The sequence below is a fragment of the Scleropages formosus genome, chromosome 23 (genome assembly GCF_900964775.1).
Source record: "Scleropages formosus chromosome 23, fSclFor1.1, whole genome shotgun sequence".
NCBI classification, from domain to species: Eukaryota; Metazoa; Chordata; class Actinopteri; order Osteoglossiformes; family Osteoglossidae; genus Scleropages; species Scleropages formosus.
The window spans coordinates 18830144-18952039 of record NC_041828.1 but is presented as its reverse complement, the minus strand read 5'-3'; the positions used below and the strand labels follow the sequence as shown (position 1 = coordinate 18952039).

Sequence of the window (121896 nt, the reverse complement as noted above, 5' to 3'; positions counted from 1 at the left end):
AAAATCACCAGTTCACCTTATTTACATGTCTTCGGCCTGTGGGTGGAAACAAGAGTACCTGGAAGAAACCCACAAGGATATGTGGAGAGCATGCAGAGTCCACACAGACTGAATGGGTACCACCCTGCGTCCTCAGCTTATCAACACAACTGGGACTAGAAGTCTGGTTGAGGACACCTGGCAGTGTAGTGGTTAGAGCTGCTGCCTTTTGACCCCAAGGCTGCAGGTTTGAATCTCATTTCCAGTTCTAGCAGCTTTGATCAAAGGACTTAATCTAAATTGCTCCAGTAAAATTACCCTGCTGCCTAAATGGGTAAAGCATTGTAGGTAGCACAGCGCCGTAAGTCACTTTGCAAAAAAGCATCAGTTGCACTAACAAATTTCAGTCTGTTTATATATCCAACCACTACATCATAATCCGTACAATTTTTCTAGTAGAGATATGCCTCGATTTATTCACATACTACATTCTGTGAAAAATAAAAGAAATAATTGAATGACTGGAGGTTTTTCACATTTAACCTCTACAAGATGGGGTCAGACCCTGACGATGTTTCCAACAAGCGAAGCGAAACGTTGGAACCAATGTCCCATACGTGGTTTAATCCAGAAGAACAAAACCTCCAGTCAGTTGACTCTAACCGCGGAAGCCTACGGATTTAGATAATTGAATAACACGAGGAGCGCAGGGGCGTGGTGGTGCAGTGGGTTTGGCTGGGTCCTGCTCTTGGGTGGGTCTGGGGTTTGAGTCCCACATGGGGTGCCATGTGATGGACTGCCATTCCATCCTGGGTGTGTCCCCTCCAGCCTTGTGCCCTGTGTTGCTGGGTTAGGCTCCGATTTGCCAGAACCCCACTGGGGACAAGTGGTTTCAGTCAACATGTGTGGCTAAAGCTATGCTGTGTGAACTTAAAAGTTGCTTTAAGACTTTTATTTGCAATATTACGCTACTGACACACACACAGTTACCCATTTATAGAGCCTTGTAATTTTATTTATAGAGCTGGGCATTCATTATTTAGGGTGAATACCTTGATCAAGAGCACTACAGCAGGAAGTGGGGCTCCACCCTGCAACCTCCATTGTAAAAGAAAGTGACTTTAACCACGACACCACCTATTAGATTTTCCTGAACTGCCTTTCCTATGCAGAGGCGCTGTGTTTCGGAGCCTATCCTGGAAACACAGAGCGTGAGGCAGGGAATACCATGAATGGGAGGCTGCTTAGTCGCAGGACTCTTACTTTATCTTATATTAACTTGAATCACCATGTGTAACATTCGTCAGCCACTTTGTTTGCTTTATTATCTGTATAGTCGATAAAAGCACAGAAATAGCACCACAGCTCATTTTATCGACAGCATGCATTCTGTTGGGCTGTCATGGGCGTAAGTCTGGGGTATGCATATTATAAATAATATAATGATTAAAAATATGCTCCAAGACTTTTAACATTTTTATAATCTTTGCAAATAAAATAATAAAGCAAAACTTTATTATGCTTGAAATTGATGCTATGTACATGTACAAAGTCTTGTCATTGATCATCAACCCTTGAACACTAGTTGGAAGCTGCGAAAACTGCGGAATTCATTTGAATTAACTTGGTCACAGTGGTTGAATTAATCTGGTCTTATTACCCCTACTCTGTTTGTGTCCATTTTACTCTCAATTAGTGGCTAGACGGGGAAACACTGGTGATATTTCGTCAGCAACAATTCTTTGAAAATACACAAGAAAATAACACAATTAACAAAAAATTAATTTAAAAGGAAAAAATGCTTGCATCTTCTAACCCAAAAATTCGTAACATAGCACTAGTAATCTCTATTAATCCACAGTACTCCATTGCTAAATATCTAATTTTTACATTAATATACTCTGTAAATTAATATTAATGTTCAATTTGGAATTATACTTAAAATACAGAGAAGTAAGAGCTTGGATTAAGCTTGGATTAAGCAAACAGTAAAGCTACAGTTTGATACATAAAAATACAACTCATACTAAACAAGAGCAAAAACTATCTCCTTAAAGCTTTTTTAAAAATAAAATGCAATAAATTCTGATTCACACTTACTCCAAAAAGAGCAATTTTTGGTGACTGTGTAGCATATCGTATGACTTAGAACCCACTTCATTTTTGCTAAAAACCCACCCTAGCATCTAGTAAAATTTAAATGTATGACCTTACCTCTGACAAAAAAATTGTTTTCCTGAGTTGCTCCTATTAGAGACAACGTGTGGTAAGATACTACACAGTTAATGCCAACAAAGTACATAGCTTTCACTGCAAGTATAAATATATGCTGTTTCAACTGTTGATTGCGCAACAGTTACCCATGAATAAATGAAAAATAAAACAGCTGCAATTTTTGAATTTTCACTTCAGTGCCCACAAAAGGAACTTACTTGTACGAACTTGAACTAGAAGTACAGGCTCCCAGTGATCAGCTGAAATATTTTTACAGCACTGCATTCATTATTCCAGGAGAAGCTGTGTTTCCTTACCGCTTCACAAGCCATGAAGTCACAATCTTGTTAGTGCGTCTCAAACACTGATCAGATTGAGAGAGATTTGCGGCAGGAGATAAATTTAACTCGCCAACTTCTTCTTTCTCCTGTGCCCGCTCTCTCTCTCGCTCTTTGTTGTTCACACATACATCTGAACTTACATTACATGTGGAGGAACTTTGCACTGATTCTCACCATAATAAATTATTCCCAACTCAACCATAACAAATGAAGGGTGGTTACAAAAAGGGTTTGTATTTTTGCTTTTATTTTTTTCATTTCACTTTTAAAAAGGAAGATTTTTTTCGTAGGGACATATCAGCAGGGGGGTATCTAGGAATTACTGGCTTCATGAAAGAATATTACTGTACCCCCTTAAAAATATATATAGAAAATATGATTTCAGGGAGGAGAAAGTTTGTTTGGGGACTTTGAGACCAGGGGGTCCACCTTCCAAAAACTCACACTTAAATAATTCCATTATTGTTTTTTGGACAAGGGTTCATCTACAGGCCCTTTCTATGTGTGGGCCCCTAGTATCATACCCCCACCCCACCCCACCCCACCCCATCCCCACACCCCCATCCACCCACAACTAACAAATCCCTGCGTAGGGGTAACATTTGTTTTTTGTGTGTTTGCTGGCTTTGTGAGGAAATTTTATTTTTAAAAAATCCAAGAATTCAAAAATATCTGTGCCTGTGGACAGATACACACAGTGTCTCTTTTTGCTAACTATCAAAGGCCGAACTGGAGCCCAGTCTTGGAAAGACAATGAAAGGGACACAGTAAATTGGGAGCAAATTGTTATCCATCTTTTGAGCACTGGGAGGTAAACTAACATGTCCCTTTGGAGACGGTTCGTCTTACCACTGCAGACGTGGACAAGTGGGAAACCACATAAGACAAATAGGAGACTGATATGAACATGGATTAATAATGACCATCATCACTAGATGTGTAGCTGGGGATTATTATTACTCATTCATCTGACATCTCAGAATGAAGTTCACATGCCGCTCATATATATGCTTCAGTGTATAAAATGTTTGCCTTTGACAAAGTAGTGAGATGACAAGGCCATCTTTCTGGTACCACTCGCAGTATAAGAAAGGGTTTAAGGGGAGCTCCTTATTGCCTTGGATAATGTTTTCTTTACATGGTAAGCATATGTTTTGAACACCCTGGTTTTCTTGCCCTGTTAAATGAGAAGTGGAACTGACATGGAGAAATTGGTCTGGCACCTCTTTCCATGGCGTGTGCGTGGTGGGGTGAGGGAAGGGCTGCAGCTGGTATGCTGTGATTGTTTGCTAATTGATTTTCTCTTTATCAAATTCTACTTTGATAGAGAAGCAGTGGAGGTTTGTTGTCCAGTGGGATTTCAGTGCATGATTCACCTAAAAAGGTGTTTTATTATTATTCTGTGGCGTTTCACCATGTGTCATCCATCATTGGGTTCTTTCTGAAATGTTCTTGGGGTCATTATCTTGCTGGAAGACCCAGCTTTCTGTCACGGGGTATGACATAAAAACTGGCATTCTCCTGATTTCATGATGCCATGCACATGGTCAGTCACCCAGTGCCAGAGGCAGCAAAGCAATTCCAAAACATGACAGAACTTCCTCCATGTTTCACTGTCAGCAAGGTGTTCTTTTCTTTGAAAGCTTTATTTTTATTTTTGTATGCAAAGAGATGTGCTTGACCAAAAAGCTATAATTTGGTCTCATCTTTCAACACTGGACATCATCCCGGAAGGATTTTGGTACGTTCGGGTGTGATTTGCCAAACTGCAGTTGTGCTTCCTTATGTCCCTCTCTCAGCAGCAGGGTCTCCTAGTATGCAAAGCTTTTCATGAAGACATAAAACCTTTTGATTCTGTTTCATATAGCTGCATCATTTGAAAGTATAATCCAAGTTTGTGTGATCGAGGAGAGATCAGATCTGTTGTTTACTATGGTGAGGCAGGAGGTAAGACAGCAAGCAAATCCAGATGTAAATATGTTTATAAGATGTTGATACTGCAAGCAACAAACTCTCCTGTGAACTAGGAGAGGGAGCCCCTTGGTGGCCAGTCACAGGAACAGGGTCAGAAGGTGTCACAACTGCCACATCATTAATAAGAACTGCATTATGTGTTAAAGTACAAATGATATTTAGTAGGGAAAATTTATTTTTTAAATTACTCTTAACATTTATAATTGCTGAGTCATTAGTAATATGCACCTTATTGGGAAGAACAGGGAAACTGTGTGGAAAGCATCCATTCATAGTTTGATAGGGTCATAACTAAAGTCTTGAACTTGATGCGAGCAGCTACAGGAAGCCAATGGAGACAGATGAACAAAGGAGATACATGGGAACACTTTGACAGGTCAAACACGTCTTGTACAGCAGCAATCTGGAATATCTTGGAGGAATGATAGTGAGGACCAGAAAAAAAGTTGCTGTAGTCCAGGCAGGGTATCACCAGGGTCACGACTGGAACCTGCTTGCAATTTTTTGTGAGACAAGAGCAGATCCTCAGGATGTTACGTAGGATATATCTGCCTGACCAGATTATGGCTTTACTGTATCAGGAGAGGCTCAAAGGCAGAGACTTGAGTTGACTGTTACTCCCAGGCTCTTAAATCTACTGATGGAGTGGATGAAATTAATAAATTGTCCAGTTTAATAGAGTTCCCAACATGTGCACAGACCTGCTGAGTGCTGAAGGATCTCAGTCTTGGAAAGGTTGAGTTGTAAATGCCACGCCCACACCTCCGAGCCGACATGGAACACCAGGGACGCAACACAGACTGGGGCATAAAAGGCTGCGTCAGACCAGCAGCTGATGCGGAACCTTGTTCAGCATTCTCATTTGCGACCTCCTAGCTAATTCCTGTTCCCGAACGCCTTCCCTGATCCCGTCCCTTGTTCCCACGATCCTGTACCTCTTTATGATCATTGACCTCTTGCCTGTGTACCGACCTCACCTTTTGGATTCTCCCTGTTACGACGTTCGCACCTCGAAGACCCATCGCCTTTTCTCTGATCTCCTCTCTTGGATTTCCCCGAATACTCCACGTATACCGCTCTGCACTTGGGTCCGCCGCTTCCTTCCAGACCCAGCCATGACAGTAAATGGTGATCAGCCATCCAAGCCAAGATATCCAGGACTCAGGTTGCAATAAGTGAGGATACATCTGTAGCAGGGGAAAACAGGAGAACAACTCGCTTTTATTAGCATAGCAGTGACAGGAGGACACATGAGAGGCAATGACAGAGCCAAAGGAAGCAGTATAGATAGAGAAGAGTAAGGGACCCAGCACTAAGCCCTGGGGAACACCAATTGAGAGAGACTGAGGGGGAGACAAGGAGCCACGCCAAGTCACCTGGTAAGATGTACCCATTCAGTAAAACCCAAACCTTTTTTAGTGCTGATTGTTTTATTCCAAGATGTTATTGAAACAGAAGTAGGTTTTAGTTGCTGAGAGCATGAAATAATGCTGAGAGGTTGAGGAGAATGATGACCAAGAAAAGGGAAGCAAGTTCTAGCTCAAGTCTCAGTGGAAGAGCAGTAACATGTGGACAGTTTTAAAAGGAATATTAATAGAAAGAAGAAAAGAAACAGCAACAGTGATAATAATAATACCTGTTTATATTGGGGGGGGGGGGGCAGCATGCTTGGCCGGGTCCCTTTGTGTGGCAGGTCTGGGGTTCCGGTTCGCTGCGACCCCGCTTGGGACAAGCGGTTTCAGACAATGTGTGTGCATGTGTGTGTGTCTGTGTGTGTGTGTGTTTATATGGAGAAACAGTAGACTGGAAGTGGCCTTCAGTCTGGCAGTCTGGCACACTAGTGCTGCCTTGTTGCTGTGGATGCCTTGTGTGGCAGACTGTAAGCCCTTGTGTTGAGCAGGAGGGGAAGCAGCAGGCTGTGACGCACAGGCTCCACAGCAGACCACCACCAATGTTCCATATTCACATTTGCAGAGAGACAAGCATCATTTCACACTGTGGGTCATGCCAAATGGACAGTAGGGGACTTTGGCTGTAAACCCAACTCTGTGCACCTCAGATGGGTCTGCCCTTTTCTGTCTGATATATCTGTGGGTTTCTGCCATCTTCATCACATTGGATTAGCAGACTGTAACTCAAAGGGTTTGCTCCAATGTCAAACAAAAATGTTGAGTTTTTGATTATGAAATGTTGTGTGATTTGAATAGTCTCGCTCAATAGTCTTGAAGCGCCCAGAACAGCTTTACATTTAAATGACAGCTGAGACGTCCCCAGGAAAACCCTGTAGAGACTCACTGGAGTAAGGTACATTCTGCAAATTAACTTTGTTTTGTTCCTGAGTATATAGGGAGGTGCACACAGGAAAGAATAACACGTAAAAAAAAAAAAAAAAAAAACATTTATTGCAATAGCTTTGCAGGATGATCTAGTAATCTTTTTGGAAACTCTTAAAGAACATGAAGTATGATTAATGAGAGTTTTCTGTCATATGTCAGATTATGGCCTTAAATGCTCGTCTTCAAAATGCTAATTCTTCCAGAAATCTGCCTCCACCTTTAAGACATCAGATATCAAAGGATGGCATTTGCCCAAACCGAGAAAAAATTTCTGCTATCACAGCATATCACAGGCAGCAATGAGGAAAGTGACATCTTTTCTTGCCATCGCTGATTACCAATGATGATCTCTGGAGAGATATTCAAGAATTACCATGCCACTTAATAACCTTCTGAAATGAGTTTGCCACCTGCACAAAGATAAAAATCCATTGCAAGAAAAGAGTCAAAATTTTTCATGTATCACCCACTGTACTGTTAGGCTACAGTAGCAGAAAACCATGCTGGGCTAATCACCTGTGGGATCAGAACAAGACAAGTTCCAGTAGACATAGTCGCCAAAACTGCTTGACTGAAGAACGGAAAAATGTTGCCTGATCTGTTAAATCTGTTTCTGTTGCAACATGCTGATGTCATGGTGTAGAAACTGGCATGGGAGAATCCATGGAGTCATTATGCCTGGTGTCAACAGCACAGACTGGTGGTGGCAGCGTAATGTCACAAAATTAGTTTTTATACTAACTGAACATCTTTTGAATGATGTAATGATCTGCAAAGTGCCCACCCTAAGATAATGGATTAGCTTTGCAATCAGGAAGAATGGAATATTAAGGGAGCATGTGAATCTGGTTCCAGAAAATCTGCAGAAACTGTACAAAGCTATCAAACTAGCGTGGACCAAGAACTCTGTGGAATGTGTTCCATAAATTGCTGCTGAATGCTTACTGCTCTAGAGGAAAAAGTCTGACCCAGTACTAGCTGGTGTACCTAGTAAAAAATGCCCGGTAAGTGTCATGGACACATTATGCTAGGGGGCTTTAGAAAGCTACTAATCTTTACGTAGGTGAAGGAAATCAATTCTGTCAAGGAAAATTGAGAAATCAAATTAAAGTTTTTCCTTTGTCTGAGGCAACTGTGAGAGAGAGTAATGTCAGGATCCTCATGGGAAGCATCATTATCAAATTTAATGGTAATCATATGTTTCTGCTGAGGATAGTGCAAAAGGGAAATACTGTATTCCCTAGTGAAAGAATTTTTAATTACTGCAGTTATATAATTAAGCAGAAGTTCAGACTCTCCATTAAAAAAACTCAAACATGTACAATGGGCTAACACTGTTAATGCGTTAACACTGCGTCACACATTAAATTTGATCATGTTTTTAACCTCATCCATACCCACCCACATCCCCAGGACTGTCTTTTCTACTTCTCTCAAAACACTTCTTGCAGAGAGCTAGCAAGTTTCTCAAGTAAAACTGAACAAAACAGGAAACAGAAAGCAGTTTTTAGCTTTGCTTTTAGTACAAACATCATGCAATATTTTCACAGTTACTTAGATATATGGTATATTTACATATATTTGCATGTCCTAAAGCAGCAGAACTGCAACATAAATTTAAAATGAACTATTTCTGAGATGCATTATTCTGTTAAGAACACTAATTTAAATGTATATTTGGGGGGGCAGAATAGGATAGCTTGTATTTATAGTATTCACATTTATTAAAATATAACATTGATCATGTAAAACAAAAAAGGAAAACCACGGTGATTATAAACCTTTATTGCTAAAGGTTTTGCAGCTTGTTTTGACATTTATTTACCATTTTTATTTTAGCTAGCTAACTACCACATTAGCTAGCAAACAGGTAACGCAGAATGAGTTGTCAGCTGTTAAAACTGAAAAATTCAGACAACATGTATAATGGAAACTCACATTTAGCCACCTATAGAACATAGCAAAATTAATCGAGGAACCAATCTCTGTAAGTTCAAGAAGCCATAAATTTAACTCGGAATCATGTAACTGTGATATTACAATACACTTTTTAACGTTTTTATATGAAAAACTAGGCAGATACTTCAATCAGTCAAAAATAATGGAGCAATGCAGATGTTTCCAGATTGTAACATTGCCAGCAGTATGAATCTGCTGACTGAACAGACAGATTTGTCTTTCTGAGTTTGATTCTCACACACTGTACTGTATACCCATCCTACGGACTGCAGGTGGCTGATGTATATTGAAATTTGCTTTTTTTTTTCCCAGTCTTCTCCTTATAGCGGACAAAACCTTGGGGACATTTATAGCTTCTGCATTTACATTAAACTAATGGTATCCTCCAAACCAACTTATAAAGTAAGTTATAGCATAACGTACAATGATTTACCCATCTATTCAGTTGAGTAATTTTTTTTCTGAAGCAATTTTAGAGTAAGCACCTCGCTCAGGGGTATTACAGGAGGTTCAATGCAAGTGTGAATACTTTGAGTGCAAGGCAGCACTTCTGCCCACTTCTACCCTGTGGCAAGGCAGCAGGAATTAGCATCAGAAAACTGCAGATGTAGATGTATCGTATCACCATTTCAGCTTCCTACAATCATTTCTGAATTGCTTCAAAAATGTTAAGAATTACATACAACTAATTTCAAAACTTATAAAAGTTATCACAGTATAAAGTTTGGCATCCTCCAGTATTCGGAAAATGTAGAGAGCGGAAATCAAATGCTTGACTGCGTTACCGAAACACATTTTAAACCAGTGTAACTCCACGGCTACCTGTAAATGCGTTCTGAAAATTTGAAGTCCAGCAACAATTTAGTAATTAGAGCTTTTGTGGTTTGACATATAACAGCAAGAAATCATGACAATAAAATATGCATTAAATGGCATACTGGTTTTAAAATTGGCAAGAGCTGCTTCGCATGATATTGTATTATAATAATCACAACTATTTCATCAGTTAAAATAGAGCGAATTCTAGCAATTCATTATGATGGACAGACATTGATATAAGCGGAAACCCTGTAGTATAAATAGTATTTCTACTTCTATCTTGATGTTTTTGACAACATAATCCTTATAGCACTCCCATCTATGACTTCTTCAACAGGGACAATTTTTTGGCACCATTGACTGTTTCACCCGTAGGTAAAAGATTGGTTAAAAAAACCATTATATCATAGCAAGTAAAAAAAAATCCTTACAATCCATCTTCAGTGTCCATGCACATGTAAACCCAAAAACCAAAAAATGGAAGATGTGCTACAAGGCAGGGTTAAATTGTGGTAAGACCGTGGACTCTTGTGTGTTTAAGCTACTAAATTTGAAACTAAACATAAAATGTAATGAAATCTTAGGAACATAGAACAATGTTCTGAATTACTACATATCAGTGTACACCACTAATATACACTGAATATGACTACGAAGAGAAGGGGCTCATGAATGTTCTGTATTGATACCATCATTACGACAACAGTGTAATCAACACCAAGACATATTTTCGTCTAACATATTTCTCTATTATTCTTTTGATTTCCAGTACATCATATACATGTAAATTCAATTTAATGATCTTATTTATATAAATGTCAAAACTTCCTAGATTTTTACTTCTTTGTACATATTATTCTAATATAGTTTTCTTACATCTCTGACACCTTTCACCTTTTATAAACATAGGAGTTTATATAATTTTTCCTCTTAAGCATTGCTGTTTTTCACTGTCCTTGGGTACATTATTGGAATAAATACATTGAGTCTAATATTCTTCCAGTAACACTTTTCTTCACCCCACAAAACATATCAACTTTTGAAAATGAAAATAACAAACTGAAATTATTTACTTTAATTGAGGCTGGGATGTTGATAGTTTCAGGACACCAAATAAATATTTCTTGCAGACTTCCTATTTCTTCTGCTGACTGGTGAAGAGACAACCCAACCGCTAAAGCAGGCTTTACAGCAGTTCGTTGTTGGCAGTTTGCCCAGAAATCTGTTTTTTCTTTCCAGTACAATATTAATTATATATACCTGGAGAGACAGTACACCATAAGGCTGTGTTCGTTGTTAGGAATTACTTGTACTACTTGCAATGAGTATCAGCTGCACACGCTTGATAAAAGACCACCAATTTCATTGCAGTGGTTTTAATGTCTCATTTCAGAGACTTTATTTTGAAAGCTATTTCTTGCATCGATCTTATACTTCCTAAAACTATCTCTTTTTGTTCATCTTACTGTTGCAGCTAAATACATACATTTGGACTTTCAAAGAGTAAAGAGAGTAAATCAGGATTTTTTTTATGATTAATCACTAGTAATCGTATTGAATTTGACTCAGTAAAAATTAGTATTTTAAAGAATTGGGAAAAAGAGACAAAAATAATTCACTCTCAATAGGATGGTTTAATAGCGTATTTGAATGCAAGATGTAAATGGGACTGGCACCTGCTGTGTGTCATATACCTGTGAGTGTCATTTTACAGCATATTTCACTGGAATATTTCTCGACCACTGGCTTTCCAACCTGGAGCTGGTGGACCTCTCTATCCGCTAGCTTTCGTTGTGTCTCAGTTTTTAACGACCTTAATAAAACACAACTCACGTAATAGAGTCCACATTAGCGGAAGACTAATTTTGCAGCTGTGTTTATCACGTTATTCAAAGAATAGGTGGTATTTTTAAAAGATTAGCAAATGCATTTCTTAATTTTAATAAATATTTTCTTATTTTTTTCCTTTGACATCAATATTCATTATCTGAAGGAATAACTACCTATGAATTATTCTGACACTTGCAACAACAATGTTAACAGGGAATTAACTAATGTGATTAAAATCCTTTTCTATACACAATGTAAAAGGTTACAGAAATGTGACTAAGGATAATAACTGATCCGAAATTATCCTTTATGTATGGATAATTTCGGATCAGTTATTATCCTTAGTCACATTTCTATGGACCACAGAAGAAAACCGGGAGAACCACAGTGGAACACAGGATTAGCAAAGTACCACCACTCTTCTAACCTGCCTTTCCAAACACACATTTACATTTATCCATTTAGCAGATGCTTTTCTCCAAAGCGACATACATCTCAGCGAACACAATTTGTGCATTACAGACACTTTCATTTAAAGGCTGACTTCTTCATTAATGTCTCCAGTTTAGTATAGTGGACGCTGACTGGTTCGGCTAACAGCTAAGTTGTAGCAAATCGATTAAAACCAAATGGCACAAAAAGTGCAAACATGAGGGTGGAAAGAAATGTTCTAGATCAGTCAAAATCTTTATCCACAAAAATCCTCTTCACCATCATCTCAACAGACGATTCAAGCACACTTTTTTGCTAATAATATGGAAATTATCAGAAGATGTTCATCTTATGTCAATGAAATGAATGAGGAGATTTGAAGACCAGCGGTTTGGCTGGTCACAGTTCAAGTCACATTATCTAAAATGTTGAGGGTTCGATCTGAAGTTAAGTTCTAGGGTCACAGTAAGGGTTTAAGCTTAGGGGTTAGGACTATGGTTTAGAGTTAGGGGTTAGGGCAAGAGTTTAGGTTTAAAGGTTAGGACCGGGGTTCAGTGTTCAGGGCTAGGAGTTACGATTAGGGGTTAGGACTAGGGTTTAGGGTTAGGGTTTAGGGGCTAGGCTTAGGTTTTGTTTAGAATAACAGCAAATATAAACTGTGCCAATAACAAGCTAAGGATTTTTGTAACAATGAAGGGAGTGATGTTGATCCCAGCCGTAATTAAAGAGAATAAATTCATTTCAATTAGATATACTCACCACTGTCAGTAACAGCAAAACATTTAAATCAAAAGATTTTTGATTTTTTTTGCGTAAAACAAATACTTAAAAATAATAATTACATTGATAATTATTATGAATAACATAAATGATCTAACATTTAGATACATGCACGAGTGTTAACACTAAATAACATTAAATTGTGTGTCACTGTGCAAGAAATCACAGTCATAATATATTCTCAGTTTTAAATAAAAATCATTTAAAAACATATTAAAAATGAACCTTGTAATTACAGAACATCCCACTAATAACAACTGCAATAACAACAACAATGTGGAGATACTCAAGAGGTACAATCGTGTAATGAATAACTGTAAAGCACTCGGATTTAAACAATACAAAAAAACAAGGGTTACTTTTACTGCTGATGTGTTTAACATAAATGTTCAGATGAATTGTTGTTGTTATTCTGGTTGTTATTAATCTTTTGCCCTTTTTAATACAGCTACACTATTCTTCTTCGGTTTCCTTTGACTTCGGTCCAGCTTCCTGCTTCTCCTCCGCACCTCTACACTGGCGTTGTCTTCCTGTTCAGGGTGTTGGTGTTGGAGCTCTCCCTGTCTCCTTTGCCCAGCCGATCCAGGGTGCTCATCCCCCTGTCTCGTTCCATGGTGGAGGACAACAGGGGAGGGGGCTGAGATGAAGGGGGAGTGGAAGTTGAGGTATTGAGAGGGGCGTTGCCGCTGGAAGAATTCTGGACTGATAAGGGGTTGTTGGATTTGGAAAGGGAAGGCAAAGTGCCCCCTAGAAGCACCCCTCCCCCACTGCTACCGCCCTCTTTTGGGAAACAATTATGTAACTGATATAAAGTGGCCCGATCTACTGTCCCATACATTGGCGGTGCCCCCAGGGTCCCTAAACCAGCCAGTTTGGGATCCCTGGACAGGGTATACATGGAGATGTCACCCCCCAGCGGAGAGTGGGAGTGGGAGTGAGGGTTCGGCAGGGTCGAGACTGACATGGCCCCCGGCGGTCCTTGAGAGAGCAGTGCCGACGGAGTCAGGCCAAAATTCTTGCTCCCTCCTCCGACAGGGGAGGGGTCACGGGAGCGGGAAGGGTCGGTGGAGCGGGAGCTGGATCGGGAGCGGTGGCGGAAGCGGTAGCTGGGCAGCCGCAGCATGGCGTGGGTGGTGCTCTTGAAGAGGTCAGTGCGCGAGCGGCAACGCAGCTCCTTGTTCTTCTCGATGTAGATGTTAACCGCCAGCACGCCAACCATCTCCGCCAAGATGAAGGACAGGCCCCCAAAGTAGAAGGACCAGCCGTAGGAGTAGTGCCACTTCTTGTCCTCATCCTTCTTCGGCGAGATGTCACTCAGAGCCGCGGAGATGTAAACTATCACCCCGATAATGTTGCTGAGGCCTTGTTGGGTGTAGGCATTGAGTGAAAGAGCATGTGGGGAGAGGAAAAAGGGTCAAACAAGGGAAGAGTTTAGGAGAAAAATTTAGTCAGCTTAACCCTCACGTTGTGATTTGGTCATATTTGATCATTTACAAGTTTTATGCATCATAAAAATGGTTCCTTTCATCTGATTGCCATAAAGCTCCATGAGTTCCTCCACACCACGTATCTGAACACATAACATTAATGATCAGCACTTTCACTGAATTTTTAGCTCTTTTATTCACGTTATACATCTGTGGCGTGTGTGTATGCTCACATCTGAGTGTAGGAAATGAATGGGTGAGACTATAATAAAGAGGAAAGAGTGTCCACACACACACACACACACACACACACACACACACACAAACAAACACAGCATGTCACAAGCGTCCTCTGCACTACATACCTGCAGCTACGAAGAGAATGCCGGCCCCCAAAATGATGTTCCTCTTGCTCTTGTAGAAGCGGCTGGCAGCAACACAAACGCCACCCAACAGAAGAAGTATGGCACTGAGGATGGGGAAGATGCTGGACGCTCGCACCACCCCTGCAGGAACACAGTGATAGATTGTCTTCCCAGTCCATTTACTTCTTTTAAACATTGAAATGCTCCACTTTTCTATCTGTCAGCAGAGCGCCTTTCCAAACTTCTGCTGTATTATAGCAATAAATGTCTAACCGTCATCTGAAAGACATAGGTATGCCAATAATGATGGTATTCTTTTTCTTTTTATTAATTTATTAATAACATTATACAAGCAGAGACATCATCCTGAGAAATTGCAAATATGTTCATATACATACAGCAAGGGCTAAAGGTCAAAGGGACACACTATGTCACAGGTACAATCCCAGGGGTGTCCAGAAATCCCAGAATGCCTCTGAACTGCCATGTACATCAAATGTTAACTTTTCAGTTGGAAGAAACTTAAATGCTTTAGTCGTCCACATATTTACAGAGATCAGATCAAGTGTCAATCATAACAATGAAATACAGTGTCCTTGCCAGGTATGTAAGAGTAATTACAAGTAAATTATGGCAAGTCAGATGTATAAATTGGGTGGCAGAGTGGCACAGTGAGTAGCACTGCTGTCTCACAGCACCTGGGTGGTGCGAGAGGACGTGGGTTTGCTCCCCTCAGTCTGTGTGGAGTCTGCATGTTCTCCCCATGTCTGTGTGGGTTTCCTTTGGGTGCTCTGGTTTCCTCCCACAGTCCAAAGACATGCTGTTCAGGTTCCCCCATAGTGTGTGAGTGACAGAGAGTGTGTGTGTGTTCCACTGATGTATGGATGACTGACCCATTGTAAGTAGTGTATCTAGCAGTGTAAGTCACCTTGGTGAATAAGGTGTGTGAGTTGATAACACTATATAGAGTTCGTTGGAAGTCGCTTTGGAGAAAAGCGTCTGCTAAATAAATGTAAATTCTTTGATTTGCCTAAACATGTTTGACTGCCTTGTACGTGTTAAGAATTCCACATGCCATTTGGACAAACCCTGCCTCCCCTTCTCTTACGGAGAAGGTATTCGGCCCCATCATGGTCGTAATCGGCGTCTTCTGGGAAATGGTTGATTTGAGAGCACACTCCTCTTTTCAGACCTGAAAGAAAGCAAAAAAAAAGGGCATTAAAATCAATTCAGGCGACACCGGTCTCTTGATACTGAAGAGTGACACAGCTCAAAAAACTTCAACTATGACTACATTTTTCCAGCTGTGAAGATTTTTTAGATAAAAATTAAAATATTGATACACCAAATTTAAATACATACAGGCGGTCCCCGATTTACGATGGGGTTACGTTCCATGAAACTCATCATAAGTGGAAAATATCGTTAGTCGAAAATGCATTAATATACCTAATACACACCTCTCGTGACAGTCGGGGGACCAGCTGTACTTTCTCTTTTTTGAAACAAAATAATTGCATTTTAATATGCTGCATACAAACTGAGTGAAAATGAGCTTTAAGGCAGCCTGTGTAAACTGCTTCTGCATCCTTCAGCTTGGTGCTAGAATCACATGTGATATCTGTTTACTTGATATTACTTAATAAAAAAATGCTTTTACTAACAAACTCGCCATTTTTATAAACTGATATGGATGATTGACAGGGTACATGCTTTTTTCTTTAATTTTCACCAGAACTGACTGTTAAACTTGTGCAATAATCCCGTGGTGTCACATGAACAAAACAAAAGCAAATAAAAAGTGTAAAAATCAAACATTTAATAACACACGGAACCTGTGGCAATGTGCAAAATTAACCACTAACATCTCAAAGGCAAAACACATTAGGCAAGTAGATGAGTACAAACAGAAAAGAGTCTTAGATGTTATTCTACAGTGGTAATATATCTATTCAGAAATCAAGTTCTCCAAACTAACAGGTGGGCCAATTTCATAAAAATGTGTAGTCAACAAGGTTGAGGCTAGCCACATGATTATGTTTTACATATTTTTGAATTACCCTACCAGCATGTCATTTAAAGACTATTTTTTCATTTTTTATTGGTTTGTCATTTATGCCGTAGAATTACAAGATGGATAAAATATCAATCGGTAATGCAAAGTACATATGCAAAATAAAATATAAGCAAAATTTGATTTTTTTATATGAGGTGAAATACCATTGTGAATTCAGTATTACTAATACATATGCTAAATAAATAAATAAATAAATAAATAAAGACATTGTGTATATATTTCATGTCAATCAAGGTCCAAAAAAAGTGTATTTAGCTACTTTTTGGAAGTGGAAAAAAAAAATTGTTGCCCACCCCTAGTACCTGAATACTTAATTTAATAAATCTGTAATATTTGCTTGTTATTTAAAGCTGTTATCTGCAATTGTTGCCTAGGGCAACAGGTACATTTGGGCAAGACAGCTGATATATATCTGTCTGAATATGTGTTAAAAAGGCTTATAATGGTAGTATAGAACTGTTAACTGAATTATTTAAATTGGATTAAATCTCATTTTAATAATTGAATGATTAGTAATGGGAACAGTAATGACACACCAGTCAAGGGGAATGAGGTTTAAAACACAACAAACCCAAATGTTAACATAATTGAGACACACAGACAAAGAGAGACAAAACTACTCAGCCCTGTCCTGAGGGGAGAGCAGTATGGACGCTGGTGGATGGATGGGTAAACGGTGCAGGATGAGCAGATGGAATGGTTTCCAGGGATGTCCATAGAAATGCTAGTTAAAAAAACAGGTGAGCATTAAAAAAGACATGTGCAAATCAGTGTGCTATTGCCTTTCTTCCAACAGGGCTCATTCATTAAATTTCTAGTTTTTTATTGTTTAACATGCATAACATGTAGAAAGTATCAAACAGCACAAATAGTTTGCAAGTGATATTATACATTTGAAAAGTAACATAAAGTATGACTTCACATAAGTTATTACTGGACTCTTTATACCATTTGGTTTTTATCACTTCCTGACACACGTCTTTTAATATCATCCCCTTTAAATTGTCATCATTGCTTGGATTACAAATTATATTTACAAATATTTTCCTATCATTTACATGTTTATCTGACACTTTTCTCCAACACAACTTACAGTGTTAAGGTTACAATTATTTACCCATTTATACAGTTGGGTTATTTTGCTGGATTAATTTAGGATAAGTACCTTGTTCAAGGGTACTACAGCCAGAGGTGAGGTTCAAACCAGCCACCTTTGGGTATAAAGGGAGGAGTTTGAACCACTACGCTACTGGCTGTTCTATCAGTAGTTCCATGGGGAACTCATGTTCTAACACTTAATTTTCAGAGCCAAAATAAGCTGCTTCCCTTGCAGATATTTTAAAGAAAATTCAAAACTGAAATAGCTTTGTTTGTTCTGTTCCCAACTGAGGAAGATATGGAAGATAAGGGCTTTGTCTTTGAAACTCTGCCTCTAGGCCATCATCCTCGAGTGTAACATTTATATTTTTAAAATCAGTTTAATGGTACCTTGATTAAAAAACTATCAATTCTTTCAGAAACATGGAAATTTCAGGGTGATTCCAAACTTTTGAACCCTGCTGTATATTCCTGAGGCTTTAATCCAAAGCGACTTCTGATGTCAAGATACTTACCCCTTTATACATGTGGTTAATTTTACCTGGAGCAATTCAGGTAAGTACCTTCCTCAAAGGTATCACTGCAGCAGTGGGATTCGAACCTAGGTCCAACGCATCCTTATAATAATTAACTATAAATATGTCACTATTAACTCAGTTATTTAAATCATACTGCAGCATTCACCACTGGGATGTCCCGAGCACACAACTCATGGAAACAGTCTACGGAACATCTCCTCAGTAGGACGCGCTGGACAACTAGACCCACAGCTCAGTCCAAACCCCAAAGAGAGGGTGCTGAGATTCCCCAGCCTGTCCTTATGTGCACGCACCGCAGATCCCTGAAGCCAAAGATGATCCTGTACAGCAGCAAAGCACCTATAAACTTGTGTAACCGCACCCTCTGTGGGGTCCAGGCCTATTCCTGCCCCATAGGGTGAGGTTCATTGTCACACAGATGACAATATGACAGTCTTACAACATGAATGTCTTTACACTTTTTTACATAAAGCCTTAATCTTGCAATCTAATCAAGATCATCAAGTGAAAGACAGAGGAAGTGATCTTGCGAACATTATTTCTTTACATTATTAGCATTCGTGGGTCATCAAAACTTCTCTCTCATGGTAAATGTTGCCTCTCACCCTATATGTCTGGAAGAGGCTCTGCGTATCCCTATACTGGCCTAGCAGGCATTCATAATAAATGAAAGACTGAAAACACAACATGTGAAGACAAGCCTGAAATGACACTTTCCTTCCCAGCTATTATAAAATAAATTGGTCTTATATAAATATTACAAAATACATAGGTGGTACTGTCATGAAAAAAATGTCCTGCATTTTGGTGTTTTCATTAATTTTATGTGACATATTTTTCATCCAGGAACCAATTATTATTTTTCCTAAATAATTCCAAGGCAATTCAGCTGTCAAAATGGCAATTTACCTAACAGGACGAACGAAATAACCCCATTACGTGAGGAACGGGAGCAAAATTTAAAACACAGCCTATCAGCAAGGAAAAAATAACTAAAGCATGAGCAACTACTGAGTACTCTGTGTAACAAGTCCAGGCCTTTTTGCTAAAAATATTTAATAGCCAATATTATTTAATGGCAGATTTACTCAGATAAGAGAGGAAATGATGATGGATTCAAAGTGACTCCTGACCTTCCAGGCAGCATATCCTCCAGAGGCCAGAGTGTGTGAGGGCCCCGGGATCCTTCTTGTCCTTGTTCTGGGGGTCATCCTGGGAGGAGTTGGCAGTGCTGTTACAGATGAAGGCCCGAGCGTAGAGCCAGTAGTCTGTGCCAATCGCCACCGTCATCAATCCAAAGGCTGCGAACGCCCCCACGGTGGTGAGAAGGATCTGGATCCCCTTCTCACACCACACCATGGCTTCTCGAAAGGGGGCAAAACAAAGAAGAGCAGAATCGGAAGGGGCTCGGAGAACAGGACGAAGACACCAATTTGTGTGCTGCTGTGTGGGGGAGCGCAACATGATGGCTGGGAGGGTGAACGGAGATGTAAAATTTGCATAAATGGAGGGAAAGTGACAGCAAAGGTGGCAATCAAGAACCATTCACTGCTACATGAATTAAAGGCATTTAATGAACAGAGTGAGTCATACATACATATATTTACCACAAGAAATACACACCTACAGGGGATTTATGCAGTATTTGCATATGGAGCACAGAGGGCTAGAATTCACACCATGGCCTTCGCCCACAGCTCAAATCCGCGCGTCATGTTTGTTTCCCACACTGAGGCATGACGCCAACGCCCTCGACCCGAACGATCGCACCTGCCCTGAATTAGAGCACCAGGGTATAAAAGAAGCTGAGCCTGCACACCTGGTTGTGGAACCTCTTTGGAACGACCGCTGCTCCTGCGAAGAGACAGAACGCTCACCTACCTCGTCGTACTTCCTCGCCCCTCGTCGTCTCTTGTGCCTGGCTTTCCACGTCTCTGTCCCCTGACCTCGGCTTTGCTCCGTCGACCGTGACTCCAGTCTTGTCCCCAGAACAATGTTCGCTCCTCGATTGACCTTCGCCCATCCACCACTACTGTTCTGATTTGCTCCCTTTGGTGTTCTAAATAAAAGTTCCCGCAGTTGGATCCACCTATTCCCCGTCTCCTGGTCTCGCCCATGACAAGAACACTAGGGAAGGGCATAACATCTCTTTCTAACGGAGTGTGTGAAAGTGAAGCACATGGACCAACGGTGCACAATTCAGGGCCTTGGAAATCACTCACATTTTTTCACTTACTTGATGCTTTTCTCCAAAGCGACTTCAAATGTTAAGTTACTTACAGTTATTTACCCTTTTACGCAGATGTCATTTTACTGGAGAAATGTAGGGTGAGTATCTTGCTGAAGGGTACTGCAATTGGAGGTGGGATTTGAACCAAAAGCAGGAGCTCTAACCAGCACGCCACCAAATGCCTCAAAGACAATATCATAATATCATGAAAGGCAATAACTTTAATTTTTGCATTAATTTTTTGGTCTGGGGACCAATTATTTTCCCGTAAGAAATAACAGGAATCCTAACACAACAGAAATTCACCTAATGGGGTGACTTCACTACTGCAGTGAAATTTGTGCGAGCTGTGAATGTGAGTAATCGATGTAATTTGCTCAAGGGTATAACAGCAGGCTCTCTGTGTTATTAAGTTTGTATCAATTGTAAATATAAAAAAATTACAGTAGCCAGAGGATGATGAATATTGGACATGTTCATGGGATAAATCAGCCGGCAAATGAAATTCAAATACATGATTACAAAGATAAATTTTTCCATCACCAATTTAAAACAGGTTTTAATATTTTTTTTAAGATTAATGAGTAATGAAATAAAAACACACACACACACACACACACACACACATCTTCAGAACCGCTTGTCCCATACGGGGTCACGGGGAACCGGAGCCTACCCGGAAACACAGGGCGTAAGGCCGGAGGGGGAGGGGACACACCCAGGACAGGACGCCAGTCCATCGCAAGGCACCCCAAGCGGGACTCGAACCCCAGACCCACCGGAGAGCAGGACTGTGGTCCAACCCACTGCGCCACCGCACCCCCGAAATAAAAACAAGTAATAATAATAAATAAATAACAACGATGAAAACTATACAAAAGTATTTTTGTTTATTATAGCTTTATCTGAGGTTTTCACAGAACCTAACAGTCAAATAAGTTCAGGGACAGCTGTTTTACTGAGCTTTTAGTGACTGTGCTATAGTGACAAAACTGATTTATTATATAAATGATTTAGGAACAGACTTGCTAGCATGTGGTGGTGTTATCTCTTTGTGGCAAAGTAACAAAGAACCTTACAATGGTTTGCACGTTTCTATAAACATAAAGACAGAGCCAAAACAGTGCTGCTATCATGCTGATAATGTAATTTTTAAATTGCAATTACTGCAAATCTAATTAATGCAAATTAAAAGCAAATGTACTTTTTGCTCATGGAAGTGGATCTGACCTTTAAAAAACTGCATTGTCTACAAAGAATTCTTGAAGCATTGCACTCCAAGAGTATAGGGAGTAGCACTTAATCAATTACACCTACCTGTCTGCGGAAAGAAGCGGACACATAATAGAAAGGAGGAAGCTTTATAAGTCACATCGCGCACAAAGCAAATATTTTTTACACTGTATTAATCTAGAAGATGCTTTTCTCCAAAGCAACTTCCAATGAACTCTATGTAGTGTTATCAGCCCACACACCTTATTCATCAAGGTGACTTATACTGCTAGATACACTACTTACACTGGGTCACTCATGCACTCTTTGTGAACCTGAACAGAATGTGTTTGGACTGTGGGAGGAAACCAGAGCACCCAGACAGAACATGCAAACTGCACAGAGAGCAAGCAGGGGTTGAACCCATGTCCTCTCATTCCACCCAGGCACTCGGAGACAGCAGCACTACTCACTGTGCCACATCGCATAACTGTTGCACTTCAACTTGCAAGCACAGTTCAGACCACAAACACAATTCGGACAATTCGGAAGCCCGTATGTAATTCCATTCATTACTGAAAGTTGCTTACCATGCCAAAATCAATAAAAGCTGAATAGCTGATATGTCCATTCACTTTCTAATGGGTTATGTTATCTAACAAACTAAGACAAAGCTATAATAAATAAAAAAAAACTGAATCTAAGACAGAATAGACATGCCAGCGTGACACCCTGCTCACACATTCACACATTTTTCTTATTGCATATGCTTAACTTCAAAACTACATTAAAAATATTTTAAATGACAAAATAATGTTTAATCTCTATCACTTCAAATTCAATGCAGCTGATTGATTCATCACATAAACATGCCCGATATTTAACTTGATCATCTACAGAATCAATAATAGCTTAATAAAGTAGAGATACCGCGATTTATTTATGGTTAAACTTCTGTAAATATTTTGGACACAGCTATAGAAAACTAAAATTCTTTATAAGTCTTTATAGCAACTATGGTACAGTATAGTTTTTTATTAAATTTGAGCTCAATTAAAATGATGAAAAATGTTAAAATGACTAAAAGTAAAATGACATTCTCTCCACCAACCCCTGCTCAATGAATATTGAAAATGAAAATTAATGACTCATCCCATAAACATGTAAGGCATTTCTGCGCTTGTTTTTGATCACCAAATTTTAGAACAGCAGACAAGAGCTGTAAAAACTGTAAACTCCGTTGGAGGCACATGGAATTAATGCAGTCCTGTTGAGCTCCATGAAGCAGCCCCCGCAACCATCACCACCACAAAGAGCACAGTTTCTATTCTGAGTACGTTTTGCTGCCAACTAAGGGTGACAAGCAGAAATGCAAGTCATTTTTACTAGAAAACCATGTAGAAATAAAAATGCAATAAAAAAGGTAGTGGAAAATTTATATAATCATTGAAAATTCTTAACTGGAAAATTCCTTAGACGAGGTACCAGCGTGTAGACTTCCCTACACACACACACACACACACACACACACTCACACACACACACATTTTCAGAACCGCTTGTCCCATACGGGGTGGCGGGGAACTGGAGCCTACCCGGTAACACAGGGCGTAAGACCGGAGGGGGAGGGGACACACCCAGGACAGGACACCAGTCCGTCGCAAGGCACCCCAAGCGGGACTTGAATCCCAGACCCACCGGAGAGCAGGACTGTGGTCCAACCCACTGCGCCACCGCACCCCCAACTTCCCTCCATTTATTCACAAATTATATAAAAAGGCTAAGATATAGTTGTAATAAATAAAACAAAAAACTCTCGAACACCTCCATCTATCAATAAATTGTCAATAACAGCTGGCTGAATAATGAGCTGTAACGGTCCAGAACTTATCTGGAAAGCACTGCGCATGAAGTAGGGTACACCTGGGTCAGCATGGGAGCATATCACAGTGTAACACTTTATCATTTTATTGACTTACTCCATTAACTTCTTAACTTATCAGCTACATTAAAATTCAAAACCCACTCAAACTGCTAAAAAAAAAAATATGCCATATACTTCACAGTCCTGACTGCTGACGAATTCATCGCATGAGCATGTGCAAAGTTCATCTGCTTCTGGCCATTGTCAGCAATATTTATTATCTACCCATTAAATGAAGCATTATAAATAGATTTCCCTTGATTCATTTTCAGGTAAGGTTCTATAAAAATCTTGACTACAGCTGTAATAAAATACTTCACAACACATTTTAACATTTTTATTAAGTTCAGACTTCAATAAAACTGATTTCTAAAAATATATTTTTCCAGAAGCTTTTCAGTGCCGACTGTTGACCGACTCATTCCATAAACATGTGCAACGTTCACCTTCTCGCCATTGATCCCCAACACTGACAAACACACACACAGACACACACACACACACCCACACACACTGTGGGCATCTCTCCCTTTTATTCTGTTTGAATGCGCTTTACTGTCAACTGACAGCTTGGAGTAGAAACAAGCACGAGAGATGGGCAGATGGACAATCTTTGTTAAATAAGCACTTAAAAAACCATAGAGATGTTCAAACATTTCACACACACACATTTTCTGAACTGCTTGTCCCATGCAAGGTCGCAGGGAGCCGTAGCCTAACCCGGCAACACAGGGCGTAAGGCCGGAGGGGGAGGGGACACACCCAGGACGGGACGCCAGTCTGCTGCAAAGCACCCCAAGCGGGACTCGAACCCCAGACCCAATAGAGAGCAGGACCCGGTCCAACCCACTGCACCACCGTGCCCCCCTCAAACATTTCATTATATTGTATTATGAGCATCACAGTAGTGCCATGGGTAGTGCTGATGGCTCACAGCCCCTCTGCTGTGGGTTCAAACATAAGCCTGAACCCAGGTCAGTTTGCACAGTATTTGCATGTTTTTCCGATGTTCATATGGGTCCCTCCCCCGAGTCCAAAGAAGTGTTTCAGGTGAACTGGTGACTCTAAACGGCCCTTAGCGTGTGTGTGTGTGCGTGTGTGTGTGTGTGCGCGAGTAAATAACAATGCCAGCCTGAGGCCAGTTGAACATATTTGACACAATGGGGCCCCAAGCGTAGGTCACCACCTCCAGCTTTGGGACAAGGAAATTCTGTTGTTTTTTGCTTTTTTTTAATATAAATATAGATATCGTTCTGTTTTTATACAACGTCCTAGCACATATTCCCGATAGCTAATTTGGAATAATCATGTCCAGGAGGCCCCACCAAAACGGTCCAAATTGGACCCTGTGATTTAAGGCCGGCTCCGAGGCATAAATACATTTGTCTGGCAACATTAAATATTATTACTTAAAAAAAAAAATACATCTCTTAAGCACTTCCACACAGTTCTGCACCTCAGTGGGGTTCACTGACCTGGAAACAAACCAATTTTTCACATCAAATATGTGTCTCACCCTATTCACTGAAGAAGATGTGGTTTCACTATCTGCATTTTCAATGCGACAAAAACGGCTTTTTATTAGCAGCAGCCTGACATTTTTATCTTTAAATTGGATTTACATGTCAACATTATAATCTTGTGTGCTCTGTTTCTATGTTTAAGCTGAATTCATTGGTATTCTCTGGTCCTACTGTATATTAAGGCTGATAAGAGACTGTTTCAATTATTTAGCATACTGTCACATCATTTTATATCTGAGTGAAGTGACAGTTAAAATACACATTAAATAATGAAGGAGGTGAAAGCATAAAGAAAGGATTTGTTTTTTAATAATAACGCAGCAAACATTTGTTTTAAAAGCTGTTACTGTGTAATTTCTGAATCATTAATTGAATATTATTAACTTGAATTTAGCCGAGCCTTTGTGCAAAGCAGTTTACAAGGGTAGATACAGTACATTAAAATACCAACAATGATCTATCCATTTATGCAGTACAGCAATGTCTCACACACACACACACACACACACACACACACACACATATACACACACACTGTTGGCAATTTTTACATTCACCAGTTCTAAAATCTATGTGTTTAAACAATGAGAAGAAACCTGAGCACCCGAAGGAGACCCGCGCAAGCATGGGAGAACAATGCAAATGATGCACAGAGAAAACCGCATTTGAACCCATGTCCGAACACACAACCCACTGCCGCCACCCACCCAAATGCTCATTAAAGAGATCTTCGGGAAGTACTCAGAGACAGTTAAAGCTCAGGCTTTGTTGGCAAAATGGAAAGACTGTGAGCCTGGTGGAAAGGCGAGACATCCTGAAGGAGATGAAGCCATTGTGACATGACTTGTGCAGCATGAAATTGAATTTTTAAATCCCAGCACTCGGATTCAAAGTAATAAAAACTGTTAGACCTGCACTGTTACCCGGCGTGCGTATTCCCCATTCTGGTCTTGCAGATACATAACGAAAGGCTCAGTGATGGTTCCCACATAACATTAGTGGTTTGTTTATTAACTATGCTAAGAAGAAAAAAATATATATAGTAAATGTGCTGCAGTAGTGCTGAGTGCTCCTTCATCAATCCACAGCTAAAGCGAAGGTACATTAATGTATTGTCATAGTATTGTCTATCTGTTATGTGAACTGTTGTGTATTATATCAATTGGAATTCAAAAAATGAACTAAAATACTGTCAGAATTTTTTTATATTACAGATATTAGCTCTTCTTTCCAACTTATGCCTTAATGTTTTAGCAAATTATTTATAGTAAAAGTGTGCTGTTTTGCTCAGTCCCATTTCTTTTACAAATGAAAAAATACTTGGGGTGTCATTTTAAAGTATATTAAGATTATAAATTCTCATCCTCAACTTTTATGTCATTCAGCAATTTAAATTCCTTCACAAATACAGGTTCCACAAGTGGAAATGGATCATATTTTGCTGGAAGTGTAGCTGTGCACAATATGTGTTTCAAAATTTAAAAAGTCTGCATGAACAATAAGTCGTACTACTACTGCATAGTAATATTACTTTAACACCAAAGAGGTGACTATTTACTCCCAAATGCACAAGTCCAGATTGTTTTAATAACAGTGCAAAAAAAATAATCCAATATCAGGGAGAACATGTAAACTACAAATATTACACAAATGGCCAGCAATAAGCAACATCGGTGTTCCTACCCATGGAAAATGGACGTCGTGAGTGAACTTGGAAAATGATCATACCTGTGGGCTTTTTTGTCTTAGACGCCTGAGAGCAAAAAAGTGACTGTCAAGCCTTTTCATGTCAGCCGCTTTTAAGATTACGGCACGTATACCTTGACACCGCAGAAACTGCTGTATTTTTAGGTCAGTTGTCATAGTGCGAAAAAGGCTCATGCTGTGATATCTCTACGCTGATTATTTTGTTTGTCGAAAAGAGGACAAACTTACCTCCTTTTTCCATTTAAAGAAATTACCAATCGATGTAAAATTTTACACTGTTCACCTAATGTGAACTAAGCATTTTAACAATAAGGGTTTTTCACTTTATTCCTTACCATCAAATTACTGCACAGCATTTCTAGCTTGCTTTAATTGTTAGTAAGAGGTAAACACTACAACTATGTTATTCATATTAAATTTCCAGACAGTGATATGATCCAAACAGCATAAAATTATATGTCCATCACAGTTTTTACCTGGCGGCGCGTTTTTCCCCTTTCCCTCAATTTTTGCTGCTTTCTTTTCCTGGTCAGTGAAAAATGCGCCGTCTCCTCTGTCCAAACTGCATCCATCGACTGTCTTCCCTCTTTCTCTCCTTGTCTGTTTCTCCCAGGTTTAGGCTGGATGGCTATGAATTAGTTTGCTTCCCTTTATTTCTTGTTTTAGTATCTATTTTTTTCCACTTTCTTCAGTTAACTTGACATTTCAAGACAAGACTCATAGTTGTGTTCCTGGAAGAGAATTTAAAACGTTATTTAGGTTTAAAACAGAAGAGTGTTGTACTTTACACAGCATGAATTAGTACCTAAAGCAGTCCATAAATAATAGTTAATTACTAAGGTCAGAAAACATATATAGAGACACAGGCGCTGCAAAATGAAAGAACAAAGTGTGTGATATTGCGTTGCTATGGCAATAGCAAATTCAAAAGTCCATCAGAATGGAAGTGGTGCAGAAAGGAGAAAATGTGGCATAAATTAATGACAGTGAGAAAAAATTGTGCATTTAAAATCTGGTATTTCAGGACAGCAGGTAGTGTAGTGGTTAGAAGACCTGGGTTTGAATCCCACCTCTCTTGACCAAGGTACATACCCTGAATTACTTACACACACACACACCCACACACACACACACACACACACACACACACAGAAACTGCTTGTCCCAAGGGGGGTTGTGGCGAGCCAGAGCCTAACCCAGCAACACAAGGCACAAGCCTGGAGGGGGGAGGGGACACACCCAGGACAGGGGTCCAGTCCATCGCAAGGCACCCCAAGCAGGACTCAAATCCCAGACCCACCAGAGAGCAAGCACAGCTCAATCCTGCTGCACCACCGTGCCACCACGCCCCCCTTACCTTGAATTAAAATAGTAAAAATTACCCAGGTGTATAAAAAGCCAAATAACTGTAATTCAGAATGGCCAAAAGTGTCAGCTAAATGTTCAAAAATGTCTTGAACAAAAATTCTGCAAAAGACACAAGCTCTCTGACCATCTCAGCAGCAATATTTAGAAGCGGTGGCATTTTGTGCCTTTATTTAAATCTTTAAAGGTTATTTGTGTTCTTGGCAGTGGCAAATGGTCAGCGTGTAAACGCATATGTTTAGAATACACAGAATGAATGGATTGAAGGGACACTGACATCAAGTCCGACTCAAAGCACCGCTTGCATGATTTCCAAGGCAAGGGAGGAACGTAAGTTGTCTGCCAGTGCCTTGCTCCGTGCATGTCTCAGAGTGCAAAAACATGGGAAAAAACACGCAAACTCCACACACCTTCTGCTGGACTTAGCTTGGCTTTGGAGCTGTGAGGCACCGGCTTAACCCACCGTGTTTCCTATCATATATTGTATAGACGACAATTATTTTTAATTTTTAACAGAAAACATGCATGTAGGAAATGAAGATTTCAGCTTCCAGTCTCCTTTGGGAAATTCTGCAGCTTTTTGCACTGGATTTCTTGTACAAACTGCACAAAAATGCTACACTTTCGAGCAATCTCGCAGGAGATTAAAAGCAAACCCATTTCCAAGTTATGCACACGTTACAAACACGTCCCAACATGCTCTTACAAAATAAAGGGAAAAATGAAATCTCCCAAATGTGACATCACAAATATTTTGTCACGAGACCTCCCGATGCCCTAATGTAGTCCCACAGCTCATGTCTGAGGGTCACTACACAGCTACTAACAAGGCTATAATTGGAGGGCTTAAATGAAGTAGTAAATATTAATTTCAGTTTATTTTTTTAAAGTGCTCTTGTCGGCAGAGAGAAACCAAGAATTTAAGCAGCAGATGAAGCAGGATATTCAGAGAAACTGTGATTATATTTATAAAAGCCGTAATTATGTATGGCTGAGTTGGTCAAGGAGACTGACAGCTGAGGAAAGGAAAACAAAAACACCCAGGCACAATGAAAGGGAGAAAAATAAACCTCTAGGGGTCTAAGAGCCAGTGGCTGCCCACCCCTCCTGGGCATCCTCTTGTCATTACGGTGGACCTGTGTGGAAATTTCTGTAGCTAAAAGTCCAGTCCACCAAGCAGCACAGAACTAGAGTCAATGGAGACAGAAGTTGTGGTCCAGGCCCAGGTGGCAGTTCATGGGGGGCAGAGAGTGGTGGTCCCCTCACCGCTTCAGGTGGCATCCACAGAGCTTTCCTACACTTATATTAGTGAAAAGATTATAATAAACATGACTGTACAATTATGCCGTTTGAGAGAGGCCCGGGTGTTAATAAACCTGGCAGAGAACGGCAGTGATTCATATTTTGACAGATGAAAGCAGCGTTTCTGGGGGGTTACTCTTCTTTGGCACCTGAGCCGCTCACTTTACAGTTACACTCAGTTTACGCAACGCCTTGTGCCCGGACACCTTACTCGTTCATAAACACAGATGTGGCATGGTGAACATGCATGGTAAACAGTGACACACACAGCTTCACGCGTACAAACACACGCGCGCGGACAAACACACGGACAGCGTGCCGGCGCCGCCGCATGCGGAACGGTACACTGCCGAACATGGACGCCTTCAGGGTACAATACCATATTTCCACACCATGCTTAGAGCAGCATTTTACTTTAAAACACATCCCACTTTTGGGGCGGCATAAAGCCCGCATTGTGTGAACCACCGCTAAAAGGAATAATATAATTTCTAATAATAAAAAACGATACACATTCATTTCACGCATTCGGATTTGCATATGCTGCCTCTCATCATCATCATGTTTACTGCTGGACACACACGTGCAAATATATCTATCATAGATTCTATGGCTTCTGTGTCACTGCGAAAAAATGAGCACTGAAATTTGTTTATACATGAAAACCATGCCATTATGTGTGTTTTCTTTCATGTAAAAAAGCGCCCATAGCGGAATCACATCGGGGGTACAAATATCCGGAGAGCCACAGAGAATATATAATATGCGGTGAAAAATAAAATAGCCATAATACTGTATCATCATGATCATGTGCTAAATAATGGTAATAAAGCAGAGACTGGCAAGCAAACGGGTGTTTGTTATATGTTTCTTACCTCGGAAGGATAGTCTTTGCCGTTAGTGCACTTGGTCGACGGACGGAGGGAAAAAAGAGAGAAAACGACGCGGGGCGGCGGAGGGGGGGGGGGGGGTGGGAACGGGGACCGCGAAACCCGGAGCGGAGATCGGAGGGGTGCGGAACACCGGGAATCTAACGGGCAGCGCGACATAAATAATTCACGAGCAGCGATCGTTGCATTAAGTCGGATATTTTATGAAGCGAAACCATTCGTCTCGCTAATTGCCCATTTGTGTGCGCGCGCTGCGGAAAAATGTGGCTTCCCTCGCGCTCGGTGCGCGAGTCCCCAGCGCGCGCCAACCCCGTGTCGGCACATCGTCGCATCCCGCATATGATCAGGACATGCGAGACCCCCTCCTTCGGCCCCTGCCACAAATATTAACCTTATCTTATAGCTGTCGTCGTAGGTGGGCGCGAGCCGCCTTCGCTTAACATAAATCGTCCGCATTTTTCACGTGTGTTGCGCTCAGTCACAGTGTTCACATTTTTCTGTATTGCTGATTGTTTATTGTTGTGCGTCCCCGGGTGAGCTAGTTGTCTGATGCTGATACTGTATGGAAGAATGAGGATGTAATTCAATATGTAAAAAATATTTTGTCTCGGCACTGTCTCCCGCTTTTTTCTTCAATCAATGGATTTTTGGATTTTCTACATATGAAATTTAACACTATGCTGCCCAAGCTCTGCAGAGGTACTGGAAACCAAATAGCTGATTTTTTTATGCCCTTAGAATCGTGTACATCTAAAAAAGATTTTAACAACAAAGATTGCACATTCACGCATATATTGCATGAACACAAATATTCATATCTGAACTGATGCGGATACAGTTACGTAGATCAGTTTTGAAGGAGAATAGTCCGCGTAGTTGCAGTGATTGCTGGCGCTACTGTGCGCAATCATCTTCGTAATCATATGACCTTTTTTTTTTTTTTTTTTTTTTTTTTTTTAGTTTGCAGAATACCAACGATAATAAGTCACGGAAATTGAACAAAGCTGACAAGCAAACAGTTGGGGGGGAATTGGTTTATTTTAAACCAAAGCGAAAAAAAGATCTTCCTTTGAACATGACTGAAAAACTGCGTGATGAATATGCATGAAGACATAAGGCCGCTGAAAAGAATGTTGCGGCACGTGAGAGCTGTGCAATAGGCGCTGTGCGCAAATGAGAAGGTAAGCTGTCACGTGGAGAGCCACAGCAAGTTCCTGCTCAAAATTCAAGGTGGGTATCAGAGCCCCCCCGCCGCCTCCATTCAAGAAGAAAGCAGAGGATCCGCAGTGGGGAGGGAGGGGGGTGATGCACAGTGACAGCTCTCTCATGCAGTAACACGCTATTAGTGTTTATGGCTCTGTGCGTCTCTCGCTCTCTCTCTCTCTAACACACACACACACACACACACACACACGCAAAACGTTATTTTTCATTTGCAATATACCCAAGTTGACAGACAAAATACACTGGATATGACGTGTGAACGGAATGTTTCCTTCACACCGCGAGTTACTGCCATACGGGTGGTTGAAACGATGCGCACTATTTCAAATTACCAGCTCTAAACCATAGCCGGCGCGATCGTCGAAAATGAGCCCGCGACACGCACCACGTGGAGGTACACGCTCAGACTTTCATTAAAAAGGACGAAGCGCTTCTGACGCGCGCGCGCGCACCGCCGTTCCAGTCTCTGAGCCTCGCGCTCCGCCCGCGGCGACGCGCTGCTGGAAACGCGCTCATGTGTCACTCACTGTCCTTATTCACGGCGCAGCGTCTGCAACGCGGTGCTCCGTGGTGGCTCTCGACGTCAGCAACATATCTCTGCTGTAGATGCACCGCTTTGCTTTAATTGTCCTCTTTTGTATGACATTTCTTTCCTAAACCCTTCAGACTTGCGCTGATGTTAATCTCCACTTTATTTTGCTGCTTCAGTTTAAATCTTAATTCTGTATTTCATTCTACCGTTATGCAGCATTTTGCAGTAGTATATAATGTTGCATAAGTCTGATAGTTGCAGAAACTGAATGTCCTTACAATGGTAAAATGACAGTAAAGGTGAATTCAGATGAATTTTGTGGCCACGAGCTGGTACCACATCTCAGGGTGATACTACATTACATTTACATTTATTCACTTAGCAGATTCTTTTCTCCAAAGCAACTTCTTACGAACTCTATGTAGTGTTATCAGCCCACACACCTTATTCACTGTGGTGACTTACAGTGCTAGATACACTACTTACAATGGGTCACTGAGCCATACATCAGCGGAACACACACACACTCTCTCTGTCACTCACACACTATGGGGGAATCTGAACAGCATGTCTTTGGAGTGTGGGAGGAAACCAGAGCACCCAAACACTTACACTGCTAGATACACTAGGTCACTCATCCATACATCAGTGAAACACACTCTTTCTGTGTCACTCACACGCTGCGGCTGAACCTGAACAGCATGTCTTATGATTTTTAATGTTCTTCAGCACCTAATGTTGCGATGGCTGGTTAAAGAGACCCTTCAGTGAGGTTCAAGGTACAATGTGCCAGTGACCCTAGAGAGGACATGTTCATCATTGCCGCTGTGTGACAGTCTCCATCATTTGGGACACAGAAATGTAAGGTCATAGAGACACGACATTTTCAAATTTTACTGAATAATTGAAGACAGTGACACTATAGTCAACAACCCCCCCCCCAAACAGAGCCTACAACAAGAAGTGTCGATATTATGAACATAGTTAAGTACATATTCCCAAGTGCTGTATTTTCAGTCTCCATTTATTGTCATCATTTCATTGTTGGAAATAAAAAAAAAACGAATACAGGCACAGTTCCTTCATATTGTCTGAAGAGATGCACGGAGAGGGGATCAGTAAGACACAAAGGCGACAGGATATGAAATGTAACAATGAGAATGAAGGGAGCATTGAAAGGAGATGTGAAATCAGGGTGAAAATATGCTCTAAACATATGAATAGAAAGGAGAAACCAAATGTAAAGCATAAGAAGCCTAAGAAACATTCAAAATCATAAACGTGAATAGAACGCAAAGTGAAATGGAATAAGGCCAGGCTACAGAAAGTTGTTTCATTTTAAATGGAAAAAAAATTAAATTATACAAGTCTGAGATGTTAAGTCCCTTAGAAATACAACAGGTTATTTAAAAATTATCCTGAAAACTAGATAACCCTTTTCTTCGTAGCATTAATTAAATGGATTAATAAACACTGGCCTCTTTCTCCCTTCTGCTCTCTGAAGTTATTGTTTGTTAAATAACAAAACAATATTTTTACAGATTTTCTTATATTTTTAATTATGGGGCATTTAAAAATATAATACTGCGTTTCCTTTTCTGCAGGAACCAGTCCTGGAATTTGACTACATATCCTGTAATTATGTTTCCACTTTGTTATATACAGCTTTTTGTTGGGGTAATGAGTTTATGTCAGGTTTGTGAAGATATTTCAAATACAAAACAGTTAATGGCAATGGCAGTGTAGCTGTGTGAAAAGAGCACTGTATAAAAATTAATTTAATTGAATTGACTGGAAAAGATGGTAAGAGAACATGGTTTAAATGCAGTTATACTAAGAGTCGTATTTAGTTCTAATTAAAATATGAAGTAAAACTTTTTTGTTTTCCCAAGCCAGGGTGTAATCTGCCTTACGCTTCATGCTTCTGGGATAGGCTCCAGACCACAGCAACCCTGCCCTGGACAAGCCGTTATTGATAATGGAATGGGCTTTTTAGAGGAAAATAAATAACTGGTGTAGATATCACAATTGTTAAGCTGCCTCCGTGAAACTTAATTTTTCTCATTAACTTGCATAATATTGTGACATTTATGTTCCTTTAAAAATCTTTAAAAATGGGGCACTGAATAAATGTAAGGACATTCCTTTCAGTCACTAAGTCAATAAAGGTATTTTAAAATTTCCAAAGTATTACGTAAAAGAAAAAATCTTTCATTACAAAAAAAATGGACTTAGTGTAAAATTATAACTTCCCAGACAGTATGGTTTCTGTAAACTGCGTATGGAAGAACTGCATACCATGGCTGCAAATATGTACAATAGTATGCAGTTTGTGTTTTTACCATGGTAAAGCTTAACCTGTGTGAGTCGGCATTTCAGAGTTACCCTGCAAGTGTAGTAAGTATAACGCAGCACTGTATAGTGCAGAGACATGCAAACATGCATTGCATTTTGGGCAGTTATTCTGCACTGCAATTAACACAAAAAGTACTGCATTTTTACTGAAATTATTATGTTTTTTTACTGTTGGTTTTTTTTTTCTGTCTTCAATGACTGCAGTGTTTGGTGGTCAATTTTTCAGTTGGCAAATATGTTGTAAGCATATTTCCACTGGGGAAAAAAATGAACAAGGGGTGGCAAATCAGATTGTACAAGGAATTACAGTCAACCAGGGAAATAAACACTAAACGTACTGTTTGCCTCAGTATCATCAGTACTACAACTAGCAGTTCTTCTAAAATAAAAAGTAAAACACAGGAAGGCATGTTCTGAACAGCTGTAAGAGGAAAGTGAATGATGACACTTTCGGCCAGGTAACTGCTACCATGTACGCATTATTCTATTTGTAAATACTGTACACTTTTTCTGTCTTTTGTGTGATTCTCCATGTTTTGGCATCTTTGCTTCCTGTAAAACTGCACGACGCCTTTCTCCTCTCTCACACCTCCATGTAATTGCCAAAGAAGCACAGCGATGGCCGTTCCTTCCTCGTGACCCCCCCCCACCCGGCCCCAGCCAATCCCTCTGAGCTCCCCTGACGTTATGAGCTGCATTGGTTTCATGTACTTCATGTCAGTCTTTCGGGTTTTTCTAAGTAATGCATATTCATGTAAATGTACATGTCTCTATTGTGTGTTGGCACAACGACACTAACTCATTTTGTATCACTCTAGCAGGGCGAGGCGCTCATCTGCAGGTGGGTGTGGTAGCGGGGCGGGGGCACGCAAGAGGGGGGTGTGGCCAGTGGCAGAGATTGAGGGGCACTGGAGGGGCCGCGGGAGAGGGTATGAGCGGGACGAAGGGTGCGGGAGTGGTAGGAAGACGGAGCTATCATCTGGTAGCTCGCCCCGGATGAGGAGCCTGAGGAAGCACCTATTACCCCTGTCGGGGGGCTGTGTTGGGGGTTGTTTTTGGGTGGGGGTGGAGGTGGAAGAGTCTGGTTTAGCTGGATGGAGATGTCGCTGGAGACCTCAGATGCGCTGCGTCCCCTCTGCGGAGGGGGCCAGGACTCGGGGTGCAGAAACTGCCCGCTGTAGTCGCTGCACTCGGACAGCCGGGGGCGGTAGAGGGCCGGGTGCGGTCGGTACATCTCCTCTTCGGTGTAGCGCTTCATGAAAAGGTACACGGACATCACCCCCGCCCCCTGCCGCGACAAAGTGTTGAGGCATAGTTAGGCGGCACAAATCAGCGTAACAGATTCACCCGGGCCTATTCCGTTCATAACACGAAATGCTATCTCTGCCCACATTCAGTAATAATAATTAGTCTATAAAAGCTTTTAATTGTAAAAACAGTCACTTCATAAATAGCACTACTGATTCAATGCAGCAAAATTTTCATTTTGCTGTATAAGCACGAATGTAGGATGGCGTCGTAGAGAGACTACAAATAAGCAGCACTGTGGACGTCACTGAAGTAGCATTAAATGGCCATATGTACAAATGATTTTATATATATATATATGTATGTATTTATATATCTATAAAAGGTTGATGTGTTGTGTTTTTCCACAGAATATATTTTCCCAACTGAAGTATTAACCTACAATTAAGGACTATGATCTTTGTTAACCCCATAACACTGAATGCGTATAATTTAAATTGATGATAAAATGGACCGCTGTTTACTTTTTTGTATATGGTTTTGCTTATATGGTTTTTATGGTGTGGAGGGTGCAGATACATTGCAAGCAATTTACCGTAATGTTTTTATATTGCTTTTCTCAATAATAGAAGCATGTGCACACTTAAATTTTAGGCTAAAAAGGAATTACAAAAATGCATGGAAATAAATAAATCTTCAGTTTTTTTGTTTCTCCTGCGCTTTTTGCAAGCGGTGCAAAGTGTCAGACCTGCAGACAGATCTGCGGCTGGAGGGAATGACTGAAAGGGGTCGTAATCGCCACACAGCAGCATTACTTTTGCAGACACTTCAGAAAAAAGGTCATTTTCAAGAGTGAATTAATGTAAACTTTATGAAGTTCATTGATGCAATTTGTGAGCATTTAATGCAAATATGTCCTCTTCTCTACTTTACTGTCTTTCCTTCACTGTCTTGCATACTGTTATTGTCTTGTGTTTCATGAACCACAGCCAGTTTGTCAGCAGCTTGTTTTTGCTAATTCAATTAGGATGATCTCCATTTATTATTATTATTATTATTATTATTATTGTTGTTATTAACCCTTGTTTAGCATCCTTTATGCAAGGAAACTTACAATGTCAATTTTACAACCTAAGTCAGAATTAGACTTGTCTTAGAATGATGCATTTACTCCTTATTTTAGCAATATTTACTCCTGTGTACCATTTTTTTACCTATTAATACAGGAGGGCATTTTGCTGCAGCAATTCAGGCTAGGTGCTGTGCTCATGGATACTATAGTATAAGCAGGGATTCAAACCTGGGACCTTCTGACTGGGAGGCTGTAATCACCATGCCTCCCACTGCCCCTTTATCCTGCTCAATTTTTTTATTTGCTATTTAAACGGATAAACCAGTCTTTCTACAATTACCCAATCAGAACGCAGCGTCTGGCTGCGAAATATGTTTGACTCCACCTCTTTTCTGCCTCCCTGCCACAGCAAGGGTGTGTTTCAGCCTTTTGTTATGAGTGTGATCTTTGAATGCGGTCATACAACAGCCCCTTAATGACATGTTCCTCATACGGCTGACAGCTGCTGACAGCGTGACTAAGCAGCGAGGCGTTGACACTAACAGCCCAAGACTTTGCTCCGGCCTGGCTCTGACCTCTTTAAGCAGGAAGGAGCTGGCAGCAAAGGCGAAGGACCAGCCGTAATGGTAGTGGAAGAACTGCTCTGGCTCGCGCGGCCTGTTCATCACCTCATCGTTGATGCTGGAGATGTAGAGCACGAGGCCCACCACGAGGCTGAGCCCTGGGAGGAGAGCAGAGAGCACAAATGCCTCCACTCTTGGTGGACGAGGTAGGCGTTCCAGGGAACGGTTCATCTTCGGTAACACTCATGGAGACAGATGGTGAATAAAGTACATGTGACAAATGATGAAAACAGTACATCTGCACTGAAACCTAGAGAAACGGGGTTATCTGTAAGGACACATCCATAAGAACACTCCAAGGGACAGGTGGTTAATACATTAGAGGTGGTCCTTGACCGACGACGTTGGTGACTTACAACGGCCATCCCGTAAACCTCGTTGTATTATTCTCAAGTCCTGATATTTGGTTGCAACATCTAAGGACGATCGCTCCGTCTGCTGTACCATACACGGACTGGCCGCACCGCCGCAAGGCACCATATTTTTCATTGACTCTCAGTATCTCTATCACCAACTATACAGGTGGTCACCAATTTACGATGGGGTTAAATTTTGTGAAACTCATCGTAAGTCGAAAATGGATTTAATACATTTAATACACACTAATGTGTGACGGACTGGGAGATGCGGATCGCTGCCGCTGCCCAGCACTGCGAGAGAGTAGCGCACCGCATATGGCTTGTCTGGAAAAAAAAAAGATCTAAATTCAAAATTCGAAATACGGTTTCTACCGAATGTCTATCGCCAGCTCACCATCGTAAAGTCGAAAAAAATCGTAAGTCCAACCATGGTAAGTCGGGGAAACCACCTGTATTTTATTTATGTTGTCTTAATTACGGAACGTTTCGTCTGTGATTACCTTCGAGTTACTTATTTAAAAAATTGGCTAGCAAGTAAGTATTTTATTGGTGCTGAAAAGGAAAAGCTAAAAAAGACAGGTTTAGAAATTAAAGTTTAAATTACAGTGCAGCATGAACACTTTATATTACTTTATATTATTATATATTACTATTATTATATGATTCTATATTAATGTTATTTTAACATGGATAACGTGAAATTGATGAAAAATATAACAAAGCCCTATTACACATCATGCATTATTTATTATACAGAAGTATTCATGCTTTTTAATCGCTTAATTCATCCTTTTGAATTGTTTATATATCCTTGTGATTTATATAATACAGTTTATGGTGACTTGTGACTAACAATGAGGCCATCAGAAAATACATCCCTACATCCAGATTGATACTACAGAGGCAGACGGTTAATACAGTACATCCACACTCACGTTCGGAGAGACAGATGAAAATACGATTCATATATACCAACAGATGATCAAGGTACTTACCCTAAAATTACTCCAGTGAAGTTACTCAGCTGTATAAACTGGTAATTGCAGATGGCTTAACACTATAAACTGCTTTAGAAAACAGCATCAGCGAAATGAATAAATGTAAATTTGAGATGCGGAACATTATTATTAATTCAATAGTGAACTGACGCTTTTATCCATTGCAATTTAGGTTATTAGACCTAATAATGCACAGCTGGGTATATTACTAGAGCACTTCAGAGCAAGTGCACAAGGGTTCTACGGCAGTTGCAGGGTGTGAAGTAGCAACCATCAGGTTCCAAGTCTATATCCCAAGCTGCTACGTTACCTGCTACCCTGATAACACAGCTTGACATGAACATGTCAAGCCTTATTTTTAGTGAGACACCGCAGTAACTGTTACGGCAAATATAGTAAATTCACATCACCAATATGCAAGACAGAGGATGACTGCAGAACATCCCTCCTCACACAAATTTGGTCTGCATAGTACATTCACACTGATACAAAATGAAATTGATGGTAAATATAGCAAGTATACTGGAGTAGTCAATATATCACATTTACTGACTCCAATTTTACCATGCTAAAATATTAAATGAACCAAGCCAAGCAACTAAGAGCTCCGCAAAGGACCATTCTCTCTTTCCTGGTGCAGCTGAAAGGACTGCATTACTAACAGCTGTCAGAATTATCTCAGAATCCACGCAGTGAAAGAGTGCAACCGAGGCAAAATGAAGCCAAGTCCCCGTGGCATTCCCTGACAGCTACGAGGGCCATCGCAGCATTGCAGCGTGCGGTTTTACTGCTCCAGCAGTCTAAAAAGCAGACTTAGCAGCCTACGCTCTAGTTTTAACCATTTCATTTCCACTGTTCAATATGTACTTAGGATGGGTGCTGAACTAACACACGCTCTGACTGTGCAAAGAAACACGAACGGTAAAAGCTTTTACAGGTGCTACTCATCTCATGACAAATCTGACTTATGACAGCTGTCCCATCAATCTTATTATATCTCTATTAATACTAAGAGCTGGGCAAAAAGAGAGGGATGCTTTCTGTAGTCAGCACTGACATTTGTGAGGATAGCAGCGCGACCATCTACAGAGATGCAGTGTGTCCTGCTGTCCTCTACACAGGTGGTCCTTGACTTACAACATATGTGACTTACAACATCCTGGACTTACAAAAAAAAATCACTTATAAACTTCAATGACTGACTCCAGAGATTATTATTATAGGCTGCAGCAGACCTGTGTACTACATTCAGGGGGTCCTTTAATTATGACATATAAGTCACCTTTTATTGACATATATTACGGCTGTTCGATGGTTGTCCCATTAACCTTATTACATTACAATGATATAATACTCAAGTCCAGATATTTGGTGGAAACATCTTACTCTGATCACTCCATCTGCTGCACGATACCACTGGCTGGCTGCGATGCAACAAGGCACTATATCTGTTACTGTTTAGGTCTCGGTCAGTTTTTGGGTATCCAGCAGTGATTGTGTTTTGGTTACAGTTTTTTGTGAACACAACAACACTAAATAGATAAACATTAATATTAATTCAGTAGTGAACTGACACTTTTATCCAAAGCGATGTTGTACTTTACTTAAAATGGCTATTAAGTGTAAAAGTGGGCATCTATTATTCACTAATGAATACTGTATACTATTAACCACAGAATTCATAAATGATTATCGGAACTGCATTTTATTTTATAATTACTGTATATCATTATTACCCTTTTATTTTAGCATGAATAATGTGCACAATTAGTGAAAAAAATACAAAAGCCAGAGAACAATGTAGCATTTATGTATTTATGTGTGTGTGTATTTAAAATGTTTATATGTCCTATGTATCAATATGGCTCTTATAATGAGATTTTCACCATGACAAAGTCAATTTACAGCAGTGTCAGTGGAGTGGAACCCTGTTGTAAGCTGAGGGCTGCCTGTATTATGGCTTCAGCACAATCATGAACATGTGGGATACAACACCCCCACACAGACCACTGACACGACAAGGGGACAACAGCAACCGCTGGTACTGATGTGCAAAAATGGGAAAGTCACTTCTGTGCGCTTTTCTGGTGACTGCAGTGGCTGTGACCGCCGGGTGGATGATCTTGACCACACGTTACCTGACAGGATGAAGAAGATGCCCGAAACAAAGGCCAAGATGGTCCTCTGTGGGCGAATGTGTCCAATGTTGCTGATGACGAAGGCAGTGAAGACAAAGAGAAGGGACACCATGGGGAAGGGCGTTGCCGTCCTCACCATCTCTGATTTGGGTCATGAAAAAGAGGAGTGATGTAACAGTAATGTGGGAAGGATAAAAAGGTCCATCAGTTTCCTAAGTTCTGTGTCACTGCTGCCTGGGAGCATGAGCACCAGCCAGACGTGTCTTTTGAAGATCAAATACAACAGTGTATAATAGAGAAATAACTCCAAATGCAGTTTTCATTTATGAATACACGCCCCCCCCCAACTCTCCACTTTGCATTACCTACTTACTGATTATTAGCTATTTAATTTGGCTGCAGTCAACCTCAATATTTAGCAGCATATATTTTTCATTTGGTTTAATTTCAGAGTTCCAAAGGACATCTCTTCAATGTGCATATTATGAAAGGCTGCTACCCAATCAGAATTTCCACAGCTGATCAATATCAGCTAATTAATCATTCCCACAGCTGACAGATAACACCCAACAGCTGAAAAATAACTTTAAAAGCATGTTAATAAATGTCTCCATATTCTTGTTCATTGTGCGGAAACATGAGAGCGATAAACAATGCCTAATGATAACAGCACTAACAAATAAAACTGCAGCAGTTCTCACATTGACTGTACAGAAATATGAACATACTCAATATATTTGCAGTATTTTCGGTCGTAATTTCTATTTCTGGCTCCGTAAAATATTCCGACGCCACACACCTCCCTTTCTCTGCTCCTGCAAGAAAAGAATGGAAAGTTATAGATGGACATAAATTGAACTTTTACTGCAACCCCATCAGGATATCCTAGTCCTTGATACCCTGTACCAGGGCAATTTAGGTAGGCTTGAGGTAACGAGCCCCCCATTTGAATTTATGCCCTGGTGTACAATGTTTAATTCTGAGCTTTTAGAGATGATAGAAAAGATGGAAAACCTTAGGACTTGAGAAAAGATGGAAAACCTTAGGACTTGACTGTACACCACTAAACCTGGATAAATCGGCAAAGTACTTTCCCCGTTCCCAGTTTTACACTTACGCCCTTCCCTATGAATTGCCCTATGCCCCACCATACACTTTGTCCTGTGCCTTTTACTGCGCTCCGCCCTACACCCTGTCCTGTGCCTGTCCCTATCCACTGTGCCAATGTCCCACTATAGACCCTGTCCTCTGCCCTTCCCTCCACCTTACACTTACACCTTCCCCTACGCCCTGCACTACACTTTACCCTATGCCTTACCCTATAATCCATCTCTACCCTGCACTATGGTTCACCCGGGCATGTTTTTTCCATCAAATATACCTGCCACGAAGCAGACTCTCCAAAGGCCAGAGTGCAGAGCCATCTTGACCTCGATGCTCTGGTTCTGCTGAAGCACAATGCCCTCCTCCATCAATAGCCAGTAGTCGGTGGACACGGCAACCCCTACCAGCAGGAGACCGCATGCCCCAAACACCGAGGACAGAAGTGTCAGGGCCCGGCTGCTGCAGGAACTCATCTGGGGGTTTGGGGTTTGAGGGAAGGGTAGAACAGTCCCACAAAAGGCCCTTGATGAGAGCAAACGGCAGCCCCCTACCCCATCCCACCCCTACAGCGTAACAATAAGAACACTGTATAATCAATGAAAGAACGAATGAATGAAGGAAACCTTCCCAATCCTCAGAAACTTTTCAGGTAAGAAAAAACTAACCCTAGCAGTCACAAAAATAAACACAGGAGAAATTTTACTATGTTCACCAGAAACTGTAATCACTGCTAAAACCCTAATCCTAAAAGATTTCTGCATGATCTTTTTAAGATGGACAACCTACATCTGCAGTTCTTTATGTCAAATCTCAGCAGTTTCTACTTTTTCTATTACAATGTTTATGGGACACGCAGATATTTGGAGATAAGGAGTAAGTGAATTTTTGTAAAGTACATATGCTGGGTGGATCTAAACTACACACACACTTGTCCTAAGCGCGGGTCATGGTGAACTGGAGCCTAACCCAGCAACACAGGCCGCAAGGCTGGAGGGGGATGGGACATACCCAGGATGGGACGCCAGTCCATCACAAGGCACCCCAAGCAGGACTCGAACTCCAGACCCACCAGAGAGCAGGCACAGGCCAAGCCCACTGCACCACCATGCCCCCCAGCTCTAAACTAATACAATGTAAATGTTTATACTGTATATATATTTTAATTATTATCAGGAAGGTGATTAGGAATCATCGATATTTGGATGATGTTTTACGCAGCTACTTGTATGATGAACATTGGTTTATATGGTAGAAAGAAAAACTAACTGCACTTCACAATCACGCATCTGCATCTAAGTGTCTCTTTCTCCTAATGTGTATTTTCTATGAGATGTTCGTCGCTTTGGAGAAAAGCATCTGCTAAATGAATAAATGTAAATGTAAAGTGAGTCAGACTTCGGCAAACTTCAGCTCCGGTGCTTGGAGGTCAGTCATCTGAATTTAATTAGAAATTATTATTTCTAACACATAAAGCCGGAAAAATGGAAGTTCTGTAAAGATAAAAACATAGTCAGAAATTCCATTCTCTTAGTCCTCTTATCTGAAATATTCAGAAGAAGAGTCCTTGCACAGCTGAACGTTATTTTATTTACCTTATGAAAGGAACACGGGACTGCTGAGAAAACAAATCCTTCCAATATTGGACAAATAGAGATCCAAAAACAAAGCTTCCACGCAATGTATAGTAAAAAAAGTCACCTGCAAATTTGAATTGAATCTATGTAAAATAATGATGCATAGAGCATTGCCTTTAGGTAGTAATCAATAAGGAGGCTCATGGGAAATGTAGTACATTTCAATACAGAGGGAACAGAGTTGTGACTGGTGCTTTTGCCTCTGAATTTTGTGATGGAAGTGGGACAAAATGGCAGAAACAGCAGTTCAGAAAATGTACAGAAACTAAGGAAATTAAAGATACACAACAGACTGAGAGCTGAGTATTTGGAGCCCCTCACCATGGTAAAGGTGAGAGGCCATGAATCCGAGAGGATGCTGATAAGGATTAAAGCAACCTGCAAAACTGTGGTAAACCTCAGACACTTATGTGCAGATGTACAGTTTACATGTTGTGTTACAGACAATATGACTAATGGGTACTGACATTCACTAAACATGACCCCACAGGGCCCAGGAATCCATAACCTCAATGAGCTCCTTTATAATAATAACAACAACAATAATAATAATAATAATAATAATAATAAGAAGAAGAAGAAGAAGAAGAATGTTGAGGCCTTACTATGTATTGAAATATAAATATTATAATAGACCAGACATGGAGAGAAGCTGCACCATAAATTTGGGGTGGGAGGTGCTGAAAAAAGTAATATCGTAAAATCATGGAAATGACATGCAGACGTACTGCGTATCAGTACACATCTCTTGGTGATGGTCAGTCGCACCTACAGAACTCGTGTACGCACGCACACACACATACACACACACACACTCATCATCACCACCATCATCATTATCATCATCAGCATCATCATCACCAGCCACGTTCAAATGATTCCCTTCGCCACCGCACAAAAATGTTAATTTCACCTAATAATACGTGCAGAACGGGGAAATCATGTCGAATTAGAAAATGTGCAGGGAGAAACAATCGAGTCGAGGACACGGCTCTAACACATGTGCGCAGCAGAAGACGCAGCGAATATAAAATACATGCAGCAGCCCCGAAAAACCGCTGAGTGTATGAGGAGCAGCACATTCGTTTGGCTATAGCGCGTCTGTGTGTGTGCGTGTGCGTGTCGTGTGTGCGCGCGCGCGCGTGTCCGTGTGCTCACAGACACATGCATCGAGCCACGCATGCAGTGTCACACAGCTGTAATGTGCAACGGCGACACGCGTCGCTCAGTGAGTGAACGGCGCAAAAAATATACATCTATACACATGGAGTAAGAGGCAGGCAATGAATGCGCGCACACGCGTCTCGGAGACGGGATCCACCACGTTAGCGCTCCAGGATCTCTCCGCACACTAACACAGATCTAAGAGAAAACTTGACACGTTCGTCTGTGTGCACCACACATGCAGGCATCTTCAGACCCCTCCGGGTTTTTAGGGACATCGGGAAAGGCTCGCGCGATGCGGACGGACAAGGGACAAACCTGCGACGTGATCGATTCGATGCCGTATCAATAAGCACTGATGATAAATTATACAGTGAGGCTGAGCGCGCTGTCGGTGTGTGGCGGTGACTGCGCTCGGTCGGGAGATGCTCACCCTCCGGGACGGATGGACGGAGCGATGCGGTGGTCCAGCGGACGCTGGCGCTTCGCGGCCAATTTCGCAGTTTCTCCTCTCTCTTCCTCCGCCCCCCACACCCCACACCCTCTCTCTCTCTCTCTCTCTCTCGCTCTCTCTCTCTCCTCTCCCTCTGTCAATCGATTCCCCTCTCCCGAAGGTATGTCCCCCCGTTGCCCCTTTCAGTCCTCCTCCAGCGCTGCGGAGAACGGCACAGCTGGAGCCCAGCGCGGACGGAACGGCGAGACCAGGAAATATCGGAGGGGGGATCCGGGAAAAGCCACCCGTGGCACGAGACAGCGCGCGAAGGAAGAGTTTATTACGCGGAGCTGCGGCGCGCGAGGCTGCGGAGCGGAGCGACACTCAACTATGCGATTTTGCAGTACCTACATAGTCATAGAAGAGAAATACCGGGATGTGCAGGAATCCCATTTTACAGCACAAAATAATGACCAAAATCACACAAAATCACCAAAATCACGAAATGTGTGGGGAGGTCCCACTAAAACATAATTAATTATGTCGCGACCGCTAATACAGAAATGTTACATTTCAAACGAAATGCCAAAACACTTGAGGAAAACAGAGGCAAATTTTAAAAAAGCTCTCAAAATAACACGCGGAATATGAAAGCAAACGGTATAACCTTTGCTTTTAAATGATACAGCAGCGCTGTAAGGAGATCTTAGCAAATCATTCAATTTGAGCACAGTTTAAGGGCCCTTATCATGACTAAGGTGCCTTATGACAGTACTATATACTGTTTTATCGCTTTCACATGGATGTGATTGCAGCTCGACATACTGCAAAAGGCTAAAGCCCTAGAATAAAACTGACTGCATTGAAATGGATCTTCATTCAGTGGTCCTCTTTTCACTTCCTTCTGGTCAATCTGATCAAAATTCAGACCAGGATGCATCAGAGACACTGAATAGTACAGCTGAGCTATTGAGTGGGGATATCACTGATTATACATCACTGTCTGATGATAAATGTGGAGAAAACTGCACTGCATGGCAGCATGTAGCTGCGTGGTTGCTTGGGATACTCAAAAGCTGTAGAAAAATAGGAATAAACGGAGTCTGGGGGGGGGGGGGGGGGGGCAGCTGGTAGCATTGTGGTTATATCTACTGCTTTGGATCCAGGGGTTGCGGATTCAATCCCCACCTCCGGCTGTAGTACCCTTGAGCAAGACACTTATCCGAAATTGCTCCAGTAAAATTACCCAGCTGGGTAAATAATTGTCAGCTTGTAATAAATGTAACCTTAACATTGAAAGTCCCTTTGGAGAAAAGTGTCAGCTGAATGAATAAATGCAAATGTATGCGGGTCGAGAGAATGAGACAGGCAGGAATTGCATCAGGAATATGCTATTATTAATTTAATTTCTTATTTAGCTTATGCCTTTGTCCAAGGCAGGTTACAATGCTAACTCAGTGATCTGGTAAACAAGTGCAGCTTACATTACCCAGTTAACCTGAAATATGTTTTCGGACAGCGGGATCATGCTGAGGAAACCCACGCAAATGCGGAAAACAGGCAAATGCCGTCGCCCAGACAAAGCTGGATTTGAACCTCTTCTTGAACCTACTGACAAGGGGCTATGAGGTTCCAGTGCTACCTGTGGCCACTGTGATGCCTGTGTCAAGGGTAATCCTGCAGACCAAATAATAATACGAGATCAAGTCGGTAAAGATTAGAAGGAGTAATACATGAACAGACCAAGAGCAGAGATGGAGATTTCAAAATGGTATGTATTTCTTTCAAATTGCATACATTCTGTCAAAGTTAAACAAACATCTAGCAGTGGTTTTTGTCTGTCCTTTGCTTTATTCCCTAAAAACAGCTCAGGGCTATGCAGTTGGAGGTCTTCTTGGTGGATGTGAGGGTTGCCTCAAAGAAACAGCAAATTGTTGAGGAGAAATTTTGTTGTTATATGTATACACAAAACAACTCCTGATTATTCTGCCTTATTAGAGAATGGGCGGTGTATTTAAAGCATCTCTGTTGTCATGTTTTGGGGGACTTCATCACTTATGTTGGGAACACTGGAGTTACCTGGAAGGGCTTGACTGGGTGGATCGGCATGTAGCACCTGAACTCAGGAACTGAGTTCTTAACTGGAATTCTGTGCCAGTCATAGACTGCCTATAACAAGCACCAGGCATGAAAGAAGGCTCATGACTGTACCTGCCATCAGAACACCTTGGGCCAGAAGTAATTGATTGAATCTGTGGTGGTTTCATCTGACTTGAGGTTGTATGTGCTCAGCATTCGAGTCAAGAAAAAGGCAGTGCTGATCATTTGTATGGAGTTGGATTCAATGTATAGGGTATCGACATGGCAGTCCTGGGAAACCAAGCATTCTGTTTAAGTATTCTAGAATCGATTAGCAGATGGTTCAGTGTGGATTCAAGTCCGACTCCTACCTCTACAAAAGCAATTATCTTGTTCCACTTGAGGCTGTTGACATTGAGTTAGTATCGACCGTGTTCAAAACCTCAGCTGAAAATGTAGTGGTTAAAAGTTGTGGTATAAGGGCAGTTCATGCCTCTCATATTGGCAATACTTGGGTCCACTGGTGGACACTCACGTTAAGGGAAGGTATTAGGGTAAAGAAGGAGGCATTCCAGGCAATGCTTTTGAGGGGCATCTCCAAATTTTACTGAGTTTCTGGCAGGCCTATAGGGCCACAGAGAAGTCAGTTGCTGAAGCAAAGACTTGGGTATGAGCGGTTTGACAGGGTAAATATTGAGACTCCATAGTCATGATTAGACCATTACTGAAAGCCTGGGCAGCAATGTCATGGCCACCCAGCTTCAGTAAATTTCCAGTTCCACATTATGGACCAGCTGACCTAGTTTCCCAGAGGGCCAGTTCTTCTTGGCACTGTTGTCTGATGCGGAATGGGACCCCTCAGCACCAAGTTTGAGTTCATGGTCCTCTAATAGAAAATAATAGTTGCTCTTTCCAGGTGAGCGGTGCAATGCTCCTATTGGAGCAATTCAAATACCTCTTGGTCTTCTTCACTAGTGAAAGAAAGGGAAACAGGACATTGACAGGCAGAGCAGGGTAGCGGCTGCAGTTCTTCTCCTTAGCTAAGGTCAAGAGCTTTGGGTAATGACTGGAACAAGGAGATCAGCTTAATGAAGAGTCAGTTGAAGTTGTTTAGGCATGTCATAAAAATACCAATACTTTGGCCCGTATTGGAATTGTACCAGAGAGGTCCCATTGGGAGGAGATCCTGAGGCTGAACCCAGACATGTTGGAGAGATTATATTTCTTGGCTGTCTTGGGAATGCCGTGGATTCCCCAGGAGGAGCTAGGCACTGCTGCTGCAGAAAGGAGAATCTGGGCCTGCCTATTTGGCTTCCTAGCAGCATGATCTCCCCCCTCCCAAGAACAGTAGCAATAAACTAACAGAATTGGGTTTCATGACAATTCGGTGTAATATATACAATTGTAGTTTAAGACCACAATCCTTTCACACAGATTTATGCTTCCACTGACGCTTGTACCTGATCTGGCAAGCCTTTACATTAGCAATAATTTTTATTGCATCCTATACTCAAATTACACATAAACAGGAGTTTACATGGAACAGCCTTTAAAATCCTTGGAAAAAAGTTACAAGAATATGGAGAGGTGCTTACCCTGCATTTATGCATTCCTTTTCAATAACAATTTATCCAGTTACTGTCATGTACTCATATATAAGGAATCAAAAACACAAAGAAATGCAGTTTAGTGTCACCAATTCATGTCAAGGATCTGTGGAATGTGGAAGGGAATCCAAGTGGACACAAAGGAGATCAACACAAAAAGGCCGAGACTGGATTCAAATTCACAACATTAAAGCTGTCGAGCACCAGTTCCAGTGCTTGAACCATCATGCCAATCTCTCGAGCTACTACATCATAATAACTGTAAAAATGTTTAAAGAAAGGAGTTTTTTTCATATGCCAAAATGGATTAGGCATGATAGAAGAGAGACATGGGATGGAAGGAAACTGATCTGTTTTGCTTTTAGTTGGAACTCATATAATGTGATGGATTTGGCTTTCTCTACAGGGTGTGACCCTCATGCCTCCCACTCAGTGATTCCAGATTAATGGTTTGGTAATAGTACCATATATATATATATATTTAACTTATATATTATAATTACACACACACACACACACACACACACACACACACACGCACGCACATTTTCAGAACTGCTTGTCCCATACAGGTTCGCGGGGAACCGGAGCCTACCCGGTAACACAGGGCGTAGGGCCGGAAGGGGAGTGGACACACCCAGGACGGGACGCCAGTCCATCACAAGGCACCCCAAGCAGGACTCGAACCCCAGACCCACCGGAGAGCAGGACTGCGGTCCAACCCACTGCACCACCGCGTTCCCGCATGTTATAATTATATATACATAATTTATTTCAACAGAAGGGATAGGAAACAGACTTGAAAGGAAATTTCTAAAAAGAGGGCAAAAGGACAAGAAACAACACAGATATAAGGAGCACAAAAATCTTTCTTTTTTTGGCCTAAGATGAGCGCAGTAATGACACTGCACTCCTCAGATTGTCATCACAGATGAGCTGAAGCCTGGATCCCGAGGGCATCTGTTCCCAAAGCAACTCCTTGTCGGCTTCTCAGCTGGGCTTCCTCACTCTCCTCAGTGTCAGCTTGTAGTATCGCAAGAGGCTGAAGCTCTGAATTACCAGTGAGGAGGAAACTGTCCACTGCCCTCTGTTGGGCTTTTAAAGCAGAGACCATAATATAGAAATCGAGCTCCTCTCGGCAGCATTTCTGAACGAAACGCGCTTAGTTTAAACTGCAATCAGTTCCAAAGAGTCTCTAAATCGGCTGTGTCAACTGGCCTTGCTGTCACATAATGAAGTATGACAGGTGTTTGACAGTACACTGCATTGTGGGAAGTGTGCCCCAATTTGAAGCACTGTTCAGCGATTACATGCTCTCATGTGTATCAGTTCCCTTTGTTCTAGTAAAATATTAAAGCGCACCTCCCTCTGCCGTTGGACTGTATGACACCAAACAATCCCTCCTAGAGGCAACACAGCTGGCCCTCCTCTCAATATAGTTCTCCAGCTGTGCTACACTCACTGATCAGAACAGGAGGGAGTCATTGGGTTTCAATATTTGTTGTGGAAACATGTATTGTCTGAATTATTCTCTCCTTCTTCGTCTAAACATGGTTAAACGAATATGGTTTTCTTATTCTAAAATTTGTATTTGTGTGTGTGTGTGTGTGTGTGTGATTCCCTTACAATGGGCTCCCATCAAGGGTTTACTCTGTCTTGTGCCCTGTGTTTCCAGAATAGACTCCAAAATAACCCCACACAGGACAAGTGGTTATTGAATATGAATTGACATTCCTGATGTCATACATAGATACTATGTATTTCGCACTAAATCATTCTGAGTTGGACCTGTCTGCTCTGTGGTAGCTGTTCTCCCCTAAAAGAGCCATACAAATTCTCTCAAAACTATTGATTCATTACCTACTAAATAAATTGACACCTACCACAGTTTTATAAGTGTGATATTTACAATATAACTGTGTGTAACTGTTAAAGAACTGAGGGACGTATTACTCACACAGCAAAATCCACACAGCATATTTACAAAAGCAACGGTATAAAACTGTAAATATGACTTATTTGGAAAAACAAAGTGGAAAAGACAACAAAAATCAAAATGAAAAAATATCCATAGAATGTGTAACGTACGAATAAACAAATAGTGAAGTATTAGGTAATACTTACAAATGAGACTTTGGTATTAAAAAATGTATTGCAGAAAACCTCACCACATTGGAAAACTGAGGCTTTTATAGATCACAATTGCCACTTGTAAAATGCAGACAGTTTCCAAAATAATGTTAAACTTGGTAAAATATCAGTTATAGCATAAGCAGTTACAGAAGTTCAGGGCTGCGGTGCCGGTTGTGGAACCTCGATCTTTCCCAGTTCACACTCCAGTACTGTAGGCAGCAGCAGTGCAGAGGGAGATGGTACTGTGTATAACTTTCACAGGTTTTGCCGTCTATACCTGTTGATTCCAATAATCATTATCCAAAGTTTTAAGTGAATAATGTGAAATAAATTTAAAAATGATGTTTGACCACTGCTAAAACACACACACACTAAAGCCACTTGTTTCAAGTGGGGTTGTGGTGAACCAGAGCATAACCCAGAACACCAATCTGTCACAAGGCACCCCAAGCAGGACTCGAACCCCAGACCCACCAAAGAGCAGGGCCCAGTCAAACCCACCGCACCACCGCACCACCGCACCCCCCTCCTCTAACACACACAGATGAGATGTTCAGTTCTCAGTTGCAAATTGAAACAGCAAGGTGCTGAATGAGATTCTGGACAATTTAACAAATTATGCTTAACTAAATCAATTTGTCTCTTAAAATATTTTTTTTTAATCATTTTTTAAGCAAAGGAGTAATTTTGTATTCATTCAACATCTAAAAAAAGTTGTAAAAAATTCAAATTGCCATTTTCTTGGATTATGGATTTACTGGATTAGTCCAGTAAAGTGTCACTATTTTTCTGTAGCACTATTGTGTGAAAATTATGGTGCCACCCAACTTATTTTAAGAGCATAGAAAGCATGGACATTCACTCAAGGCAGTTCTGTTGTTCTGAATAATAAGTGAACTGCACAATAACACCAGCAGTGTTCAGGTCTGACATATAGTAGCTTCCAGCAGAGACCCCTGTAACTGTGAAATGTGTGACTCCCCTGGCAGGAGCTTGAGAAGAGCATCAGTGACAAGGGCCACGAAAATTGTTATATTTGACACGTAAGTCCGTCAAGGTTAACGTCATTCCAGGGAGAAACATGGGTGACATTTTAACAGTGGGCAGGAAAATATATTGTAATTTAAGCAGATGGTCCATGGATAGTGCACATAGAAATAAGGTGACCGGCAAGACTGGGGATCCTCTTTTCTTATTATGACCTCCCTGCTCTTGGCATTACTACATCATAGTAATGGCAACAACCATAATTTTCTGGTATAATTGGATGCCCATTAAATTTTTACTGAACACTTGTACCTCACCTTGTGAATACAACTGAGACTGGAAGTATGTTTGTAACCTGAATTGGTTGTAAGTCCAACGACAACATCATAGTCTATAATAGCTTAATAAAGCACCATGATAACTCAATTTATTAACGGGTTATGTTCAGATGAAAAACATGCGATAAAGCTATAATGGGTTAAAAATATTCTGTAAGACTTTTATTTATGTATTCTATTTTCATCAATTTTTCGTCAGAACAAGGGCCTCAGTGCTCCTCAGTTGAAAACATAACGTGAGACAGGGAACATCATAAATGCATTACTTTGTTATTTTTAATAAGGTTATCACAGTGTACCTTAAAATAACTGAAAATAAAAAATTTCATCTTTTCCTCTCCTGATTGAGCTCTGCTTTGTACACGCAAGCCCAAGCCCATCTTGTGCTGCATTAGATTGGAATGGATGATTGCACGGAGAGAAACATTAAAAAGTGTTTGTTCTTAAATGCTGACTGCAGGTTTCCTTTATGACTGAGAACACAACAAGACTGGTTACAAGTGTGGAACCTATTCATCATATAAATATGTTTGTCAGTATCTGGTCACTTTCTGTTTGCAATCAGTCCAATAATAGGCAGGTTCCTGAGTTTATTTGTTGGGTACAAACTGGTCCTGTAATTGGAATTGCAATTGCAATTGAAATTGGTCCCGCACAATTTCAGTTTCAGAAATTATGAAAAATAGAATGGTGAAGAAAATCTGATTTAAAACGAAAAGATAAACAGGGCAATGTTTGTATCTTGTTTGTATCTAGAGAATTCGTAACTCAGATGTTCATAACATCACGTTATGTTAATTGCAACGGGTACTTTTAATGGAAAGTGCATACTGATGTCATAAAATTCAGTCATTTCAGTCATGTCAGTATGTGTTTGTGCGCGGGTGTGTTTCGTAATTGCAGATGTTATGAGAAGTCAAATAAAATGTTTCTGCAAAGATTCTTATTAAAATCTTTATTCTTTTCCTTTTTCAGTACAGTTTTGCATCCTGTGGTGCAGCAGTTAACCACAATACTGTCTTCAGTGGCACAGAGCACAGTACAAGATCCCAACAGTACAGCACAATTTGCTGCAGTGCAGTTGAACACCATGTCGTTTGGTAGAAGATATAGCTGATACTGCTGCGCACTATGGCAGAGTGGAGCACAGCTGTAGGCATTACAGAACGTAATTTCTTCTTCTGTACAATATAGCTTTGCAGAGAACACCACTGACTACTCCAGCCCAGTTAAGGACAACGAGCTACATAACGCTTTTTCGTTTAAATAAAGCCTCACACTGCAATACTGTGTTTCACTATCCGTACAGCAGTGCAAGATGCAAGGATGTAACCCTGTCCAGTTCAGTCCAGCAGGACAGAAGTATAGAATTATGTCAGTAAAGTGCAGTGATGGAGAATACATCATGGTGTAGCTCTGCCCAGAGCAAAAGACACATAGCACAGGCAAACCTGTCACAAAAGTGGCATAGTCATAAGACTTGCACAGTTAAATCACATAAATAATGCTAATAATAAACTTTCATCAATAATTGTCAAGGAGCAAGAGCACAGTATCTACTGGTCTCTGATTTTTGCAAGATGAGACACTGAAAGACGGTCACAGAAATATCAAGGTATAGAGCATCAAACACAGTAGATCGATGTACGTGGAAAAATGTTTCATACCTTACGCACCCCGAAAGACGTAAGACATAATTATGCCAAGTAAAAGGAAACAGTTGAAAAATACCGCAGAGAGAATGAGAGAGGGTGAGAGACTGAGACGGGCAGCACACTAACGTGTCAGTAACTAGTACAACAGTAGTACAGTGAAAGTGGTCAATGGCGTGACAAATACAGTAGTTTACAGTGAGACTGGTCGGTGTTTTCAGAGATACACAGTGCGCTTCTTTAGTACGAAATCAGTTGCTGCAAACAAATTGATTTTCTTTTCAGCCAAGCACTTAATTTGTGCTTTTATTCATCTTGTGACAAATGAAATTATTTCTTCATTTTATTTGTGACTAAGAGCAAAATGTGACGTTTTCAGTAGACAGATGACCAAGAAACTAGAACATTTTTATGCACAAGCACCAATGTCTTCACAGTCAAATCGGTGAGGATGGGATTTTTAAAGTAATCAGAGAATGGCTACACATGATATTTTAAACCTGTCCCTAATAAATAATTATAGATAGTGGTATGACGTGTATTACACATAGTATTTACTCTGTGTGTACATATAGTATTCACTACAGTGACTTTAGTAGATCAATGAAACTATTTTTCGAGATAGAGATGCGTTGCTGTCCGAAGAAAAAAGTACCCTTGCTCTGCAACAACAATTGAAAACACCAATATTCACTTTCCATCAAAATTATGATTCCTCGGCAACATGGTACTTATCAGTGTCCAAACTGCAATGACATAAAATGTGTACATTGACGCAATTTGTAGACCAGTGTCAGAGCTACAGAGCTACGTGGTTCTTCATCATTGTGTAGCTGAGAAGATTAAACCAGTGTACTGTTACTACATACTAGAGCACAAGTATATCACAGCACTAATAATCTGTCAACACAACTAAGCGTACATATTTATATAACTAATAACAACTAAATATTTATATAAAACCCTTTTTATGTGGTAAATGCTGAAATTATATGTAGTTAAATAATAAAATAAGATACCTTGAAATTAAATGTTTGAAACTACATGTTTAACAAATGCAAGTAAATCAGACTAAATCATAACATGTAACATCAGTCACATTTGATTTAAACCTTGATGTTAAAACATAAACTGATCAGGAGATATGGACACAAAATTGAAAAGAGATGTTTTACAAAGCTTTACAAGTAAGAAATGATTTGTAGTTTTTTGAGCCTCTTCAAAATAGCAGGCAGTGAGAAAAATAACATATACAATAACCACAACTGTGAATTTAACATAAAACGTATTTCTGCTAAGATTAAGTATTTTGTTTTTAATAAGCTTGCACTTTTTCAAGGTATGGGAAAAGGAGCTGAAATCATCAGGATATTGGCCTAAAGTTCCAACAGTACATTCACATTTAAGGTTTGTAAGGTCTGAAAGGACATTTTTAATCTGAGAAACTGTGGACTGCAGGACAGTGTCCATTGCTCTGAGAGGAAGTCAAAGTATTTTTACAGCAAAGGAAAAAGCAGATAGGGTAGCGTTTGTAGTATTTTTACGAAATGGCAGCATTTCTTTAAAAGTTGCATCACAGGCAGCCCTCGATTTACAAATGGGTTCTGTTCCAAAGTCGTAAGTCAACTTTGTTATAAGCCACAAATCTCTTGTACTGTATCGTATGAACAATAAGGATATAAAAACATTCGACACACATGAATGATATGTTTTATGCCACGGCGTTCTGATGTTTTTTTACCAGTTTCATATATTATCATGTGAAAATAATATTAATCACATATACACACAATGTCTACAACCACTTGTCCCGAGCGGGGTCGCGGCAAACCGGAGCCTAACCCGGCAACACAGGGAGCAAGACTCAAGGCTGGAGGGGTAGGGAACAGACTCCGGACGGGATGCCAGCTGACCGCAAGGCACCCCAAGCAGGTCTCGACCCCCAGAGCTGCCACACAGCGGGCCCTGGCCAAACCCGCTGCACCACCGCGCCCCCTCAAAATAATATTAATGTACAATAATAATATAAATACAGTATTACATTTTCACGCTGCAATATTATTTTCACTTTCATTTTATTGTCTTTTGCTTTTTCTATGCAGCATCTCCAGAACACTCACTTTTTCACTTGCTAGCTATTCTAAACAAAAAGCAACTTCCAGGGAGTTTTCTAGAGGTATCGCAAACAAAAAGTTTTTTTTACACAAAATGCAATCATTGCTGGACACCCAAACATTGACAGACCAAAACAAAAAGAGATATGGTGCTTTGCCGCAGCGTGACCAGCCAATGGCATCGTACAGCAGATTGAGCGGTCGATGTTAAACGTTTCAACCAAACATCAGGACTCGAATATTATACTATTGTAATATAACAAGGTTAATGGATGGACTTGGTAAGTCCGAGTTGTAACTGGAGAATGACCTGTGCTGACAAATTACGTTCATAAAGAGAAAATAATAGAAATTGGCGGTCCTGACTGGAGAACAGGACGAATCACAATCCACGAGGACCTATGGTCTTCTGAGATTACAAGTGCCACAGCAAAAAGTGCTTGCTTCTATTAAATTTCTTGATCGCTGCCCCTCCCGCCCTCATATTCCCTTATACCTCGCTCTCCAAGCTGGAGAAATGGTCCGAGCCACGGCGCGAACACAAGCTCGCCTTCATGGGAGGGTGCGGAGAATACGGCTTCCCCGGCTGAGCAACGCAGCGAAGTTTCTGGTACTGGAGCTTGGCACTGGTGCCACCCGCAGCAGAAGACTGGGACACTTCCATTGCGGAGGGCGCAACTGGAGGAATGGAAACACTCGGGGAGGAGGTGGGTGGAGCACTATGAGAAGGTAGGGATGAAGGGCAAGACGTGGGGAGTGCGAGAGGAACGAGAGAAGGGATGAGAGCTTGTGCCAAACAAGAATGGGACGTCTGATCGGTCAGCTGCACCTTCTGAGTGCTGAGGTCAGATTGGCTGTCAGATTTGGAATGGCTCTGGCCAGGGTTCAGGGGGCTGTAATTAAAGCTGTGGCAGAGTGGTAGAAGATCCTCCTGGCTGCGGGACAGAGGCCCGTCTCGTTTGTCCTCTGCGTGCACCGCACAGTGAGGGTACTGGCAGGAACAAACTAGGTGACCTTTCTCCCTGTTCTGCATCCTTTTCTTCTCCTTCCCACAACCTCTGCACTTCACATTCCCCTTCACACACAGCTTTTCCTCAGACCAATATTTTACCGAAAGCTGGGGAAATGTGGGCAGATGGTGCCATTGTTCTTTCCCTAAACCAGCCGAGTCCAGCGCCAATCTCTTGTTGGGACTGCTGATGTCTTCTCCTCGACCCCATCGCTGACCTTTCCCTGCAATGAAACTGTCCTTACTGTTTACACTGCCGCCTTTATCCCTGGCAGGATAGGTGCCGAAGAAACAGCCCCCTTCCCAAGCCTCCCCAAATTCCCTTCCGCGTTTCCCTTCCCAGTACCGCTCAAATTTCCCGAATTCCCCCGAGGATCCCTCATCGGAGTAAAACTCTATTTCGCTCCCTCTGTCCTTGTCCGTTTCGGAGAGAGTTCCTCTGGCTCCGCCCCTTCGACCTTGGCCCTCTCTTTGCTCTCGTATCCCTTCTATCTCATCATCATCATTTTCCTCGTTATCATCCGAGTCCCACTCGTTGAAGCACAGGCCTTCCTTTGTCTGCAACGCTCTTCTTTCGTTGGGTGACAGTAGGGGCCTTCTATCTCTTCCTCTCCTCCTTGCTTCCCTCTCCCCCCACCCCCATCTGCGGTGCTTGGAAGATGATGGCAGGAGAGGTTCAAAAAGGGATGAAGGAATGACTTCAGAGGCACCTCTGCCTCCACGCACCAGTAATTTTACAGGAGCAGGAAGCTTATTAAAGTCGGGGCACCGTGTGCAAAGCCCTGAATGCCCTGAATGGGAATATGAGTGAAAGCTTTTAGGACGCCGGTCCCTAATTCTCTTCACTGGTTCTCTTCCACCTCTTTCACCCCTTGGCTGCATGTCTCTATCCCTTCTCTCTTCATTCCTCTCCCCTTTCCACATAGAGTACCTGTCCATAACCATTTTGCCCTCTGGCTTCCTGTGACTATCCATGTCCTCTTCATCAGGCTCAGATCTCTTATCTCCAGAAATGCTCTTTCTCCGATGTGATTTTATTGCTTTCTTCTTCTTTTTTGCCTTACGTCGCTTTCGCTCCCGCTCCCGCTCCCTCTCGCGCTCCTCTCGCTTTTTTCTCTTCCTGCTCTTCTTTTTCTTCTCGGCTTCTTTTTGCTTTCTGTGCTTCTTCTCATCTTTTCTCTCTGGTCCACTGCCTCCTGCTCCATGCCTCTCCCTCTCTCGCTCACCCCATCCAGCCCACCACTCTTGCAGCTGGGCCAGCTGGCCCCTGCTCCTCGGCCGCTCGCATGATCTGGCCCTCTCCTGACAGGGGTGTCGGGGAGGTATTGGAGGTGGAGGACTGTGAACCATGGAGTGAGGAGAAACGAAGGACCGATCTGACTTATTCTGTCCCAACAGCAAGCTGGATTCCTCAGTCAGGTCCTCTGTCTCCTCGTCCTCTTCTGCACCACGTCCCACCATCCCATAGCCTTTATCTCGTGGGCTTTGCAAAGACGTGGAGGAAGAAGAAGGAGATGTGGAGCGGGAGGAGGACGCAGATGCGGAAGTGGATGAGCTGGAAGTCGATGAGGAGCTGCTTGAGGAGGAGTAGAGAAGAGAGGGTGACGAAGGGGTGTTAGTGGGGGAAGGAGATGCTGGGTGATGGGTCCTGCTGCCATCGACACTCCTCATGCCACCCCTCCGCCCCCCTCGCTTCCCCAAGGGGAGGATGTTCTCATATAAGGGTGCAGCTGCATCTTTTGCTTTTTTGGGGCACCGTTTTTTCCAGAAAGATGAAGGGAAAGGAGGAGAGGCCTCTGACAGAGGTTCAGGGGGCAGAGGAGCTGAGGCTTTGTTCTTTGGAGGGAGCTGGGGGACACCCAAAGATTTACCCTTCTTCCTCGAACCTCCTCCACCACGAACCACTCCCATCACTTTTGCCAGATCAGGATTTTTCTCCTGGTAGAATACCACACTGGCTGGTGGGGGCTGAGACTGACCTCTTTGAAGAGCTTTGGGTGTTTGAGGGTCACTCATTTGAGGGTCCGCACACGTGCTTAGACCCTCGGGATCAATAGGACCATAGTACCTTTTGTATTCATCCAGGCTATGAACTCCTCCAGACTCCCCTGCCTCCCATGATGGTGCCACCCTTTGTGAGATCTGTCTCATGTCGGAAATGCCACAAACAGCTTTGGCACCAGCAGACTTAGGACCTCTCCAGCGATCTACCACGGCAAATCTACGATCCGGGCGGGGCAGGAATGTTGAGCAGGGGAGAGGACTGCCCAGAACCGGACTGTTCTGAGACTTCAAGGCTGCCCCAGAATGTGCGACTGCTGGTGGGGATCCTGCTAGAGGAATTTCATATGTTGGCTGCTGGTGCTGCTGTAGTTGCTGCTGTTGTGTCATGGCACCTGCTGGTTTTGCACCATGGGGCATGGGCGGTACCAATGAGGCAAGCTGATAGCTGGGGAGGGTGCTTCCCACAGTTCCTCTTCCTGCAGCTGTTTCATCTTCTATACTACAGCAGCTGTACATACCCTGCGTGAAACAAAAGAGAGAATTACCTTTGCTCATCCTCTGTGAACCATGACAAACTGCAAACAAGTGCAAAGGCCACCCTTATCTGCAGCAGGCAGCCTAGCGGTTTGGGATATTGCCTTGCAACCCAAAGGTCACACATTTAAATCCAGTTCCTACTATCGGGCCATAGAGCAACACAGTTTTGCTGAATTTCTCATGTAAAAATTACAAATAGGGTTAATGGTTAGGGATAGGGATAGGGTTATGTTTAAGGGTTAGTCAAAATCCCTTGTGTATAAATGGGTACACAATAAGTCATAAAAAAGATTAAATAAAAAACTAACTACAGAATAATAGTAACTGATCATTCCAGTTTGGTAATTTAAATTATGTTGGCTTGGTCAGTGCTAAGTAACATTAGAAGTTAGAAAGAAAAGCAGAGTTCAGCTTCTCTGCATAGAAATACACTCAATGAGAGGAAACAGTAACTCACTGCTGAGCTGTAGCAAACCTAATTTGGTACATGTTTGTGAAATGTTAATCATATTAACATATTAACACTATCTTACCTATTACAGATAAAAACTGGTTGATCTTGCCCATGCATAAGTTTTATAAAAAATGTTCAACGTTTCTTTAAAAAACTTTGTAAAAGTCAGCCACTTCTCAGACAATAGAATGCTCAGAAAAGTTGTTGTCTTCAGCATTTAATTTGATTGGTTAACTGTCAGTAACTTTTAAATGAAATAATTATACTTAATAAGCTTAATTCTAATTCCAAGTCCTTATAGAAATCCAATTTAATGTCAAAACACATTACATAAACATATAATCCTCCTTCGCATTACATTTTGAATTCATATCTGAATTCAGTGATGCACAGTAATTTTCTTTAGGAGCTGGTGCAAAAACCTGTTGTAAGAGGGCATTACTGTTAGAGGACATGTCGTTCCTGCTGGAAAATTGACTGAAGTTAGATTGACCTCTGATACTACAGAAAATTAAGAATTTCTAATAAAGGTAATACATCTTGCTACAGCACAATAATCTTGTCTTTTTCTGTGGCCAGATACACTCTCACAGCCTTTTTTTAATGCATCCTGTTTTAAGAGCAACAGAAGAAGATGCTGCTTTGCCCCACCTCCTGTGAGCGTTACGTAAGAACCATGCAGACTGCATTAAAAAAAGTGCAAGCATTAACTTTTTTAAAAACTGAAATCTGATGCTGAAAAATATTGCAGTGCGTTTTGCGGAAAAATACAACATGAAAATGAAACTGATTATAAAGTAGATTGATGTTTTGACATCAAGCATATCCATGGTAAATTTAATAAGTGTAATCAAGAACAACAACAGCAATACTAATACTTCTACTACTACTACTACTAATAATAATAATAATAATAATAATAATAATAATAATGCACACTGTCTGAAACCGCTTGTCCTATAATAATAATAATAATAATAATAATAATAATAATAATGACAAAGGTCAAAAAGTACTGTGACTAACAATTCTGAATGGAGACTTCTGTATGTTCAAAAATAAAACTCAGTGTTTAATTTACAGAGCACGTTCTCTGCACACCCACACTTACCCTGCTGAAAGCCAGGAGGAAGTCTACATTGCGTGACGGGCCAACACAGTGCCTCAACCTCCAGTAAACCAGGTGCTCCCAGGCAAAGACAAGAAGACTCAGGCCCATCGCCACAAGCAGCATGTAGAAGACTCCTGCCATGTTATCAATATCTAATTTGGAACTCATCACCTCAATCTTGTCATTGTGGCAGATTCCTGACAACCAGAGGCGTTCCAGCATATCGATCTCATCTGAACATAAAAGGGTTAAGGTTGTAAAAGAGCAAAGATTATTAAAAAAGAGAAAATATAATCCGCACATTTGCAAGGTTTTTTCTCCATCACACGGCTGCCGTATAAGACTCAATAGACTGGTTGTAGATAAATAAAGAAAAAGTAGGAAAAAGCAAATGAAGCAACATACAATTGGATGCTACTGGAATTTACTGTAAGTCTGAACCCTGACGAGCTGAATAGAGCAAAAAATAAGAGCAAGCGTGACTGAAGGAAAGTGAAACCATATCAATTTCATAATTTCCACAACCTTCAACTACAGAAAAAAAAAATACTGGTATCATTTGTTCTTGTTGCAAAGGTGTCAGGCAAAACTGAACCTTATAAATACGAGTAATTTATTACTCATGATACATGTTCCTTTAACTTTGTAACTAATTTACTGAACTCTGTTTTTGTATCCTCTTATATGATTTAATTGCATTTTTAATACTCGCACTCAAAAGAAGAGCTTTTTTCATCTTTATGTCACTTTTACACAGCAAAATCTCGCAGGACACAACTTGAAATTGTAAAATCCTAGTCTTCCTTCCAAAAAGGACCACTTCTGAACATCTGCTAAGCAACACTCAACAATACTGCCTGCAGACCTGTGCTTAACAGAAGTAACGTTACATAAAACGATTAAATTATCGCTGCAGTTATTTTCAAAAGTGGGGTATTAGAAACTGACACATTAAGGTGAGGTTGTACTCAACTTCGGTACATTATTGTATTCTTTCCCACAAGCTTTTGCCCGGCCAATTGATATTAGAATAAAATGTCTCACTTTCTGAGCCTCGTCCCTGCTATTCTCATTCTCACCGTCTCCTATAAGCTGTAGCAGGGCGAGGTCAAGGGGTCGTTTCCAGGGTGAGTTTTTGTGCAAGGCAATCCCATAACCCGTGGTGGCAAAGACCTTTCCTGAGCCAATGGTCATCACCTTGCAGCCTTCATCCTTCCTGGCCATATAATTCAGCACTGCTGCATCGTAGATGAAGACATCCAGTTTGCTGGAAAGAGAGAAACTGGGATTATAAGAGCAAATACACTGGGGACAAGTACAATAAATCAACATAAATTAGCCTTCGTGAATATTTAGATGGTCTTAAAAATGGGATTTTGAGCTGTAAGAGCACACACAAGTTTATGATGAGGCAAAACGCACATACACATTCATGGTGGAGCACAGCCCAGTTCTACACTGACCCTGTCTTGAGGTTGGCAATGGCCTCCTCCACCCCTCTCTGGTTGTATTTGATCATATACTGGTGCATGATTGGGTAGTTGCTGCAGATGTTCTCCTCCGTGCTGCCATTTGGGACTGTGCCGAACTTGAGCGGCGGGTACTGTTCTGTAGGTTGCTGGAACTGAGAGAAGGAAACATGAGTGCAAATTGGGGTTATACATTGATAATACCGATAAAGAATGAGGACTGGACTGAGTCATACCGAGTTCATAATGCACCGACCACAAGATACAAGGCACGGCAAACGAAGAAGTTCTTTTAACCCATTAGCAACATTGCCTTTAAATGAATGCATGTGACTACGGAGGGGTGGTAATAAAAGAAAAAGTTTTTTTCTGTTCTGAGCGTTAAGAAGACCTGTTTGCCCATGCTTGTGGTTCAATTCTTGTTTTCAGAGAGACAATTTTAGCTTAGCTTGCAGTATTTAAAGTTTTTTCTCTCAGTTGCTTTCTCACTTTTTAGAGGATTTTAAAAATCACATTTTTTTTTCATTAATGTTTATTTCTTAGAACTGTACCTATTGGAATGAATTCATTCGAAGGAGTATGATTGTTTCATGGCTTTTATGTGATAATCACTGGTGTCCTACTTTGCAGCTTCTGTGAAGATGACAATGATTGTTTTTTTTTGTCAGACTCAAATAAAAAAATGAGCAAACTAATTTTCTAAAGTGCTGAAGAAATTGCGGAGTATTTGCATTGAGAACATGCAAAGTGGGACATAGCTGCAATAAGGCTTTAGTAAAGTACCAGTAATGTAAGAGTAAAATATCTTTTACCCCACTGTTCTCATTTTTATAATTTCATCAAACATTATTACGTTCTTTAAAAATATTCTCCAGATTCCCAGTGTTGGACAAACAGTTACTAATAATTAATTAATTAAGTGTCTCTATCATATAACGTATAACAGAAGTATTGAACAAAATACACAAGAGGACTGGGTAGTGCGTCTTCATCCTCTAGAGGTTTATTTTTTTCTCATGTCCCATCATTAGGAGTTTCATTTCCTCTCTTCTGTTGTCTTTGGGCTTTTTATCATTTTTCTAACCTATAAATGTTAATTATTGATGCAGTTTGAAATGTTTGTATGTTTTGCGTTGTTACATTAAGAATATTAAGGAAAGTAATTGGAATTGCATTATGAAAACATGATATTGAACTGAGGGGGCGTGGGGGCGTGGTGGTGCAGTGGGTTGGACCGGGTCCTGCTCTCTAGTGGGACTGGGGTTCGAGTCTTGCTTGGGGTGCCTTGCGACGGACTGGCATCCCGTCCTGGGTGTGTCCCCTCCCCCTCCAGCCTTTTGCCCTGGGGTGCCGGATTAGGCTCCGGCTCTCCGCAACCCTGTATGAGACAAGCAGTTCAGATAGTGTGTGTGTCTGTGTGTGTGAGTGTGTGTGAGATATTGAACTGAATTTAATTAATCTATAAAACACATTTCTCTCTCACACACACACACACACACACAGCACTTGAGGCAAACCGGAGCTTAATGCAGCAACACAGGGCACAAAGCTGGAGGAGGAGGGAACACACCCAGCAGGGGATGCCAATTCATCGCAAGGCACCCCAAGCAGGACTCGAACTCTAGACCTGCCCAAGAGTGGGAGCCAGCCAAGCCTACTGCACCACCACGACACCCTTGTAAAGCACATACTTTTATTAAATATACTTACACTTTGACCTCAACTTATGAACACAACAGGGACTGGATGTGTGTTCATAACATGATTTGTTCATAACTCAAAAGTCGCTTTTTCTGTGTCATCAATAAAAGCTGAACAATATGTACTTCCACTTTTTAATGGACTTTTAACTTTTCAACTTTTTCTGTTAGACTCAAATCTTATTCAGTGCTATAATATATGGAGAAAAATAATTGGGAACATCTCCATCCATCCATTATCCAAACAGGTTCTGCGGAAAATCACTGAAACAGGGCACAAGCAGGAGAAGAAACCCCAACTCCACATGTTACTGCATCTGTCGGTACTGCACCAACCTTTTTGTCGCTAAGTCCAGAAACAGTGTCAATGTACTCTTCTTGGATCATGAAGGCTGCTAGGTTTGCAGTGTAGCTGGCCAGGAATATGACAGCGAAGAAAGCCCAAACCAACACCATGATCTTGCTGGTAGTTCCTCTCGGGTTCTCCACAGGGACGGAATTGTTGAAGACCAGAGCCCACAGAAGCCAGATGGACTTGCCGATTGTAAACTTGGATCCCCCTGCCTCTGAAACAGCCCAGGTGAGAAGCGATTGTACTGACGTGCAGCGCTCAGGCAACACTCCGCAGTACAGGCGTTCATGCCAAAAAGTAAACTGTGTGATTGTACTGCAGCATTTCTGAAATGAATTTTGTGATCTGACCTAAATCATAAAAATTATAAGTATAACAGACACAGCTCTTACTCTTGCCACTCTGCAAGCTGCGGTTGTATCCCACAGGACTGAGGAACTCAAAGATGAAGACAGTGACTGCGACAACAGTCAGGCACATCACAAACATCATGACCCACACAGCAGGGCTGTACGGCTCTGGAACGGAAAGCCGTCAGAAGAGACAAAGTGTGAGTGAACTTGTCTTTCGATAAATATATTACAAATAAAAAAGAAATCTGGCATAAAATGTTACAATGTGACGTTTAATATAATGTATTTTTACAGAAAACCTGTAACTGTAACAATCTTTGCAGCTTAATTATTTCAGTAGTACCATCATATGTACAATTAATCGAGTGGTGGAATTCCGTTTACACTGCGTGATGAAACCAAGAGACACGAATGAATTCCCACAAGATGCGAGATATAATTAAAAATAAATTGGGATGGGAAAGTGAAGGACTGGAGTTTTCCGTGGAAATCGGGTAGTGAAAAGATTAATTTAAATATAAACAAGCAGAAATGTGGTCTGGGATAAAAGTAAATGAAAGACTGTATAGAATATACAAGATGATGAAACATACATGCAAGGTTCCTGTATAAGAATTCAATATGTAACTTGTGAAAGTTGTCACAAAATATTCACCAAGGAAAGACTTTGCAACTCCCTGTCCCAACAAAAACAGCTGAGCTGTTAATGTAAGAATATCTGAGGACTCAACAACTGTGCACAAAAACAGACATTAATGTTAAGGCCAGTTCATATATATATATAATGTATATACACACAGTGTATATATATATGTATGTGTGTGTGTGTATATATATGGGGTTACGTTCCATGAAACCCATCATGAGTCAAAAATATTGTAAGTCAAAAATACTTTTAATACACCTAATACGCACCTCTGCGTGACAGACTGGGAGATTCGGATCGCTGCCGGTGCCCAACATAGCGAGAGAGTATCGCACCGCATATCGCTTTCCCAAGAAAAAATCAAAATTCAAAATTCGAAGTACAGTTTTTACTGAATGTCAATCGCCAGCTCACCACCGTAAAGCCGAAAAAATCGTCAGTCCAACCATCGTAAGTCGAGGAGCATCTGTATATATATATATATATATTATATGCGCATATATACTGTACATAGATGTAGATTACAAGTCTATATACAATAAAAATGCAATCTGGTAAACTGTATTTCATTCATCAGTTTTTTATAGCTGTATGCAAAATTGCCCAGCAATAAACAGAAGTATGTCTGTTATGTTTTCTGATCACAAACTGAAAGTGACAAACATATTTATGTGATAATTGGGTTTCATCATCGTGGTTATTTCTATTGTCTTTGATTGCAAATGAGACACATACTAAGTACCACGGTCAAACACTTTTTCCAGCTCAACTCATAAGCGTGTGTAATCCTTTTTATCATTTTGGTCCCTTTCAGTTTGGTTTATATTCTCCCCAGTCTAAAAAGTACAACGACACATTGATTTATTTATTGGGTAGGTTCTGTAGAAGTCTCAGAGAAGGAGAGACGAGGCTGCTGCTTGGTTTTGCCTCTGGCACACACTCAAGGCATAAAACAGTCTAATAAACTAGAGTTTAATACAAATTTTACAGTATGAAAGAAAAATTTTTCCTTGCTCCGCTGTATCTCAACACATGACTTGACTACTAAAGCTCGAATCAGAATTATGTAGTCATTACAATATATTTCCGATTCTTTTCTCAAAATGCAAGTGGAGGAAAGGGAAAATACACTGGACTAATACTAACTAAAAAAACACAATTCAATTTCAGATACTGAAATTAATTTAAAAAATAAAATAAAAAGAAAATCTTCAAACGAAACATCCACTAAACCAGAAGGCCAGCGGTGCACTGCTCTTTCTCTGTAGCAAAAGAGCAAGAAAACAGCTGATGATGTGTTTTTAGAAAACTGATTCATTTACACTTTATTGTGTTCTCCTCAAAAATATGCTGCCAGCCCAGCCACTTTGGAGGTTTTTTTTTCATATTTATTTCTTTATTTTTATTATGTGGAACATCAGAGAGAAAACGCTGCAAGAAGCTCGAGACACAGTACCCTGGTAGAACACCAGAGGTCCTCATCTCCAAAATTCTCGCAGTCCTCCTCCACACCTTAGCCCATCAGGACTGTCTGCATGAGGAAGCTGGTGGAAGTCATCTGTGTGAAGTCTTAACGTGTTTACTGCCTCAACGGCGATTCATGTGACCTCCCTCGGTGCAGCTTACGTGTCTTGTTCCCCAACTGCCTCATCTGTGGAGCATCCAGCGATCCCCCAGAGGACCTGCACCTCATCTCTGTAAATAAATGCTGGATCTAGGATTCGCCTTCACTTTCTGAGTTTGAGTTCTTATAACCCCATATTGTGCTGTAATGACCTTCTTGGATATGGTAGTTTGTTCTGCATGCCTGGGATTTCATGCACAGAAGAGCCAAATAAAAGCAAGTTACAAGTGCACTACATAGTTTGATATTTTTAATTTTCAGAGATGTGCGTCACTTCGGAGAAACGCATCTGCTAAATGAAGAAACGTAAGCGTAAATGGTTATTGGGGCAGAAGAATTGCAAAGACGTAAGGCGATTTCCTGCTGGAACAGGTTAACTGAATACCTTATGCGGGAAAAATTACAGCAAGTGTACTCAAACTTTTGACTGATGCTAAAAAATGAAAAACATAAGCGTAATATCAAGGTCACACAGACTGAAACGATAAAATAAAGGATGAAAAAGAATACAGCAACCCTATATTAATGGAGAACATTTTTACCTTTGTCATTTTAACTTATTTGACCTCTGACAGCCTGCAGTAAAATTAATGACCATTTCACAGACCTAACAGACAGAGTTAAGTACTGTTTAGTGGGAAGGGGGGGTGAATGACAGAGTGCTCTGTCTGACCGTTATTTTATGTGGACCTTTAAATATGAACTGGGGCAGCATGGTGGCACAGCACCTGGGTGGTGCAAGAGAACATGGGTTCGATCCCTGCTCAGTGGGTGTGGAGTTTGCATGTTCTTCCTATGTCTGCATGGGTTTCCTCTGGGTGCTCTGGTTTCTTCCCACAGTCCAAAGACATGCTGTTCAGGTTCACCCATAGTGTGTGTGTGTGTGAGAGAGAGAAAGAGAGAGAGATTGCCTTGCAATGAGTTGGCATCCTGTGCAGGATGTTCCCTCCCTTAAATTTTATGCAGCCTGGATGGGCTCCACTCTACGGTGAGCCTCCACTGGACATGTAATTATTAATAATGGATAGATGTTTTAATATCTATGAAAACCTATAATGCCATATTGTTGCAGCTTTAACGACTGTATATTACAGGCAGATGTTTAAAAAAGAGTTTTTACCTATTTTTACATCCTTTTTTCTTATTTTATTGTAAAGGAAAAGTAACGCTGTCACATGTGAGGTGACCGCAAGACGGTAGATGAACACTGGATACTGACTGAGAGAAAATTATAACAGGGCTGTTATGGTGATACTCCAGCAGCGGGGGTTTTACTCTAGTAAAGCAAGGCAAAAATTTAAAAATGAGGGGAAAAAATTGAACAAACATGCTGCAAATATGCAAAAAAAATTTCAAGTAATTGGACGTTCATCTACAAAGTTCAGTCCGGTCTCACATCCCCTGGCTTTCACTCTAAGGATGTTAAAGGGACATTCGATAATAATTTTATTTATAATTATCACCCTATATCAAAACAGAGAGGCCCAACACAGCAAAGACTAGACTATAGACTCACTGTTGCTGTATCGGGACTATAATGTCAAGTCCAGTATGTGAATAAGAACATCTTGATGGCCCCTGTTGTTCAAAATCTCATCCCATTGCATTACTCACCGAGAAAAGCAGATGGTGACACGGTGCCATTGCTGCGGGAAACCATAACGCTAATGCCTGTCTCCACAAAGGGTACGGAGAAATCTACCACCTCTGACCTCTCCTCGTTGATAGTCAGGGAGCCGATGGCCATGTCGGCACGTTTATACACCACCTGGCACGTGGGAGAGCAGCTGTACTTAGAACAAAATATTCTTGCTCACTATATATATATATATATACAGTATATTATTATATATGTTATTCAAACGTAATGTGTTTGGAAGCATTATGTAATTCTGACCTCTCCCACCATGCCATTCCACTCTCCATCAATCTTCTTCCCGTGCTTCCCATTGGTGACCAGGTAGAGGTCATAGGTGAAACCAATTATTTTGGCCAATCGCTTGAGAACGTCGATACAGAATCCTTTACAGCACTGTTTTACTGGAACTGCACCCTCCATAGCCACGCTGGTTTGCAGGAGCCCAGGTACCGAAGGAGACACAGAAGATCAGACTGACGGTGAAATACACAGCAAGGCTGAGCTGTCAGCTCATGTTTCGTAGTTTCAGTTAGGAACACCACACCTGGTGTTGACAGGTATTCGACACGGCACTGAGTCGCGGATGCAGGTGCCCGTGTCCGAGTCAGCTGGCTCCACGATGACAAAGGGCCGCTCCTCAAGGGTGACCACCTGCAGGTGTTGCGCGTCATCCGGAGGCTGCAGGAAGGCACCGTAGCGGGACCAGGCTGGGTAGCGCAACCTCAGCACCCCGTTCTCCCACCAGCCCACCTGAAGGATGGTGTCAGAAATGTCATAAAAGTCATTGTATTAATTAATCAGTGTATTAATCATCATCAGCAGCAGCATCATTGCATTAATTAATCTCCTAATGTAATGTACATATTGTATTTCCTATGAGATGTACGTCACTTTGGAGAAAAGCATCTGTAAAATGTAACGTAATCATTCGACAGCTACCTGCATTTATTCTAACTTTTTTTGTGATTTTTCACTTTTCATGGGTAACTTGAATGAAATCATAACTTACGACCCAAGTCAGTGTTAAATGGTACAGAAGTACATGCAAACTAGTGAGAACAGTGTTGAGTATTGGTATATTATTTTCTCCTTATCAAATTATTTGACTCATAACAGTCCAAAACACACACACACTTTCTGAACCGCGTGTCCCATACAGTGTCACAGGGAACCAGAGCCTACCCAGCAACACAGGGCATAAGGCCAGAGGGGGAGGGGACACACCTAGGACAGGATGCCAGTCCATCACAAGGCACCCCAAGCAGGACTTGAACCCCAGACCCACTGAAGAGCAGAACCCAGTCCAACCCACTGCACCACCACACCCAGTACAAAACAACTTTAACCATTTATCAACAGTATTTTTTTAACATTAAACATAGGAGATTTAAAGCTATAAATCAATTATTTACATTCTAAATTTGTGTTTTGTGTGTTTTTTACATTTTATAATAGAAATGTCTTCATCACGGCATAGCAGTTTATGAGGTTTGTAGCTAAATTTTTGCTGTAGTATTTTTGCTACAGTTTCGTGTGGTCTGTATTATTGTAATTTCAGTTGATCACATGAAAATCCAACCATCATTCAACAGCTACAAAAATGTACATTAAACAAGTTCAGCTATAAATCAAAAACACCAATCACTTTTCCAGTACTAAAATGAGTCTAACGCTTATTGAAAAAGTTATAAGGAAATTCAAAAAAGGATCACAAAATTTTCAGTTATTTTAATTGCTACACAAGACAAACAAGATCGCTGACAGCAATCAATTGTAAAATCCTAAAATTTCTTGAAATTTTTAATTACATAATTATAGTTAAATTGTTAAAGCCACACTATTCGATACAACTTTAGAACCTATGGGCTGGGTATTTACTTTGAATTGAATTGAATTATTATACCGTTATACACAGCTATGAAAATGGACCAAATATTGTTCTTTACTACTGGAGAAAAGAATCTAGTTAAAAGTCCTTTGGATCAATGAACCTTTAGCAAAAGAAATTAATCAAGTAGCTAATGAGTTTCATCTGCTTATCATTGCTACAGACATGGGGAAACAATATCAATAAAATTAAACCTGGTGACAAGACATACATTTTTTTTCTAATGATTAAAAAAATGTGTATGTGTATGTGTGTGATTAAAAAAATTCCGTTAATAAAGGGACACCACAGTGGCAAAAGGAATAGTTGACTAAAGCAGACAGCAGTGGCTGACAGTCAACATGAGCCTAGTCCAACAGGCTCTCATCCACCATCTCTCACACACATACACATGCACACACACAAACACATAGACAACTGTGTTTAACCACTGCTAATCAAACAGATGCCAGGCTCTGGCTGCCTGCCACACCCCACAAAGGCAGCTGAACTATTGGAAGGATACAATAATCGTCACCTGTTATTATGGGCGATCAAGCTCAACTATTACCGAAAGGTGATATTCAGAGGTGATCAGAGTATTTCAAAACAATACTCACACAAAAGTACTGTTGCTTTTAAAAAATAATTTCTCAAGTAAAAGTATTTTTCCAAAAAATGTACTTCAGTATAAGCAAAAAGTACTAGGTTAAAAAAACTATTGAATTACTGATATTTCTATGTTTTAACTTAAGCTTTTTAATCTTCTGAACCATTATGTTAACAGCTTTAATATAGAACCATTATGATACAGTAGATAAGTACCAGCAGGCAAAAAAGGTGGCGGTGACTGCAGTTGCAGAAGCAAAATCCAGAGCATGGGAGGAGTTTGGAGAGGCCGTGGAAAATGACTTTCAGTCGGCCTCAAAGAGGTTCTGGAGAACCATTCTGCGGCTCAGCAGGGCTTGAAGGAGCTTCGCTCAAACTGTGCTCAGCAAAGGTAGAGAAATTCTGATCTCAAATGAATACATTGTCGGGAGGTGGAAGGAGCACTTTGAGGAATTCCTAAACCTGAGAAATATGCTTCTCTTACAAGAGTCAGGGCCAGAGGCCTCCGGGGTATCAGAGTCCATTTCCTTGGTGGAAATCACCGAGGTAGTCAGAAAGCTCCACAGTGGCAAAGCACCGGGGGCGGATGAGATTCGCCCAGAACTGCTTAAGGCTCAGATGTTGTGGGGCTGTCACGGCTGATACGCCTCTGCAATGTTGAGTGGACCTCTGGAACAGTGCCTTTGGATTGGCAAACTGGGGTAGTGGTCCCTATCTTTAAGAAAGGGGACAGGAGAGTGTGTGCCAACTTTCAGGGTATCGCACTTCTCAGCCACCCTGGTAAAGTTTATGCCAGGGTGCTGGAAAGGAGGCTCCGGCCGATAATTGAACCTCAGATTGAAGAGGAACAATGCGGATTCTGTCCTGGCCATGGAACAGTGGACCAGCTTTTCACCCTCTCACAAATAATTGAGGGGGCATAGGAGTTTGCTAATCTAGTCTACATGTGTTTTGAGGACTTGGAGAAGACCTACGACCGTGTTCCCCAAGAAATTCTGTGGGAGGTGCTTCGGGAATATGGGGTGCCGGGGCCACTACTGTGGGCCATTCAGTCTCTGTAAACACAAGGGCTGTGTCGGCATACCCGGCATTAAGTCAAGCCCATTCAATGTGGGTGTTGGACTCTGCCAAGGTTGTGCCTTGTCCCCATTCCTGTTTGTGGTTTTCATGGACAGGATATCAAGGTGCAGCCGAGGTTAGGAGGCCATTCTACGTGGGGGCCGGAAGGTGATGTCTCTGCTTTTTGCAGACGATGTTGTCCTTTTGGCATCGTCATGCGAAAGCCTCCAACACGCACTGGAACGGTTTGCAGCCAAGTGTGAAGCAGTTGGTATGAGGATCAGCCCCTCTAAGTCTGAGTCCATGGTTCTCTCACGGAAAAGGATGGCATGCCTCCTCCAGGTAAGGGGAGAGAATTTGCCCCAGGTGGAGTAGTTTAAGTATCTTGGGGTGTTGTTCACGAGTGAGGGTAGAAGGGAGCGTGAGATCGGCTGCATACTGGGAACAGTGGCAACAGTAATGCAGCAGCTGTACTGGACTGTAGTGGTGAAGGGGGAGTTGAGCCTTAAGGCAAAGTTCTCCATTTACCAATCGATTTACGTCTCTACTCTCAAATATGGTCATGAACTCTGGGTAATGACAAAAAGAATAAGTTCACGAATACATGCGGCTGAAATGAGTCTTCTCCGCAGGGTGGTGGGACTCACTCTCCGTGACAGGGGGAGGAGTTTGGCCATCCAGGAGGAACTCAAAGTAGAGCCACTACTCCTCCGCATTGAGAGGAGCCAGTTGAGGTGGTTCAGGCATCTGGTAAGGATGCCCCTGGGTGCCTCCATTTGGAGGTATACCAGGCACGGCCGACTGGGACGAGACCCCGAGGTCGGCCCAGGACCAGCTGGAGAAATTATATCTCCCATTTGGCCTGGGAGCAGCTGGGGAACCCCAGATTCAGTTGGAGGAAGTTGGAAGGGACAGGGACATCTGGGCTTCTCTGCTCTCCCTATTGCCACCACGACCCTAGAAGGACTAAGCGGCCAAGAAAATGGATGGATGGATGGACGGATGATACAGTTTTAACAATTATTTCTGCAACACAGTTTTTTACAGTTTTGGAAAATGTATACATCTTTTCAGTAAATTAAATCTGCAGTGCAAACTAAATGAGATATTGTGAGTCTAATAAAATAAATATAAAACAAATGACTGCAGTACAATAGGTATTACTATTAACACTCAGTCTAGGGCCACATACAATGTTAGTTTGCATAATAAGTGACTTATAATTACATTCTTTGTCCAGAATGATCTACTTGATGGAGGTCAGTTTGCATCCAAGATTGGCCACTCCACCAAAGCTGCCATCCAAATAACTTCTAGTCCTACCATACTATGACAGGCACAATAGAAAGCATTCAGAGTTTGTAATGTTGGAATGAGTGCAAGTTGTTTTGAATAATTAGGTTTATCTAATTAAAACATCTGGCCTGGCTGTTACGCTTCCAAGCTTCTGTTATAGCACAGGTTGCCAAAACTATTGTATACGGTCCTGCATGACTACTGTTGCCATTCAGAACCTTGAACCTCATTCATTGTTAATGTTTGTGACTGACAATCTCTCATCCAGGAGGCCAGTCAAGTTTCAGCATGTTACAATGGATGTTGAGCTTTTTATGTTTTTAATTACTCATTGCTCATTAAACAACAAAATGTCTGGACAGCTGGTAGCATAGTGGTTAGAGCTCTTGCCTTTTGACCCAAAAGTCACAGGATTGATTCCCACCTTCAGCTCTACCTGTTCCAGTGGAATTAGCCCAAAGTCTTCTCAAGCTACATGAAGACCTTATGTATTTCTATTGGTAAAACACCCACCCAATATGTTTAACTTCAAGTCTGTCTACATGTAGAGGAGTGAGAGGAATAGCATAAAGTAAATTCTGTGCAACTGTCCAGCTATATGAATTCACATATGCTGTATCATAAATGCAATTTTATCTAAATATAAAGAGTGTGACACAGGCATCTGTCAGAACATTACATACAAGATTTGCTTGCTAATACTATGTGCAGCTTACACATTTCATGTCACAATTTAGCTCCTGGAAAGCAATGCCCAGGGACTTTCAGACACAATCCTCACAAGGAGCAAGGCTTTCAGCAGTGTCTACATGGTTTCATTTTTGACTTTAATGATCTATGAACTTTTCACCACTCTAAATCTGTAACAGTCACATATAAGAAGGGCAGCAAAAGAACAAGAACAGCATGCTGATTAAGCACTGGAATCCAGTATAACACAGTAATTTTGTGTTGTGCCCATTCACCTCCTTAAATGATCAATTTACAGTATGCAAATGTTTAAAGGCTTGCCAAGGACTAAATAATTCACCACACTGAGAAAGAAGATTTTTCTGTGTGAGTTTTTCCTGGATACAAAAGGCTTCGTCCTCCAAACGACACAGTTACCATGAGCCATGGTATCATTATTAGATGTATGATTCAGACATCAGCTGGCCTAACATACTTCAGAAAGTATTCAAACTCCTTCACTTTTGTCACATTTTTTTATGTTGCAGCCTTATGCCAAAATAATTTTGATTATTAATTTTTAACAAATTTGCAAAAATTTCTGAAATCCTGTTTACACCTTGTCATTATAGGGTATTGAGTTTAGACTGATGAGGGAAAAAATTAATTTAAACGATTTTAACATAAGGCTGCAACATAAAAAAATGTGAAAAAAGTGAAGAGGTCTGAATACTTTCTGAATGCACTGCAGATAACCAAACTAAATGTAATTTGTCATATTATTTTTATGCAGTAAACTCTCACATCTCCAAATTGAACTATATCTATGAACTTGTAACCTCTTATGAAATGTTGAGCCAACCTCATAATCAGTATTGTAGTCATTTAATATTCCCAGTTTAATGTAAATAATATATATCAAGTACATCACCTATATGGGGCAGCAGGTAGTGTACTGGTTAGACCTGCCACTGTGTACTACAAGGGCCTAGATTTTCATCCCATTCCCTGTTGTAGTACATTTGAACAAAGTACTTACCCTAAAATTACTTCAGTAAAAATGATTTGGCTGTGTAAATGGGTAAGTAGTTTAACATTGCAACTTGCTCATCAGCTAAAAAAAATAAATTTAAGGAAGCAATTAAACATGATTAAAGTGTTTTATTAATTTATTCTATGATGTTTTTTACAAAATTTAACCCAATAAATAATTGACAGTCATATATATTATTCACCTTATATTGACTGCAACATAGTAAAAGCAACTTTGGAGTTATTAATACATGGAATTACAAATGGATTTCTGGTCCCAGTATACTGGTTTCAGTGTACTTTGCATTGTGATGCTATGGTTCCACCATTATTTTTCACTGGCTTTTTTACTTCACCTATACACACACACACACATTTTCAGAACCGCTTGTCCCATACGGGGTCACTGGGAACCGGAGCCTAACCCAGCAACACAGGGCGCAAGGCTGGAGGGGGAGGGGACACACCCAGGACAGGACGCCAGTCCGTCGCAAGGCACCCCAAGCGGGACTCGAACCCCAGACCCACCGGAGAGCAGGACTGCGCCACCGCACCCCCATACTTCACCTATAGTGCGGTGTTAATATTACTTCCAAAGAATTCCTTTTTTTTCTCTTGAGAGATGTGAAAGAAAACCCAGGAGATGGTTTGCTTTTGCATTGAGCACCTATAACAATATAAAGTATGCTTTTATAACATTTGTATAAATGCCATTCGTTTAGTTGGTATTTAATTTAATGAGAGCTTTATCTTGATATCTCAGGTGCCGATTCCAGCCCTTTGAATAGGTTGGTATGCCACTGTTCACCATACCTCTTCTCTCCTCTTGAACCAGTTGTTCACTGCAAGTGTATCACAAAGCTTGGCAGTCCACGGGAATAGTGGAGGCTGGTAGCAGAGTAAAAACTCTGTGGTAATTTTGTAGAGAAACGAATAATTAAGTTCTCTGCATACTCAGCACATGGTAGACAGTGGCTCCAATTGTCCTGGTTCCTACTGCAATAGCTCCTCAGAAATTCATTTTATCAATTGGTTATGCCACTCTGCTTGTCTGTTGGAGTGAAGGAGAGAAAAGTGAGACCAATGCAGGGAATAAGGAGAGGTTCTAAACGTCCTTCTGGCCTTTCCCTGGGTGACTCTGGATGGTGCAGACCAAAACAAATTGCCAGACATCCTGCCTAATGGTGGCCACCAGAACTTTTCAGAGAAGAGTTCTATTCACCCCTTGGTGTTTCATACTAAGAACCATGAAGCCAGTTCAGTCACTGGGGCCACATACAAGGAGGCAAGGTCAGTCTCTTGGATCTTGGTCAGTAGACTGTGCTGTTTTGATGCCTTCCATGAACTGTCACCAGACTGGGTCCATAAAACAGGAGGGAGGCTGGATGGTGCCCAGCAGAGAGCTGTGCATTGAGGTAAATGTCTCTAGAGAGGGCATCAATTTTACCCTTTTAAGAATATGGTTTGTAGAAGGTAGTGAATCTAGTGAACCAAGTGAAAAGTTGTGCTCATAATACTTGCCTAGGACTGAGTTGTTTGGCTGTCTGAATGTACTCTACATTTGTTGGTCCGTAAGGTAAACAAAAGGGTGAGCAGCTCCTTCTACCCAGTGTTGCCATTCTTCAAGGCTCAATTTGACTGTCAGCAATTCCTAATTATTTAAGTCATAATTTACAGAAAAAAGTTGCAGTGGTATAACTGGGGCAGTTTATTACAATACTAGGGTAGGTCTGTACCTACCCACTCTGATGTATCGTGAATCAAGCCAGACAAAAGGAAGTTTAGTTGGTAAGATCAAAAAGCATTACAAGATAGTCATAACAACCCAGGAATGTACTAATAGTATTGTTCCATTCATCATCTTCTGGAAATCCTGATCAACTTTAAGTGACCTTTAGGTATATTTAAGTAAAAACAGATGCCCTGTTATCTGCTCAAGGGCATGAAACCAAAGGAATGGGTTAAGGACCTGTTATGCTCTTAAGACTTTGATAAACAAAGTCCTGTGGGTTGCCAGTGACACAGATGACCAGATAGGCCCAAAGCCAGTGCTTCTGTGATATATTTTTCTATAACTTTATTTTTAGATATAGAAAGTGGATACATTCTTCCCTTAAGTAAGCTAATCCCAGGCAAAAGATCAATTGCTCCATCTTATAAAGAGCACAGTGGAAGAACCAATACTTTAGCTTTATGAAAACCCTGCCAGGTGGTGGTATTTGGCAGAAATATTCACAGGAGGGTTAGCATTAGGCTTTCCTATGGATGTGGCCCATTATGGTACAATAAAGCAGGAATGGTGACAGTTCTTCTCCCAGGAGAGCAAATCTCCTTTACTCTCTGAAAACACTGGGTTATGTGCAGTTATATTGGATAACCTAAAATTACCAGGCTGTGTAGAGGCTGAATTAGGGAAAACTGATGACATCTGAATGCATAAGACCAACCTTTAAACTTAATGGTTATGTAACAAACTCAACGCAGACTCCATCAGCAGTCCATCCAGAGCCCAAACTTTTAAATGGAGAGTATATCTTTATATTGAAACTTCCCAGTTATGACTGAAATGTCAATCTAAAAAATTACCTGAAACCCCTAAATCTTCAAATCCCTTAACATTATAGCTATAATCTTCCCAAGTGAAACGAGCTGGCAGCAACAATAATTCGTTAGGAAAGAAAAAGAAAATTTAGTAGCTTCATTCACCATGGTAGAAACCATTACAACCCCACAGACGGAAAAAGATGGGCAGGTAGAAGGTGCCCGATTGATCACAGTAAAAAGAGTCCTACTCTGATAAAGTACAGCTGCTCTTCTTGATCCAAGCACCCTCTCCCAATCTGCTAATGTCCGAAATATCCGTGTGAGAAAAACAAAAAACAGATCACACCTTCTCTGTGCTCCCGTAGAAGATGATCCAGTGGGGTGGCTCTTCCAATAAGTTTGTTGAATGTAGTCCCCTCATTTCTGCAAGCCAACTCAATGAGAAGCCGGTTGTTCGCAGCAAAAGCCGAACAGTAGATCAACCCTGTTTGCTGTAGCAAGCGTGCAAAATATGATAATAGTCAATTCAACGACAAATCCGTGCGATGTAGTCACCTGTTCTTTCCCTCCAGGACTAGTCAAACACCTCTTGAAACTGAGCAGTGAATTAGTCATAGGAGGCAACGGTTGAGCCTTGCTGATTCTGTTCTATAGCTGCCCATTTAAGAGCCTGGCCCATGAACACCGAGATCAGATAAACCATCTTGGCAGAGTCTGAACATGATGCAACTGACAGATATACAAAATGATGGATCACTGTAGCAGAAGTCACTGGTACTGGTCTGGTAATCCCTCATACTTTTCAGGGGTTGCCAGCTGGATTGCCTATGGAGACTGGCACCACAGGAGATGGCACTGCTTGCAGCGCTGTAGGGGATAAGGCCAGCACGATCTCAAGAAGAATGTGCAGTGCTTCATCCAAGAGTGGTTGTGCACTCAGAAGAGCTCCTTCAGCAGTGATAGCCATCTTCACAGATTCTACTTTTCCTATGGAGCTATGGAGTTGCAGAATCTTCCTTAATGATGCAGACAAATGAGCTAAAGGTGAATCTAGAAGTTTTTGTTTACAGTGAACATGGTGCAGTTTTCCAAAAGAGTAGTTCAGACAAAAGACTACACCAAAGAACCAAGTTGTGAGAACAAGAGTGCTGGACAAAACTAAGACAGTCTCAAACTCTGTGAGCAGGAGAAAACAAAGAGTTTTTATTGCAGGTTAGATGTCAGGTGCACGGGAGAGGCTTCTAGAATGCAGAAGAAGTGGATCTCTGGTGTTCTACCAAAATAAGTTCACCAGGGTTCATGAAAGTGTAGATGCACAAAGTCACAAGAAGTTATTTAAAATGCAGTATGTTGTAAACGCTAAAATCGCAGATAGACACAGGCCAATGTGAAAGATTTCTTCAGGGGTTGCAGATGTGCAAGCAAAGGGAAGACCTTTAAAAACTTCTGTACAGTCTGCTCTCCTGAGGAACTAGAATCAGCCTTAGACTGTATGAATAATCATAAAGCTGTATGAGATACTATCTGAGGTTATTTGTGCACTGTGGGATACAGTAGGCACACTAATACACTAACACAATCTGGTAATTTGCACAGAGATCAAAATATTTTAAATCTCTCAAATCTTTAATATCTTTAACATCTAAAAAAGAAAAGGAGCATTACAAAAGGTCAAAATGAAGGCAAATGATTTTTCTCAGCTGATGTTAAACTGTTTGCGAAGGCACTGACACTTGCTTGACTCAAGCAGTACATGAGGAATTTGACTGGGTTTGATCGGACTGGTTTTATGAAGAAGAAACCAGTGTCAGATGACACAAGGAGGTGTCTGCACATTGATAAATCAAACTCTTGCATGAATTCTTCTGCAATCCCGTTTTTGAATGCTGAGACATTTAATAGAATTGAGTCCAATTACCTGTGAGTTGTTCTAGAGAATTTGCATTTGGTCTTGTATTCATACAGATGTTGCAAGTATTACATAATTATGCATCTGAGAATACAATGATATGCCCCTTGCAGCTCCCTCTGTTTAAATTCAAACGTGATAATTGACAAGGATGTCCCCTACATTCGGGGATGTTCCACATTGATTGAAAATGGAAATTCTGAATCAATTTCTCAAGAAACCCAGCTTGAATCTGTCCTCAACAATTTCCAACCTCCTTTTTATTTCTAAAATAGAATTGTCTCACAGCGGCCGCTCTCATTAACCTGCAATTGACTTAAATGAAAATTTTCAATTTAATTTTTGTCCTCATCACAGTACTGAAACTGACCTGGTCAGAGTCACCAGTGACATCCTCCTGTCTGCTGATGCAGGCTTTCCAACAGTGTTCATCCTCCTGGATCTCACTGCAGCCTTTGACACCATCGATCATAGCATCCTTCTACAGAGGTTGGAGAAGTGTCTGGGCCTTTCTGGTACTGTCCTCAAGTGGTTTGGATCCTACATCACAAACAGATTTCAGTACTGATATGTTGATAACATTTCCTCTCTTCCCTCGCTACCTCCTGTACGATATGGAGTTCCTCAGGGTTCAGTGCCAGGGCCGTTACTCTTCTTTTTATATATACTACCATTCGGGTATTTTCTGTGCACAAAATATTAATTTCCAGTCCTGTGCTGATGATACACAGCTTCACCTGTCCATCAGGCTATCAGACATGCTGACTACAAAGCATCCGTCTTGCAGTCTTGATAAAGTCAAGGCCTGGATGGGTGCTAATTATCTCACCGTTAAATGCTGATAAAACAGAGATCTTGCTGACAGAGCCTAAAATGCCCAACAGCAAACTCTCTCAACAAAACTCTCTTGACCACTGCAATTTGCTGCTGTCTGGCAGCCCCGCTTGTGTCACCTCCTCCCTTTAGAAAGCCCATTAATTTTCACGTTTCAGAAGTTGACCAACACTGCTGTGCTCACCAGTTGTTTTCTCTCCTTCTGTCTCTCCTGGAGCATTATGGCATCATTGGAAACACCTGAGCCACCTGGGAAGCATGCAGTCATACTAGTGTACTAATGCCCCCAGTTAGGCTATCTGGTGACCACGAACCACTCACAAACCCCACTGGATCAGTCACATGTACCTGGACCATGATTTCAGTCTTCATAAAGTTTACCCTGTATTACCTGTTGTACTGGTCTTTTAGTTACAGATTTTCTACGCAGTTATAGACATGTCTCCACAGATCCTCTGAAACCACATTAAAATGCCCAGAAGCTGTGGACAGTCATAAACCCCCAGAGGCTTATATTTCTCTTTGTGTCTGAGAGTTTTTTGTTTTCCATTGCCTTATGTCCACGGGTAATTGTCCATGGAGAATTAACAGTCAAAATGGTGGTACTTCCAATATTTTCTAGCTATTTCAGTCCACTCTACTCCTTTATTCCACAGAAACTTTTCAAAAAATTATAATCAATGATAATTTCATTTGTACGGGATGACAATGCAGTTAGAATATGAAAAACACACCTTTGCAAACAAAAGTAGGGTCTGGCCTGCATAATTTTAATTTACACAGGTGGGCAGCTAACCTAAACATCTGTTTTTTTTGTGGAAGACAGATTTCTCAGATAAATATGGTGATTACACCAAGTGGAATTTTACTGGGAAAACCAAGAGCATTGAAAAAATTCAATTAAGAAAATGATTAAACAGTCCAATGAAGGTTGATGCAATGTTATAGAACAGTATTGCAGTCTGACAAAATTTTTGTAAAATATGGAAGCTGGTCAAGGCCTGTGTAAAGGTCTCAGATATGTATACTGAGAGCCCGATTTACAATAACCATGAGTTTCCATCTGCCTTTGAAAGACAGGTTTTCTCCGAGTTGAAAAAAGGGAAAATAAGAATAAGAAACTTCTGCAACTAGCGGAAAGATCATTTCAACAACTTAAATATGCAAAGCCAACCTTCCAATTTGTATAGATGCTTACAAATCAAGGATTTCTCAACAAAGCAAATGCCAAAGTTGGAGAGTTTATAGATGCACCTCATACTCAACAGGATCAATTAACAGATTGCACAGTGGTTTTCGGCTTTTTTCTATAACAGTGTATTGGACACCAACAGAGACAGATTCAAGCAAGAAATGGAGAAAGAACTCAGCACAGAAATATCAAGAAAAGCTTGGCAAGGAGACCTGGAGAATATACAGAAGTGTTTTATCAATGCAGATTACAAGGTCACTCCGTTTCACTTTTGCACAGGCTCCGCTCATGAAAATCCAACTTATACAAACACTATCCAGACGTATTACCATTATTTGATAAATTCAAAACAACAAAATGCACACTTTTCATTTCTTCTGGTCACACCACAAAGATAAACCCATTCTGGTTGCACATATTTGACTTTCTCTCAAATGTGTATTCAGTTAAATGGGAGCCAAATCCTCTCCTAGGCATTTTGGTGGCAACTGAAAACTGCGGATAAATATGAAACCCAAGTCTTCTCACTTTGCATGGTAATAGCTGAGAGGGTTCTGTGGCAGATGTGGAAGTTAGAGACAGTGCCTACTTGCGAAATTGGGGTCAGGGAACTCACCATTCTGCTACATTTAGAAGAGTTAAGATATGCTGTAGGTAGACAGACTCACTACTTTTGTTAAAATATGGAAACATGCAAAGGATTATTTAAAGAGCAATAAGGATATGTATTTCTACCGATGTGACATGTAAGATGTCAACCCTGATTTTACTGAGGTAATTCCGATTTAGATTTGTTCCTCAAAGTCTGATTGTGTTCCAAGCAGTTTTGGAATGTTTTATTTGCACTGACAGACATCCTCAGATTGCTGTTTTTCTATAGCCTTTCCACTTGTTCACAAATGTGTAATATGTAATATTGGTTTCTTCTAAAATGTTTTATTTGTATTTTTAATGTAATTTTTAACATTTTATTGTTTTATTGTTCACTTATATAAATTTAAGTACATATTCACTTTTTTCACAAGTGTTCAAGCGTAGTGTTTAAGTTCCGGGTATCTTTTTTTTTTTCCAATAATTTTTCTTGCTTTCTGTAGTATAAGATTTATATGTGTCCCATATAAGAAAACTTCAAAGTTTTTAAAAAGAGCTGAATGGGAGCAAACAACCATACAGTATTATAGTAATTGAAGAAGGGAAATGTTGTTAGGTTGTGTTTTAACTATTGTTAACTATTGTGTCCATTTTAATGAGATTTGGTGATATTTCAGCCTAAATTGGTGTCAGCTGTGGGAAGGAGGAACAAACAAAAATTTGAAATAACAAATTAAACTAATGGTAATCACACACACACACACACACACATTTTCAGAACCGCTTGTCCCATACAGGGTCACGGGGAACCGGAGCCTACCCGGCAACACAGGGCGTAAGGCCGGAGAGGGAGGGGACACACCCAGGACGGAACGCCAGTCCGTCGCAAAGTACCCCAAGCGGGACTCGAACCCCCGACCCACCAGACAGCAGGACTGTGGTCCAACCCACTGCGCCACCGCACCCCCATCTAATGGTAATCAGTCACTAGAAATCTTTGACTTATCAGGATTCCCCTTATGAAGGTGAGTACCTGATACAGGTGGCGAAAGACAAATATAGTTTCAAGGTCTGGGCTCAGGGTGGTGCAGTGGTGCAGTGGGTTGCACCACCGTCCTGCTCTCCAGTGGGTCTGGGGTTCAAGTCCTGCTTGGGGTGCCTTGCGATGGACTGGCGTCCTGTCCTGGGTGTGTCCCCTCCCCCTCTGGCCTTACGCCCTGTGTTACCGGGTAGGCTCCGGTTCCCCGAGACCCCCTATGGGACAAGCGGTTCTGAAAGTGTGTGTGTGTCTGGGCTCATAACAGACAGTGGAATTTTTCACAATATATTTACAAGAACAAAAGTTTACGCACAATATGAAACTATGAAGGTCAGATATACCCAGCAAAGCACAGCGCATCGTCAAGATTGTTAATGCCGTGTTTTTAGCACTGGAAGTCAGGTTCACTGACTAGGTACAAAGTGTTAAAATAGGTATTTCTCAGTCTCACTAACACATGGTGAGTGTCATTGAACCTGACTTCCAGTGTACAGTAGTGTTATCCACACCAGCTAAAAACACTACGTATACAGTACATACAGCAGTATACAATATTAAATTGCCAGAACATGCCTGAACTTGAAAGTGGTCCAAGCCCTTTAGATTTTTCATGACTATTTGTCACAATCCAATTTGCCTTAAAGGAAAACAAGCTGTCTGAACTGGATTATGAAATATTGTGGTGGCTGCGGACATTCATGATGCTCGCTGACAAAAACATCTTCGTTATCCCAGGTACAAGGAAAACCGTTCCAACTCTTGATGTAATGGATTTCACACGATGTTACCAGGTCTACATTTCTAATGAACAGTCAAAAGCTGTTATTAAAAAAAATGCATGACCCCTCTGATATGTTGGCAGCTCCAAGCACTACTTTATTTTTTGGCACTAGTATTCATTCCCCAGCCCTGTGTCCTCATTCACCAATTTAATGACCATGTCCTGGGGAGCTCGCCTCCAGCTGCCTCCAGCCCATAGAAGTATCCAGGCAAATGTACAATAGGCTGTTACTGGGGAAATGCCTCAGAAGGTAGGGTAAATGTCCCTGGACTGTAGACATTAAATATGACTGCCCAAATTACTGTATATTTAGCATATATTAAAACAGAATAACATGTAAAATTTCGATATTGACACAGCTAAAATATTCCACCCATTCCTTAAAATAGTTTGTATGTGGGTCACTGCATGCATGCTAAGTAACATTAACCTGCACTCCATTTCCCATCCAACAGAGCTAATAATCTTGCATTACACATCTTGGCTATAGTACATAACATGTATTCATTAAAGCAAATGAATTTGCAAGCATTGTATTGCATCACCATAGATAGTTGCCCAGAGTGTGCTGTATTCCAGCCTGTGTAGTGTGTGTGTGTGTGTGTGTGTGTGTGTGTGTGTGTGTGTGCAATAGAGCAGCTATCTCACCTCCTCCCATCCTTTTCCTGGTGAATGCGAGATGACATCCATGTATGGGTTGGCCAGGTATCCGTCGCTGTTGAAGGAGTAATCGCGCCCACCCAGGGTGATGTTGCTAAAATACCTAAGGCAGGCAAACAGAGCCAGTAGAGCAGCACAGCATCTAAGCACATCGTCTATCACACAGTTGGCAGTACGCAGCTCCAACAGAGCTTTCATCTACCGACATTTAGACACACTTTCATTTGGCACATGAGTCTGCAATTCTTTGCATCATTTTTTATGTACAGTAATAAATGTAATAGAGTCTATACTTCAAAGGGTACTGTAAACAGCTCTGCCACTTCAGTATAAGTGTGATTAATTTATGTACTTTGAATGTTTATATGCCATATGCTTCCTTGTAATGTGGATTTCTAAATTATGTCATATTCTCTATTGTTTCTTCTGCAAAATTTATGGGTTGCAAATTCTGGATCCCATACATATCCTGATGGGGATATAAATTGGATTTTTTCTCATAATTGGAACTATTATAACACAGAGTTTGCACTCACCTTATTCGTCAAACAAGTCAGGGTAAAGTTTTAAATGCAAACAAATAAGAATAATTAGGAAAATGCATCAACTTCCCCGGTTTTTTTGTGTCCCTTTATTTCCTCGTTATTCATGTTTAAAGTTTTAGTCAAAATGCATCCCCTGCTGCACTCCTTAGAAAGGCCAAATATCGTCCCCCACTATTCTCATTAGTTCAGACTTTATACATGGGGCAAATGACGTGTGTAGTAAAATCACAGTTAAATTTCGACAGAAGTAAGGAGGGACTGTTGAAGCTGACATACCTCTGACAAGGAGACATTGCGACACATTATGATATTTTTACTGAATCTGATAAGCTGATAAACCAGGAGGAATAACATGTGATCAAAAATGACCTTTTTCATATGGCCTACATAGTATTATTTTAAGGTTTTTACAACTGGGAAAAATTCAATTACCCCCGTAATATTTTAAAAGTCCCCCACAACAGTGCTCAAGGTATAATTTATTGCTCACTCCCATTATTTACAATAGTTGGATGCTGGATGCTTTGGGTGCTGGGCTCCCTCACCTGATCCGGCCAGGTAGCCTCTGTGTCTGATTGCTGTCAGTCCGGCAGTTACCAGTAAAGCCAGATTCAAGCGAACCGTAGTCTTTGCGCAGTGCCACAGCTCCATGGGCCAGGACTGATACCCCCTTAGCTATCCTCCTGCGGGGCTCATCTCTCCAGCCCTGAGGCCTTACAGTAAGTATAGCCTTGGGGAGTCCCTCCAACCCCAGGCCTGCAAGGGCTGGCCCCACAGTGAACCACATGTGCGAAGGGCCTGCCTGACCCGCCGCCCATGCTGCCTTGAACACGAGCTCAGCCTCCTCCTGAGAGCAGTACAGCAGGCGCACCTGGAAAAGCGAAGGACTGGGGGTTAGTTAAAAACCTCCACAAAAGGTGTAAGACTCTGAGGCAAAAGGGATTAGTGGCACACATACACAACACCTATAGCATGTATGAGGGGGTAGCGTCACGTACATTGATGTTTCGCAAACCCTGCAGGTGTGCGTGTGCTGGCAGGGAGCGGTGATAATACACACAAGACCTTTTGATTTTGGCATTTCCAACCCAGTGTGAGATTCTCAACCCAGTCTGATTTGAAGCACTTTCAACGCAAGTTGAGATTGTTGCCCCAAAGTGAAAATTGAAGTGATAAATGAACAGAAAGATTTGATTTTATGATGTCCAAAAACATATTTGCAGCTAATGTAGCAGGCAGCAAAGGGACAACCTTCACTTCCCAATTTATCTAATGCAGTTATGCACCATACTGCTGTTCTGTTCGCTCATTCACCATCGTATCTATGACGAAAATTGTACTGTGGAAGTTCTAAGCAGGAGCAACTGTGAGAGCGTTTTGAAATAGTGCTTTGTGTAAAGATCTTGTATGAGCCCAGATCGAACTCAGCTGCAGACTATAGAAATCCTTGAAGGACAAGCCAGGCCGCCCTTAGGCCAACTGAACTTGTTTGGCCCAACTGGACCTGGCACCCACAGAAGCCCTCACACTAGGATTGCCAGCTCCAGCTTTGAAAAACAAGTAATGCCCTACAGAGGAGTTTGGGAAAAGGGGGAAAGGGGCAGACAGCATTAGCGCAAAGGAGCTTTTCCAAATTAAAATCGATCAAATCTTATCTAAGGTCAAACGTGCTAAAAGACAGAGTCAACAGTCTCACAATATTATCCCCCGAACATTATGAAGGAAGTGTGTGAATTAGAGATGAGATGAAGCACTCTGCCACGGCATCATCGACTGGGTCGGTCCAACACTAGTTTCATCCCTTCGCCCAGTATTTCTTCGGAAAAGAGGGACAGCAAAAAAAAATTTGGAAAAGTTTTGCAGAACACAAAGCAAAAGACATGTCTTCATAGGTATAGTTTTGCTTCAACATATTTTACACCAAAATAAAAAGCCAATAAATACAAATACTGTTTTAATGCAACGTAATGGCATATGCTGTATTCTCGAAACTCAATTGAAATTAACCTTAAATCCAAGAGCCCCGATCAAAATGGTTCCAACCGCACTCCACTGTTGCTAAGGTCAGCCCTTGGAACAATGTCACAGTGAAAATGAGTTTGTTTCAACACAGAGCACATTTACCGTGGTTGAAAGGATCCCATATGAGGACATCAGCATGGAACATGTGTGAGTGGGTTGGGATGATGATGGTTAGAATCAGCAATGGGCAACCATGAAGCAGACTGGCACGTAATATACAGCACAAACTTGCCTTTCTTGGTGAAAAGCAAATGGAAAATGTCATAAATAACTATAAATTGAAAAATTTGTATATTAAATTAGCCCACCCATCCCATTGCCATATCAGGTACTCTACTTTCCAAAGATGTATGGAGGGATTGCATCTTGGAGTATTTGTGTTACACAGCAAAGTAAAAATTCATCTGCCCTCATACCTCTTCTACATCCTTGAATATGAAGCACTAACTTCTCACAGAAGCCAGATTTCATATATTGACATCCTACATGACAGAAGCCCTAGGTAAGTTGTGAATTATAAATTCCCAGGGTGTAATTTTATGCCAGTAAGTAAAATGCTTTATTAGCACACTTTAAACGTGTAGAGTGGACAGGGATGTGTTGCAGAGTGACAGTAAACTGAGAGTTTGAAGTAAATTTTTTCTATGTGATGTCAAATTGCATTGAATTGTGTTCTAAAAATAAAACTCTTCATTCTGTCTTTCAGGCAGAATGTATTATATTGTTCCTTCAGCTTTATAATAAGCTTTGTTCTTGTGAACAGATGCAACCTAGAACAGGGGGCTGTTTTAACCACAGGCATTTAACCAAGAAATGCAAGACAGAAGAATGTCAGAAAAAAGTTTTTCAAGCTCAAGGGTTTCCTATTAACAACCAACATGAGCCAAAGGCATGGAAAAAAAAATGGGGTAAATCGTAACGGTGCTAAACTACAGTAAGCTATTCAGCCTTTTCCAGAAATTTAAAGTGCAGCCAGTTCAATAAGACACAGACTTAGTGAAATTATTTTATAATGAAAACGTGACAGATACAATTTTTACGTCATGAGGAGGTGCAAACTTGTGGAGAGGCAATAATCATTGAGCCCAGCAAGTTCAGAAATAAACTGAATGCCGGACTTCGATTTTCAAATAGGTTTTCTGCTGCTGTATAAAACTGGGGCTCTTTGTTATCGGCTGTTATCTCGTCTCCAGACATGTACTGAGTACACCCTTCTCCGCTAAACCTTTCCTACACACAGCTCTAATGGAAATTTACTAAGAAAAGACATAATGCTGCCCCAAGAGAACTTTCAGCCTTAAACCAACACCTATATTGACATTTTCTTCATTTGCTGCAACTCACCTAGTTACCACAGATAATAAACAGGTTATGCAATGACAAATCAGCCGAAAGCACATGATGAAACATAAAAGTGATATATATTCAAGTACAGTGTATATGATTATTAGTACATGGCATGATTTCAAGACATTTTAACACTCAAACTTTAAAAAAAGGTATGATTTATTCTATGAATAATAATCGAGAACATTTTACCTCCTCTATTTCCCATACTCAAGTAAATGGGAGCTGCACCATCTCTGACAAGAAAATCTTTACATGATTTAAGACCTTTAAACTCCAACATCTCAGTATCAATACATCATACCGCGTTCACATGAACAACGTGACGTCAAACAACATCTAACCATGCAGATGATAATACTTTATGACAATTATAAATTATATTATAATAAATGGAAAACTGCTTCCTGCAATATAGTATAAAATATGTATATATTTCTTCTAAAACTGATCAAGAAAGGCACCACATTTGTCACAAAATCCAAGCTAAGCCAAGAGCAGTATTTTTAAGGTACAACAAGAATGATCCTTATTGATTGTATACTTCTTGATAGATAGATAGATAGATAGATAGATCATTTAAAAAGTTCATAACTATGCCATGCAATATTATGACAATGAAGCAAGTTACTATCTTTTATTTAGCTGAGACCTTAAAAATTTACACAGCATATAGTTTATGCATTACATTTTTTAATGAAGCAATTCATAGTAAAGTACCTTTCTTAAGAGTGCTACAGCAGGAATGGAGATCTGAACCCAACCAATATCTGCTGTTTTCTTTAGGCATCCTGTTTTCTTTACTGACACCATTTGATGTTTATGTGTCCCGTACACCTCAGGTAGGTGTACCCTAAGGTTGCAAATGACATTCACATTGTCCCAGAGCTTGGTGAGCCCAGCAGCAAATGACAATCCATTTTTTGCCCTCTATAATTGGAATGTAACTAGAAGCACCGGTCTGTAATATTGATAATACACACTTTCGTCTGCTGATGGATAGCACTAAAACACTTAAAGGTCAACCAATCAATCTTTGCACAACCACGAAGAGAAGAGATAAACATGTGTCCTTTTCATACATTACCTGGGCCTCGTTCTCCTTCAGCTGCCTCCTTGCACGAGCTCCACCAGGATCATCGGTTAAGTTGAGCATCACCACACTTCTCCTCTCCCAGCCAATAAAGGAGCCATCTGTAATCCCCTCAATTATCGCCAAGAAATCTTGGTAGCCATGGTGACGAGTAGAAACAACTGAGAAGGACGTCCAGTCATACTCCTCCATGAGTTCAAAAATCACCTGCAACTGGAGTTCCGCGGAGCAGCTGAATTGCAGGAAGATTGAACCGCTCTCCTGTCGCAAGTCCGGGAGAGAACAGAGGCTTTTAGTGGTCTGCACATCCAATCTCCCACGACAGTCTCCGACATTATTGGCGCAGCCATTCATTTTGTGAAAGTGTATCACGAGAAGACTCGAGTCACATCACGCAGCATCTCCACTACACAGACAGAGTACTTCACAGGCACACGTACTGCAGCATACGTACGGTATGTTGATTAAAATCCAAATGCAAGATGCAGGTGTGCAGAGCAAGTGAGAACCCTACTGCCATACTTCAAAATTACCTGCGGCTCTCTTCCCAGGCCCGCTCCACCTCCAACAGCCACAATAGGAAGTCCAGTCTGGGCAGAAACAAACTCCAGCATGGGTGCCAGAGGGCCTCCTGGGGTAGGTGGGGGCCTCTCCTCGTCGTACACCAAACCCTGCAGGGGCATTGTGGCCAGGAGGTCGCAGAGCTGTAGCAGGAGACTCTGAGGGCTGCTCTCATTGACAGCCAACCAAATGACGTTGGCAGAGCCCCACTGGGTCACCACGCTCTCCCCTAGGCCTCCAGACAAGCGGCCAAACCCCACCCTGGGAGGCAGTGAGCGTCCTACCCCCGTGGAGCCCACCCCGGTACCCTCCGCACCCAGCTCAGATTGCAGGGACAATCCCGAGTGGATCACGGCGATGTTGACGCTGCCGGGGGAGCTGGGGTCGCGATCTCGCTCTCTGGGGCGCAGCAACAGGGTCGGAGTGGGACAGGCAGGTCCAGTCCAGGCCATGATGCCCAGTAAGAGGGAAAGCGTGATTTTCGCAGCCATATAGACCGACGCAATGGAGGGCCGCAGCGTTTACACAGAAAGAGTCCCTTAAATGAAGGAAAAAAATTATTGGGTGAGAACAACGTAACTGGTTCTTTGTGAGCGGCAGAGGCAGAAAAATAATTGCGTACAGAACACAGGCAAGTACTGGGAAACAGAAAGAGACACGTGTAAGCTCTAATGAGGTGCGGCCTTTCGAAACGGAGTACCAAAGAAACCGGGAGAGCAAAGAGAAGAGCGAAGGAAACAAAGACGAGAAAGTCAGCTTTCAAACTGATACAAATGCTGCGAGCAACAATTACGACACTAATAAACTGGCACAAGCCAGGAGTAATGAATGGGAGGTATAATAATCGATGTGGTACACTAGTATGGAAGGAGAATACACACACACAGACACACACACACACACACATCTTTGCAAATTATGCTTTACCTTCTGCAGCTCTTCTCACTCTCTCTCTATCGCTCTCTTTCCCCTCCACCTCTCCCTCTGACTCCCTTCTCCGAAATCTCTCGCTGACTCTTTCTCGTGACCTGAGGCGCTAATATTACTCCTCTCAGTGAGATGCCCTTGCTGACAGAACACACTCCCTCTTCCACCCTGGCGCTCTGTTCGCCCATCGCACAGGTCTTTTGACCCTGGGGAGCTGACTGGGTGCTGAGACAGGTGGGTCTCCAATCGGGGCAGGATGTCGGGAGAGGGGCCGACGAGACAAAATGGTAAACAAAGCAGGGCTTTACAGGCAGAGGGTGACGCTAGCAATGGGAGTGGTGAGCGAGAGAGGAAAATGGGGGAAATGGTGACGACAGAGGGGCAGAGCAAAGGAAAGGTGCAAAAAAAGGGGCACATGAAAGAGGAGTGGGGGCAGTGGGGGGGGGTGCCGGGGGTCTCCTTTTGGGCAGAAGCAGGTAAGTGCAGCTGCATCGTTCCCATTCGATCAAATATCGCTCCGACAGCACTCTCCAAGCTGGCGAGAACGCCCCACCCAGAGACGTGCTTGACAACACGGCACAGAAATGAAATTTCTTTATACGAGGCTGAGCGGGGGAGCTGGCTATATATTGTACTGCATGTTTACACTGTCAGCTGTGGTACACTGCAGGGCAGGATTAAATATTGCATACCGGTACAGAGTCACATGCATCAAACAGAGGCTGGAAAAACCATAAATATAACAATTTAAATGAAAAATAATTAAAAAGACCTTTTGCTTTTATAGTACAGCATTGCCTATTCGTCAAAGAATAAAAAATTGAGGTGTTAACTATTGGTTGTTGGTCTGTTATTGGTTCCACCCTCTTGACTTGAAGTTAAAATGAGTATTTTGCTCAGAGAGCGTTGCAGCCAGACAAAACTTCTATTTAGAATAACTACGGCACTACCATGAATTTACATGTTGCCAAAACCACATATTATGTCAGTTGACTCAACTTAGAGAATATGCAGCTCCTCTGCAGGAAACATAGCTCTTTGTACAAGCACAGCATTACGGTTTTTTCAGGAAATGTTCAAAGTTAAAGTCTCAAGTTCAAATCCAGCTGGATCGAGTCACTCCTGGCAGTGACACGCACTCCCTCAACAACTCTCGTACACGTCACTAAAGTGGACAGATGTCCCTACTTGTGTAATATCTGGGGGAAATATGACCTAAAAGCAAGAAGACCTCCAGTTAAAGGAAAGGACCTCCTGTTCAATTTGCAAGTAATAATCTGCAAAATAACTTAGGTAAAAACTAGTCCTTTTTTACCAAGCAGTTTCTGGCATTACACTTTCATGGTACTTTGAAATCAATGCACAATAGAAAACACCCCATAAAATATATGGTATACTGTAAGCAAGTCGCACAAATATGGTTTCACAATACGAAACTTGAAGAACATGATCATAATTTTTCCAAGCGTTCGTTGAAGATGTGCTCTATAGATGGCTAATGTCATTGAGATGGTGAGTCATAATACAATATAATTAGCTTAAACGAGTTTGAGAAATTTCTTAGTTATGCCATACAGTGCTATGCCATAGAACAACTGAAACAGTCCAGGAGTCTAACGTCTTAAATACAAAACAGATGGTTTAAAACATTACCTTCTCCCTCTGTCTTCCATACGTCAACTTCAGGTTGTTCCTTGTTTTGAAAAAACCCTGCGGAAAAATAGAATTGTATCCCATAAGAAATCTGCCAATAATAAATCGTTAAAACAAGCCCTGGGAAAGAAGTTCTTGTAATGTGCAGCCTCAATGGTCTCTTCACCAAATATGAATTAAAAGTTCCTTGCATGTTGCTGACACAATGCGCACCAAACTTTTGTGTTTCTACCTTTACTGTTTCCGTTATCTTAATTCTTCTCATCTCTCACCGCAGCTTTTCTCTACCGATGTGCTATGGACACACCATCGTTGTCTCTGTTAACTAAGAAGAGCGCCACCTTTCCCTAATGAGAGGTATAGCCACAGCAAGAAGGTCTCCAACAGGCATTTGTGTAGAAGTCACAAATAACCACGACAGACGAAAATTAAATGCACTTTTTTACACACACACACACACACACACACACACACTGTCTGAAACCACATGTCCCAAGCGGGGTCGCGGTGAACCGAAGCCTAACCCGGCAACACAGAGTGCAAGGCTAGAGGGGGAGGGGACACACCTAGGACGGGACGCCAGTCCATCGCAAGGCACCCCAAGCAGGACTCAAACCCCATAATATTAATTATTAGATACAATTTAATAGTAGGTTTGTACTGAATTGTTTACCAGCTGTAATGCAGCAGCTGAAATGTGAACAGAAAGTAGAGACATATACTGTATACTTTTCTTCATATTTCCTTTATATTTTCCCTTTCTTGTCACAGGGCAGATTCACGTTAAGCTGTGAGTCAAACTTCTTACAGGATAATATCATACAAAAATGACTTTGCCCATGAAAATAAATCTGGAACGTCTCCAAAGAATATTATTCAGATCTGCACTGTTGGCAAACGCAATGTGTGTTCTTACACGTAAATTTACATTTGTGTACCACTCCTGGTACACAAAAACGCATTTCATAACAAAGACAAAGAAGAGACACAGTCTGCTTGCCACCATTTTTGCCATCACATATTGCAGGAGTTGTTGCCTGTAGAAGTCATAGGAAACACAGAGGTGATTGTAAAAGATAATGTCATTCAAGTTCACTGAGCATTCGGGAGATCCAGAGTGAAGTGGGTCCAGGAGAGATACATTTTAGGACCCTTCTTGAGTGCTCAAAGAGAGTTAGTCCTAAGGGGGAGAGGAAAATCATTCCACCACACTGGAGTCAAACTGAGAAACAATTACCAATTGAACTATTCACCTTCTCAAGTGTGGGACCACCAATAGGCCAGAGGTTGCTGATCGTGGCAATCTTGCTGGGATGTAGAGAGTGATCAGGCCCTGAAGGTACCAGATATGGATCCTTTGACTGTCTTTTAGGTTGTAACTTGAGTCTTGCACTTGATACGGGCAGCTACAGGAACCCAATGAAGAGCAACAAGGAGCAAAGACGCATGGGAACACTTTGGCAGGTCAACATAACTTATGGAATTCTGCATCAAATGCAGAAGCTTGATAGATGAGGGAGGGAGTTGCAGTAGTCCAGGTTGGAAATCACCACAGCCTGGATCAGGAGCTGTGTAGAATGTGTTGGGAGATAAGGGTGAATCCTGTGGATGTTATAGAGGAGGTATCTTCAGGATGTGTTATGGCTTCAAAGTGTTGGGCGAAGCAGAGGGTTGAATTGTTAGTCCTAGGCTCTTCACCAATAAAGTGGAGGAAATGAGGACATTGTCCCCTTCTGAGAGCGTTACCAAAAGATTCCACCCACTGCAAGGTGAGGGATTTCGTTCTTGGAGAGATTAAGCTGTAGATGGTCATCAATCATCTAACTAGAGATGCCCGCCCTACTACATCGTGTTTTGCCTTGTACAAGATTATTTGCCCACAACTTTTTGCAGGTCTAACAAGGATCCTCATGCCTTAAGAGCCTAGTGATACCAATGCTAGAAACACAATCTAAAGACCATGTTCATCTCATTAATCAGCAAATGTCAGTCTGGCCTCTGGTAGGTCCTTTTCCATGCTTTGCAATGGTGAGTCAGTTCAACTTTCAGGCAATTCTGCCCCCTTTCAAATCTTGAAAATTTAATTATACTGGATCTGACACAGATTTCTTCATAGAAAACCTCACTTGATGCAATGAATATTGAACAAGCAATGAAGGTTAAATATTCGCAAAATCCCACGCTCACAGGCCCTTAGGATAACATGTTGAGCACATCATGCATTGTTAAAACTTCCCCAGGTGGCTGGTCAGCCTCAGACAAGTGAATTTTTATTATTTTCCCCAAGTGCTTGTTGAGTTCACCTTGGTACTTCCAAGTCTTTGACCCCAAAAAGCAGAGTCTGGCAAAAGATGCCACTAACTGCCAGATGTGTGAGCTCTGATTTGGTGTGATGGTTTGCAGTGTAGCATCAGTACCACACAATGTTATACATCTCTGTGCCCACTTTCAGTAAATTACACTGCAAAACATGCTTCAGAGGAAGGTCAGGAAATTACAGCGGAAGAGGGAGGAACTCTAACTTAAATTGGCAGGTGAAAATGGAAAATGCTTCATTTCAGAAGTGTGGTTTTGGCAAGGTTATCTCTCAGCTACCAAAAAAAATCACGGAAATAACACTCAGCTGTTTCAAAACAGGATTAATGAAAATCCTTGTCCTTCCACTCATACGTCATATAAAACCATTAAAAAAAAGACTAAATGACAGTGGGGGCAGTAGGCAGAGAGTAGCACAGCGACCAGAGGCATCACCTTGCAAAGGACCCAGGTTGAATTCCACATCCTGCTGTAATACCACTGGTCAAGGTACTAACTCTGAACTGCTGCTGTAAAAATTACACAGCTACATAAATAGGTAGATAACTGTAAGAAGCTCTGTAAACAAATCTGACAACAGCTGCTAAGTAGGAGTTAATAACAGTGAAAAATGAATAGTTGATTGTTACATATGTTCTGAATGTTGAGTATCATTATAGTAAGATATTTGTTCAAAAATTTTCTAAGTGCATTTAGATTTAAATGGTCGAAGAGAAAGACATGTTTTTGAGCACGGTATCGACCACAAGGAGCAAATGTTAACTAATAAGTTCGCATACAGTATATTCATTTAGCTTATGACTGTCCAAAACAACTTATGATGTCAGGTATGAAATATTAGGCTCGTTAGAATTATTCAGCACATGTATCTTCTTCAAGGGTACAACAACAGGAGCAAGGATTAAAACCCTGGCCATTCTACTGCAAGGCAACAACTCTAACCACTACTCCACCTACTGCTTGGCATTTTTTAACATCAGAATGGAGGGAAATATTAATATTCATCATTTTTAATCACCCCTTCGCAGGAAAAAGAGCAGGAAACGAAGAACGGGAATTGCAGAATGTTGTGATTTGAAGGGTGGTTTTTCACATCAATAAGTAACTTAATGCCCTCCAGGAATTTTATAATTTTTGCATAATCTTGAATCATTTCCTTTAATAATTTCCTGATCAGGCGCAGCACACCACAGTCTCCTTGCCTGCTACAAAATAGAGGGCAGCTGATGTTTGTGTCTCTTATTCAAGGCCAAGCCAATTCCCTTTTATTTCACACTGCAGCTCACGTGATGCTGTGCCGGGCAGCTAAGCACCAGCTGGAGGAGTAGAGCAACCCCCAAAGCTGGCAACCAGCACATGTTTGTGTAACAGCCAGCAAAGTTCCCCTTGATTATTTAAACCTCCTTCCCTTTCTAAGTGGAACAATGGAAATTTATTCAGCTGCAGTGGTAAACAACTGGTCACAACTGCCGAATAACATAGCTTATACATAACACAGATTTGATCTGTGGCCTGGGCTATAGTGGCCAACATGTATTCCAGAAGTCACCTTAAATGCCAGAGCCTTCTGAGGAAAAGCTGCTACAGTCCAAATGGTACAAATTTTACATTTACATGTATTCATTTAGCAGACGCTTTTCTCCCAAGTCACATACATCTCATAGAAAATACAATTTGTGCATTACGTTAGGAGAAAGAGACATAGTTGCAGATGTGTGATTTTTAAGTACAGTTTGTTTCCTTCACCATATGCACCGACGTTCGTCACGCAAGTAGCCTCATAAAACGTTACCAGAATATCGACGATTCCTGATCACCTTCCTACTAATTTTTTTTTTTTTTTTTTTGAGATATACGCTCATTTACGTACATTGTAGGAGTAGCTGTGTAAAAGCATGATCTTAAAGTTACACTTATAGAGCATGAACATTTTGAGTTCAAATTTATACTACCAAAAATGCACGGCGCTTGTAAACATAGAGCCTTTTTAAATATAATCACGATATGAAAAATAACCCAATAACCTTTCTGCATTTCTGCATTACAAATCACTGCAGTCAGAAAAGTCAGAAGAAACATGCGCATTGAAGTCATAACTACTTCACATCAGAGTTTAAGTCCTGGAGAACACAGACTAAACAGATAAAGAGGATCACAGGCAAGTTTGTGTGATAAGAAATATAGACGAGAGACATATTGTGATCTTTTCAATGGAGAACAAAGAGTTCTTTTTTGTGTATTTCATATATATTTTAAATTTACATTTCACAGTCTTTCAGATTTTGCCTCTCCAGATGAGAGGTAATTACCTTAATCCCGGATTTGCTGATGCGCACTTTGCTGCGGGGGCAAACAGATAAACTGAAAGAGGAAAATGAAGGTAAATGATAAGAATTTCTGACAACCAGATTAAAACTAGTCAGTGAACTGTGTATTTGTATGTATATTTTTCAGTGTTTTCCATATTCTGTTCATATTTAGTGCACTGTATACTTCTGTCACTTTAGAAAAAAATACTTTTATACTTTTCTCAAATGACACATTTAAAAAATCCAATATTTTCAACTAAATCTCTGTTAATTACAGCATTCTGAATGAAGAGATATTGCCTCTTAACATTGTGCACCTTTTCTTCATTCCCTGCCAAAAAAGCAAATGTGTACCATATGCTTCTTGCCGTTTTACTTAAAGATGCCATCTTTCTTAAATTAAACCAAACAGACATTCATGACTTTTTATGTATTTTCACCTCACACAAATGCCAGAGGTTACAGAACACAAAAATACAGTGTTCATTGTAAAGCCTTCTGAAATGCTCATACTTCACATATGTACTAGAGAGAGTGAACCACTAAATGTATTTCAAAGATGAAATTTTAAAGAATGTAAGGGAAATCCAGAATGGATTTATATATACCATGTCATCGGTGTTGAAGAAGGCAGCAGCTTGGAAGAAATCAGTTGCAGCTTGACTGCATTAGTGTGAAACAGACTGTTTTCCAACAGAAATATCAAGTGCAAATTATTTGGGAGGGATTCTTGAATATTACCAGATCTATAAAAGAAAACTTTAAATCTGGAAAGTGCCATGTGTGCCCTGTACTCTACTGTTCTCTAAGCAAATTGTCAATAAATATAAAAAAATCCCTCACGTTGTCAGTATCCAAACACACTGTCTCTTATAGAAGCACTCATATTCATACAGTTATTACAGATGAGTCTGTCATTCCCACGTTGATCTCTAAAGCCACAGATGATGCTGTAGCATCCAAAATGCTCAGGGTGCACATCTGTAGTCGGTCTTATTGAGAAAGACTGTGTACCGATCCAGCTGCAGACAATACTGAACCAGCACAAGGCTAATTCCAAGAAAACACTAATGTTCTGCAGAAGATTATTGTTCTTGCTCACGTGCATTCAGACATCATATCTAAGAATACCACATCTTATAATTTTACAGCTTCAACCATTCCACTGGCTCTACACTTTTACTAAATCTGATTCCATCCCAAAGGTTGCACAAGACATTGAACCAGCAGCGTTTGCTTCTTCAGCCTCCCATCCTGGTGGATATTTTTGTCTGTATGACCAAATATATAGAGGAGGAATACAGGAATATAGAAAATGACGGAAACGCCACATGGAAAGGGAAAATAAATTTGAAGTAACAATCACAGTTTATAAATGCAGCTGCACAGTCACATTATGTGAGTCACATTAGGTTCATCTCCATTCAGCAGTATGTGTCAGCTGCAAAAGTGTTGTGACAATTAGTACTTTGATATTGAGTTTTCAAAACAGTATGAGACAAAAAAATTGAATTCCAAAGAGGCCAAATAGTCAGTGCCTGAATTGCTGGTACATCGGCCACAGAAACAGTAAAATTATTTAGCATGCAACAGTCTCAGAAATAATGACAGCGTATGTCAAACATGGACAAACTGCACGGGCAAAGAAAAACAGTGATCACAAGTTGAAGCTCTCTGACAAGGACAGTTACAAAATGCCACGAAAGTATGACGTCAAAAATTACCACGGAACGGACTCAGCAACTCCGTGACACAGTCTCAAAAAAACAATTGGACACCTTGAGCTTTAGAAAGCTGGAATTTATGTTAGGGCTGCCATCTGGAAAACCCTTGTGTCCAAGGCCAGCACACAACGTGATGTAAGGAGCACAAAACCTCGATCCCTGAGCAACAGAAAAAGTAATTTGGTCTGTTGAGTCATCTATCACCCCGTTTCTTACATTCGAATGGGTTTATGCTTGGAGAAAGTCAAAGGATGTCTTCAACCCATAACTGTTAAACATGGAGGGGGACCTATCATGGTATGGGCAGATGCCTAGTGGGAGTCATTACATCCCATCATTAGATCCCATAATTACTCTGCATGGTCATATGAGCCAGTTTACAGGACCAAGTGCACCCTATAGTACAAACACTGTTCCCTCATGATGGTCCCATATTCCAGGATGATAATGCTCCCATACATACTGTTAAACAGTCAAACTCTTTCCATGGCCTCCCCAGCCAGCACATCTAAACATCACTGAACTTTTATGAGAAGAGTACGAAGCAGATTTCTTCTCATCCCTCAAAGAACTGGAGGCTTCTCTTCTATAAGATGGAGCAGTATCCACGACACATAGTTCAGGACTTATATGGTAGCTTTCCAAGAAGAACTGAAGCTGTTCTGAAGGCAAAGGATGGCCCTTCAGCCTCTTATGTCCTTCATATATTGTTAGGTGTTTCCATTATTATTCTACCAGCTGTAGATTTTGTTGTTTCTCAGATTATTACTTCTGTTTGATTATTAGTGGTTTGCTGAACTGGGAAATTTTGGTGAAAAGGTCAGTGAACCTCCATGTATGTTGTACGTGACTGACGGCATGGTGTGGACAAGGGGCTTGGTCTAATAGCTCTCTTATGAAATTTTGATTTTACAAACCTCCAATTAAAACTGCTGCAACAGATGCTAGAGATGTTTGTGAAGCAGCACAAATAAATGAAGCTGCAGTTCAAAACTAAACGTTCTGTCATGGCTGAGCACAGTGCCTAAAGGAATCCACATCTGGTACAGTGAAAGCTGAGCAGGTACGCAGGGCTGATCTCTTATATTTCTCTGTGTCGAATTCTTAAGAAATAACAAAAGGATTCACTGCTTGTTCTTATCAGAAGAAAATATACCGTGTGCCTATTGCATATGTAAATATTTTGAAGGAACAACTTTGCATTATATATGTGTGCACGAATTAAGCCAATACCTACTTTCAGAGAACCCAGAGCATTTGTTTTTTAAATGAGCTGCTTAACATGCATGATTCAGTAAAAAGGAGGATGATAAATGTGTAAATTTGGAGGGCAGAAAGGGGATTTGCTGTTCTTTAATCACCTTGTTATATTCACTTTGTATAAAATGTGAGGTTACACGCTTAGGGAGTTGGCAGAATAGAGTCTTTTGAAAACAGATTTTTTTTCCACTGTTTTTATTTGTGCTTCTTAATTTCTAATTATTTCTCGGGATTCTTTTCCATCATAATGCTGAAATCAAAATTATAATATGATATTGTGCTTAATTAAGAAATTGACTTTTTAAAGCAAGAAACAGAGGTGTTTATTATTTGGAGGCTTCTATAGACACTTAATCTGTAATCATCATTATATTTTATTAAGTTTCTATGATTGAATATAAAGTAAAGGAATATGTGTAAAACCAGCAAAAAACAAAAAGCCTTCCTAACAGAAAATAACAGGCCCGCAGTAAATTAAGAGCAAAAAAATTTAATTAAACTTAATTGGATTTTTTTCATCCATATTTCTATCATCAATGTAATAACAAATGGATGTTGTATTTCTGTCTTCAGCTGAGAAGCAGATATTGGTAAATGGCTTCTGGGAAGTCATTTACTATTCAGTCATTATTTGTGTATCCAACAGTTTGCGTTCAGTTGAGCATCGCATAATTTAGCATAGCATGTAGAATAAATACTTTAAATAGTCAATATTTTTCTAGTCCTGTGCTTCCAAATATGGTGTTTCTTCATGGGGGCTGTGAGCTGGCAAAATGTGAAGCCAGGGGTGGGATGGGGATTGGCCCAGTCTTCCAATTCAAGGTAACAATAACCAGCTGCAGTCCATCAAGCCAAGTCAGTCAAGGAAAACATTTAAGGCAGCTGGTCCAAGAACACGGGAGATGTGAGAGAAGAGTCAGGAGGCTGTAGAACTCCCTGTTGTTGGACAGAATGTGTATCTGGTTTTTTTGGGCTGGGACTAAATTATTCCTTTCGCTTGTGTTCTGGTTTGAAGGTGCCATGCACATCTTTGGTTTGGTTGTAGTTCACGTAAATAAAACCTTTTTTGTTTGAGAGAACTTTGCCCTTGGCTTTTGTCCTGCCCATGTGGCCACCGTGCACAATCAGATACAGGACAAAAAAAAAGTGCCACCCTTTGCCATATCCTACAGGTAACCAGATCAAATATCGGTTAAATGTATCACAGTTTACATTTCTTATCCTGTGTACCACTGAAGCATACATGCAGACTTGGTATTTTGCCAGTTTATTGTATTTCAGTCCTTCAGGGCAGCTCAAATAGGGAGGTAAATAAATTCAGGAAAGACAGTAAGTCAAATTTGGTCATCTACTGCCTGGCCAGAATAAAAGTTTCCAGGACTCAGCCCTTCAAAACTGTAGCTGAACAGCCCCGCATTACACCATGGGTTTGTTGCTGTCAAAATTCAACCGAGAGGACTGACAGCAACACCGTGGAACACGGTTAACTGCCATACCCAAGCCAGTGGCGTAATCTGTCAAAAAAACATTAGTTGTGGAATCTTACTGTCAAATCTTGTACAGAAAGTAGTTTTAAACCAAGCAGGACCTCATCACATAATACATGTTTCCCTCTTATAAGGAATGTCCATATTACGAGTATTCGCACTTAATTTGCACCCTAAAATTCCCATAACGAGCCATCGATTCACACTTACAAGAAAGAACAGAAATCTGAATTTATAATACATGCCTTGGTGACAGTGAGATATCAGACAAGGTGAGCAGGTGTCATTCCCCCCACGAGGGACTTGACTTCTCCTACACATGCCAGTTCTCTTTGTTGCTGATGTGCCCACTCACTGGCATCTCTCAGAGATCTTGTGACCTTTTGTAATCCTTGTAAACCATCGTCTATCATAATCAGCTTTAAAAAGTTGATGAGGCAAAAATTCAAAGGAAAGCCTTACCTATCAGTTTAAGGCTTAGTATTTACAAAGCGTAGAATTCTGAAAAAGTGTCGTCACTAAGAATGGATGTGTGTGATCAGATTTATTGCACTAGTTCCTCGTGTTATAAATGTTACTCAGAGAGACAAATTAGAGAAAAAAGATGAGTGTGGGACCACCTTCACCAAACTCACTTCCACTCTTTTTACAGGCTGTGTGTTTATGGAATGAAACAGTCAGCAGCATGCATATAATAAGAGTTTATATACGCATGGTATTTTTGTTTTGAGTCATTTTAAATTAGACATCATTTTATTGTTTATGAAAGATGACTTAAAAAGGGGAAGGGGGAAGAAAAATCATGCAAATATCTTATGTATAAGTAATTCTGAACGTGGTGTTCTGGTATTGTGGATGTTGCTTTGAATTAGAGTTTCTCTTCGTTTGAAAGGCACAAATTTTGCATTTGTTATTTTTTCGTTTTACAGTAACGGTAATTAAGAGTTAATTAATGGTAATGTTGAATTGTTGCTTTCTTAATGAAAGTTCACCCTATGAGCACATTTTCAGGGACAAATTAAGCTATTTATTTGAGGGCAGCCTGTATTCTGGAAGTCAGTACTATTATATTATCATAGGCCTACTAGTGTTAATGGACACCTAAAAGGGTACCAATGGGAAATTCCCTTTGAGACCTTTTTACATTTGGATGTGAAAAACTGAAAATAGTATGTATTTAAATGTATTACTAAATATATGATGCGTTTTTTTGCCTTTTTTTTACAACCTACTCCACATTGAAAGTCATTTCGCTATGGTGCAACTATAATTTTAATAAAGTCCATCTCTGTACTATAGAGCTATATTACATGTTTCAGGTTATCTCTTCTAGGTCCTATGTTCAAGTAACACATTCAATCCAAGAGGGCAGAATGAAGACCAAGGAGCTTTCGGGCACACCGGACATGTACTGAAGGACAGCTAAAGCTGTCATTAACAACTGGTAAGTATATGCCATCTCCCAGACTATGTGCTTCCAAACTGAGCAGCTGAGTAAGAAGAGTATTTGAGACAGAAGCTAACAAAAGAATGATGACAGCTTCGAAAGACCTCCAGAGCTCTGTGACTGAGACCAAGAAAACTGTATCAGCAGAGTACTTCACGTAAATCTGGATCTTATGGAATACTGGCACAAAGGGAAGCATCACTGAGAAAAGGTTGAGTAAAATCACACTACGTTTTAAGGAAAAATAGCAACGGGTACATGGACAGATGAAACAAAACATAAAACTATCCGGGATAAATGAAAAGTACTATGACCGGCGCAAATCCAGGAGAAAAGGTGGAAGCATCATCCTGCAGTGCTTCATTTAGCAAGGACTGAGAAGGATCTCAGGACGGAAGGCGAAATGGATTGACCTGCATACCGGCAAATCCTCAGGCACAACCTGTTTCAATCTCCAAAGACCTGAGACTGAGATGAGCCTTCAGCTTTCAAGCTTGCCAGAATGGCGTATAAATGTACCGATCGCAGTGCAGGCAAACCCTTCGGGAAAGCCTGCTGAAGTTTGCAAGAAGCTGCCTGACCACAGCACTCACACTCAGCGTTGGGCTGTTTTAATTATCATGTGACTCATGTCAGGCCCACCTGTTAGCAGCAAATGTGGAAATGCATCATTCTTAACAAATCTTTGTCACCTAAAAATCAAATAGTGGGTCTGCGATAATGATGAATAATAATATGTGATAATGATGAATAATACATAACATTTACCTTTCGTGGGAGGGCAGTTTAGTCTAATATTATCGATTAGGGCACATAGACGTTCCATCCCTCTAAAGGAACCCTTAGAAAGAACTCATTTGACTCAAAGCATGCAGCTAAATTGCCATAGAAATTCCCTTCAGCCAGAGGTACTTTTTTTTGCATTTTCCACATTAAAAAATCTGCAGAGAATACATAATAATAACCACATCCCCCCTCCCATTATTTCCATGGGAATGTAAACTAGTTTGGTCAGTATGTATACAGGCCAGTCCAAACAGCAAATCTCAGAACAAGGTGAATGTAAACAAGGGTACGATGTGTGAAGCGTCAGCGTGGTAACTTCTGTCGGACATACTATGAAGCTGTTCAATTTGCCAGAAAAAGGGATTAACCAGGACTAACTACGGTATATGACCTGGCTGGGGGGTAAAAAAAAAAAAAATTGTTGCACAAAGATAATGAAAAATTTAACAACAGGTCATCGAGAAAATAGAAAAAAAGAGCAGGGAAAATCAGGAAGAAGAGGACTTGGGCTGCAAAGTTGTGCACAGGGAAGGACTGCTGCCTCACAGCCCCTGGGCTGTAGGTTTGAATCTGGCTCAGTTTGTATGGTTTTTATATGTTCTCTCTGCGTCTGGTTCCTCCAGGGGCTCTAGATTCCACCCACCGTCCAAAGACCTGTGTTTCAAGTGAACCTGAGCCTGTAAATCACTTGTCATATATATGTCTGTTTCCTTTGCTGTGAGCTTGAGTCCCATCCAAGAGTTACATTCATTGAGCTGATGCTTACACTATTAATCTGCCTACAATATTTATCCATTTATGCAGCTGGGTAATTTTAACTGAAGCAATTTTAGGGTAAGTACCTTGCTCAAGGGTACTACAGTCAGAGGTGGGATTTGAACCAGCAACCTTTGGGTCCAAAAGCAGGAATTCCAACCACTAGAGTAGCAGCTGGCACTACAGTGACCTACCAAGTAGCTCCAAGATAGGCTCTAGACCCATAACCCCCCTGAATGAGGAGAAGCCCTTATCAGTAATGTGTGTGAGCCAACACACACCGTGCCATGACTGCCATGTTAGCATTTAGATAACTAATGATTCTGTGTGTGTAATTAGTCCTGCTCTCAGTGGGCAACATCCATGTCTGTGTGCAGTACAACATTTCCAATTTTTTTTTTTAATTTTTTGCCAGCTTTTCAGGGCTCAGAAAACAATTTACAGTACAATATGATCTGTACCCAGTTATCAAAAGTACAACAATTAAATGATAATAGCATGAGTAAGCCTTCGTTTTCCTGATAAGGATCAAATTAAAATATTAAATCAAATAAGTGTAATCCACTTTTGTGATTTTTCATGTCTCTTTTTACTGTGGGAGAAAATTATAGCCGTGTTACACATCAATCAAGAGAAAAAAGGATCAGTTATGAGCATTTTCTGCGTGTCACTCTTTAACAGTGAATTAAAAGTTGCTTCGATTCCCTCCTCAGAATGACGCCTCTCTCGGTGTGTTTGGTGTGAAACAGACTGTCTGAATAGACTGCGTGGCGTGACGCTCCATTCCTTGCACCGTGTGAGACCCTGTAGCCCTTTGCAAACTGTTAAATGCATCTGTGTGGAAAGAAAAAGTCTAAGATTCATATGTAATTTATCTGCTGTTCTATGGCTGGAATGGCCCCCCCATCTGGATCAAAGCGGACCACGCTATTTTGGAGGAAAAAGGAGAACTAATGATGTTTCAGCCTTTCTAAGGCACAGTAAGGAACAAAATGCGGTGGCAACTGTGCAAAGTCTACCATGTTTGTTTAAGGGACAGTACATTAGAGTGCGGCAGTTCCCTAAATGCATCGAAAACAAATGCACAGTATAACATTATCTGGAAAATTCTGAGCGATATTCTCGGTCATCCATGGACTACAAGACATGAACACACACATATTTTCTGAACCGCTTGTCCTATACAGGGTCACGGGGAACCGGAGCCTAACCCAGCAACTCAGGGCGTAAGGCCAGACGGGGAGGGGACACACCCAGGACGGGACGCCAGTCCATCGCAAGGCACCCCAAGCGGGACTCGAACCCAAGACCCACCGGAAAGCAGGACCCAGTCCAACCCACTGCACCACCACACCCCCCAAGACATAAACAGAAATGTCTATATTCCAGATTTTTGAGCTGTCCATAGGGTGAAGTACAGGAGCTGATCACCTTGCACTAAATACTAAACTACTATAACTGTATGCAGTCCACAGTGTATATATACACATTCTGCATATACACTGGGCAATTTAAACTTAAAGTCATCGACCACTGTAAATTGTGTTACCATCAGACATCCTTAGGTTTAAAAATGAGCACTAGATCATGCAAACTCCAGAATAAAGATGTGGAATGATCATATGATGTGTGCAACAACAGCGCGACTGACTTCAGTTAAAAGGAGCATGAATCGCGACAGACCAGATGTCATGAAAACACACCGACCGACCTCTTCGTCGGTGATTCCTTGAGGTGTGACAGACCTGAACACATCGTTTCCATTTAAAAAAGGCTTAAACTGCGTGCATTCGGCAAAGTTTGGATTTCCTCTTCTTCCTTTCTAACTAACACTGACTGTGACTGTTATTACCGCGATGGAAGGAGGGGGAAATTACTAGGGTACAGACCCCCACTGTGGTCAGGGTGTCTGTACCCTAGTAATTTCCATATATACTAGTGTTCGAAGGGGGCCTTCGCTCCAGCAACTCTCCGGAAACACATAAACGCGCAGCTTTTTCATGTTACACCGACCCCATGTGTCACATTTCCATTACCGCGCGGGGCTGAATTAGCGCCGTTCGCGCGGCGCCGGTTTCGCGGCGCCCGCCGCGTCTGCGCGTGCAGGCGAGGATCGCGCGCCCCGCCGCACGTGCGAGTCGGCGGCGCGGCGCGCGGTGTGTGCCATTGCGAGAAGAACAAGTGCGCGACCGCGACCATCAATGACAGAAGGGTCACCGCTGCCCCCCACACACCGCTGCTCCCTCTCCATCCGCTATGGATATAATAATTACGACACATCTTCAGCCCGAGATCGGAACCCCCCCCGCTGCCCCCAATACCTCCCCCCCCCCCAATTTATGTAGGGGAAACGCTACTATATTTCTGATGAAGAAAAGGAACAATGAATGCCATGCAGTACCTCCTGTGCTCCTCAGCCGGTCACATTCGGCACAGTCTCCCGATCCTTCTTCTGCAACCCGACTCACCGCTGCCCGCTTTTACCGGCGCTTTCCATTGAAAAGGCAGTGAACGACACTACACGTCTCGTCCTCTCGGACCTCTGTCTAGCAACACGTAGCAAGGGGGGAGCAACCGCTCTACCTCCCTAAACAGGCTCTTTCCACAAATATTTAGTTGGAATTCACTATATACACTCGGTTACCTAGCAACCCGCATCCCTCGCCCTCTCGGTCTCTTCACTCTTACTCACACGTGTTGAATACTAAACTTACCGTGGTGGAACGACATATGGCAGCGCTGTTTATTCCACAGAGCACAAGGCAGAGCCTTTTAAAGCACCTGAGCCATTGAGCGCCTACTGGAGCAGTGCTGTGCATCTCCACCTGCCAGGTAAAGGCTTAGCGCCAGGTCACCGCTGAGCTCATTTTAAACTGATCATATTCACAAGTGATCTCACACACACACACACACACACACACACACTGTCTGAAACCTCTTGTCCCAAGTAGGGTCACGGCAAACCAGAGCATAACCCGGCAACATAGGGCGCAAGGGTAGACGGGGAGGGGACTCACCCAGGACAGGATGCCAGTCCATCACAAGGCACCCCATGCAAGACTCGAACCACAGACCCACTGGAGAGCAAGACCCAGCCAAACCCAGCCAAACCCAACGAATCCCCCCAGCAATCATACTCTGTTGATATAGACCCCTAAGCTAAGTTCCTGCACAGGAAGGATGCCTTGCTGTATAAATTCTGAAATGATGGTACAAAGGGAGAGCTGGTTGCCTAGGGATTACAACTACTGTCTTTTGATCCAAAGGTTGCAGGTTCGATTCTCCACCTCTGGCTGTAGTACATTTATTTATTTATTTATTTAGCAAATGTTTTTCTCCAGAGCAACTTCCAATGATCTTTTATGTAGTGTTATTATCAGCAATAGTACCCTCGAGCAAGATACATACTTTAAATTGCTCCAGTAAACTTACCCAACTGTATAAATGGATAAATAATTGCAACCTTAACTCTGTAAGTTGCTTTAGAGTAAAGGATCAGTTAAGCAAATTAATGTAAACAAAAAACAGTCATCTTGGACAAGGTGTCAGGTAAAACAGCTAGTAAGGGTTATGTATACCTTCATTTTTTACTTCACTGACTAAATATACTTTACATTGAGTCTACATTTTTACCAAGCACCAGGTGGCGTAGTGGTTGCACCACTGTCTTGTACTGGAAATCAAAGCTCCATCTGTAGTACCCTTGAACCTGACCGGGGGTTGTAACAGTAAAAATTACCCTGATGTATAAATAGAACAATACCGTGAAGTAGTTTGACATTCAGAAAAATGTGGAAATTAAAGTGCACTCTGCTGTTATTTTTAATGTGAAGTATGTTTTATACTGAACAAGTACAAATTTACATTTTGTGCTTTTGCAATACCTCCTTCTGTGTTATTCTGAATAAATGTAGTAGTTCCCCAAATTGGCCAAATACCATTTTTGCTTTTGTTTTTGTCATTTAAAAATAAACCCATTTATTTAATTATAGTTACCTGATGTCTTTGTTAATGGTTATTTACAGTGTTAGGTTTGTACAAAGCAAAAGAGCTCGCAAGGTTATAGGGTAACACTCATATTCATGTGAGAGCAGAGAAAAATAGTGCTGCAGTTAACATAAAAGCTCGGCATATGAGCAGATCAGATACCAATGATTTTCAGAATGTAACAAGCAGAGGAAAGAAGCAAGAAATGAGAAGTAAAGTCAAGCTGTTACAAAGAAATTTGGCATATCCCATGAGGGGCAACAACACAGCTCCAACGTGATGAGCGAGTGATGCCTTGCTTCCTCTACAGTACTAAAAATTATCTGAACATCCTCTTTCGGCTTTTTCATGTTTTATTTGAATTGAATTGAACATTGAATCACAATAGATTTAAATTGCCTTTTAATGCTCTTCAAGAAAAAAAATGGTATTTAATGTCAAAATGAAAAAATATGTCTACAGATCAGTTCTGAATTAATTAAAATATAAAGCACATGAAGTCAAAATTTAGTAGGGGCACCTGTGGCAGTAATTACAGCCTGGAGTCTGTGTGGATGAGCCAGTTCCAGCTTTATTCGTGTTGTTGTTGAATTTTTGCCTATTCCTCTATGCAAAACTGCTCTGTTCTGTTAGCTTGGGTGGGTATCATCAGTAAACAAGTTCTCAGCTGGTCTGAGGTCCACGCTCTGACATGGGCACTTGACGATACAAATTAAATTTTTCCTTTTAAGTCATTCCCATGTACCTTCGGTTTCGTGTTTGGAGTTGTTGTCCTGCTGGAAAATAAATCTTCTGCAAAGTTATAGTTCTCTTGCAGATTGCAGCAATTTTTCCTCCAGGTTTTTCTTGTATTACTTTGCTGAATTCATTTTACAATCTATTTTAACAAGCTGTCTAGGTCCTACTGCAGAAATGCATCCCCACAGCATGATACTGCCACCTCTGTGCTTCACAAGAGGAAAGGTGTGTTTCTGGTTACATGCACTGTTTGCCTTATGCCCCTTGTAATCCTTAGTGCGATGCCCAAAAAGCTCAATTTTTCTCTCAGGAGACCATATCATTTTCTTCTAAATACATTTTCCCCCCCGCCCCAAACAATGACCTTTTTTTTTTTTTTTTAAGTTCTTTTATAAAATTGATTGTGCCACGCCAAGCCGCGAGGTTTGGGGGAGTGACTAAGCATGAGGCAGTATGGAATAGATTTATAGTGTTTTTATTAAGACATAATGCAGATAATATAAAACCCACATGAACATATAATACACCACAAAAAACAGGCTTTCACAGCAACCGCATTCATACCTGTGTGAGATCCCCAGTACAACAGACTCTTGGCACTTCTTAGTCCATTAAATACTACTGCTGCACTTGACCCACTTCTCCTAATCAATAATCCATCTTGTGGGTGTGCCCACATTCCTACATGCCACACTGAGACTGGTGAAGCACCCAGGCAACTGTAGCATGCAATATCTCCCATCTGAGAATTCAAAGCCTTCAGAATTGAAAAAGGCTTCCTGGTGTAAGTTCTGACTTGTGCCCAAACTGTTTCTGTTGCAGAGCTTACTCAGTTCACTGTTGTGCCATATTCCTTCTATTTTTTATGACTCAACTGTACTCCTAGGGATATTGAGTACCTTGGAAATTCTCTTGCATCCTTCCTGTGATACTTTTCAAGAACCTTCTTACAGACTTGCCTAAAATGTTCCTTTGTCTTTGTGCTGTGAGTCTTGTTAAGAACTTATCGACCATCTATTGGATGTTTCACATACAGGTGTATCCTACGTATAAGTCATATGAACCACCTTAACTGCACACAGATAATCTAAATTCAACTTAAGTGAAAAAAAAAAAAATTATTTACATCACAGCAGATTTACATGTCACATTAAAAGTGGTGACTACTTAGGTACTTTATACACACACACACACATTTTCAGAACCGCTTGTCCCTTACAGGGTCACGGGGAACCAGAGCCTACCTGGCAACACAGGGCGTAAGGCCGGAGGGGGAAGGGGACACACCCAGGACGGGACGCCAGTCCGCCACAAGGCACCCCAAGCGGGACTCGAACCCCAGACCCACCGGAGAGCAGGACTGCGGTCCAACCCACTGCGCCACCGCACCCCCCAGGTACTTTATAATAAATTAAAAATTGAGTTGTTTTTCTGTTGATCAATTTTATCCTTAACTTTAACGATTTCCTTGACACTTATGAGTCTGTAGTCAAAATCATCAATTCTACTGAGACTGCCCTCCTTCCACCGTTAGAGGCTTTTGGGTGGAGACAACTGGTAGCCTACTGATTAGAGCTGTTTCTTTGGACCCAAAGGTTGCAGGTTTGATCCCCACTGCTTGCTGTAGTATACCTGAGCAAGGTGTTTACCTTAAAATTGCTCCAATAACATTACCCAGCTGTATAAATGGGTGAATAATGGTAGGTAGCCCAACAGTGTAAGGTGCTTTGGAGAAAAGTGTCAGTAAATGTTGGCTGGAGCTGCCATCCTTTCCTTGGTCCTCATTCTGCTTGACATTTCTGCAACGTTTCACACTGTCAGCCACTAGATCTTACTGAAATGGCCTTAATCAGACCTATCAGGTAGATCTTAAGAAGTGGTCTGCTGTAGCTCCCTTTCTTCCCCTCAGGATCTCTCAAGTGGCGTTCCACAGAGCTCAGTGTTACGCCCAATTATTGTTCTCCTTCTTCACCAGATCTAAGGAGCTGCACCCCAATAACTGAACCAACTGTTCACTCTGTACACCTCTGTCAGTGTATTTTATGTCTGAGCATTCTGAAACAGAAAAAAAGCTGAGATGATTGCATATAAAATTGAGAAATAATGTGTAGTATTGTGTGGCAATGAATGCAAAATAAAACTAATTGTCACTTTCTGGCTGGTTGCTGTCATTGATGCTAGCTCATTTATTGGCTCTGTTTTGTCATGAAGCTGCTCTAAGGTAGTTAATAAGTGTGTGATGTTTCTAAAAAAAAAATACATTTTGAAAGTACTTATTTATATACTTTATAATTTATAACAAACTACTGTGCAATGTTATGCAATTTGTAATCTATCTTGTGATCGTCATCACTTGATCCCTAATTAGGCTACTCTACATTTGTCCAAAAGGTCTATATGTGGTTTTAATACTAAATACATTGCAGCTCTTCACAGGAAGCAAGAAAAGAGGAGGCAGCAGGGAGGTTCTTTGGTGGCCTTTTTGCATGTTCAACAAGTCCTTGACTATGTTAATTGCTAATCAGCACCATGGTGGCCACCGAAATTATGCTCAGCTGCAGTTCATCTGTAATCAGTCGAGGTGTAAAATGAGTGTCAGTCACTTTTTGGCTGTGCTGTTTGAACCCGGGGTTCTTTCTGGTGTCCTCTGCCCGAGACAAATTCTGTCGCAACTTAGTCCTAGTTTACTGTTATTGGATTTTTTTGCGTCTCATTAATTATGTTATGTAGTCAAGGGTGATAAGAACAGGCGCTTTTATCAGAAATCTATTATTCTGTCACCACGTAGATGTGTATCGGGAAGCAGCATTGCACACAAGTAGCACACATTTCATCTTCGTATACTTATCAGTGGCCGCAAACATTACGGTAAGTAGCTAGTTTACTACAAACATATGTTAAGTAACTACAATCACAAGGACAACAAAAAAAATCCTCCCATGGTCCCCCTGTGCTAATAAATGAGAAAGATGAGTTTAGGGAGATAGCATATCAGTACACACAGCTGTATGCACCCTGCTTATATGTCCTTGAACTGATAAATACAAGAAGTAACTCTGATGAGTATGAGCTTCAAAGAAGTATTAAGATATGATCTTCTGGCTGGTGGAGGATAATCTGTGGAGCAGGTGCTATGGGGAAAGGTTACCGGCACATCATCATTAACGCTCCTCCAGACCTCTTCTGGGTGCTGGTGCTCTGATGGCTGACATGGGTCCATCTGGGCTTGCCTTGTACCTTTATGGCAGAGCTAGTAATCGGCAACACCAGACAGTATCTCCTAGAGACTCCTCTATGGTTTCTTCGCACAATCCCGCTCTCCAGGTCCCTGCTCATGCACCCCGCAAGATGCAACCCCCTGCCAAGCATCAGCAGCTCACTTAGAAGTAGCTCTTAAAGCATTGATTAGTGTCAAGCAATAATTTACCAGGGTATCACGCACAAGAAGCTGTTTGGAAGCACATGTTCTGCTTGCACACCCCTACAGACTGAAAGCTATCGCATTTTTTTCCTTTCACGATTATTTTATGGTTATTAGGCAAAGAGCCTCTCGCACTGTGGGAGCAGGGTAGAGACTACAGCACTTCCACCGTGATGATGATTTCCATCAAGGCGCTCGTTCTCTGACAGCATCTTGCTTGGCCGAGTACCGAGACTATGAACAGGGCAGCCCAGTCTCCAGTGGTGTCTATAGGGACTTTATTCAGCAGCAGACTCTTCCATTTAAGCGCTGTGTCGCTTTCTTTGTCTGCAAATGTACAGTCTGTGTGCACTTTGTACTCTTGTCTTATATCATTACTGCACTTATGTGTGCTACTGTTGCCCCTGTGCAGTTTCCCCCTCAGCATAAATAGAGTATATCAGTCTATCTAGTGGATATCAGTAAACATAGGGAGGAGATGTGAGAGTCTTTCCCCCCCCCCACCCCAAACAGAACTGTGGCACAGCACCATATAGACAAGAAAGGTGTACAGATACACAGTAAAACAAAAGGGCAAAAGGGTAAAATATTTCACAGAGGTGATCGCGCAGCAGTAAGTTTCGCGAGGGTGTCCAGATGTGCCAGAACTCATTCTAATTATCATGCACATGAAATGTTACTTTTTATAAACAGAATAAATGCAGATACTTCTGTTAAACACATTTGTAGAGGCAGCTTCTGATGCAGACCATTACAAAATGTTTTTTCCCCAAATGTGTGGCACAGTGAGTAGTGCTGCTGTCTCACAGCACGTGGGTGGTGCAGGAGGATATGGGTTTGATTCCCGCTTAGTCTGTGTGGAATTTGCATGTTCTCCCTGTGTCTGTATGGGTTTCCTTCAGGTGCTCTGGTTTCCTTCTATAGTCAAAAGACATGCTGTTGACGTTCACCCCTTGTGTGCGAGTGACAGAGAGAGTGTGTTCTACTGATGTATGGGTGAGTGACCCAGTGTATCTAGCAGCGTAAGTCACCTTGGTGACTAAGGTGTGTGGGCTGATAACACTATATAGAGTTCATTGGAAGTTGCTTTGGAGAAAAGCATCTGCTAAATAAATAAATGTATAATAGCACTCAGCCTACTTTCCATAACTGGGGGCAAAGGGTTTGAGTTGTGGCTCAACAAGAGCATCAGGGGGGTAAATCAGATGTTAAAATTTTTTTAAATGGTTGAATGAACCTAATTCTAGTGAGCTTGTATCCCATTACAGTCCCAGAATAAATGTATCAAAGCCTGGAGTGGCTTTCATTTAAAACACAGCTGAGGGATCCCCAGGAAAATCTTCTGTGAATGACCATCCCATTGTCTTGCTAGATGCTTCAGGAAATGCCCATAGTGAAGACTTTAATACATACAAAAATCCATTAAAGTCAAGGTCATAAGGTCAGTCTCTCACAATAGGTATGAACACTTCTTGAAATAGTATGAAATGCAGATACTGAAAGCGCTCAGTGGGATGAGTTGAACTGTATCTATAGCCTTTTTTAACAGTAAAATGCCTCCAACTATAAGCATTTACAGAAGTCCATCCTGTCCTTGAGTGATTTGGATCCCATCTCACAAATAGATTTCAGTACTGATATGTTGACATTTCCTCTATCCAGTACAGACCTCCTCAGGGTTCTGAGCTGGGGCAGTTACTCTTACATACATTACCCTTAGGTAATATCTGAACACAATATTAATTTCCACTCCTGTGCCAGTTATACACAGCTCTACCTGTCCATCAGGCCAGGAGACATGCTCAACACAAAGCATGCATCTTGATAAAGTCAAGGCCTGGATGGGTGCTAATTATCTCACCATAAATGCTGATAAAACAGATCTCGCCGACAGGGTCTAAAATGCCCAACGGCAAACTCTCGCAGTTGAGCCTGCAGGGCCTAAATTTTGATGTTGCCTCCTTACCAAGGAATTTTGGTGCGCTTTCAAGACTAGATCTGTCATTCAAACCCCATATTTATAATCATAAAGACTTGCCGAGTGCACCTGAGGAATATCTCCGCATTAAAAAGTTCTCTCCGAAGTGGACGTGGAGAAGTTAGTTCAGCCCTTTATCCCCAGCAGGTTTGACCACTGCAATTTGTTGCATTCTGGCAGCACCGCTTGTGTCACCTCCTCTCTTCGATGCAGCAGCAAGGACTCGCCAGCTCCAGGCAATATTGTCATTTCAACTGTGTCCAGCTGTGGGAGAGGGGCAGCCACATGGGTAGCACAGAGGTGCTGGACGGCACGCTCAGCAAACATTAAGCGGGCTTTAATGCTCAAACACAAAACCAAAACAGGGAACACTGCCCCTTCAGGGAGAACATCAAACAAACTAATGCAGGCACAAAAACAGGCAAACAAAACAGAAAAGTGACCCACACAGTTCAACTCAGCATCCATTCTCCCAAGGCTTCCCTACTCCATCCTACCACTCACCAAGGTTACCTCCCCCAAAATCTTCAGGCCAGCTGCTGTAAAGGCCTTCATGATTCCCCTCAATCAGTGGCAGCCGGGTGTTATTATTCTATTAGGGAAGGGGCAGGCCATCGGAGCTGTCCATCAGTCAGATCCTGCCTCCTTCCCAGGGCTACCCCACCCACCAGCTCAGATGCCCCAATACTTCACTCTCTACATTGTAGACCGATCTCACGCAGATGCAACTTCAAGTAATTTCTAATCAGCTACAAGGTATGGAGGAGTCTGGCTCAGACCTCACCGACCTCACCAGCTACATGCCACATTGTGCTCTTTGTTCACAGCGCAACGTGATGGCATTGGGGGGTTAAAATCAAGGTGAAGGAAACTCCCAGATACTTACAACCAGAGTCTTCCAGTTGAAAGAGGGACCATTGCTTAGAACCAGTATTCAGCTACACTGCAAGACGTTTAGAGAGATTAAGCAATACTGAGAGTCCACATTCAGGCCATAAAAATGTTAAAATGTAAATGTTGTCCAAAAATGATGAGAGAGAACCTGTCCTCCGAGTCATGTTGGTGAGAATCAAGAACGTCCGAGATATTGTTGCTCATTCAAACGACAGCCCTGCTTTTGTCAGACGTAATGGAAGAAAAGTACGCTTGGCCAGCAATTTTTCCTTGGTTTGAGATAGTACGAGAAGGTGCGTTCCTTGCAGTAATGCAGTAGCTACTTTCTCCTTATTTCAGGAGTGTTAAAATCTCCTTTCCCTTAATTATCTGACCCAAACCCGTGACATTCCAGGGAATAAATTTAAGGAGACAGCTCATTTAACCTTGCCAGAACTAACAACGTAGCCCTGGTAATACTGTCTGTCATGGGAACAAAAGCAGCATATGACAAATTCATGGAAAACAAGAGGAGGCATAGTGGTTACAGCTGCCACCTTTGGACTTGAGTGACCCAGAACTGATTCCCTCCTCCTGCTGTAGTACCCTTGAGCAAGGTATTTACCCGAAATGACTCCTGCCAAATTTGCCCTGCTGTGTAAATAATGGTAAGAAGCTTAATTTTATAAGTTGCATTGGAGAAGAGCATCGGCGAAGTGTCAGAGACAACGGCAATCTTGTCAACGTAATCCGGGCAATAACCGAAAGAGGCGATGGGATGGGGAATCCATGTGTCTTGAATGAGACAACCCATATCACTTTGGCTCCTGTTACTTGTCCTCTGTCCAAAGTCACCGCCTGAAGGTGGTTCTCGAGGTGTCAGTTCAGTTTCTTTAATTTATTGTTATAGAGCACTTTACTCAGCCAAGTGACAGAGAACTGAACAAACTTGCTGAGAATGACCCAGTATTACAGTTATAATGGTTACGATTAACAGTAGAGTGAGGCACCTGGCAGCTGAGGAGAGGAAAACAAAAAAACCCAACTGCAAAGTAAAGGATAAAAATAAACCTGTGGGAGGGTCCGGGTACCAGTGGCTGCCCTCTCTCCTGGGCATTATAATGTAGTGACAGGGGACCTGTGTGGAAAAGTCCAAGAGGAAGAAGACCTGTACAAGTGTCAAACCTGAGCTACAGTCTACAGAAGCTAAATTCTTTGTCCAGGCACAAGGCTGCTGATCCCGTTGCTCATGGGTTCATTATAAAATGTTCTGGTGACCACTATCTGCTGCATTTCACCTTCTTTCAGTCGCTGAAATCACTTCTGCATCTTCCACCCGCCTTTAACTGAGCGCTAGATCAGCCTAGATCTAATTCAGGCTGAAAAGGTTATTCTGCGATATTCTGCCCATTTCTATTGTTCCTAAAAATGAACTGTCTCCTCAAGATCAACGAAGGTACAGGGTTCAGCATCTTATAACACCTTAACAATACAATTGTTATTAATAGAGGCTGGAGTAGCCTAGACAAATGACACCTGTCGAGGCACGCTGAGAAGAGCGCACGTCTACATGACTTCAGCCGGCGGTTGGAACTGAGCAGATTAGTACAATCCAGGGATAGCGCCTGTCAAATGTTACACTAGTCAGATGATAAAACTGTGAAAACCCCCACAGCAGCCTTCCCATTTCCCGACAGACTGTGACAGGCTCTGGGCATTGACATCCCCAGACCACGTGCGATCGGGTCCTGCCGCCGTCAGTGTGGAGTTACTCACGGCACTAAGTGGCAAGAGGTCGCAATTACTCATTCTGTTATGACTGTGGCTGTCACGGCACTTTTCACTACGGTTTTTAGTCGCCATGGCAACTGAACAGAATTTTTTCGGTCACAGCAGTCCCCAGTATTCAATTCAGCTGTGGACCTTTTTTTTCCCTGTTAAAAATGGATATTCCGCAGAGTGTCAGTATCCTCCATCCAGCAGCGCTGCTGAGTGACAGAACCGGGTGTGAAAGCGTCGCCTCCGCACGACAAGGCAGCTGTACGGGGCTATTTATTGACAATGTCGTCGTCCGATTCAGGACTTCCGTAAATACCATAGTATTACACCTTCTGAAAGGGAGTATGGAACACCATTCCTGTTTTCCGTTACCATGTGTCACTTGTAAGTCCCACTTAGCTAGTGAGGGTTACAGATGAGCCACTTAATGGAAGGGATGAGGAAAATTTCACTGACTTAAACAAGAAGCCAAAAAATCTGCAGTTCTCAAAAATCTGGTACAAGCGCAGTCTAGATGGTGCCACCTTGATGGAAAAATATGAAATCCATTTTATCCATCTCTGTTACAGCCACTGCAGCACCAGACAACTGTTCTCTCGCCACAATTATTATTGCCTGAAATAAACTGTGACAAGTCAGAGGCAGAAGTCTGTGCTCACTGCAGGACTGCATTTGGTGGCCAGAGTTAAAATGACAGGAATTGTGATGTAATGCTGCCACTAAAGCATGAGTGTTTTATTATGGTTACTAAGAATTTGTGTTAAACACATTATATTTCAGAATACACTCCTCTGCATTTTTATTCATTTTATTTACAGGACATCTGCTTTACTAGCGACATGGTGGTGCAGCAGATAATACTGGTCCCTCAGATATGTGTTGTATTTAGGCTCTGTCAACAGGGATTTATATTAATGTATTTAGCTGATGCTTTTCTCTAAAGCAACTTAGAATGTTAATCTATCTACAATTATTTACTCCTTTGTTCAGCTGGGTAATGTTACTGGAGCAATTTAGGGTAAGTACCTTGCACAAAGGTACTACAGCTAGAGGTGAGATTTGAACTTATAATCTTTGTGTCAAAAGGTAGCAACTCTAACCACTACCCTACCAGCTGGTTTAAGTGTTTGCACTGGTTTCCTTCAACAGTCCAAAGATTTGCTCAGAAGAACGCAACAGTAACACAGTAGTTCAGACCACTTTCATACCCCGACAATCACAATACTGTAGTGGTCAACAAGAGTCAACTTTGATTTAATGGCGTTTACCTCAACACTGATTTTACAGGAGGTGAGAGGCTGCTATTTGCGTTTTGACCGCTAGATGGAAGCATTGTGCACCACAGAGCAGTCAGTGTAACGGTAGGTAATACAGACAGTGCCATCAAGTGTGTATTGGGACCTTCTGTATTAATGCGTGGCTTTATTGCTATGGCATTGTATGTCTATTTGAAATGTACTGTTCTTTTACTTTGTCCTTTTGTTTTTCATGTGTAGTATGTCACTGTTTTTCAAAGACAGTTGCTGTGATGCAAAACAAATTCCAAACAAATCGGGCAACAAAGAAAAGTGCAATCGCACTGTATCGTACCTCATATGGTGAAACAAGGGAAATTTTAGATTTAGTGAACAAGATACAAGGAAGAGTACAAGAGCGTGGATAGTAAAGTATGTTGGTTGCACAACTGTATAAAAATCTTAATGTGAATTACACTTGAGTGTTTGCACTTCATTCCAAAAGAATATAACACAAATATAAGTATCCAACATTGTATGCTGTATTAGTGTGAACAGATACCTTCTGTGATCATTGTAGGACAAAAACAGCAGGCAGTGGACATAACCAGTGTATCTGCGTTGTAGCTGCATTTTCGGATGGAACCGGTAGGTCAAAGAGAGCTGTTCATAATCCACTTGGAGAGGGAAACACTAAGAGCACATGACCGGAAACACTCCTCACACAGTATCACTGTGATGAGACCGTCAACAGTCACATCGCACTGAGGCTCCACAATACACATTTACATAACAATGTTGCAAAATGTTTATCAGATTCTACAAAGAGTTCTCAGGTATCACAAGACGGATTTGTGTTCCACAGGATGTAAAACAGCACCTGGTCGCTGCAGCTGGCAGAGAGGCTGCAAGAAGTTCAGATTCTCCAAGTGAAATGTCCATAGTTCTTTATATAATCAGTTTCAAATACAATGACATGACTACAGCAAAATACCTGTGAGGCAGCGTCGCCCAAGGTCACGATGCGGAAAAGGAACACAATCGTGGAAAATAGAAGTGAATCTGGTTTTGAAATACAAGGAATTTAAGAGATAAAAGTGCATTCCTTCTGCAAATCACTGCCAGAAATGCTGAAAATTAGAATGTAAGAGTAATAACAACAACAATAATAATAGCAACCATAATTAAAGTAGTAACAATAATTTAAAAAATGATATTTGATCACTATGACTAAATTAACAAACAGATCTGAAGTTCAACACAGCCCAGCACTGGTTTTACTAGAATCTTCCTCCCAAGGTGAGTTGGTAGTGTCTCTACATGGCTCGGCATTCCTGACGTGCGCTTCTTCCTTCACCAATGTAGGCATTTCATTACACACATACCTCTTTGGGCTATATAGTAAAATTCAATAATTCTTTCATGGTTTATCATACATACATATACGTACGTGTGTGTGTGTGTGTGTGTGTGTGTGTGTGTATATATATATATATATACACATGTACATACATATAATGTACAGTAGTGTTATGGTGCGTTCTTTTACGATGAATAGAACTAGGTCTAAAAGAGAGATATAAATATATTGTGGTATATAATATAATACATAACCAAGTATGGATATACTATTATTTTTACAATACTTGGAGAACAGGCAGTTAAATTTATAATAGGATGTGTGGTCAGAGGACAGTTATGAAGCCAGGATACAAGACAAACTCAAGAGCACCGGTAAAACATGCATCATACTCACTACCAACTTGACTTGGGTGACAAATTCTAAACCAGTTTCATTCACGTCACAAATTCAGAGAGAGGATAAATTGTGAGCTTATTGTAAATACATATCATTTACCACAGCATTCATACCTGTGCATTACCTTGTGCAGACCATTTAATCTGTGGTTCATCGAGGACAAAATCTTGGCTCTCCTTACACTATACATATGCATGTAGGTGAGAAGTGTCTGCTCTCTGTTTGTATATGGGTGTGTGTGGGTGTGTGTGTATATACACACACACACACACACATCAAATTAATATACACATTAAAATAATCTCTGCATATGTACAGACATACATCTTTGCATATATAAGATGTGTAGGGATTAGTGTTTTACAGTTTATCCCTCTCTCATACGTAATCATCAAACACACATTTAATCTAGGAAACTAATAAAATATGAGGGTAACAAAGTAAGTGCTTTACTGAACCTACAACATAATTTAAACCATTCAGTTTTTTTTTTCTTCAGGGATTTCAACTTAAATATCCATCTTCTTCACACTTCAGCCCATTTTACTTTTTCATTTTCCAACCAAACTTTAACATCACTCTCAAGGTCGATGTTAGCTAACCATTCATTATTTAAAATATATCATTTGACAAAAATCCTATTTGAAAACATGTTAAAGTTGCTCTTTCCTATTCCCCCAATCCCTCCCCATATATAAAATATACAAAATTATTTCCAAAGTTTCCTTTCATCTCTCTTTGCAAATATAAAAATATACAATTATCCTATGTCAAAATCATCTCACTGCTTTTGAAC

The 121896-nt window shown here is 41.2% G+C and overlaps 4 protein-coding genes across 9 annotated transcripts in view; all 4 read right to left on the bottom strand.

The window, feature by feature from the left end:
* Positions 1-12823: 12823 nt before the first annotated feature.
* Positions 12824-31076, bottom strand: LOC108931757 (voltage-dependent calcium channel gamma-4 subunit-like). 4 transcript variants are annotated; one of them, XM_018747756.2, is made up of 6 exons: positions 30309-31076; positions 27243-27497; positions 19304-19534; positions 15565-15648; positions 14457-14597; positions 12824-14026 (listed from the first exon to the last, which is right to left on the bottom strand). In XM_018747756.2, the coding sequence occupies exons 3-6, from the start codon at positions 19527-19529 to the stop codon at positions 13176-13178; spliced, it is 1302 nt and encodes a 433-aa protein (XP_018603272.1). In that variant the 5' UTR covers positions 19530-19534; positions 27243-27497; positions 30309-31076; the 3' UTR covers positions 12824-13175. The 4 variants fall into 4 exon arrangements, with proteins under 4 accessions (XP_018603272.1, XP_018603270.2, XP_018603271.1 ...); XM_018747755.2 differs by having other exon boundaries at positions 12886-14026; positions 19304-19531; positions 30309-31074; XM_018747757.2 differs by lacking the exon at positions 30309-31076 and adding an exon at positions 27837-27874 and having other exon boundaries at positions 12886-14026; positions 19304-19531.
* Positions 31077-33085: 2009 nt separating this feature from the next.
* On the bottom strand, positions 33086-45550 carry LOC108931764 (voltage-dependent calcium channel gamma-7 subunit-like). 3 transcript variants are annotated; one of them, XM_018747768.2, is made up of 6 exons: positions 45208-45550; positions 42254-42449; positions 41601-41687; positions 40873-41013; positions 37330-37475; positions 33086-35722 (listed from the first exon to the last, which is right to left on the bottom strand). In XM_018747768.2, the coding sequence occupies exons 2-6, from the start codon at positions 42447-42449 to the stop codon at positions 35249-35251; spliced, it is 1044 nt and encodes a 347-aa protein (XP_018603284.1). In that variant the 5' UTR covers positions 45208-45550; the 3' UTR covers positions 33086-35248. The 3 variants fall into 3 exon arrangements, with proteins under 3 accessions (XP_018603284.1, XP_018603287.1, XP_018603286.1); XM_018747771.2 differs by having other exon boundaries at positions 42254-42376; XM_018747770.2 differs by lacking the exon at positions 45208-45550 and adding an exon at positions 45093-45180.
* An 11057-nt stretch (positions 45551-56607) lies between these two features.
* On the bottom strand, positions 56608-91156 carry LOC108931750 (glutamate receptor ionotropic, NMDA 2D-like). The gene is made up of 14 exons (XM_029248513.1): positions 90973-91156; positions 90638-90900; positions 90099-90365; positions 86188-86513; positions 85086-85200; positions 69560-69765; positions 69274-69442; positions 68991-69144; positions 65146-65271; positions 64738-64967; positions 62696-62856; positions 62312-62499; positions 61233-61465; positions 56608-59649 (listed from the first exon to the last, which is right to left on the bottom strand). The coding sequence occupies exons 1-14, from the start codon at positions 91154-91156 to the stop codon at positions 56608-56610; spliced, it is 5664 nt and encodes a 1887-aa protein (XP_029104346.1).
* A 29455-nt stretch (positions 91157-120611) lies between these two features.
* The window catches only part of LOC108931749 (hepatic leukemia factor-like), a 6769-nt gene continuing 5484 nt past the window's right edge, over positions 120612-121896 (bottom strand). Inside the window, exon 4 of the mRNA XM_018747741.2 lies at positions 120612-121896. This exon is cut by the window's right edge and continues 428 nt beyond it. The gene's annotated coding sequence lies outside the window, so the exon portion shown is untranslated.

Coding starts and splice junctions, on each gene's coding strand:
- LOC108931750 (XM_029248513.1), bottom strand. CDS start 91,156: ATGGCTGCGAAAATCACGCTTTCCCTCTTACTGGGCATCATGGCCTGG. Junction 62,857..64,737: donor CTGGACTTAGCGACAAAAAG/GTTGGTGCAGTA, acceptor TCCTTCTCTCAG/TTCCAGCAACCTACAGAACA. Junction 62,500..62,695: donor ATTGCCAACCTCAAGACAGG/GTCAGTGTAGAA, acceptor CTCTCTTTCCAG/CAAACTGGATGTCTTCATCT.
- LOC108931764 (XM_018747768.2), bottom strand. CDS start 42,449: ATGAGTTCCTGCAGCAGCCGGGCCCTGACACTTCTGTCCTCGGTGTTT. Junction 37,476..40,872: donor CATCTTCTTCATCCTGTCAG/GTAACGTGTGGT, acceptor CTCTCCTCCCAG/GGCTCAGCCTCGTGGTGGGC. Junction 35,723..37,329: donor GCTCCTTCCTGCTTAAAGAG/GTCAGAGCCAGG, acceptor TTGTCGCGGCAG/GGGGCGGGGGTGATGTCCGT.
- LOC108931757 (XM_018747754.2), bottom strand. CDS start 19,715: ATGGTTCTTGATTGCCACCTTTGCTGTCACTTTCCCTCCATTTATGCA. Junction 15,649..19,303: donor GAGGATATGCTGCCTGGAAG/GTCAGGAGTCAC, acceptor GCTTTCTTTCAG/GTCTGAAAAGAGGAGTGTGC. Junction 14,598..15,564: donor TGGGGCCGAATACCTTCTCC/GTAAGAGAAGGG, acceptor GTGTTCCTGCAG/GGGTGGTGCGAGCGTCCAGC.